The 144,179-nt window shown below is 44.9% G+C and overlaps 1 protein-coding gene across 1 annotated transcript; it reads left to right on the top strand.

The window, feature by feature from the left end:
* Positions 1 to 23,027: 23,027 nt before the first annotated feature.
* Positions 23,028 to 119,278, top strand: LOC143958192 (vomeronasal type-2 receptor 26-like). Its single transcript, XM_077467660.1, has 6 exons — positions 23,028 to 23,304; positions 50,028 to 50,319; positions 73,320 to 74,102; positions 79,126 to 79,359; positions 100,182 to 100,305; positions 116,875 to 119,278. The coding sequence occupies exons 1-6, from the start codon at positions 23,030 to 23,032 to the stop codon at positions 117,756 to 117,758; spliced, it is 2,592 nt and encodes an 863-aa protein (XP_077323786.1). The 5' UTR covers positions 23,028 to 23,029; the 3' UTR covers positions 117,759 to 119,278.
* The last annotated feature ends 24,901 nt before the right edge of the window (positions 119,279 to 144,179 follow it).

Genomic DNA, 144,179 nt, shown 5'->3' with positions numbered 1-144,179 from the left:
ATGGTCACCAGGAACTCGGCGTGTCACCCACACCGGAATTGTCACCATGGTATTGAGTCTGATGTCACTAATGGTTGCCATACAGCCACATCCCAACGTGTTTCGTCATCACAACTTACATGTAAAGCATTGCTTATAAGATAAGTCTGGTCTGTCACACATAGATTTTTCAGATAGATATTTGCATTCACTTCACAGGTATTGTATCCTCCCACCCTGGAAGTGTCTGCGTTGGTGGTTACCTTTCCCGCGGGCTGCCTCGGTGCCTGGTGGCTATGCACTGCGGCTCTTTTTGCGGACCCAGATGCTGTTTTACTGGCCCGCTGATGCAGATGTGAGTTTGACGCCCAGCCTTGAAATTAATTATAATAATTAAATTACTCCGCTAATTTTTTATCAATTAATTCAAATTTTCATTTTATTTTATATATAATTTTCAGAATTATTCCATGTTGCATGCTCCTGATGAGCGGTTGGAATACCGCGAAACGCGTAGAGCCGTTGGCCATTATCCTTTATCTCAACCATGGAATATCAAGACTTATTTGATCTTCTCCGTCTTATAATTCATTACTTAGGCATGGTTATTCAAAAAACTTTTTTTAATCTATTATTCACTTACCATGGTTATCCTGGCCATTTTGGGTTCAACTACAGTAGGATATGTTTATACATGTATTTATTGCTTTTTATGTTTTATAGGAATTTGTATTCGATTGTAAATTATTGTGTAATATCAGTCCATGAGTTATCGTGTGGAGGCTGTATGCCCTGAGCATTTTTGAGGTTGATACCCGAAATGTTTGTATAACATATCATGGACTTTATATAATAAATATTATAGTCACTTGACTTACTGTTTTACTGATGTGTGCTTCATTTAAAGTCCCAATCTTGTTCTCTCTCCTAAACTAAAAGAAACTACATTTTAAAGCGGAGGTCCACCCTAAAGTGGACCTTCCGCTCATTGGAATCCTCCCCCCTCCGGCGCCACAATTGGCACCTTTCAGGGGGGAGGGGGATGCAGGTACCTGTACAGTACAGGTATCTGCACCCACTTCCGGGATAGCTCTCTGCGGAAAGGGGCGTAGATTACGCCCCTTTCCGAAAGTCCCCCGCTGCCTGCTGGGAAACACACAGATCCCAGAGGCAGCGGGTCCATCCTTATTGGCTCCACTTCCTGATTCCCATACCCAAGATGGCGGCGGCAGCACCCGAGAGACGATCGAGAGATCGGCTTCGGTGCCGACATTGCGGGCGTGCTGGGCGGGTAAGTGTCACTATTTTAAAAGTCAGCAGCTGCAGTATTTGTAGCTGCTGGCTTTAAAAAAAAAAAAAAACGCGGACTCCCGGTGGACTCCCGCTTTAACTCAAAAAATATTCTATGAATATGTAAATAAGTCTGGAGAACTCCTGGCACGAGCCCTCCAATCTAAAATAGCGGTCACAACAGTACACTCTCTCACCGACTCTACAGGACGTAAAATAGTAGCCATTGAAGAAATAGCTGCTCTCGCAACCCCTGGCAACCAATCACAAGTGCTGCCTGATCTGCTGCACTAAACGGATTTTGAGTTTAGCTGCAATTTATTGTATGTCTCATAGCAGGTGGAGAGCAAAATGGCATGCAGGGGGCCCCAAAAAATGTTTGCCCAGGGTCACAATCCCTACAATGTGCCCAGAGGATCAAATGTTTTCTTCCCATGAAGATGTTCCATGGACAGTCTCACTCTCCTTCAAGGACTCTGCCAGATCTTAAAGAATCTCTTGGGGAAAAGGAATATATCATGGGGCTATGTGACCTTTAGAACTGCCCAGTGCCCAACCCCCCATTACCCCAGGAACTCCTAAACAAAGCCCATTTCCCAACCCCACATTACCCAGGGAACTCTTAAACAAAGGGGAATACTCATTTCCCAACCCCCCCCCCCCCCCCCTCCCATTACCCCGGGAACTCCTAACCAAGGGGAATACTTCCATTGAGCTTTCATTTGGTGGGAAATGTTAATCTATATCTTCTGATTTTATTTTAATATGAGAGAAAAACTGACCCAAAATAGTAAAAAAAAAAAAAAACAACCTTTATTTTAAATTTAAATGCCATTACCATGGCTCACTGCCAAAAAAAACCCCCAAAAATATATATATGTTTTTTTGATGATCATAAAAATACCACATATGTGTACATTATTTGTTGTTTATATATATACCATATGTTTTCATCGTTTTTGTTTTTATGTTTTCATACCATATCTTTTCATCGTGCTGAAAATTAAATAATTTAATAATTTTTGTCAGAAGAACATTTTCAAAAAGGAAGGAGAAAAAAATTAAATTTGTAAAAAAAAAAAAACATACATGGAGCGCATTAAACTGCTCATGCATGTATATTTGTGCTATAAACTAGCCGATATATAATAAACACTCATACATTTGTTTTTGTTTTTTTGTTTTTTTGTTTTGTTTTTTTAAATGAGAGCATCGTGTACAGTATTTTTTTTTTCTGACATATCATTTAACTTAGAACATGCACAATTTACTTTTTTGATGAATTGAGTTTAAGTAAAATGTTGATTTGCATTATCTACTGCACTCGATAGGGGAAAAAAAAAAAATGTTCAAAAGCAATAGTAATATCAAACTAGAGTCGCAATGTACACATTAAATGGCACTGTATGATTTAGCAATTGTTTGCATAGTGCTAGTTATTAAAATAATAATAATAATAATAATAATAATAATAATAATAATAATAATAATAATAATACTATTGTTCTTACTAATATTTTCATTTATTTAATGTATATGAATTTAATTACATTTTAATCAATATAGTTTAATAATAATTTAATTTATTTACTTTATTATTTATATATTATTATTATTATTATTATTATTATTATTATTATTATTATTATTATTATTTTACATTTTGTATTTGTATTTTATTACTATTTGCCTAAACTAAATGGGTGAATGAATAGTTAAAGTGAAGAGACATAGTAAGACTTGTATGATGACAGTCTGTATTGGAAAGCAGATGGTGATCGGTAAATTCAGCGTCTGTTTCCTGGGGGAATCCGGCAGAAACTTTCATCCAATAAAATCTCAGGTTTGTTGTTCTTTGGTGACTTTTGTTGTATTGTGAATGGAGCGGTCCCACCACTGTAATCATGTATCGGTCTTGTGATGTCTCTAGGGGGCGCTCAGCTCAGGTGTCAGTAGTCCTGGGAGAACGGCACACAGAAGGTTTACAATCGCTCTAATAATGAAGAATGATGTCACCGGCTTTACTATTCTCTACAATCTGCTGCCATGTGTGAGATATTGTCACACCATTCTAAATGTGACTCCAAACTTTCATCCAATAGAAACAAACTCCGGCTGTTCCCTGAAGAAGACGTCTAATAATACTTTACTAAAGAACTGCTTTCCAGCATCAGCAATGCCGAGGAATAAAAGTTATATAATTTCTTTTATATATTTATATTTAATATATATTTCGTTTAAAATTCACATGCAAATATGCAAAATAATGAAATTGTTTCCAACATGTCAAATGTTAAGAAAATGTATATTATAATTAGAGTCAAAATTTACTGTTAATTATTATTTTATTTTAATTTTTTTTAGTAGTAGTAGTAGCAGTGGTAGTACTATTTGATTTTTTATGCAGTCCACAGACAAAAAAAATTAAATAATAAGCAATAAAATAAATAAATAAATAAATAAATAAAATAAAAGAACACTTTTTTTTCTATTTTGATTAATGCTAGTTTTTTTTTTTTTTTTTTTTTTTTTTTAAGTGTCAATGTACATAAAGAATATGCATTTTATTCTCTAATTTAAAGTGACACAAATATTACTGATTCTAGTGCAAAACAGTTTAAGGTTATGTTGGGGGTGTCCTAATCCTGCCTGTGACAGGGGGTCCTAATCCTTCTTATGTTGGGGGGACCTAATCCTGCCTGTGACAGCAAGTGTCCTAATCCTGCCTGTGATTGGGGGGGGCCCTAATCCTGTCTGTGACAGGGTTGTCTAATCCTACCTTTGACAGGGTACCCTAATCCTGCCTGTGACAGGGGTCATAATCCTGCCTGTGATGGGGGTCCTAATCCTGGGGGTGTCCTATGACAGGGGGTATCCTAATCTTGGGGGGTGTCCTAAACCTGTCTATGCCGGGGGGAGCTAATCCTGCCTGTGACAGCAGGTGTCCTAATCCTGCCTGTGATGGGGGGTCCTAATCCTGCCTGTGATGGGGGCCTAATCCTGCCTGTGATGGGGGGGCCTAATCCTGAATGTGATGGGGGGGTGCTAATCCTGCCTGTGACAGGGAGTCCTAATCCTGACTGTGACAGGAGGTCCTAATCCTGCCTGTGATGGGGGTCCTAATCCTGCCTGTGATGGGGGGGTCCTAATCCTGCCTGTGATAGGGGGTGTCCTAATCCTGCCTATGACAGGGGATCCTAATCCTGACTGTGATGGGGGCCTAATCCTGCCTGTGATGGGGGTCCTAATCCCGACTGTGATTGGGGGGGTCCTAATCCTGCCTGTGACAGGGGACCATAATCCTGCCTGTGACAGGGGACCATAGTCCTGCCTGTAACAGGGGGTCCTAATCCTGCCTGTGACAGGGGGTCCTAACCCTGCCTGTGACAGGGGACCATAATCCTGCCTGTAACAGGGGGTCCTAACCCTGCCTGTGACAGGGGGTCCCTAATCCTGCCTGTGACAGGGGGTCCCTAATCCTGCCTGTTAAAAGGAGGTGCCCTAATGCTGCATGTGACAGCCACTGCCACTCAACAGAAGTCGATCTAACAATGGACTTCTGCTGAACAGACATGGTGGAAAAAAGCCATTCAATCAGCTGCAGACAGGCCAACTGTCCACAGAGAGGAGAAAAATGCCAGTGAAAAATACACTTGTTGCCATTCAGTGCCAGCTGATTGGTTAACTGCCAAGCTTATCTTCAAATCAGGCAGCAGGGTAGGTCTGGGTGCTCACCTTTGCAGTGACCTCATGGCACACATCAAGCATGGATTTTATTCACATGCCCCACTGCCTAATCTGAGGCCAACCACAGCAGTTCACTTTTCCACTGGCTCCACGACTCCACAGGTCAGAGTCTTTTCCTGCCAGCTGACTACTACACCAAGCACTAAGGTAAAAAGTTGTGTGTAAGGGGACACTGAGGAAAGGTGGCACTCCGAGGGGCTCTGTCACAAGGTGGCACTCCGGGGGGCTCTGCCACAAGGTGACACTCCGGGGGGGCTCTGCCACAAGGTGACACTCCGGGGGGGGCTCTGCCACAAGGTGACACTCCGGGGGGGCTCTGCCACAAGGTGAGCTCTGCCATAGGGTAGCACTCTGTGGGCTCTGCTGTAAGGTGGGCTCTGCTGTAGGGTGGCACTCTGTGGGCTCTGCCATACGGTGACACTCTGTGGGCTCTGCTGTAAGATGGGCTCTGCTGTAGGGTGGCACTCTGTGGGCTCTGCCATAGAGTGACACTCTGTTGGTTCTGCTGTAAGGTGGGCTCTGCCATAGGGTGGCGCTCTGTGGGCTCTGCTGTAGGGTGGCACTCTGTGGGCTCTGCCATAGGGTGACACTCTGTGGGCTCTGCTGTAAGGTGGGCTCTGCTGTAGGGTGGCACTCTGTGGGCTCTGCTGTAAAGTAGGACTCTGATGTAAGGGGGAACTCTGCAGATAGTGATGTATAGGGAGAATATTGGAACTTTGATGTAAAGGAGGACTCTAATGTGAGTGTGGCGCTCATCCTAACTGCTGTATTCTATTTACTTCCTGCCCGGCCTATAGCAGAATGATGGATGAGTGTGGGATCAGTGATCCTGACTGGGCATCATGATGTCAAGCAGGATAAGCCGCTTGTGCGCGCTCCCGGGGGGCGCACACCGTGGCGATTGTTAGTGCAGTGTCTCGCTCTGACACACCGCATCTCTGATCTCGGTAAGGAACCTGTGACACAGCCCCTTTACCATGTGATCAGCTGTGTCCAATCAAAGCTGATCACTTCCGTACGAGGTAGTGCTGGGTCTTCGGCTTTTCCTCTATTTGTGCTGACATGACACGAGTAGAGGAGAGCCATTAAGAAGCTCTCCTGATTGAGGGGGAGGGTTGGCGCTTATTATCAGTGCAGGCCCATCACTGATGCACACCAGTGCCTACCAGCAATGCCAAACTGTGCCCACCTATGATGCTAATCAGTGCCCACCAGCAATGCCTGCCAGTGTGTCCTCATCATCAGTGTTTCTTATCAGTGCCATCTATCAGTGCTGCCCCTCATTGCCCCCTATCAGTGCCCATCAGTGCCACCTCATCAGTGCTGGTCAGTGAAGGAGAAAACATACTTATTTGCAAAATGTTATAACAGAAACAAAGAAAAAATTTTTTTTCAACATTTGCAGTCTTTAGTTATTTGTAGTGCAAAAATAAAAAAAATCCCAGTGGTGTTCAAATACCACAGAAAGAAAGCTCTATCTGTGAGGCAAAAAAGATAAAAATGTCATATGGGTACAGCGTTGTATGAAGTGTGACAACGCTGACAGCTGAAAATTGGCCTGGGCAGGAAGGGGGTGTAAGTGCCCGGTATTGAAGTGGCTATCTGTTGCTTTGTTTGTTACTTTCTTCTGACCCGCATACTCTGTACATTATAATGTACATAAACTTGACCAAGGTGTTCATTGTCTTAACAGTTGCTGGTTACGGTTGTGGAAATTTTTATTCATGTATGTTGTCAGATGTCCCCCAGTGTCAGTTGTGATGTAATACACTCATGGGTGCGTATTCGCACATACAGACGTTGGTGGAAGACCATCGACTGTGGAAACCTTCCTGTGGATATGTTCATGCCTCACCAAGAGACTGGCCACCTCATGGTGACTGCATTAACACTCCTAGTAAGCAGATCTGCGTACATGGGAACCATAGCATAACCATACAAAAAAAAATCATGGCCCACTGAGCCATGATAGAGTACGGCTCGGGCCATTGGTAGCAGTGGGAGTGTGCACGCGAACGTGTTCAGGGTCATGTAAGTAGTGTCTCACAAAGAAGCTTGCCACGTGGCTCTGCACACGACCATCTGCACCAGTCACTGCTGAAATTCTATTTGAATATATATATACTGTATGTATGATTGGTACTTTTGAAAGAATACAAGTGTCTGATTGGCTGATTCTGAAACCACCACCTTATTTTGTTATTCATGTTTACAGTATAAATAAAAGCAGCAGGTCATGGTAGACAGGAGTTTGCTAAGCTCAACGTGATACCAGCATCTGTCTGTGTTACTTGGAGAGAAACAAGCGCCCTTTCCCAGAATTATATTAGAGAGCTGTGATTGTGTTTATTAGTGCTGTGCTAGAATTTTGGCTGTATGCTATACACAGCCATATTTCTTGTGCTAATAAGCACCCATTTCCGTCTTAATGATATAATGTACCTTACCTATCATTCCATGTCTCCCCTCTGGTTCCCCATTTGCCAGTAAACCAACATCACCAGCATTCTTACTTTCTCAACTCGGTCAGCATCTCTGACTCACACTGGCCAGCATGGCCTTTCAGCCAATCACTTCTTACATGGGAAGTGACATCACAGGAAATGACAAACAGTAAAGGGGAGGGCACTCACAGGAAGGGAAAGGGGAGGGGGAGTGCACACGCCCCCTCTTAGTCAGCATGCAGCCCAGCCAATAATGTTCAAAGTAAACAGTATCTAGTAAGGTCATTCCACTAGTTCTTACAGGCTTGAGACAATCTGCGTGGACATTGCTACTAGTGTTGTCAATATACGGTACGAGTACACTGACAAGGCAGATGCCAATGTCCTCTTATTAAAGCAGATATGTATCCAAAAGTGATAGCGTAGCCACACAGAGATAAAATAATATGTTTCTCTCGTGATGCGGACTTTGCAACACAGCCCCAAAAGTTGGAAACTGCACAACGTATACAGGGCTGGTGGCAGCATCTGATGGAAGAGGGTGGGCAAAGCTGAAACCGAGGTGTGGTGTACTAGCAGTTTGAGGAGACCTTTATCCTCTACTCTAATGCCCCATACACATGATCAGATTTTCCGACAACAAATGTTGGATGTGAGCTTGTTGCACTTGTTTACTGCTCCTTATGAGTGGGAGGCCCCACGAAACGCGTAGAGCCTTAGCCTTATGCTACATCTTCAACATCATGTGATCTTGAGACTCTGCAATTAGTGATATTAATTTTATTATCACTTTTTATTTTTTATCTTTTATTTACTTTATTTATCTATCTTTTTTACTGATTACATGATTGTTGTTTATGAATTAATATAATTACATTACCGTGTACCAATGTTTCTATTACCCGTAGACTGGTTTTATATTTTACCATTATCAACTTAATCATGTTGTTCATGAATTTTATATTATGATAACTACCATTCTGTATTATTATTTTATATTTTTTGCTATGAAATATGTCATTATCATGTATAATTAAATTACTCAGATTCTATTGAACCATACTATTATGTTATTTTTTGACGCAATGTTTATATTTTTGGAGCCCATGATCACGTGATTTTAATCTTTATTTTCTTAGCTGCGCTTCATATAAAGTCCCAACATTCTTTTTGCCAATGTTGCAAATTCCTTGCATATAACAGGGATGGAGGTAGATGAAGTTACCCATTCGTTACCTCATATAAAGTCCCACTAACCCCACCCCTTCTTTTCTTGTACATCACTACGTTCGTAATTGTTGGCCAACATTTGTGTGACTTCATTGTGTGTTTGCAAGACAAGTTGGAGCCAACAACCTTCAAACAAAAATCCATGGTTTTGTTGTCAGAAAATCATGCCCATCCCCAATGCCTGCCAGTGCCATCAGTGATGACTATCAATGCCATCTATCAGTGCCACATATCAGTGCCACGTATAAGTGCTCAGCAGTGCCCAGCAGTTCTGCCTATCAGTGCCCATCAGTGCCCAGCAGTGCTGCCTATCAGTGCCACTCATAAGTACCCATCAGTGCAGTCTTTCAGTGCCCAGTTTAGCCTTTCAGTGCCCACGACTGCCCACCAATGCCACTCATGAGTGCCCATCAGTGCTGCCTATCAATGCCTATCAGTGCCGCCTATCAGTGCCCAATGTCAGTGCCAATCAGGGCCACCTCATCAGTGCCTCCTTATCAGTGCCCATCAGTGAAGGAGAAATCTTACTTACAGGCATATCCCACTTTTAAGTACACAATGGGGTTTATTTACTAAAGCTGTTAAGTGCAAAATCAGGCTCACTTCTGCATAGAAAGCAATGAACTTCTAACCCCAGCTTGTTCAATTAACCGGTTCCCGACCAGCGCACGCCGATGTACGTCGACCGAATGGCACGGGCAGGCATATTGGCGTACAGGTACATCCAATCTTCAATGCCGCCCTGCCATCGGCAGCACGCCGCCGGCGGCGCGCTCCTGCGCTGGTCGGGACCCCCGTGAGACCGGTCGCGGGACCCCCGTGAGTCCGGTCGCGGGACCCGCGGACTCGATCGCCGCCGGCATAACCCGCGATCATCTCACGGGACGGCTGAATGGAGGAAATGCCGTGTAAACAGCATTTCTCCATTCTGCCTAGCAACTAGTGACGCTGATCTCTGCTCCATGTGATTGGAGCAGAGATCAGTGTTCACTAAATGAAAGCCCAACCCCCCCAGTTAGTAACACACCCCTAGGAACACTTAACCCCTACACTGCCACCCCCTGGTTAACCCCTTCACTGCCAGTGTCATTTACACAGGAATCACTGCATTTATATAGCAGTGATTACTGTATAAATGACAATGGTCCCAAAAATGTGTCAAAAATGTCAGATGTGTCCGCCGCAATGTCGCAGTCACAATAAAAATCGCTGATCGCCGCCATTACTAGTAAACAAAAAATAATAAAAAAATATTAATAAAAATGCTATAAAACTATCCCTATTTTGTAAACGCTATAACTTTTGCGCAAACCAATCAATAATCGCTTATTGCGATTTTTTTTTACCAAAAATATGTAGAAGAATACGTATCGGCCTAAACTGAGGGAAAAAAATGTTTTTTTATATATTTTTGGGGGATATTTATTATGACAAAAAGTAAAAAATAATGTGTTTTTTTCAAAATTGTCGCTCTATTTTTGTTTATAGCGCAAAAAATAAAAACCGCAGGGGTGATCAAATACCACCAAAAGAAAGCTCTATTTGTGGGAAAAAAAGGACATCAATTTTGTTTGGGAGCCACGTCGCACGACTACGCAATTGTCAGTTAAAGCGACTCAGTGCCGAATCACAAAAAGTGGTCTGGTCTTTGACCAGCAAAATGGTCCGGTCTGTAAGTGGTTAAGCTTTGGTAATACAAGCTGGAAGCTCATTGGTTTCTATGCAGAAGTGAGCCTGATTTTGCACTTTCCAGCTTTAGTAAATAAACCCCATTGTGTACTTAATAGTGGGGTATGCCTGTATTTACAAAATTTTGTTTAGCAACAAATAAACAACGCAAACGTGATCAAATACCGCCAAAAGAAAGCTCTACTTGTGGGAACAAAATTATAAAAAATCTGTTTGGTTACAGTGTAGCACGACTGCGCAATTGTCATTTAACCGCCACACACAGATGTACGTTACGTTACATTACGTAGAGGGTTCTTTACTGTAAGAGCGGTAAGTATGTGGAATTCCCTTCCACAGGCCGTGGTCTCAGCTGGGGGCGTTGATAGTTTCAAGAAACTATTATATAAGCACCTAAACGACCACAACATACAGGGATATACAATGGAATACTGACATATAAACACACACATAGGTTGGACTTGATGGACTTGTGTCTTTTTTCAATCTCACCTACTATGTAACTATGTAAGAATGGCACAGGCAGGCAAATGGGCGTAAGGTACGTCCCTTTAAATTTTCCACCTTTCGTGAATGCCCGCGGGTCCCGGGAACTCGATGTTCTGCGGCGGCCCCGCGGTTTAGAGAGGTAGAACGGGGAGACGTCTTTGTAAACAAGACATTTCCCCGTTCTGCCTTGTGTAATGACAGAGATCTACTGCTCCCTTTGATTGGAAGCCGGCGATCGCTGTCTTATCCTAGGTCACCCCCCCCAGAGTTATAATGACTACCTAGGACACACTTAACCCCTTGATCGCCCCCTAGATCCTTGCGTTCAGCTCATGATAAATAGGGGTGTAGCGGATGACATTTAGGATCAAATGTCACACGCTTTGTAAATTTAGTTTTTGACCTCAGGACAATAAAGGTTCTGAGGGTTAATTATTGTAGGTAGGCCTAATTCCAGTCTGGCCAGGCTGTGTTTAGAAGTTCTGCCTGGTCATGTGAATGGTGAGGTGCACATGACAGGCTAGAACCAAGTCTGGTTGGATATTTTGGTGTCGGCCCTCGCAGAGGCAATCAGCGGGAGTGCCGGGGCCCATTGAGGAGTCTGGGAGGGGGTACTTAAACAGGTGTGGGCCATGTGTTCAGGGTTCCGGAGTTGTTCGTGAGACCCGTGTGGTCTGTTCTGGTTCAGGGTGTTCGACATCCCGCCACATATTCCTGTCAGTGGCCCCTGATAGGCCTGTCTGGTCTGCTGTAGGGATCCGTCTGTTCCCAAGTCTGGGAACCGGCTGGTCTGAGGCGCTGTAACTGAGGGAGGATTCAGAGTGTCCGGGTGTGCTCTCAGCTTGGAGAGGCACCACAGCTCATGGAAGTGACCGGGGAGGACTCTTCGGAGGAGGGCCAGCAAGTGGCATCCTGAGAAGTGCCTGGTTACTGAGTTGGGAAGGACATTGACAAATTCACAATTTTCCAGTACCACAAAGGAAGCGGGAAACATTCCAGATACTGTCGGGAAAAGGTTCCTGTATACTCTCAGTTGATTGTTCAAGTTTTGAGTCAATGTGCTGACTGCCATGATCGCTGGCTAGAGGTCTGTTCAGCCTTGAAGTACCCAGCTGCGAGTGGCTACTCTCTGGGTGGAAATAGAGTGTTAAACCTGCAGTTCAAGGTACCTTAGTTCTTCACTCATGCCCTCTGTTCCCTAAAGAGACTGTGTTTGTGAAAGTTCTACTGCAAAATAAACCCTTTTGAAAGGACTATGGCCGCTACAGGGGCAAACACAAAAGTGTTGTGTTTATAATTTTGCTCAGTGTATATCTAATATGGAAGATTTAAGTAGCAGAGAAGAAGATCAGACAGAAAAATTCCAGGGGATTTGGGAAAAGTGGATGGACTTCAAAAGAACAAATAAATATATGGAGAACTTTGTGGGAGCGTAGATCTCTGAGAAGGGGGGGGGGGGATAATAGGATTAATATGATGAATATTATGTATGTTTTTAAGATTGTACACTGTAATATAATAAAGATTAAATAAAAAACTAAAAAAAAGAATGCAGCGGAGCAGCCATTCAGCACAGGATAATGGAAATCCCTGTAGTAGACACTGCTATTGTACAACAGTGATCTCCACTAGCATTCAGGTCCAATTTTTCAGCTTCTAGAGGGGTCCACAGGTACGGTATATGCATGGGTACATTGGTCCAAGCTGCCATACCTGGACTTCTTCTTTAACTACTTGCTGACCACCGCACACTGATATACGTCGGCACAATGGCAGCGGTGGGCAAATGGACGTACCTGTACGTCTCCTTTTTTTTTTTTCCTCAAAAATTTTTTTTATTATTCAAAGATAAAGTAATCACATACATGTCATAGCAAACTGGTACAGAAAGGTAACAACAATTACTGTGCGGTACAATGACAAATCATATTGAGGCAAGACATTTGAGTTACTGGACATGAAGAGATAGAGTACACAACGTACTATGTAAATATGATTAATAAACGGGTAGAACCAGTGTATTTACTACCAACAGTTACGAGCTCCCGGGAGGCTCCGAACTTGTGGTGGCTAGCATAATCAAGAGTAGACAATGACCACGGGGATGCCAAATACTCGGCCCTCCCGCGGCCTCAGAGGGAGCATAAGACTAGCAGATAGGTTTATGAGGTTCGACGCGCCTCCCGGTATCATTTTCTCACGGGGTGATGGGTATTTTCGTTGGGTAGTGTGCCAATGAAATGGAGTATATCTATAGGGAGTTGAAAGAGACGAGGGTAGAAGTGGGGAAGGGAAGGTAAGACATGGGGAAGAAGGGAGCAGGGGGGTCCCTGAGAGGGACCTTAGAAGGGCAGCTGTATAGGGTTAGGGGGAAGGGGTGGAGTATAGGGAGAAAAGGGAGGATGGGGGGGGGGCGCTCCTCTTCATGGCCCCATTACAACATCCAGGTCCAGCCAAAGTTCAACTCTGGTGGCTTACAGTACCTGTACGTCTCCTTTATGAGTCGGGGATAGTAGGCGTGTGTGCGCCAGCCGCGTACAACCGATGTCCGCCGGCAATCGTGTCATGGAGCCAGACAGACAGACAGATATGGAGCCGCAGAATGGGGAAGTGCCTGTGTAAACAAGGCATTTCCCTGATCTGCCTAGTGACATGACAGAGATCACTGTTCCCTGTCATCGGGAGCAGTGATCCCTACCATGTGATTTGAAGCCCCCCCCCCCACAGTTAGAATCACTCCCTAGGACACACTTAATCCCGTGATTGCTCCCTAGTGTTTAACCGCTTCCCTGCCAGTGTCATTTATACAGTAATCAATGCATTTTTATAGCACTTATCGCTGTATAAATGACAATGGTCCCAAAATGGTGTCAAAAGTGTCCGATGTGTCCACCATAATGTCGCAGTCCAGATTAAAATCTCAGATCATTGCCATTACTAATTTAAAAAAAATAAAATAAAAATGCCACAAAACTATCCCCTATTTTGTAGACGCTATAACTTTTGCGCAAACCAATCAATATACGCTTATTGCGATTTATTTTATTTTTTTACAGAAAATATGTAGAAGAATACAAATCTGCCTAAACTGATGAAAAAAAATATTGTTTTTTTTATAATATTTATTATAGCAAAAAGTAAAAAATATTGCTTTTTTTTCAAAATTGTCGCTCTTTTTTTTGTTTATTGCGCAAAAAATAAAAACCGCAGAGGTGATCAAATACCACCAAAAGACAGCTCTATTTGTGGGGAAAAAAGGATGCCAATTTTGTTTGGGTGCAATGTCTCTCGACCTCGCAATTGTCAGTTAAAGCAACACAGGGCCGAATCGCAAAAAATGGCCTGGTCATTCAGCAGACAAATCTTCCTGGGGCTGAAGTGGTTAAAGGGGTTGTATACTTTCATGTTTTTTCACCTTAATGCATCCTATGCATTAAGGTGAAAAAACACCTGGCTGTGACCGCCCCTCTCTCCCCCTCATTTTACTTACCTGTCTCTCTGCCCGGGGTTCTCGGCTCTTGATTGGATTGATCGATAGCAGCGCAGCCATTGGGGGGTGGGGGGAGTGGTCAAATACCACCAAAAGAAATCTCTATTTGTGGGGAAAAAAAGGACATAAATATTTGTTTGGGTGCAACGTCGCACGACCGCGCAATTGTCAGTTAAAGCGGCGCAGTGCCGAATCGCAAAAAGTGCTCTGGTCAGGAAGGGGGTAAAATCTTCCGGGGGCTCAAGCGGTTAAGGACACATATCAACCAATATCTGAGACTACTGATCAATAGTTTTCCTCCTCCCCAAGTGTCGGAGTGCTGAAGGTTAGGAGGAGAGGTGTTTGAGCGCTGGAAATAGCAGGAAATATAGTGGGAAGCTTCATGGGTGATGTTTCACCCCTTTTCTATTCAAGGGGAACATTTTGGTAAATCTAAATAGTGAAAAGGGCAGGGGCAGACTGACAACTAATGGGGCCCCCGGGCAATAGAAGCTCATGGGGCCCCCTTGGGCGCCACACCTTGCCAGGGAGACAAGGGGGGGAGCACACAGGGGGAAACTGGAGGAAGAACGCACACGCACTCACACAAACACAGGGAGACACACACACACACACACACAGGTGGACACTCACACACCACACACAGGGGGACACACTCTCACACAGGGAGACACACACACGGGGACACTCACACACACACCACACACGGGGGGGACACACACAGGGGGATACACTCACGCACACACACACAGGGGGACACACACACTCACACAGGGGGGGAGGACACACTCTCACACACACACACACACAGGGGGACACACTCTCACACACACACACACACACACACAGGGGGACACACTCTCACACACACACACACACACACACACACACACACACGGGGACACACTCTCACACACACACACACACACACACAGGGGGACACACTCTCTCTCACACACACACACAGGGGGATACACTCACACACACACACAGGGGGGGACACTCACACAAGGGGGGGACACTCACACAGGGGGGGACACTCACACAGGGGGGGGACACACTCACACACCACACACAGGAGGACACACTCTCTCAAACACACACACAGGGACACACTCACACACACACACACACACACACACACACACACAGGGGGATACACACACACACACGGGGATACACTCACACACTCTCACACACACACACATGGGGATACACTCTCACACACACACAGACAGGGGGATACACTCACACACACACACACACACACACACAGGGGGATACACTCTCACACACACACACACACACACACACACACACACACACACACACACACACAGGGGGATACACTCTCACACACACACACACACACACACACACGGGGATACACACCACACAGGGACACACACACACACAGGGACACTCACACACATACGGGAACACTCACACACACACACATACGGGGACACTCACACACACACACACACATACGGGGACACTCACACACACACACACACACACACATATGGGGACACTCACACACACACACACACACATATGGGGACACTCACACACATACACATACGGGGACACTCACACACATACACATACGGGGGCACTCACACACATACGGGGACACTCACACACATACGGGAACACTCACACACATACGGGAACACACACACACACGGGAGGGCACACACAGGGGAGGACACACACAGGGGAGGACACACACACAGGGGAGGACACACACACACAGGGGAGGACACACACACACACACACATAGGGGAGGACACACACACACACACACACACAGGGGAGGACACACACACACACGGGGAGGACACACACACGGGGAGGACACACACACAGGGGGGACGCTGGGTTGGGGATCTGGGGCCCCATTCATCTGTACCGCCACCGCCCCCATCACTTGTGGCAGGCCCAGGCTTCACTTACCGGCGGAAGCCGATAATACTTTTAACGGCGCAGCTCCCCGCCGGCCCCTGTACTCTTCTGCTGTGCCCGTATCTCATGCCGATTACAATACGGCTAACTCCGCGCTGCTCCCCGCCGGCCCCTCCTTCCCTACCGTCCGTCCCAGGTGCTTGTACTGTATGCGTTGTGACATCACCTCGGACGGGAGGGAAGGAGGGGCCGGCGGGGAGCAGCGCGCCGTATTGTAATCGGCATGATCGCGGCATGTTATACAGGCACAGCCGCTTCAAGTGGCCGAGACCGGGCCCCTAATGACCTCGGGCCCTCGGGCGGCGCCCGAGTGAACGACTGGTCAGTCCGCCCCTGGAAAAGGGCCTTCGCTCTACTATTTAACAGGTAAAACTAATAAGCAGGGTGAATATACCTCTTCATAAAAAATCAGTGTATATAGAAAATAATATATAAAAAAATGCATACAATGGGTCATAAACAAAAGCGCACGTGAAAATGTTATAATAAGGTGCTAGAAATGCAGCTGAACCTGATAGCATACACAAACTATCTAACAAAAATAAAAGTGAACAGTGAGTCCTGCGCAAATCTGTCAAAAGTCCTATATAAAGTGCTAAGTGCTAATAAAATATAAATGAATGTAAACTCAAAACTTAAAATAAATAGAAAGCCGGTAAAATACAGAAGTCCATATGGTGGATATCAACGTCTAATTCACTGGCACCAGTGGTGAAAACGCAGGTAAAAGCAGTATTATAAAATCCAGGGGCTAAAGGCTCTCAGAACTCTCACCTTCAAGTGTAGAAAAATAGGCACATCAAACCAGGCAGACCACCTCAACTTTCGTTCCCAGCCACCAGGGGGTCCTCAGCTACAGCCAACTGGGCCACAAGAGGGCCATATAATGCATGTAGACTGTACTGTTGTTACGAGGAAGGTATCCACAGGGGTGTGCAGCTCAAAAAATAATAAACATGGAAAGAGAGGGAAGGCTCTGATAGTGTAGTAATTTCTCAAAATAGTGAAGTTTAATTAAAAGAAGTAATAAAATCGGACTCTCACGTTTAAACAAAAAGAACAGCACATAGAGAAAAATGGTGTTTTGGCGTTTTCCGCCAGTCCTACTTCACTTCCGGTACGACGTACGGCCACGCCCTACGCGTTGCGTCAATCACGTGACTTCTTCAGGGGATTGTGATTGGCCGCTATCTAATTCCTTAAATACATCCTAACCGGAAGTGCCAATTCGGCCATCTTGGTGATGGTAATCAAGGAAATAACAGATAAGAACCGGAAGTATTGATTTCGCCATCTTAGTACTCCGGCGAGGAACCACCGGAAGTACAGGCTCCGCCATTATGGTGCTCTCAGCGGAGACATACACAATAATGGGAAGTAGTAGGGAAATAAAAATATCAATAATAATAACAATATTAACAAAAACGGGGGAAATAACATTCCCCATGTTATTTCCCCCATTTTTGCTAATATTGTTATTATTATTGATATTTTTATTTCCCTACTACTTCCCATTATTGTGTATGTCTCCACCGAGAGCACCATGATGGCGGAGCCTGTACTTCCGGTGGTTCCTCGCCGGAAATTCGTACGTTCGGGAGGATCCGAAATACGAATTGCCATGTGTCCGAATTTTGTAAGAATTTTGTACGAAATACGAACTTTTGTTTGCGAATCCCAGGAGGAAGTCGGCACAGCACAGGGATGGTGGGGAGCCCCTCATCTAACGAAAATTCGTATTTCGGATAGGAAATTCTTCAACGGAATTTTGTACTTAGGATAAAAACTAAACTTCCATCAGCATCGACTGTCATATTGAGGTATATGTTTGCCTTTAAATTCATCATAAAGAACGTTCGTACAAGTTAACGAACCTAACGACAATTCATATTTTGTACGAATTGAAATTGAATTTTGGACACGAAACATGAAGTACAAATTAATTTTAATACGAACCGTAACGGAACAGAACGAAACTAATTTATTGACGGAGCCCATGTCTACCCCTTAATGGCATGGTGCCTTTGGGCAGTGCCCGAGTGCCCGAATGGTCAGTCCTCTCCTGGTACTCCTTTGCCAGTTTCCACCCTCCCGCCAGTGGCACAGACATATTTTGTTTTTTGGGATATCATTTGTAACTTGACAATGGACTATATAAGCACTCAGCACAGGAGTGTGGGCGTACCCCTGATGATGTCAGTCCTGTGACGAAACGATCATCGGGTATCCACGTCCACACATCCTGCGCATGTGCGATCGCAATTTAAAACCACATACAGGTTTTTGTTTCTTAATCTGCTAGCAATTTTATTTTTCGTTTTCAACACTGTTTGTATTTTAAACGCTATCTGTACATTGGTGACTGATCACCTGAGCTGCGAAGTCTGCAGATAGGAGACCCGTTTTTTCACATCTGGTGGTCTGGAGCCGGAATTTGTGGCATTATACGCGCTGTCTGTCGGTAAGCCCCCATCTTATTAGTGGTGGTTAAAGGTGACGGGTCCCACGTGGTCAAGTATATTATTTTTATTCAATCAACTTATTGGGCTTACCAGTTACCTTCTCTTGGTTTGCTCTTACACGTCTAGGGGTTCCCAGGATTGATACCCAACGACTTGAATGCTGACACGGATAAAGTCCTTTTTAAAAGGTTTTATTTTGTAGTAATAACATCCCATAACACAGTCTCTTAGGGAACAGAGGGCACGGGTGAAGAACTCAGGCACCTTAAACTGCAAGTCTAGCAAAGTCTCTAATTCCAACCAGAGAGTAGCCACTCGCAGCTGGGTACTTCAAGGCTGAATCGATCTCTAGCCAGAGATCATGGCAATCAGCATGTCGACTCAAAACTTGAAACAATCCTATGAACGTGTACAAGTTGTAACTAAGGGTAAACAGGAACCTTTTTCCTCAGTACTTGGAACGTTCTCTGTCTCCTCAATGGTATTGGAAAAACATGAATTCGTCAATGTCCTTCCCAACTCAGTAACCAGGCACTTCCCAGGATGCCACTTGTCGGCCCTCTGACAAGCCGAGAGTACACCCGGACACCTTGAATCCTCCCTCAGTTACTGCGCCTCAGACAAGCAGGTTCCGAGACTGGGGAACAGACGGATCCCTACCCCAGACCAGGCGGATCTATTAGGGTCCTCTAACAGGAACATGTTGCGGGATGTCGAACACCCCGTGACCGGGACCCCTCATGGGGCTACCCCGGTCCTGGAACCAGAACAGACCACTCAGGCCTCACAAACTCATCTCCTCTAAAAACGTGACCAACACATCTTAACCACTTTCAGACCGGACCAATTTGCTGGTCAAAGACCAGACCACTTTTTGCGATTCGGCACTGCGTCGCTTTAACTGACAATTGCGCGGTCGTGCGACGTGGCTCCCAAACAAAATTGACGTCCTTTTTTTCCCACAAATAGAGCTTTCTTTTGGTGGTATTTGATCACCTCTGCGGTTTTTATTTTTTGTGCTATAAACAAAAATAGAGCGACAATTTTGAAAAAAAACGCATTATTTTTTACTTTTTGTTATAATAAATATCCCCCAAAAATATATAAAAAAAACATTTTTTTCCCTCAGTTTAGGCCGATACGTATTCTTCTATATATTTTTGGTAAAAAAAATCGCAATAAGCGATTATTGATTGGTTTGCGCAAAAGTTATAGCGTTTACAAAATAGGGATAGTTTTATAGCATTTTTATTAATAATTTTTTATTATTATTTTTTTTACTAGTAATGGCGGCGATCAGCGATTTTTATTGTGACTGCGACATTGTGGGGGACCCATCGGACATTTTTGACACATTTTTGGGACCATTGTCATTTATACAGTAATCACTGCTATATAAATGCAGTGATTCCTGTGTAAATGACACTGGCAGTGAAGGGGTTAACCAGTGGGTGGCAGTGTAGGGGTTAAGTGTTCCTAGGGGTGTGTTACTAACTGTGGGGGGGTTGGGCTTTCATTTAGTGAACACTGATCTCTGCTCCAATCACATGGAGCAGAGATCAGCGTCGCTAGTTGCTAGGCAGAATGGAGAAATGTTGTTTACAACGGCACTTCTCCATTCGGCCGCTCCGTGAGACGATCACGGGTATGCCCGCGGCGATCGAGTCCGCGGGTCCTGCGACCGGACTCACGGGGGTCCCGACCAGCGCGGGAGCGCACCGCTGGTGGTGTGCTCCCGATGGCAGGGTGTCAAATTTAAAGGGACGTACATGTACGCCCATTTGCCTGCCCGTGCCATTCTGTCGACGTACATCGTCGTGCGCTGGTCGGCAAGTGGTTAAGTACCCCTTCCCAGACTCCCCAGCGGGGCCCGGCACTCCCACTGATTGGTTTCCGAGAAGGTTGATACTCAAAACGTCCAACCAGGTCTGGTTCTGGCCTATCATGTGCACCTCACTGCTCACATGACCAGGCAGAACTTCTAACACAGCCCGGTGTCAAGGCCAACCTACATAATTAACCCTCAGAACCCCTACTGTTCTGAGGCAAAAACAAAATTTACATGCGTATGACATTTTGTCCAAAATGTCATCCGCTACACAAGTCACACTATCTGTTGGATTTTTTTGATATTTCTATGGACATTTATTTATTATTTATGGACTCACATATGAATTCATTTTTATAAATTTTTATTGCACATTTACATGTTAATATTGATTTCGTTTGAATGCCACTTTATTTTGGTTTTGGATTGTCACCATTTTTGCACGTTTCACTTGTGCGATTATTTAATCATTATTTATTGAACAAGCGCTGCACTTTATTTATTTTTTTTCTTTGCATTTCTGTGCCCAGTATCTGGGTTATGGTGTTCAGCTTCTGTTAGTTGTTTAAGTTTAACTGAGTGTGGATATTTATCTACTTACATATTTTGTTTACTGGCAACCTTTTCCTGTCACTGGCATTTACTGGCAGGAGAAAAGTTCCAGTTTTTTACTGGCTGCCAGTAAAATTACTGACGGTTGGCAACATAGAGCAGGTATTCACACCAGGGCCAGATTAACGTAGGGGCTATTGGAGCTGCAGCTCCAAGCCCCTACCTTTAATATAGGCCCAGCAGGGTTGGACTGACCATTTGGCCACTGCCATTGCCCTACTGGTGCTGTCCACTGCCAAAAGCCCGGGTCCAAATGCATTTTGAAAAAAATAAATAAATAAATAAATTGTAAAAAATAAATGATAAAAAAATGAAATAAAAAAAATAAAAAAAACTGCTGACACCGTCCACTGCACTACTTATGCCATCCACTGGAAAAAAATAATAATAAAAAAGTAAAATTGTAAAAAAACAAAAAAAAAATTAAAAAGAACAAAAATAAGAATGTAAACAATAAAATATTGCAACAACTAATTTAAAAAAATGTAAAAAAAAAAGTATATATAAAATTAGGGCTCATTCGCACTGGTTCTCTTGCACATATTGTGAATGAGCAGTTTGTTAAAAATACCTGATTAAAAATTTGTTTACGTTTTAATTTTATTTATCAACCATAAAAATGGCCCTCCAAAGTCCTCAGCACCAGACCAATGATGCTCTTAATCCGGCCTTGATTCACACACTTAGGCATTTTGGAAGGCAAGAGCCTATAAAACAGCCAGTTATTGTAACTGGAGGAATCATTACGATATTATCTCGTACTACATGTGCATTTGAAGTGTATGAATTATCTAGCATACAGAACAGTGTTGCCAACCGTCAGTATTTTTACTGGCAGCCAGTAAAAAAACTGCCACTTTTCTCCTGCCAGTAAATGCCAGTAAGAGGAAAAGGTTGCCAGGAAAAAATATGGCTGTGACGCTTGGCTCGGGACTGGACATGCGCAGCTCAGGTCCGGAGCTGGACGGGACCATCCACGTGCCTGCTACAGTGTGTTCAGGTGGTACCGGCGGGGTACGGGTCTGGCGGAGATGATGTATGAGAATGTTGTGTGATGTCATGGTACAAGGGAGCCAAGTGGTGCGGCCAGAGCTACGTGTGCGGGTCTGTGGGACAGGAGCAAGACAAGCCAGGAGCGGGACTGTCAGTGCTATTTGGATTGAAGGGGACTGAGAGGACCACCTGGCATGGAGAGAGACTGTGACTCAGGATGGGACGTGTCAGTGATCTGTGCTGCTGCACACTGCTGTCAGTGTCACTGTGAGAGTCCATTTCATGTGCGTGTGTCGCCCATTCTAATTCCCTGCCAATGAGTCCTGTCCCTGAGCCACTTACTATATTGAGAATAAAATGAGAAATATGCTTTTTGCCTTAATATCTACATTATATCACATTGCTAATTGCATATTATACTTATTTGTAGCCTAAATACCGAAATTTGCACTTACAACTGTAATTTTGTGACTTTTGGAAATGCCAGTAAAAACTTGGCTGTGCCAGTAAATTTTGGGTGTCGTATTAGTAAATTTCCCAATCTGGTAGGTTGGCAACACTGATACAGAATATTTAGCAATTGTCCTTGCTGGATAGAGTTTATTCTAAGGGCATTCTGTGCCTTGGTTTAGAGTTGAATAATAGAGGACTAAACTTAACCACTCACAAATAAACTACCTGCGCAAACATCTAAAAGCAGATAGAAGATGATGTCAGTGTACTGAGAACAATGAGAGATGTATGGTACTGAACTGTATAAAAAGAAGGGAAGAGGAGCCAGCTCCTTGTATTGTCATTGTGATATCCATGCTGCAGAGGTCGGCGTCACGATGGAGAATTAAGAAGAATCGAGTGATCGGAGCTATGGTCGTATCATCTGCCCACATCCTCCTGTTCTGTGCGATCCTGCAATGCATGGCACTCTTGAGATTAGAGGCGAAAACTCCGGCCTGCGCCCTTCAATTTACCGATGTGTTTGATGAATTCCAATATTTTCAGGATGGCGATTTCATCATTGGAGGAATTTTCACGGTGAGGTCAAAAAGAGACAACGCAGATCCACCTGACCAGATTAAATACAGGTAATGTAACTTACTTTCTCGGAAGAGAAACAGTATTCAGGATGAAAAAAAAATAGGACTTTACAAAATGTTTGGAAGAATTATTAGAAGAATGTATATATTGTATATAAAATGTAGAAAGTGACAGGGGGGTGGGTGACAGTGATGGGGGTTTTGTTAGAATATTATTCCCAATTCATAATTTGGCACTGTAATGCTTTGCGTCTATCTATTAAGTTCTGGTGGTAAAACCAAGGAAGTTTAGACTTCTGAAGTGTATCAATGCTTTACTAAACAGGGAAAAAATCTGCACATACAAACTGTAGGATGAACGATACAACACAACTTATAGCTTACAAAATATGCCTACAAATATAAGCATGTACAATATGTACACACTAAGTAAAGTAAACAGTTACTCAACTTAGGGGTCAAGATGTCCTCCATGGTCCTTTGCTCAGTCCAACTCACAGAGTTCCCCAGCTTCCGGCAGCCATTTCACCTCTCTTTGTCCTCCCAACCACCATCCGTTGTTCCGAACACAAGTTTCTTTCAAACCCTCTCTATGCCCCTCCCACCCATTTCCTGAATACACCAACTTCCTCTGCTCAGCTCCAAAACCTATCCATCTGGTTTATTTACATATCAATGGAGGGGGAAGGGGCCTCTGTAAACATATGCTCTAAGCCCTGGTACACATGGTCGGAGATTCCGACAACCAAATCCGTCGGAGTAATTCGGACGGATTAATTCCGGAAGAGGTCCGGAAGTGATGTTGCATACACACGGTCAGACTAAATTGTTGGAAAATCCGATTGTACATAACGTGATGACGTTATTACGTTATGATGGGACTACGTTCAGGCTAGTAGCCAATAGCTTTGGTCTAGGAATTTGATCTGAGCATGCTTGGCACTTTGTCCGTCGGAGTAGGCTACACATGATCGGAGTATGTCCGATCGGAGCATTTTGTCTGAAAATTTTACCGGCAAGTTGGAAAACTAGGTCCGTTGGATATTCCAACGGAAACAGTCCGATGCAGACCACACACAGTCGGAATATCCGACAAAACGGTCCGATAGGACACATTCCGTCGGAATCTCTGACCGTGTGTACAAGGGCTTACCAAACCTAACTCTATATTATTGCTTTCAAGACAATATACAAAATTGGCCATAGCAACACAGGCACTTGTACGTGTTAGATTATATTGATGGTAAGCTTGCAAAATATGTTTGGTTTTATGATTAATCATAATATAATACAGTATGTGTGAATGACATTCATCAAATGTTTGGTCAAATAGATCTTCAGCTGAAGCCGAGTCAGTGATATGCTAGATATTTCTGGTGTAGCTAGTTGGAGAATGATATACAGTGCCTTGCAAAAGTATTCACCCCCCCTTGCCATTTTTCGTGTTTTTTTTTATTGTGAAGCAAACAACAAATAACAGACAAAGTCAACATGCATAACTATTCACCCCCCCCCCCAAAGTCAATACTTTGTAGAGCCACCTTTTGTGGCTATCACAGCTCCAAGTCACTTTGTCTCTGAGTCTTGCCACATCTTACCACTGGGATTTTTGCCCATTCCTCCTTGTAAAACTGCTCCGGCTCCTTCAAGTTGGATGGTTTGTGCTTGTGAACAGCAATCTTTAAGTCTGACCACAGATTTTCTGTTGGATTGAGGTCTGGGCTTTGACTAAGCCATTCCAACACATTTACATGTTTCCCTTTAAACCACTCAAGTGTTGCTTTAGCAGTGTTTTTTTGTTATTGTCCTGCTGGAAGGTGATCCTCCGTCGTAGGCCTCAAATCACACACAGAGTGGTACAGATTTTGTTCAAGAATATCCCTGTATTTAGCACCATCCATCTTTCCCTCAACTCTGACCAGTTTTCTAGTCCTGACTGCTGAAAAACATCCCCACAGCATGATGCTGCCACCACCATGTGGTCACTGTGGGGATGGAGTTCTTTGGGTGATGTGATGTGTTGGGTTTGCGCCAGACATAGCGTTTTCTTTGATGGCCAAAAAGTTCAGTTTTATTCTCATACCAGAGCACCTTCCTCCATACATTTTGGGAGTCTCCCACATGCCTTTTCGCAAGCTCAAAATGTGTCATTTTGTTTTTTTGCTGAAAGTAATGACTTTCTTTTGGCCACTCTGCCATAAAGCCCAACTCTATGGAGCGTACCGCTTATTGTTGTCCTGTGTACAGATACTCCAGTCTCTGCTGTGGAACTCTGCAGCTACTGGATGGTTACTTTAGGTCTCTGTGCTGCCTCTCTGATTAATGCCCTCCTTGCCCGGTCTGTGCGTTTTGGTGTGAGCCCATCTCTTGGTAGGTTTGATGTTGTGCCATGCTCTTTCCATTTGGTTATGATAGATTTGATGGAGCTCCTAGGGATCATCAAAGATTTGGATTTTTTTTATACCCTAACCCTGACTTGTACTTCTCAACATCATTGTCCCTTACTTGTTTGGAGAGTTCCTTAGTCTTCATGGCAGTGTTTGGTCACTGGTGCCTCTTGCTTAGGTGTTGCAGCCTCTGGGGGCTTTCAAAAAGGTGTGTATATGTAATAACAGATGACGTGACACTTAGATTGCACCCAGGTGGACATTATTTCACTAATTATGTGACTTCTGAAGGTAATTGGTTGCACCCAAACTCTTTATGGGCTTCATAACAAAGGGGGTGAATACATACGCACATGCCAAGTATTCGTTTTTTTATTTCTGAAAAATAGTTTCATGTATATATTTTTCTAATTTTACTTCATCACCTTAGAGCATTGTGTTCTGAACTTCTGATCCATCACATATAATTCAGAAAAAAAAACAAAAACATTGAACTAAAGGCATGTAACAAAATAGATAAAAAGCCAAGGGGGTGAATACTTTTGCAAGGCACTGTATCTGGTATCTTGGTATAGAATGTCATGGGAAGTCTATAATAGTCAGAATCTATGTATTTAGATGAATAATACATATATTTGTATAAATTCTGTTGGAATTAGCATAGTCACAGTCATAATTAATAGTATTTGTATATATTTACGTAATGTTGTTTAACCATTTGCTTACTGGGCACTTAAACCACCTTCCTGCCCAGACCAATTTTCAGCTTTCAGCGTTGTCGCACTTTGAATGACAATTGCGCAGTCATACAACACTGTAGCCAAATTAAATTTTTAGCATTTTTTTCCCCACAAATAGAGATTTTTTTTTGGGGGGGGGGGGGGGGGGTATTTGATCACCTCTGTGGTTTTTTTTTTTTTTTTTTTAAGAACACTTAAAAAAAAAAAAAATATATATATATATATATATATATATATATATATATTTTGTTATACAATTTTGCAGACAGATAACTTTTCTCCTTTATTGATGTATGCCGATGGGTACCCATAAGGCGGCACTGGTGGACACTGAATGGCGGCACTGGTGGGAACTGAGAGGTGGCACTGATGGATGGCTCTGAAGGGCATTGATAGGTGGCACTGGTGGTCACAGAGAAGTGGAAATAATAGGTGGCACTGATAACTGGCACTACTATCTGGCAGTGATGGGCACTGATAGGTGGCAGTGAGGGGAACTGGTGGGTGGCAATAATGGGCACTGATCGACACTGGTAGGTTACACTGATAGGCAGCACTGCTAGGTGGCACTGATGAGGCACTGATTGGCACCACTGGTGGGCATTGATAGGTGGCACTTGTGGGCATTGATAGGTGGCACTCATGGGCATTGATAGGTGGCACTGGTGGGCATTGTGGGCACTGGCATGTGGCACTGGCAGGTGGCACTGGCAGGCAGTAATTGTGGGCACAGATGAGGCAGATGTGCCTCCTTCCTCTTCGGGACCAATGTCTCTTGCACATAAGCCGGTGATCAGCTTTTTTTTATCCTCACGCAAAAAAAAAGATTATCGAGCATTTGTTCACATCACGTGATCAGCTGTCATTGGCTGACAGCTGATCACGTGGTAAGGGGTCGGGATCGGCTCATTACTCAGATTTGTGATCACCCGAGTCTCAGTGACTCGGTGATCAAAGCGCGTGCTGTGCGCTCCCTGCAGGGGGCACGCAGGGAGCGTGCAAAGGGGAGGCCATCATATGATGGCCTCCCGGAAATTCAGGTCTGTGCTGTGGCCGTCATTTGGCTATAGCACGGACAAAGGGATCCTACGTGACTCCGAAACGTTGCACTCTCCTTGTGTTGTGATCATGCAATAATTATCCATTTGGATGCTATGTATGTCGTTCCATGGTGTGCTGGCAAATATCTTCATTGTGACTTGAACCAGTATTCAGCTGGTTGTTGCTGCAGCACCCAAATTTAAGAGTTCATCCAGGAATGTGTGCGATGGGAATATGAAGTTTGGCTACAGCACGGACACCAAGTGGTTAAGTTGGTAATATGTGTAGATATTTCGTAATGTGACATTACATGATCAGCACATTACAGGACAAGAATAGTGTTACGTGTGGGTTTGTCGATCAAAGTCCATAAGATTCTGAGTTAGTACTTCCTCTTGGATGGCATAATACGTGCCATACAAGGTTCTGAGTTTTTGGTGAGGTTATGATTAGGGATGGCCGAACGGTTCGCCCGGCGGTCATTTCGCTGTGAATTTCGGCTGTTTGCGGTCCGCCCGATCGGCGGACTATTGCCGCTGTTCGCCCGGCGGACTTCTGTGTTTACTGTGTAAAAGAACCCATAGGAAACCAACGCAGGCACAGGGAGAACATGCAAACTCCAGGCAGGTAGTGTCATGTTTGGGATTTGAACCAGCAACCCTTATTACTGCTAGGCGAGAGTGCTAACCACTACACCACTTTGCCACCCACTGTGTATTAGGTTGGGTAGTATGGAGCCAAGACAGTTCACGATTATCTTGGAAAACAGTTTGAGGTAAACATTTAGTAGGGAGATGGGTCTCTAATTACTGCAGTTCGTGTGTTCCTTCCCTGGTTTAGGGATGACAAATATTTGGTCCTGTAGTATATGAGTGGATAGGGGATGAGCGTCATCCACTTCTTCAAAGGCTCGTGCCATGATTGAAGCTAGCTGTTGGGCAAACGTCTTGTAGAAGCATGGTGTGAAGCCATCTGGCCTGGGACTTTTATGGTTTTTGAGGCTTTTGATCGCGAGTAAATTGTCAGATGTGGTGACTAGGGATGGCCGAACGGTTCGCCCGGCGGTCGTTTTGCGGCAAATTTCGGCTGTTCGCGGTCCGCCCAATCGGCGGACTATTGCCGCCGTTCGCCCGGCGGACTTCCGTGTTTACTGTGTAAAAAAACTTTGACCTATGATGACACATCCATCATGGGGTACAGGACAGCCAATTGAGACATTACAGCACATGGACACTTGGACATTCCCCCTAACTTATAAATAGACCTGATCTGGCGGCCATTTTACATTCTTTCTTCTGTCACTATAGGGCAGTGATGGCGAACCTTGGCACCCCAAGTGTTTTGGAACTACATTTCCCATGATGCTCATCCACACTGCAGAGTGCATGAGCATCATGGGAAATGTAGTTCCAAAACATCTGGGGTGCCAAGGTTCGCCATCACTGCTATAGGGAGAGGTTGCTGTGTGGAGCAGGGAGAGACTGCAGTGACCCAAATCGCTAGCTATTAGGTCCACAAAAGTTCTTTTAAGGACTGGTATCATGGTATAGGTGTTAGGTGTAGTTTAGGATATAGGTTTGAGGCACTGCTGTGCTAGTGATTGTTGCAGCAGCCTGTCTTTTGTCAGTGTAGAGAGAGGGACAGGATGCTGTGTGCTGCAGGGACAGTCAGTTTAATCATTAGCTGTTACTATTAGGTCCACAAAAGTCCTTTTCAGGACTGGTATGGTAAAGTAGTACAGGATATAGTTTTGAGTGCTATTTAAGTTATTGATCCAGCAGCCTGTGTTTTGTCAGTTTAAATAGGGACAGGCAGGAAGCTTTGTGTGGCAGTGAGGGACAGTCAGTTTAATCAGTAGAGGTTACTATTAGGTCCACAAAGGTTCTTTTCAGGACTGGTATGGTAATAGGCTTGTACACGTATAATATTCTTTCTTCCAAATATAGAAAGAATATTATACTTGACTGCTGCCCTTCTGCTGCAGTAGTCCTTTATCAGTATAGGGACTGAGGTACAGTCTGTTAATCATTCACAACCTACTAGTTCCACAAAGGTCCTTATAAGAACTGGTAAGGTATAGGGTACTACAGTACATAGGGTTGAGTGAGGTACAGTCTGCTATTCCTTAAGGACTGGTATAGGTCCACAATATATAGGGTTGAGGTGCACTACTGCTGACTGCTGCCCTATACTGCAGCAGTCCTTTATCAGTATAGGGACTGATGTACAGTCTGCTAATCATTCACAACCTACTAGTTCCACAAAGGTCCTTATAAGGACTGGTAAGGTATAGGGTACTACAGTACATAGGGTTGAGTGAGGTACAGTCTGCTATTCCTTAAGGACTGGTATAGGTCCACAATATATAGGGTTGAGGTGCACTACTGCTGACTGCTGCCCTATACTGCAGCAGTCCTTTATCAGTATAGGGACTGAGGTACAGTCTGCTAATCATTCACAACCTACTAGTTCCACAAAGGTCCTTATAAGGACTGGTAAGGTATAGGGTACTAGAGTACATAGGGTTGAGTGAGGTACAGTCTGCTATTCCTTAGGGACTGGTATAGGTCCACAATATATAGGGTTGAGGTGCACTACTGATGACTGCTGCCCTATACTGCAGCAGTCCTTTATCAGTATAGGGACTGAGGTACAGTCTGCTAATCATTCACAACCTACTAGTTCCACAAAGGTCCTTATAAGGACTGGTAAGGTATAGGGTACTACAGTACATAGGGTTGAGTGAGGTACAGTCTGCTATTCCTTAAGGACTGGTATAGGGCCACAATATATAGGGTTGAGGTGCACTACTGCTGACTGCTGCCCTATACTGCAGCAGTCCTTTATCAGTATAGGGACTGAGGTACAGTCTGCTAATCATTCACAACCTACTAGTTCCATAAAGGTCCTTATAAGGACTGGTAAGGTATAGGGTACTACAGTACATAGGGTTGAGTGAGGTACAGTCTGCTATTCCTTAAGGACTGGTATAGGTCCACAATATATAGGGTTGAGGTGCACTACTGATGACTGCTGCCCTATACTGCAGCAGTCCTTTATCAGTATAGGGACTGAGGTACAGTCTGCTAATCATTCACAACCTACTAGTTCCATAAAGGTCCTTATAAGGACTGGTAAGGTATAGAGTACTAGAGTACATAGAGTTGAGTGAGGTACAATCTGCTATTCCTTAAGGACTGGTATAGGTCCACAATATATAGGGTTGAGGTGCACTACTGCTGACTGCTGCCCTATACTGCAGCAGTCCTTTATCAGTATAGGGACTGAGGTACAGTCTGCTAATCATTCACAACCTACTAGTTCCACAAAGGTCCTTATAAGGACTGGTAAGGTCTAGGGTACTAGAGTACATAGGGTTGAGTGAGGTACAGTCTGCTATTCCTTAAGGACTGGTATAGGTCCACAATATATAGGGTTGAGGTGCACTACTGCTGACTGCTGCCCTATACTGCAGCAGTCCTTTATGAGTATAGGGACTGAGGTACAGTCTGCTAATCATTCACAACCTACTAGTTCCACAAAGGTCCTTATAAGGACTGGTAAGGTATAGGGTACTACAGTACATAGGGTTGAGTGAGGTACAGTCTGCTATTCCTTAAGGACTGGTATAGGTCCACAATATATAGGGTTGAGGTGCACTACTGATGACTGCTGCCCTATACTGCAGCAGTCCTTTATCATTATAGGGACTGAGGTACAGTCTGCTAATCATTCACAACCTACTAGTTCCATAAAGGTCCTTATAAGGACTGGTAAGGTATAGGGTACTACAGTACATAGGGTTGAGTGAGGTACAGTCTGCTATTCCTTAAGGACTGGTATAGGTCCACAATATATAGGGTTGAGGTGCACTACTGCTGACTGCTGCCCTATACTGCAGCAGTCCTTTATCAGTATAGGGGCTGAGGTACAGTCTGCTAATCATTCACAACCTACTAGTTCCATAAAGGTCCTTATAAGGACTGGTAAGGTATAGGGTACTAGAGTACATAGGGTTGAGTGAGGTACAATCTGCTATTCCTTAGGGACTGGTATAGGTCCACAATATATAGGGTTGAGGTGCACTACTGCTGACTGCTGCCCTATACTGCAGCAGTCCTTTATCAGTATAGGGACTGAGGTACAGTCTGCTAATCATTCACAACCTACTAGTTCCACAAAGGTCCTTATAAGGACTGGTAAGGTATAGGGTACTACAGTACATAGGGTTGAGTGAGGTACAGTCTGCTATTCCTTAAGGACTGGTATAGGTCCACAATATATAGGGTTGAGGTGCACTACTGCTGACTGCTGCCCTATACTGCAGCAGTCCTTTATCAGTATAGGGACTGAGAGTTTTGTCACAGGGTCATTTAAAAAATGACAGGCAGAGGAAGAGGCAGGCCCTTCCGCAGGGGTGGTAGGGGTAGGGCAGGAGCAACAGGCTTGAGCCAAAGTGGGAAGTTGCAGAAGGTGCGTTCAATTACTTTAAAGGACGCACCAGACTTGGTTGAGTGGCTCACTCAGCCTTACTCTTCTGCACCCTCATCATCTTCTCGATCTGCACCCTCTTCTTCTCTCTCTGCTATGTGCACCCCCAAAGACACTACCACCAACAACACCACCACCACCACATACCTTCTGCTTGAGTCACAGGAATTATTTTCCGATCCATATCAAGACATTTCTGATGCGCAGCCACTCTTGGCATTGGATCAGGAAGAGGAGGCAGCAACAACCGCTACTCAGCAGTCTGACGACAGTACCCAGATCAGCCCAAGGAGGAGGTTGGTCCCTGGTGTTGCTGCCTACTCCGAGATCTCTACTTATAGCGGTGGGGAAGGTGACGTTGATGATGACGTGTCTAGTGATCTCACGTGGGTTCCCACAAGAGAGGAAGAGGAGGGGAGTTCAGAGGGAGATATGGACCAGCAGATAGGGAGGAGAAGCAGAAATAACTTACATTGCACAGGAGGGACAAAGCAGTCTGCTAATGTATCAGGAGCGAGGCATCTACCATGTACGGTCACATCTGGCGCTCCCAGGATGCCGGCACATGGCTCCGCAGTGTGGGCTTTTTTTAACGTGTCCGCTGCTGACAATAGTGTTGCCATCTGCAATCTTTGCAGTCAACGCATTAGTCGCGGTAAGCACAACACTCACCTAGGGACGACCGCCTTAAGAAGGCACATGAGCTGCCATCACCGAGCCGAGTGGGAGCAACGGAACACACAAAGCCACACTCCAGGCTCTCACCGTCCAGCCTCGTCTTCTACTTCTCCTTCTCCTCTCTCCTCACAATTGTCCTCCACTCCACCTTCCATCACGCCAAGCTCACGTTTTTCTGCAAAAAGGCAGGCTTCCGTGGGCCTAATGTTCGAGCGTAAAAAAATTATGACACCGGATAACCCTCTTGCCCAACAGTTGACGGCTGGCTTGTCAGAACTGATAGCCCGCCAACTACTGCCATATAAACTGATGGACTCGGAGGCCTTTCGAAAATTTGTGGCCATTGGAACACCACAATGGAAGGTCCCTGGAAGGAAGTATTTCTCAGAGAAGGGCATCCCAGAGCTATATGGCCATGTTCAGCGGCAAGTGAATGTATCTCTGGCACACAGTGTCGGTGCCAAGATACATCTGACCACAGACACATGGTCTAGCAAACACGGGCAGGGAAGGTATATAACTTTTACTGCCCACTGGGTGAACCTTCTGACGGCCGTCAAGCATGTAACCCGTGGCACCCGTGTAGATTTGGTTTTACCGCCACGGATTGCATGCAGGCCTGGCTCTTCTTCTCCTCCTCCTCCTCCTCCTACTCCATCCTCCTCCCTCTCCTCCTCGGCTGACTCCTCCTTTTCCGCTGCTAGCGTCTCTTCTGTTGCGCCGCCCAAGCTCCCCAGAACCTATTCGACATGCCAGGTGAGACCTTGCCATGCCGTGCTGCATCTGTTGTGCCTGGAAGCCAAGAGCCACACTGGCCTGGCACTCCTTTCAGCTTTGCGTTCACAGGCAGATCAGTGGCTAACACCGCTCAATTTGACAGTTGGTAAAGTGGTGTGTGACAACGGTGCCAATCTGCTTAGCGCATTGAAACAGGGCAAAATTACGCACGTGCCATGCATGGCACACGTCTTAAACTTGGTCGTGCAGCGATTCGTTGTCAAATACCCTGGGGTCCAGGAGATCTGGCGGCAGGCAATGAAAATCTCGGCCCATTTCAGAAGATCTTACACGGCCATGGCTCGCCTTGCTGACATTCAGCGGCGACACAATCTGCCGGTCAGACGTCTTATTTGCGATTGCCCGACGCGATGGAACTCAACCTTCCATATGCTTGATAGGCTGCTCCAGCATAAACGTGCAGTTAATGTCTACCTGTATGAACTCTGCGGCAGAACAGGTTCTGGGGAGCTGTTTTTGTTTTTTAACCACGCCAGTGGCTGCTCATGCGCGACGCATGCAGACTTCTGCGGCCATTTGAGGAGATCACCAAACTGGTCAGTCGCAGCCATGGCGCCATCAGTGACATGGTACCTTATGCCTTCTTTATGGAGCGTGCATTGCGTCGTGTCATTGATCAAGCTGTGGAGGAGCAGGAGCGGGAAGATGAGGAAGTCGCAATGCTGGATGAATTCCCAGGGGGGCTACTCTATCTGAGACAAGTGAACAACAGGAGTCTGAAGAGGATTCAGAGGAGGATGGTGCCGGGGCGGATAAGGAGGAGCAAGAAGAGCATGCTTTAAACCTTTCTGGGATCCCTGTTGTGCGTGGATGGGGAGAGGAGAATGAAGAGGACGACATTATACTGGATGATGAGCAGGAGCCAGGCCACCACACCGCTTCCAGTTTAGTGCAAATGGGGGCCTTCATGCTCCAGTGTTTTAATAGGGACCCCCGTATAAAAAGCATAAGGGTCAAGGACCAGTACTGGGTGGCAACGTACTTAGACCCCCGGTACAAACACAAAATGGTGGAAATGTTACCGCCGTCACAGAGGGCTTTCAGAATGGAGCACTTCCAGGCCTTGCTTCGAGAAATGCTGCATTCTGCTTTTGCGTGCGCTGGCAGAGGAGCAATTCCCACTCCCAGAGAAGGAGTTGCAGGTACCAATCCAACAGCGCCTGCAAGAAGAGGCCGGTTTGAAGACGTGATCCAGCATCAGGGAACGCCTAGACCGTCAGGTGTCTGACTACTTCGGGTTAACGGCCGATGTGGACGCTCTGAGGAGTGATGAACCCCTGGACTACTGGGTGGGCAGGCTTGACCTCTGGCCAGAGCTTGCCCAATTTGCAATCGAACTGTTGGCTTGCCCCTTGCCCTGTGTCCTGTCCGAAAGGACGTTCAGCACAGCAGGGGGGATCATGACCGATAAGCGTACTCGTCTAGCTCACGACAGTGTTAACTACCTCACATTTCTAAAAATGAGGCATGGATCTCGGAGGAATTCAACACATGTGACCAGTAGACCATGTATATGTCTAGAAACGATTTTTTTAATCGTATAAAAAGGGAAAACACTGCGCTATAATTTATAAAAAAATGGCCACAACGGCCACAACAGCAGCCAACACCAAAAACAAACAAAGTTCAGCAGATAGAATAAAAAATAGTGTAGCGCTTCAATACTAAGTGTAATCAACACAAATTCTGTGACGATAATAATAGCAAAACAGAGATCACACAGAACCAAATGCCTAGAAATCAAAGTCCAACATAAAACAATCATTCAACTGTGTTGATGGCGTAGAAGTGACCAATCCGTCACCTGGAAGGACAATGATGTACTGGACGAATGAGTTCATGCGGGTAAACTTGATTGTAAGCATCAAAATGAAAAGTGAATAAATACTTCTTACCGGAACGGTTGGACTCACACAGTCATATGACGGTTGAGTCTAGAAGGCTTGGGGTCACACTCTGGGACCAAAGACTGTAAGGAGAGAGGTCAGTTGGGCTGGTGGAGAAACTCCTGACGGCTGTAGGCTCGAAGGTGGATCCTTTCAAATGAAAGCCTCAAGGTTCAGGTGGTCCGGCCCAGACGCAGCTCTTTGTACCAATACTCCTGCCTCCCCCGAATGGGGAGGGGGGTGTTTGTAAAATTTTACACCAAAGCAATGAAAAGGAGAAAAAAGAAAAAAAGGCTCCACATGGTGCGGGTCAAACAATATAAAAAGTTGATTTATTAAAGTCAAAAAGATAATAAATTGACTTAGTGATCACATAAAAAGCAAAATAAACTAAAAGCAATGTGGGGTGCCAACAGCTCGCCCGACGCGTTTCGACAAATGTGTCTTCAACTGGGGCATGCCCCAGTTGAAGACACATTTGTCGAAACGCGTCGGGCGAGCTGTTGGCACCCCACATTGCTTTTAGTTTATTTTGCTTTTTATGTGATCACTAAGTCAATTTATTATCTTTTTGACTTTAATAAATCAACTTTTTATATTGTTTGACCCGCACCATGTGGAGCCTTTTTTTCTTTTTTCTCCTTTTCATTGCTTTGGTGTAAAATTTTACAAACACCCCCCTCCCCATTCGGGGGAGGCAGGAGTATTGGTACAAAGAGCTGCGTCTGGGCCGGACCACCTGAACCTTGAGGCTTTCATTTGAAAGGATCCACCTTCGAGCCTACAGCCGTCAGGAGTTTCTCCACCAGCCCAACTGACCTCTCTCCTTACAGTCTTTGGTCCCAGAGTGTGACCCCAAGCCTTCTAGACTCAACCGTCATATGACTGTGTGAGTCCAACCGTTCCGGTAAGAAGTATTTATTCACTTTTCATTTTGATGCTTACAATCAAGTTTACCCGCATGAACTCATTCGTCCAGTACATCATTGTCCTTCCAGGTGACGGATTGGTCACTTCTACGCCATCAACACAGTTGAATGATTGTTTTATGTTGGACTTTGATTTCTAGGCATTTGGTTCTGTGTGATCTCTGTTTTGCTATTATTATCGTCACAGAATTTGTGTTGATTACACTTAGTATTGAAGCGCTACACTATTTTTTATTCTATCTGCTGATTTTTTTAATCGAGCACACAGACCTTCCTTCTTCATTTGGCTCACTTCCTTGTCCAAAAAAGCACACCGTACTATATGCCCGTACCCTCCTGTTTGAAGAGGTTGAGCGGAGTCATATTTCTACTGGGGCTGCTTATTATGAGGGGCTCCCACCATCCCTGTGCTGTGCTGACTTCCTCCTGGGTCTGTACCTCTGCTGTGCATATTATGAGGGGCTCCCACCATCCCTGTGCTATGCTCATTATGAGGGGCTCCCACCATCCCTGTGCTATGCTCATTATGAGGGGCTCCCACCATCCCTGTGCTATGCTCATTATGAGGGGCTCCCACCATCCCTGTGCTATGCTCATTATGAGGGGCTCCCACCATCCCTGTGCTGTGCTGACTTCCTCCTGGGGCTGCTTATTATGAGGGGCTCCCACCATCCCTGTGCTATGCTGACATCCTCCTGGGGCTGCTTATTATGAGGGGCTCCCACCATCCCTGTGCTGTGCTGACTTCCTCCTGGGGCTGTACCTCTGCTGTGCATATTGTGAGGGGCTCCCACCATCCATGTGCTATGCTCATTATGAGGGGCTCCCATCATCCCTGTGCTATGCTGACTTCCTCCTGGGGCTGCTTACGGTGCAGGTGTCAGTGCTCTCTATCACAGTGCTGGTGTCAGTGCTGTATATCACGGTGCTGGTGTCAGTGCTTTATGTCACGCTGCTGATGTCAGTGCTCTCTATCACGGTGCTGGTGTCAGATCACTCTATCACGGTGCAGGTGTCATTGCTGTATGTCACGCTGCTGATGTCAGTGCTGTATATCACGGTGCTGGTGTCAGTGCTGTATATCACGATGCTGGTGTCAGTGCTTTATGTCAGGCTGCTGATGTCAGTGCTCTCTATCATGGTGCTGGTGTCAGATCACTCTATCACGGTGCAGGTGTCATTGCTGTATATCACGCTGCTGATGTCAGTGCTGTATATCACGGTGCTGGTGTCAGTGCTGCATATCACGGTGCTGGTGTCAGTGTTTTATGTCACGCTGCTGATGTCAGTGCTCTCTATCATGGTGCTGGTGTCAGATCACTCTATCACGGTGCAGGTGTCATTGCTGTATGTCACGCTGCTGATGTCAGTGCTCTCTATCACGGTGCTGGTGTCAGTGCTGTATATCACGGTGCTGGTGTCAGTGATTTATGTCACGCTGCTGATGTCAGTGCTCTCTATCACGGTGCTGGTGTCAGATCACTCTATCACGGTGCAGGTGTCATTGCTGTGTGTCACGCTGCTGGTGATCATCTCCTACACCCTCTTCTTTACCTACCCTGACCTTCCCTCTCCTCCATTGCCTTCATGCGCTCCACAGTCCTGAATTGTCACAATTTCACATATAAAAAAAGAATGCTTGTAGTTGTCGATCCCAGATTCACCTCATACATGTGTTATGTCATTGGCGATGTGGTGGGACTATGTTTGCACAGCTAGTAATTATTTTATGGCTGCAAATTTGACCTGTAGGTTTGCAAAGTTCGCCTCCCATTGAAGTCAATGGGGCCCGCCGTGAACATTTTGGTTCGCGAACTATCGCCCGGGTTCGCGGTCCGCGTTCGCAAAACGTCCCGTCGGAAGTTCGTCCATCACTAGTTATGATGTTCCCGTGTAACATATAAAGCCAACACTTTGATGTTCAAGGGCGGACACTCACACACACACCCCCTCTAGGAGAGATGACACAGACGTATTCACACAAAGACCCTCTGACAAATTGGAACAGCTGAATTCTCACCAGGAGCCAAGGGCAACGTCATCTCCTGCTTCTTCTTGGTCACACAAGACGGCATTGAAGAAAAGCACATGGAAGACACAAATGCCTGAGGAGACATAATTTCAAGCTTGGTCCATTTTTCATAAGTATTTCTTCTATTTCATATATTTTTACCTATGCTGAACTGAACTGTTATACTTTTTACATTGTATTTATGATGCCAACTGTGTGACAATAAACTCACACTTTGTTTTTAAAAACCACTTCCATTCCGCACATAGTCAAATGACATCCTTGAATTTGTTCTGGGATTTCTGAAAGATGCCTGTAGCTACAGGCATCATTCAGATATCATTCTTTGCAGCCAGCGATCCTGTGCACAATAAGAACAATCATAGCTTGATAGTTCCACTGCTTGATCGTTCTTATAGGCGACGGGAGGGGACATCCCTCTTCCCGCCGCCATCCAGTGCTTCTCCAGGCTCTCCCCGTGCCATCAGGGGATCGGAGAAAGAATCGACCGCTGCCGGATGCCAACGATAGAGATTTGCGGTGACCAGATGATCACCAGTCATCTCTGTGATCGTCGGAGGGCAGGGGGCGACATTCCCGGATGTAAACAAAGCCGCGATCAGTATAAGATCAGTGTTTTTTTTTCCCGATCTCATTCTTTCCAGCCTGGAGGAGAGATGTGGTGTCTTATTGACCCAGCATCTTTCCATAAAGAGTACCTGTCACAATAGATTCCTATTACATGGAATGTTTACATTCCTTGTAATAGGAATAAAAGTGATCAAAAAAAAAAAAAAAATTAAAAACGCCCCTGTCCCTGGTAGCTTACGCTCAGAAGAGAACGCACACACAAGTCCCGCTCACATATGTAAACGCCGTTCAAACCACACATGTGAGGTAACGCCATGTGCGTTAGAGCGCATGCAACAATTCTAGCACTATACCTCCTCTGTAACTCTAAACTGGTAACCTGTAAAAAAAAAAATTCAAAGCAGTTCGCTTGTGGAGATTTTTAAGTACCGAAGTTTGGCGCCATTCCATGAGTGTGTGCAATTTTAAAGCGTGACATGTTTGGTATCTATTTACTCGGCGTAACATCATCTTTCACAGTATACAAAAAAATTTGGCTAAATTTACTGTTTTGTTATTTTTTAATTCACAAAAACTTTTTTTTTCTAAAAAAAAGGCGTTTGAAAAATTATTGCGCAAATACCATGCAAGATAAAAAGTTGCAATGACCGACATTTTATTCCATAAGGTGTCTGCTAAAAAAAAAAAAAATATATATATATATATATATATATATATTTATATATATATATATATATAATGTTTGGGGGTTCTGAGTAATTTTCTAGCAAATAGAATGATGATTTTTTACATATGGGTTGCACAGTGGTGTAGTGGTTAGCACTCTCGCCTAGCAGTAAGAAGGGTTGGTGGTTTGTAATCCCACCCACGACACTACCTGCCTGGAGTTTGCATGTGTCTGCGTGGGTTTCCTCTGGGCACTCTGGTTTCCTCCCACACTCCAAAGACTTACCAGTAGGAAACGCCCTTGAGATACGAGAATATTAGCTATCTTCAATATTCTTCAGGGTTAGGTGACAGTGATAATGGTTATATGGCCATCTTTATACAGGTACATAGAAGGGAGTGGACGGAAACACTCAGCTGCCCACCCCCGTTTACATCTTTGCATAGCGGGAACTCGCATTCCCACATGTGTCTTTATTTTAGCAAGGTTTTGGAGCATTTTTACTCATCACACACAGAGTGGCCCACAGATTTGAATGTGCCACCCTACACCCAGCAATCACCCCAGAGAAGCTTCAGTACTATTTCAGTACTACTTTTTCTTTTTTTTTTTAGAGCGGTGCTCGGTGCATTTTTTCCCTGCGATTTTTGGTGAAATACAAGGAAACGCACAGTTGTGAATGGAGCCTCGTTGTTCTTGTGTTATCACACCAATTTCACTTTAAGGCCCCATTCACATCTAGCATAGTGGGGAGCGAACGTTTTTGTAAAATACCTAGATTGACTAGTTGCATCTTCAGTGCCATTAATTGTTAACAACACACCAAACACGAAGCAAGCGCGCATTTTGCCATGTGAAAAAAAATGAGTGGCAAATGCTGCAAAAAGCACACTAAAAAACACACATCCCACAAAACGTCAAAATGTCCCATAAGCCACATGTAGTGCAGCCAATTCAAATTAACAAGCTGCCCTATGCGTGTCACAGGAAAAACAAGCCATAAAACGTCCGCTCCCCACTATGCTAGATGTGAATGGGGCCTGAAAGTGAAATTGGTGCGATAGCACAAGAACAACGTGGCTCCATTCACATCTGTGGGTTTCCTTCCATTTCAGAAATTCGCTGCACCAAAAATCGCAGTAAAAAATGAACCAAGCTCCGCTCCTAAAAATAAAGCCCTGAAACTTCTTTGGGGTGATTGCTGTGTGTAGGGCGGTACATTCTGGTGGATGGGCTGCCCTATGTGTGATGAGTGAAAATGCTCCAAAACGCCTCTCTGCCTTGCTAAAAAAAAGACACATGTAGGAATGCAGTTCCCGCTATGCCGAGATGTGAACGGGGCTTGACAGCTGAGAGATTCTTTCCGTTCATTTCTATGTACTTGTATAAAGATGGCCATACACTATGCAACCTGATTGTGTATTTAGTGAGAAGGGTGATCACTGATTGATTGCATTTCATTTAAAAAACATGCAGCTGGGAGTGAGAGGGCGGATGATGAAGGGCGTGTGCTAATGAGGTCAGCTGGTCAACTCCTTCCTGTGTCATGACCTCTAGTCTGTAAGGAAGTAAGACAGAAGTAATAGATATGTTTGGAATCATGGATGTAAGACTGTAAGGTATGTGTCTGAATATTTCATGGAAAACTTTGCAAAAAAAAGTACATAAATGCTATATTGGTGCATAGGTGGAGCTGGAATTTATAAAAAATTAAAAAAAGTGTGCAAAAAAAGTGCACAACTTATCCTTTAAATCTGTCCAATCATGGAGGAATCCTTCCCTCATTGAGACATTGCATTCTGGCAGCAGGGCTCTCTACTGTCAATATACACTGATTTTTGTTCTACAAGGTCTCTGCTTTAAGAAAATATAATATGATCTTGGGGCTTTAGGTAGGGTTGCCATCTTTTCTTCAAGTCAAACCCGAACACTTTAGCGGCACACGCCATTTTTTTTTTCTAGTATAAGCTATACATATATTTTGCTATTAGTTAATAACAAGAGTCCACAGAGTTCCCCTTTAACATCTGAACTTGCAGAGTTCCCTTTCACTGTAAGGGGGGACTCTGCAGACGCTGATGTAAGGGAGAACTCTGGGGCCTCTAGCATAAGGGATGCTCTGAGAACCCTGATTTAAGGGGGAACACTGAGAACTCTGATGTACGGGGAAGACTCTGATGTAAGGAGACTGTGTTACTCTGATGTAACACTGTGGCCTCTGGTGTAAAGTGGAACACTGATGTAAGGGGTGCTCTGAGAACCCTGATTTACCTTAGTGTACTCACTCAGAGGCAGGAGAGAGAAGGGGGAGACTTTAGTCATGGACAGGGATGAATGGTGAGCTCACTCACCCCTAGATAATCAGCACCTCTCATCCAGATGTATCTGAGGCTGTTGGATTCAAATTTCTGGCCCCAACTTTCCTTTTCTGAGGCACAGCTCCAGGGATTGGAGTGTGGGTAGACACAGAGGGGTATGGATGGGGGGAAGAGGTGCAGATAGAGCCCTATCCCATCTGTGTGTGACTTGACTTGAAGAAGACTTGACTCAAAATTGTCCGCCAGACTCGGCTTTCCGGCGGACAATCCGCTCGTCTGTGTGCTAGTCCGCCAGACTTTCCAAATGAATGGACTTGCCCACACATGGACTAAAGTCCGTTCATTTTGAACATGACTTCAGATACGACGGGACTAGAGAAGGAAGTCAATTTAGCCACCTTCATTGACGAGATTGACACCTTGCGAGCCCCGTCGATTGGTATGGGTTTTAAAGGTAACCCCCTACACCAAAAAACGGCGTGGGGGTCCCCCCAAAGTCTATACCAGACCCTTATCCGAGCATGCAGCCCGGATGGCCAGGAAAGGGGGTGGGGACAAGTGAGCGCCCCCCCCCCCCCGAACCGTACCAGGCCGCATGCCCTCAACATGGGGGTGGGTGTTTGAGGAAGGGCCCTGCGGCCCCCCCACCCCAAAGCACCTTGTCCCCATGTTGATGAGGACAAGGGCCTCTTCCCAACAATCCTTGGTTGTCGGGGGCTGCGTGCAGGGGGCTTATCGGAATTTGGGAGCCCCTTTAATAAAGGGGCCCCCAGATCCCAGCCCCCCACCCTATGTAAATGAGTATGGGGTACATCGTACCCCTACCCATTCACCTGGGGGGAAAAAGTGTCAATAAAAAAGCACACAGCACAGGTTTTTAAAGTAGTTTATTAGGCAGCTCTGGGGGTCTTCTTCCGACTTCGGGGTTCTTCTTGCCGGACTCCTCCGCTATCTTTTGCTCTTTTGCCGCTCTTTTGGTAGCGGAGGAGCCCCGCTTTCTCCTTCGTCGTCGTCGCTGTCTGGGGGTCTTTTTCCGACTTTGGGGGTCTTCTTCCAACTTCTACCGCTCTCCGGTTCTTCTGCCTGGCTCCTCCACTATCTTCTTCCAGCTCTTTTACTAGCATTGGCCCAGTCTTCTCGTCCGTCGTTGCCACCGCCACTGCCGTCTTCTTCTTCCTTCTCTTCTTCCGATGTTGACACAATTCTCTCTCCCGCTGTAATGCCATGAACACGTTGCGTGGCGACTTATATAGGCATAAGGGGTTGGGTCACAGGGGGATGTCACATGGTAACCCCACCCCTTATCAATGAGTACCTGTGCGACTACGGCACCAGGACACGGTCAGGGGAGCTTGTTTTTTTCCCCACGCCAGTGGGCCATGATCAGGGATGCATGCACTGTCCTGTCATTTGAGGAGGCCACGAGGATGGTGCGAAGTGACAGTGCATGCATCAGTGACACTGTCCCTCTTGTCCACCTGTTGGAGCGCGCGCTGCATGGAATAATGGACAGGGCACTTGAGGCAGAACAGAGGCAGGAAGAGGAGGACTTACTTGCCTCTCAAGGCGCCCTTTATCCAGACAGTGTTCCTGCTGGCCTGCTGATCACACAGGGAGAGGACGAGGAGGATTGTGTCAGCATGGAAGTGGAGCCTGGCACTCAGCATCAGCATCAGTGTTTTAGGGATGATTTACAGTCCCAAGAAACCCATGGACTTGTACATGGCTGGGAGGAGCTGGCTGCAGATCATGTCGTCCTTAGTGACTCAGAGGACTCTGTACCAAATGCCTCAGATAACCTACGCTGCATGGCCTCCCTCATCCTGAAAAGCCTGCAGAAGGATCCTCATATTCAGCGGCTCAAGGAGAGGGATCATTACTGGCTGGCAACTCTCCTTGATCCACGATACAAGGGTAAGGTTGCGGACCTTATCTTGTCATCGCAGAGGGAGCAGAGGATGAGACGTCTCCGGGAGGCCTTGCAGAAAGGTCTGTGCAACGCGTTCCCAGAGACTGGGAGGTTACAAACTCCTGGTCCTGCACAACATGTTGCTGAGGCTTCGGTCAGTCACAGAAGGAGCGGTGGAGAAGGTGGCTGCCTGACCGATGCGTTCAGACAATTTTTTAGTCCGCAGCCCCAAGGTATGATCGGTTCCAGCAACCATCGTCAGCGTCTAATTTACATGGTGCAGGAATACCTAGGGGCAAGGTCAGACTTGGACACCTTTCCCACCGAAAATCCTCTGGCTTACTGTGTCTTGAGGATGGATCACTGGCCAGAGCTTGCACAGTATGCAATTGAGCTACTGGCCTGTCCTGCATCCAGCGTTCTTTTGGAACGCACATTCAGTGCTGCTGGAGGCTTTGTAATCGATCACAGAGTGCACCTGTCCACCGACTCGGTTGATCAACTACCCTTCATAAAGATGAATCAGTCTTTGATCACCACCAGCTACCAAGCACCTGAAGCTTATGTAACCGAATATTTTTTTTTTTAAATGTCACATCCCTTCAAGACTGCCTATGCTGATGCTAAGTGACTATCATGTTATGCTGACTGACTATCCTCTAGACATGTGCATTTCATTTCATTCCGAATCGAAATTCGGACGAATTTTCATTATTCGGACATTCGGATGCATCCGAATTACCGAATTACAATGCTAACGAATTCAAACGAAATTCGAATCAAATTGGAAAAATTACATTTTGTGACCCGAATTTTGGGCCACATATCTCGGGGCCACTTAAAGCTAAACCCCAAATTTGGTATGCAAACACAGTAGAACTAGCACTACAACATCTCCAAATTTGGGGTTTCTAGCTCCAAGTGACCCCGAGATACGTGGCCCCAAAGTCGGGTCGCAAAATGCCATGCAGAAAAGTACTTGACATATTGTCCATATCTCAGGGTCACTTGGTGCTAGGAACCAACTTGTGGCAGGTGACGTGGCAAGTGGACAATCCACAACTTGGTCATGTGGCACTTGTGGCAGGTCACGTGGCACTCGTGGCCGGTCACGTGGCACTCGTAGCAGGTGTCATGGCAAGTGGACAATACACAACTTGTGGCAGGTGATGTGGCAAGTGGACAATACACAACTTGTGGCAAGTGGACAATGACATACAGCATATGCACTTGCCTTGCGATCGACATCCGTGACTTCTTCAATCAGGCATGCTGACAACTTCATTGATGTGATAAATATAAATGAAATAAGATGTGTGTGTTTTTTTGCACTGGTACACTGCAAGTATGAGAAGTTGACGTGACAGATGTATATAAGTAAGTAACTAACCATCTTCCAAAATTTCTAATTCAAATAGAAAAGATTAGAAAAAAATATAATTTAATAGAATAAAATAGAAAGAATATACAACCATCTTCTGGAATTCAAATGTCAAATAGAATAAATTATAATTTCGAATAGTATGAATTCAAATTTTTTAATTAATTAATTTTAAATTTGGATAGAAAAGTTTATAATAAAATAGAGAATAGACTAGAAAAACAATAGAACAGAACAGAATACAATATATTTTCTATTAAAATCGAAATCATTATATACTAAATTCGAATTTCAGAAGATGGTGGTTTTATAATATATATATATTTCTTTCCAACATTCGAATTTCATATAGAATGAATTTGAATTTGAATAGAAAAGATTAGAATGGAAATAGAGAATAGACTAGAAAAACAATAGAACAGAATAGAATATGGATACTATCTATTTCATTTTTAATTTATTTTGCAGATTACTATTTGTTTCCATAAGATCTCTTGCAGACTATTAGCATCTATTTCATTTTTTTTGCAGATCTCCTGCAGACTATTAGTATCTATTTTGTTTTCTCACCAGATCTCCTGCAGACTATTAGCATCTATTTCTTTTTTTAGCAGATCTCCTATAGACTATTAACAGCCATTTCACTTTTTTTTTTTTTTTTTTTTGCAGATCTCCTGCAGACTGTTAGAATCAATTTTATTTTTTGCAGGAGATCTGCAAAAAAATTAAATAGATGTTAATATACTGCAGGAGATCTGATGGAAATAAATAGTAATCTGCAAAAAAAGAAATATGAAATTGATTCTAACAGTCTGCTGGAGATCTGCAAAAAAAGAAGTGAAATGGCTATTAATAATCTACAGGAGATCTGCTAAAAATAAAAAGAAGTGGAATAGCTAATAGTCTGCAGGAGATCTGCAAAAAATAAATAAAATAGATGCTAATAGTCTGCAGGAGATCTGGTGAAAAAACAAAATAGATACTAATAGTCTGCAGGAGATCTGCAAAAAATGAAATAGATACTAATAGTCTGCAGGAGATCTTATTAAAACAAATGGTAATCTGCAAAAAAATGTAAAATGAAATAGATAGTATCTATGTTCTATTCTGTTCTATTGTTCTAGTCTATTCTCTATTTCTATTCTAATCTTTTCTATTCAAATTTGAATTCATTCTATACGAAATTCAAATGTCGGAAATATATATATATAACCATCTTCCGAAAATTCGAATTTAGTATATAATGATTTTGATTTTAATAGAAAAGATTTTAATAGAATATAAAAGAATAGATTAGAACAACAATAGAACAGAAAAGATTAAAATATAATATATTCTATTCTGTTCTGTTCTATCGTTTTTCTAGTCTATTTTCTATTTTATTATAATCTTTTCTATCCAAATTTAAAATTAATTAATTTAAAAATTTGAATTCATACTATTCGAAATTCAAATTTATTCTATTCAAATTCAAATTCGAATTGTTCTATTAAATTATATTTTCTTTTCTATTTTAATTCGAAATTTTGGAAGATGGTTAGTTACTTATACTTACCGTATATACTCGAGTATAGGCCGACCCGAATATAAGCCGAGGCCCCCAATTTACCCCCAAAAAAACTGGCAAACTTATTGACTCGTGTATAAGCCGAGGGTGAGACATGCCTGTCCATCCCTGTGTGTGTGTCCGTCCATCCCTGTGTGTCCGTCCATCCCTGTGTGTCCGTCCATCCCTGTGTGTCCGTCCATCCATCCCTGTGTGTGTGTGTGTCCATCCATCCATCCATCCCTGTGTGTGTGTGTCTCCATCCATCCATCCATCCATCCCTGTGTGTGTGTGTCTCCATCCATCCATCCCTGTGTGTGTGTGTCTCCATCCATCCATCCATCCCTGTGTGTGTGTGTATCCATCCATCCCTGTGTGTGTGTGTGTCTCCATCCGTGTGTGTGTGTGTGTGTGTGTGTGTGTGTGTGTGTGTGTGTCCAGCCTACCTGTGTCCCGAGCCTTTGTCCCGAGCCTCCGTCCCGTGCCTTGCCTCCTTGCCTCCGTCCCGTGCCTTGCCTCCTTGCCTCCGTCCCGTGCCGTGCCTTGCCTCCGTCCCGTGTCGTGCCTTGCCTTGCCTCCGTCCCGTCCCGTCCCGTGCCGTGCCTTGCCTCCGTCCCGTGCCCTCTTCGTCGGCGCCTCGGCGGCCATTGTAAAATTCAAAAGCCGCGCCTCCGCCTTCGCCTGTGATAGGCGGAACACTGAATTTCCCAGCAGCCTGTGTTCCGCCTATCACGGACATCGTATCATCCTCGTCCGTAGTACGAGGATGATACGATGTCCGTGATAGGCGGAACACAGGCTGCTGGGAAATTCAGTGTTCCGCCTATCACAGGCGAAGGCGGAGCCGGAGGCGCGGCTTTTGAATTATAGAATGGCCGCTGTCTGTCTGCTCGACACGCTGATCGAGCGGGCAGACAGCGATGACTCGAGTATAAGCCGAGGGGGGCACTTTCAGCCTCAAAAAAGAGGCTGAAAATCTCGGCTTATACTCGAGTATATACGGTACTTATATATATCTGTCACATCAACTTTTCATACTTGCAGTGTACCAGTGCAAAAAAAAAAACACACACATCTTATTTCATTTATATTTATGGTATCAATGAAGTTGTCAGCATACCTGATTGAAGAAGTCACGGATGTTGATCGCAAGGCAAGTGCATATGCTGTATGTCATTGTCCACTTGCCACAAGTTGTGTATTGTATTTGTCCATTTGCCACGACACATGCTACAAGTGCCACGTGACCTGCCACGAGTGCCACGTGACCGGCCACGAGTGCCACGTGACCTGACACGAGTGCCACATGACCTTACATGAGTTCCACGTGACCAAGTTGTGGATTGTCCACTTGCCACATCACCTGCCACCAAGTGACCCCAGATATGGGCAATATGCCAAGTACTTTTCTGCAACAAAGAATGACATTTTGCGACCCGAATTTGGGGCCACATATCTCGGGGTTTCTAGCACCAAGTGACCCCAAGATACATGGACCTAAATTTGGGTCGCAAAATATTTTCAAATCCGGTTGAAATAGTTTCGAATGCCTTTGAAATCATTTCGAATCATGTTGAAATAATTTCGAATTCGGTAGAAATATTTTTGAATTTGGTTAAAATATTTTTGAATGCGACCGATTTTTCGAATTCGGTAGAAAACGAAACAAAATCCGAAAACGAATTTAAGGAATTTAATGAATATAACTAAACGAAATTAATTAATTAATGAATTAAAACGAAACTAAACAATTTTTTTCCTTCTGCACATGTCTACTATCCTCTTCCACCTCAATGATTCTGCTGATAGCTTGGAAGAACATTTTTGGTTCTGGGTGCCGCCACCAGTGGCTAAGGTCCAATTTTTCAGCCCCAGTTTAACAAGGGCATGTAATTACAATTTTTGATGCAATACTTTGCAGCAGGGCTCATTCCTGCGCTCCAACTAGAGTATCTGTGAGGGGTTGCAGTGTCTTAGCACCAGTGGCTAAAGCCCAATTTTTAAGCCCCTGTTTAACAGGGGCGTGTAATTACAATTTTTGATGCAATACTTTGCAGCAGGGCTCATTCCTGCTCTCCAACTAGAGTTTCTGTGAGGTGTTGCAGTGTTGTGGCACCAGTGCCTAAGGCACAATTTTTAAGCCACTTTTCAACAGGGGCATATAATTACAATTCTTGATATAATATTTCACAGCAGGGCCCGTTCCTGTGCCCACCTAGAGTAACTGTGAGGACTTATAGTGTTGTGGTACCAGCACCACCAGCACCACCAGCACCACCAGCACCACCAAAGGCCCAATTTTTCTACCACTGTTCAACAATGGCATGTAATTACAATTCTTGATATAATAGTTCACAGCAGGGCGCTCCAGCACCCACCAAGAGTCACTTTGAGGGCTTACAGTGTTAACTTGTGGCAACACCAACACGTTAAGCACACATTTCTGTAGAGCATATAGGACAGGCCCCTACTTTCAAACATCCAACTTTTTTTTTTTAGGCAGGGACTGTTCTAAACACGGGAAACACGTGCCACTTCACAGGCATACTATAGACACCCCCCAGGCACCATATTTAAATGAACATTTCACTTTTTTTTTCACTTAAAGCGTCATTAAAATCAGTGCTTCCGAAAAAAACTGCAGTTTTAAAACTTATTTTTGCATTGATCCATGTCCCCTGGGGTACGACCCAGGTCCCCAAACCCTTTTTAGGACAATAATTTGCATATTAGCCTTTAAAATTAGCACTTTTGATTTCCAACGTTCAAGTCCCTTAGACTTTAATGGGGTTCTAAAGTTCATACGAATTTTCGGTCTGTTCGCAGGTTCTGGTGCGAACCGAACCGGGGGTTGTTCGGCTCATCCCTAATCAGTGCCACCTCATTAGTTCAGCCTATCAGTTTCTGTCAGTGCAGCCTCATCAAAACTTCAGTGCAGACAAAAAAATTACTTATTTATAAAATGTTATACCAGAAACTAAGAAAAAAAAACTATTTTTTTTTCAAAAATGTTGGTCTTTTTTATTTGTTTTCCAAAAAATAAAATAAAAATCTAGTGGTGATTAAATACCACCAAAAGAAAGCTCTGTCTGTCTAAAAAAAAATAACAGAAAGTTAGTTTGGGTACAGCGGTGCATGATCGCGCAATTGTCATTCAAGTGTGACGGCGCTAAAAGTTGAAAATTGGCCTGGGCAGGAAGGGGGTGAATGTGCCCGGTATTGAAGTGGGTTAAACAACCAGTGGTGAGACTTTCATTTACAGACCGACTGTGTAAAACTGAGCATTACCTGAACATTGCATAAAAGTCCTTCCCTCTGAATTTAATGTTAAGCTGATCACATGTATAAATATATATAGAAATTGTTAAATTACTCTTTTGGGGAAAATCTTTTGGCAGCTCATCCTCACAGTATTACCTGAACCTCCTAGCTTTCCTTTCTGCAATTGATAATATTAACCGGGATCCAGACATCTTACCCAATATCACTCTCGGCTTCCATCTATATGATTCATGGTTGGAACCCAGGAAGGCTGTACAGAGTGTTCTGAAGATCTTATCTGGACCAAATGGGACAACTCCTAATTTTTCCTTTAAAGGACATGGCAAGCTGGCCGGTGTTATTGGAGATCACTATTCATCCACTACAATCCCAATCGCCCAAATCCTCGGACTGTACAGATACACACAGGTCAGTAAAAACTACTTGTTATATATTTTAAATACCATTCTAAGTCAATAGAGACAGCAATATACATTTTACATAACATGCCAGTGTGTGACACACGATCACACCCGATTGGACTTTCCGACCAACAAAACCGTGGATTTTTTTCTGAAGGATGCTGGCTCAAACTTGTGTTGCACACACACGGTCACACAAATTCTGAACGTAAGAATGCGGTGACGTACACGACGTAAGACGAGCCGAGAAAAAGGAGGTTCAATAGCCAGTTCGGCTCCTTCTGCTTGATTCTGAGCATGCGTGAACTTTTGTGCAACGGACTTGTGTACACACGATCGGAATTTCTGACAACAAAGTGAAGTTTGGCGGAACATTTGAGAACCTGCTCTCAAACATTTGTGGCCGGAAATTCCGACAGCAAATGTTCGATGGAGCATACACACGGTCAGACTTTCCGACAAAAAACTTACCTTTACATACACATACACCGTCGGAAAATCAGATCGTGTGTACGTGGCATTACAGTGAAAGTGTCACTAAACCCAAATCATAAAAACAATCAATACATGGTGTATTGCATGCTGTTCTTACCATCCCTATCCAGAACCCATATGGTACTGGCGTGACTCCGAGACCTGCTACCAATGGGTCCCCTCTCTATGTGTCCCGTGAGGACAAGGGTCGAGAATCTGAAGCCTCCCCATTTTTCCTTTTTTGGGGAGAATTTTCAGCAGGTTTGGATTGTTTCCAGGTACAGGTTGTATGAGGGGTGGGGTGGGAGGGTTGAGGGAAGTGTGGGGGGGGGGTGTTGTAGGTGGTGAGGGTTGCTGGGTGTGTTTTTGGCGCTGTTTTTTTTTTCTCTCTTTCTCTCCCCCTGTTTTCCTCTCGAGAAGCGCTATATTATGGAAGGCAATAGTCATCAAAATAACCAAGGATCTGAAGGGTTTATTCTGTGTTTATTTGACAGAAGATACGGATGTCAAGTAAAACAATGTTGATGTCTCTGGAATGTGAGAGGTTTGGGGGACAGAAATAAACAACAAGCAGTAGAAGAATTTTATAAACAAGCAATAGCATGTTTCCGCGAGACCCATTTGGGGAGGGAAGATATTATACCGTTTGGAACATCTAGATATAAGTCACAGTATCATGCCACCTATTCTACATATTCAGCATTAGAGACCCCGATGGTCGTTATTTATTGCTCCTGTGCACTTTGGAGGAAAAACATTTTTTTACTGGTAGGAATTTACATTCCCCCTCCTTATAAAGATGATATATTAAAAATAGTGTTTAAAATAAAAAAAATGGCACAATGGTCGGATATCCCAATTCTATTATTGATAGGAGATGTTTTTTTTTATAATTTAATCTTTTATTTTTCCATTTTAATATGCATAATACAAATGATCAAACATTACATGACACTTCCATATTAAAATAGCAAATAATAAATACCCCCTTCCCTCCCACCCTTCCATCTTGGTCTATTGTCCTCATCATCTATCCTCTTTAAACAGATTCTATCATTCCCTGTGAATATTCATCTGACGTTTTATATCTATGTCAGCCTTTCTCAACCTTTTCAACACAGAGGAACCCTTGAAATAGTTCTCTGGCCCCCGGGGAAACCTTTCAAAAAATTTGAAATCTACAACTCATGATACATTATTGTGATGGTCAGTGGGAAGGATGGTCCTTCAGTGGGAAGGATGGTCCTTACACTTGTGGTCATTGGGAAGAATTACATCCTTACAGATAGCTAAAAAGATCAATTGTGCGAGTGGGAACTTATCTGAGAGGCAGTAATTGCTCAATGCTGAAGGAACCCCTAGCAACCTCTGGAGGAACCCTAGGGTTCCACGGTACCCTGGTTGAGAATTACTGATCTATACCATCTTGCCCAGGTTTCTCTATGTGTTTCGGCCCTTCCCTGTTCCGCGCAGCTTATATACTCCATATTACCAATGTGGTCTACTCGCTGTAGCCACTCTTTAATACTTGGCTTCTTAGTACACAGCCATTTTTTTGGAATAAGGGCTTTTGCTGCATTGAGCAGGAATGGGACCAATGTTCTTTTATATTGTTTCACTGATTTACTTGTTTCATGGAACAAACAGTTCCAAGGGTGTTGCGGAATCCTTTCTCCAGTTATCGACTCTGTGTACTCCAAAATATTTTGCCAATAGCCCTTTATCTCTGGACATTCCCACCATATATGGTATGTTGTACCTAGTTGTCTACAGTTCCTCCAACACAGTGGGGACTATGCTATGAGTAAGCGCTGGTCTTAGCGTGAAACGCGTCAGTAACTTGTTCTAAATTCTTTTTCCCTTTGCTGTGATGTTTCGTGTAATATGGAGTTTTTTCATTTGAAGAAATAAAGGCATTTTTACTTTTTACTCAATCCGGAGTGTGGCTATCCAGAGTTTTGTTCATTTTCTGTATACTTGGCTTGTGCAATCAGCCTGCACCTGGAACCCCCACCTATCTGGAGAGTCAGTAGCCTGTCGGTGGATCGACCTGGAGCGGTGAATTTTTGTTTTCTTTCACAGTGGGGAAAGTTGGCTGAATTTTGTTAATTCTATCTGGTGTCAGGTGGTAGCGTACCATACACTTGTAGTTTGCGTCTATCGAGGTAATGTCTGATGTATAGGAGATTTCCAGATCAGATAGGAGATTTTAATAACATATTAAATGATGAAGAAGATAGACAGAGTATTAATAAGATTAATAGGGGAAATGTAACTGCATTTGCTAATTAATTACAGGAGAGTAGATATGGGGCTGGTAGATATGTGGAGACTTAGACACCCATTAGGTAGAGAATATTCATGCTGTTCCAGCACCTACGGGTTGCTATCAAGTATTGACCTGGCCTTGGGGAATGAATCTTTTTCCCCATGGCTAGACTCAATCCAATATGGCTCAAGGGGTCTCTCAGATCATTCTCCTATGATTGTATCCCTGAGGATATTGGAGCAATTACATAGATTACCTTGGAAAGTCAATCCACAGTGGTTGTCTTTGATTTCGGAGGAGAATAGAATGGAGCTTTTGCTGTCAGCATTCTTTAGCGATAACAAGAATTCAACCTCCTTGTTAGTAGTGTGGGACACTATGAAAGCTTATTTGCGAGGATTGATAATTAAAGGAATTTATAAATCTAAGAGATCAACTAGGCAATGGGAGGAAGAAGTGATGCAAAAAGTGAATCAGGTAGAGCAGGAGTTTATACTGGATCCTACGGAAGATAGACGCTTAGCCTGGCAGGAAGCCCAAAAAATTTATAGAACTCTATCCTTAGTGAAAGCAGAGAATAGTAGATTTTTTTTTTCAAAAACAAAAACATTATGAAATGGGGGAGCAGGTAGATCATGTTTTAGCTGTGATAGCATGTAATCAAGATGGCCCGTCAGGTATAACCGCTAATAAAAATATAAACGGAATGATAGTATATGTAACGAGTATTCAGTACGAGTACATTTGTCGATTTCTATACTTTATTATATGAGTCTAGAACAGTAAATGTAATGAATCAAAGTAAACAATTTTTGGAAAAATTTGCAATTCCTAAACTTAAATTCAAATAATGAGAACATTTGGATAGTCCTACAACTCTAAAAGAGCTAGAGGAAGCAGGATTACAACACAGAATAATAAGGCTCCAGGATTAGACGGATTACCTTCTGAAATCTACAACAAATATGGCCATATTTTACTTGGACTTGTTAAATGCGGCATATAATACACAAGAACTCCCTAAATCAATGCAAAAAAACAATAATAGTAATTTTAAAATTGGGTAAAGATCCATTAAAACCAGATTTGTTTCATCCTATTTCTCTTCTTAATTCTGAGGTTAAGATTTTAGCCAGGGTACTTGCAAATAGACTATCTACTGTATCTACATTAATACTCTGATTCATAAGGACCAAAGGGGGTCTATCCCCACTAGAGCAGCTTGAATAAATATCCGCAGACTTTTCTTGAACATGCAACTACCTAGGGATAATGGAGATACTAGCACCGTATTGTGTGTTGGATGCCCAGAAGGCTTTTGATATGGTAGAATGGGAATATTTATGGACTGTACAGTCCGCCTTTGGAAGTGGCCCGCAATTCTTAACCTGGCTGGGATTGCTGTATATGGATCCTAAGGCAAAGTTGAGAATCAATAATATCGTGTCCCCATTTTTTTCCATTATTCAGAGGAACCAAACAGGGCTGCCCCTATGCTGTTTGCATTAGCAATAGAGCCTTTGGCTATTGCCATCAGACATTCAGAAGAGATAGTTGAGTCCTGTTGTTCAGACAGGGAGGACAAAATTGCCCTCTACACTGACGCTGTACTGGTGCCATAGTCGCACAGGTACTCATTGATGGCCCTCTGCTGCGTGTGCAACCACTGCAGCATGGCCAACGTTGAGTTCCACCTGGTGGGCATGTCACATATAAGGCGGTTCTTGGGCAGGTTCAACTCCTTTTGGAGCTCAGCCAGCCGTGGACTGGCATTAAATGATCGGCGGAAATGCACACAAACTTTCCTGGCCTGCCTCAGGACATCCTGTAAGCCCAGGTACCTACCCAAGAACCGCTGAACTACCAGGTTAAGGACGGGAGCCACACAGGGAACATGGGTCAGTTATCCCTGTCGGAGGGCGGAGAGGAGGTTGGTGCCATTGTTGCAAACCACCATTCCTGGCTAAAGCTGGCGTGATGTCAACCACCTCTCAGCCTGCCCCTGCAGAGCTGACAAAATATCTGCCCCAGTGTGGCTTTGTCCCCCAAACAAACCAGCGCAAGCACGGCATGGCATATTTTTGCTTGCGTACTTGCGTAGCCCCTTGAATGCCTACCGAGCACCGCTGTTTCCAAGGACAAAGCACTAGAAGAGGCCATGGAGGAAGAAGAAGAGGAGGGGATGGGGGAGAGAGGTGTGTTACAACCAGTAGTTGCATTTTGGAGGCATGGTGGCTGAACAACCTCCAACACTACTGCACCTTGTCCTGCATCCTTTCCAGCTGCCAGAAGAGTGATCCAATGGGCCGTGAAGTATAGGTAACGTCCCTTTTCATGCCTGCTGGACCATGAGTCAGCGGTAATATGCACCTTACCGCTGACCACCCTGTCCAGTGAGGCATGGACATTGCCTTCCACATGCCGGTAGAGAGCCGGAATCGCCTTCCGTGGCATTTGGGGACCTGCCACTGAGGAACCGCACATTGCACAAACTCCCGGAAGGGGGCTGAGTCTGAAAAGGCAGCAATTGAAGTGCTAGCAACTTAGCCAAGCTAGCATTCAACCACTGGGCATGTGGATGGCTGGGAGTGAACTTCTTTCGACAATCCAGCAGCTGGGGCAGGGAAATTTGCCTGCTATAATCGGACATCGGTGAACTGCCAGCAAAGTGCCCGCAAGTACTTGGCTGTGACACACCTAATTCTACACCTTCATTCCTCTCAGTGCAGGTTTCAGAGAGGATTGAAGGTCTAGTGGGGTTGGAGATCCCAGCTGATGAGGAGCAAGGAGAGGTCCGCTTTGTTCTTTGGTGTGGGTCTTTAAGGTATGCTTGCCAACGAGCTACATGGCGGGTCAACATATGTCTGGTCAAGCATGTGGTGCCCAAGCGGCTGATGTTTTGGCCACGCGAGATACGCTTGAGACATATGTTGCAAATAGCAGTGGTGCGATCTCATGTACTTGTCTCAAAAAAGGCCCACACCAAAGAACTTTTGGAATAACGCGCAGAGGCAGCGCCCTGCACAGGCGGAGCTCTGCGGTGTGATTCAGTCGGTGTGCTGCCCCAAAGCTGGCCCCCGGAGGGCATCCTGCCTCGTTGGAGGTGTGCCTCCTCCTCCTCTCTCCTATAAGGCACCCACATGGAGTCAGTGACCTCATCATCCCCTCCCTCTTCATCACTGGAGCAAACCTGGCAGTATGCTGCAGCTGGTGGGAGATGACTGCCAGATTGCTGTCCTTCTTGAGCATCCCCTCTCTCTGCGCTCACGCTACTGCCTTCCTCTAGCCGGGTATCATCATCAGAGCCTTCAAAACGCTGGGCATCCTCCTGGAGCATGTACCCAATACTGTGCTCAAACAGTTGGGGGAACTCCTCAGGAGGACGTGGTGGGTCTAGGGAAGGAGTGACTGATGACATTGAGACGAGGAATGAGGATGCATTGGCAGCTGCTTTGCTAGTACACTGAGCCTGGGTGAGAGAGGATGAGGAGGGCTTGGTCATCCACTCTACCAAGTCTTTGGCATGATGCGGCTCAACACGTCCAGCTGCCGAAAATAAGGACAAGCGTGTCCCATGGCCACGTGCTGATGACGATGCACTGCGTCCATGACCAGCACTGTTGTCTCTAGACACAGAGCTTGCTTGCCCTCTTTTATTGGCTCGTGACTGTCTGCCTCTCCTTGCTGGCCTTCCAGACATAGTAATGGCCTGCAGGGAGATGGGAAAACCAGCAATTGGGTAGTGTATATTGTTCTGGAGGCACACAACACCCACTGTAAATGCTGCAGATGCCTGTATTAGAGAACACCAGCAATAAAGGGTAGATACAGGTGTATACTGTGCTAGTGTCAGGAAAGGTTCCACCCGCTGGTGATGCTGTCTGACATTTGGCGTGCAGTACTGTGGTCCATCAGCAGGTGTCTCCTGGCAGTCTGGAACTGCCCGGGGAGCCTTCCCCTGTTAATAGTATTATATGCTCCTTGGGCCTCAGTACTGGCATCCACCAGTGGGTGGTTCCTGGCAGTGTGAGGCCGACATCATCTCCTGCAATTAGGCGTCACCTGAGTAATTGCAGGAGGTGTTATAAGTACCCGGCAGACACACTGATGCCTTGCCTTGGTATCTTTCTTGCGCCCTGAACCTGTGAACCTGTGAACCTGTTCCTGTCTGTTTCCTGAACCCTGGACCCTGAGCTTTGTACCTGATCCTTCCCTCCTGTGACCCATCCATCCTCTCCTTGTCCTGTTTGTCTTCCATCCCCAGCTGCTGACCCCCCGTTGTCGACCCTGGCCTGGCCCTGTTTATGATTCTGGTATTCCCCTTTACTTGTATATATTTGTCTGTTACTATCTGTGGGTTTCTGTTGGTGGTTGTTTGGTTGCACATTATAGTATATTGGAGGTGGTTGTATTTATCCACTTATCTTAATAAATTATATATTTTCACCTTATCTGTGTTTGTTCCTCTGTTGCTGTCCACACAGCTCTGGTCACACCAGATACGTGACAGCTGGAGGCACACAACACCCACTTTAACTCCTGCAGATGCCTGTATTAGAGAACACCAGCAATAAAGGGTAGATACAGGAGTATACTGTGCTGGAGCCACACAACACCCACTTTAACTCCTGCAGATGCCTGTATTAGAGAACACCAACAATAAAGGGTAGATACAGGTGTATACTGTGCTGGAGGCACATGACACCCACTTTAACTCCTGCAGATGCCTGTATTAGAGAACACCAGCAAAAAAGTGTAGATACAGGTGTATATTGTGCTGGAGGCACACAAAACCCACTTTAACTCCTGCAGATGCCTGTATTAGAGAACACCAGCAAAAAAGGGTAGATACAGGTGTATACTGTGCAGGAGGCACACAACACCCACTAACTCCTGCAGATGCCTGTATTAGAGAACACCAGCAATAAAGGGTAGATACATGTGTATACTGTGCTGAAGGCACACAACACCCACTTTAACTCCTGCAGATGCCTGTATTAGAGAAGACCAGCAATAAAGGGTAGATACAGGTGTATACTGTGCTGGAGGCACACAACACCCACTTTAACTCCTGCAAATGCCTGCATTAGAGAACACCAGCAATAAAGGGTAGATACAGGTGTATACTGTGCTGGAGGCACACAACACCCACTTTAACTCCTGCAAATGCCTGTATTAGAGAACACCAGCAATAAAGGGTAGATACAGGTGTATACTGTGCTGGAGGCACACAACACCCATTTTAACTCCTGCAGATGCCTGAGAAAAGAACACACTGTCCCCGCCTATCCTTCTCTCCCTGCACACCGGAACACATTACACAAGGCCATCGCGCTGGCGTCCTTACATAGTGTGGGGCATGTACTAAATCCCCTGAGCTATAATTGGCTACAAGCATCCATTTTCCGTCGGGAAAATTGAGAACATGCTATCAATTTTTGGCTGGTGGAAATTCCGGCAGCTAAATTCCGATGGAGCGTACACACGGTCGCATTTTCCAATGAAATGCTCTCATCTGTCTTTTTCTGGCCAGAATTCCGATCGTGTGTACGCGGCATAACTGATCAGAGAACTTACACAACAGGGAGCATATTGTAGCTATACAGGTAGACAACTGTTTCAATGCTTCTCTACAGCATGCTGACAGGGGTAGGCTTTTCGAATCAGGTTCTTGCTGCATTCTATATAGAAAACTGTAATGGGCCGTACACACGATCAGATTTTCTGACGGGAAATGTTCGATGTGAGCTTGTTGTTGGAAATTCCAACCGTGTGTATGCTCCATAGGACATTTGCTGTCGGAATTTCTGACAACAAATGTTTGAGAAGCAGGTTCTCAAATTTTCCGACAACAAGACTGGTTGTCGGAAATTCCGAGCGTGTGTACACAATTCCAATGCACAAAAGTGCCTTGCATGCTCGGAATTAAGCAGAAGTGCCACACTGGCTACTGAACTTCCTTTTTCTGGGCTCATCGTACTTGTTGTACGTCGCCGTGTTCTTGGCGATCAGAATTTACGACAACATTTGTGTGACTGTGTGTATGCAAGACAAGTTTGAGCCAATGTCCTTCGGAAAAAAATCCATGGTTTTGCTGTCAGAAAATCCTATCGTGTGTACATTACATGCCTAAGATTTCAAACAGTTTTTGATGTTGATGTACCTGGAATGTATTTAGTCTAATCTAAAAGATCCTTAGTTTTTTAAACAGGGGCGGACCCGTCCATTAAGGGTGCCTATCCATACATGTGGCCCCAGGACACCAGATGCATGGATTCCAATGGGAGGGTGATTTTTGAAGCACCCGATTAGAGCCAGAGGCTCTAATAGGCTTCGAAATAGGGTGTGTGTTTACAAAACACTTTATAAATTCAAGTTTAAGCAAAATTTAGATATTAAAACATTAAAGATACTGGTAGGGAACCACGTTTAAGTAATGGTAATAAAAATAAATTATTTTAGCCATAAAAGTACTTGGTAAGAACAGTATGTATCTTCAAAGTCTATAGTAGTTATAGCATCTATAGTTTGAAATCTGACAAGGGGAGGTCTAACAACATTTTTATATAACAAATTAAGAGAGAGTAGTCTCACTACAGAAAAGATGGAAAAAGAGAGAGCGAAATAGCAAGTGTGAGAAATCACGTATCATTGACCTCTATTATGAGTATTTCAACCCCCCATCAAGTCAACATATTCTGAATATCACCCAAACATTCCAGGTTCTGTTGAAACTATCAGTTGTATCATGGGCAATTCCTCTAAGTTCTTCCATGTGGTAAAGGTCAGTCACATATTGAAGCCATTCTTTGACTGAAGGAATATATGTGCTTTTCCAGTATCTGGAGATCGAGGCTTTCGCAGCGGTAAGTAGGTGTCTGGTGATTGAGCGTTTGTATTTTTTCATGAAGCACTTGGAAATATGTAATAGGCAGCAGGCTGCTGTCAAATTTATGGTGGTATCGGCAATTTGTTTAAGGTTGAATATATATTTTATTTTGTAAAGAAGAATAAAATACAATACAAAAATATGACAAAGTCATTTTCACATTGACATATTGGGATGAGCGTGGAGGAGGAGGTATTGGAGGGGAGGGAAGATGGTAGGATCAGGAAGGAACAAAGGGGAGAGAGGAGCGAAGCAGAGACTGTCCTCGCCCAACTGCAAAACATACCAAAGTGCAATAACAAACATCTTCGTAGACCAGGTACAGTTTGCAATATAAACATTAGTAACCTTGTGCAGTGTCATCACTCTTTGGACACCGCCCAAGGTTTCAACAGCTTACTAATAATCTGTCCCCAGTTGGGGGGTATCAGGTGGGTCAATATAGGTCAAAAAAAAAAAAAGGGGGGGGAGGGGAAGGGAGTCACTCAGCATACATAGAATAATGGCACTCAGCTAACTTGCCTAATTTTCACCGTTGTCTATCTAGCAATAATCTCTGACCCCATCCTCAGGCCTGTAGACTGTTGAGGAAGTGCTCAGAGGTGGAGTGGTGGCCACAGAGGGACCACAAGGCGACATATTTGTCGTACATGTCTTCTGCCTTTGCCTGCAGTTCCTCCATAAGCATTATATCATTGAGGATGTCCAGCCACCCTGATATGGGGGGGGGGGGGGTGGAGTCCTTCTTCCAGTAAAGAGTAATATTAAGACGGGCAGCTGAGAGGAGGAATCTTAAAATAAATTTTTTTTGCGACTGAATTGAACCAGGGATGATGGATAGGAGAGCAATTAAAGGTGAAGGGGACTGAGAAGCCTGATACATATTATTATATATACCAAAAACGTTATCCCAAAATGGACGAACCTTGACACAATCCCACCATATATGAATGTATGATCCTCTTCCTCCGTGAGATCTCCAGCAAGTGTCTGTAGCGGTCGGGAACATCCTGTGCACCGAGACTGGAACTCTATACCACTTTGAGATCAATTTATAATTCTTCTCCTGCGTGAATCCCGACCTGGATGATTGGTGGGTAAGTGTAAAAGAGGTATTCCTCTGTGCAGGAGTTATCTCAACACCTAGGTCACTGGACCATTTGAGTGTATAAGCTGGGAAAGTGGCACAGAGGTTGGATTGGATGTCTTTGTATATAAGTAACAAGGTGTGTCTGGGAGTCTGCGAGAGATTACACAGTTCTTCGAACGGGGTGAGGGGTCTATGGATTAAGCCTGAGAGGTGAAGTGATTTACAAAATTGGTTTAGGGAGATCATGGAGAGCCAATCCACAGCGGTGGAGGGCTGTGGGTCTACGGGCGACTGGAATAGTCCCGTGGATGGGTGAACAAATTGATTAGCCATAGGCCAATCTTCCCGCCTGTATGTACCGTATTGTTCTCTAGAGAGGGAGGTAGACAGGTTTGCGTTATCGAAGAAAGGGGAGATGGACTAGGGTCCGTGGAAAGGGCGAGTTTACTGGCTTTATTATACCAGATTGTGAGGATCGCCATCGTCAATGGGGAAATCCCTCGTAATGTGCGAAATTTGGCTTGGTATCCCCATAAAAGGGCTCACAGGTCAACCAGTACCATATATTGTTCAATAGAGACTGAGGGCTTAAGTAGGGGTCTCGGGAACCATTCAATTAGCCTGGAAAATAATGTTGCAGTGTTGTACGTTTGGAAGTCTGGAAGACCAGTGCCTCCCTTGCTCTTGGGGGCACACAGAGCTTTATGTTTAAGCCTGGGTGATGCTGCCAGATAAATTTGATTACCATAGTACAGAGGGAAAGGAAGAAAGCCCTGGGGAGAAAGATAGGCAATGTCTGGAATAAGTATAACGTTTTAGGTAATATATCCATTTTATAACGTTCATTCTTCCCCACCATGTAAGCTTCAGATTATGCCAGGTTTCAAGGGAACGCCAGACTTTGGCCAGGAGCGGGCTAAAGTTTAGAGGGTAAATGTCTTGTGTGTCTCTAGGAATTTCTGTCCGTAGGTATTTAACTGAACGCGATTGCCATCGAAAGGGGGAATCTCTTTTGAATAGCGGTTAGTTCCTGTGGGGCTAAAGAGATGTTTAGGGCTTCAGTTTTAGTAATGTTTAATTTAAAGTTACGGTGTGTCCCAAAACGGTCAAGCTCTTCTAGGATACTTGTTCGGGGTTGAGTGACATATAGTAGTAAGTCATCAGCGTATAGTGACAGCTTACGGGGAGCCGAGGGAGTAGGGTTCCCATGAATAGAGTTGTTGTTGCAGACGGCTTGCCCTAAATGTTCCACCGTAATTGTAAATAATAGCAGCGAAAGGGGGCAGCCTTGCCTCGTGCCATTATTAATAGTGAATGGCTCGGACGTTTCCCCATTAGCTGTGACCCTCGCAGTGGGTTGGGAATATAGGGACATCATTTTTGACAGTAGCTTTGGGCCCAGGCCTGTTTGTTGTAGTGACGCTCGTAGGAATGGCCAGCACACCCCATAGAATGCTTTCTCGGCGTCACATGCCAGAAGGCCTCGTGACCCGGAATGAAACCTACTTGGTCGCTGTGGACTATGGAGGGGAGAAGAGGGGCTAGGCACGTGGCCAGAATTTTAGAATAAAGCTTTAAATCAATGTTTAACAAAGATATGGGGCGATAGTTGACGCATTGTGAATGGTCTTTTCCGGGTTTAGAGATCACTACTATCTGGGCTTGCAGAAGTGAAAGAGACAGCAGATGATTCTCGTCTACCTCTTCAAATGCCTTAGCCTTTATTGGGGCTAGCTGCTGGGCGAATTTTTTATAAAATTGGGGAGTATAGCCATCCGGGCCTGGGCTTTTGCCATTTTTAAGTCCTTTGAATGCAGTCAAAAAGTTAGATGTGGTCAACGGTTGTTCTAAGTCCTCTACGTCATGTGGCGAGATCCTTGGCAATGCCGTGTCCTGTATATATTGTAATAGGTCGGCCTGGGTCGAAGGGTGTGAGCTGTTAGGCGAGGGCAGATTGTATAGTGACGAGTAGAAATCTCTGAACTCCGAGACTATCTCTGAGTTTTTGGATTGCTTCACTTGGGAAGAGTACATGATGTGTATAATGTTTTGTCTCCGTTGTCGAGGGTGTATAATTCGAGCGAGATGCTTTCCACATTTATTTGCTTGTGCGTAATTAATGTGTCGGCCTTTGTTACAGGCGGTTAGTGAAAATCCGCAAGAGGTCCCTACGTGCATTAGAGAGTTCTGCCAATGTTCTAAGATCCAGTGAGCGTTTGTGCGAGGCCTCGAGGGAGGCTATTTGAGAGAATAGACGACTTATGTCCGTCGTGTGGGCTTTTTTCAGCCTAGATCCGTGTTGTATGAAAATTCCCCGCAACATGCATTTCAGAGTTTCCCTTTTAATCAAACTGGATGTTTCTTCATGGGCGTGAGTCAGGTTGAAATACACAATCGCTTTAGCCACTGCTGCACTACATACAGTGTCATTTAACAGATTGTCATTCAATCTCCAAGTGTTACGTCTGGTGTGGTGTGGGGGTCTCCAAGGGGTCATGTGCATGGTCTGACCATAATTTCAGGCCAATCTCGCAGGCTCGCAGTCCAAGAGTGTTTGGGAAAGGAGGATATAATCTATTCCACTATAGGATTTATGTGCAGGGGAATAATAGGTGTAGTCTCTATCGGCTGGATGCAGTATGCGCCATGTGTCCACTAATGACATGTCTTTTAATGTGGTGCGTATGTTAGTTAATGAAGATGGTGATATATGCGACTTACCAGCGGATGAGTCTAGTCTCGGCACAAGAGGTACGTTCAGGTCGTCTCCCAGTATCAGGTTGGGAGTCCCAAAGCTGTTCAGGCGGGTCGTCACGGAGGATAGGAATCAATGCTGGTTCTGGTTTGGAAGGTAAACATTTGCAATTGTTAAAACAGTTTGTAGGTGTTGCAGTTTCAAGAATAAATATCTACCCTTAGGATCTATTTCACTGTCAAGCACGATAGTATTAAAGGAGCTATGAAAGGCCACAGAGACACCTTTTGTTCTGGCTACGGGGTTAGTGCTATGGAACCAGGTCGTAAAGCGTTTGTCTGGGAATGACGCAATCTTATCTGACCGGAAGTGTGTCTCTTGTAGCAATAAGATATGTGTTTTGGCCTTGTGAAAGTGATGTAAGATCTGTCTACGTTTTTCCGGGGTGTTGAAACCCCTGCAATTAAGAGAGGATATTTTGATTCCTAAAGGGGTAGTCATGTAGTCATGGCGAGGGTTGTGTGCGGGGCCCTGGTGTTCTCGACTGAGGCACAGGAGTGAATGGTTCCATGCAGTATAGCTGAGCTGCTTAAGGAGGGGGGGAGATAGGATAGGAGGGAGAAGGAGGTTAAGGGGGGAATTAGGGGTTGATTGCCCTAAACTAAGGGTGTGGGTCTACTGTCCGAGTGGGAGGCACGGGAAGACTAGTGCTAATGTAGAAGGTTTTGGTGGTCCCGTGTCAGTGTGTTAAATTGCTTACCACTAAGCTGAGTGTTGTAGAATGTAGGGAAGCTACTCCCTCTAGTGTCCAAAATTGGGGGGGGGGGTGAACACTACACAGTTTTCCTGCAAAGTAAATCAAAACCAGAGGCAGTAAAGACTCTGCACCCCCTAACGTGGGGAACATGTCTGGTCAGAACTCAGGGGCCCCGCCCCAACATACAAAATATACTAAATATGCTCGCCTGAGGCACACAGCACTACATTCGAGTAAGAACGAACGACTATAGGTTTAAAACAAATTACTCAGGTATCAAAAAGTCACTGCCTATATTCAGCAAGAATGATGTTATGCATGTGGACAGGCAGGCAACTGAGGTAGCTGAAATTGAAGAGCTTTACCCTTGAGAGATTCCAGAAATAATTTGTCAAAAAAAATATTTAAAAAAAAAATTAAGCGATAGCTTAAACCATAGAAAGGACCAAAAATAGTCAATGCAGGAGGAGTCTCCATGACTCAAAGTGATCAATGCAAGAAAAAAGAGACAGGCCAGTTACCCACCGGCCAGTGGGAGGAAGGTGGATCACCCTGGTGGGGATTTGGATGTGCGGGATCTGGACCTCTTTTTACTGGATTGCTTTTCTCATCCGGGAGCTTTGGGGAAGCCTGGTGTCGCTGTGCTTAATGGCCAATCCGGGATCCTGATCTGGGGCAATTCAAAAACTCCCAGCAAGTTGGACAGATCTCAAAGGGTGCGGAAGGTGGCCGATTTGCCATTGTGGGAGGCAAACAGGTGGAAGGGGAAGCCCCATCTATATTTAATCTGCTTGGAATGCAGTGCATCTGTTACCGGTTTCAGAGCTTTTCTCATAAGCAAAGTCTGCCTTGATAAATCCGTCAGGAGCATGATGGGGGTGCCATTAAACAAAATGGAGTCCTGGGCACGTGCTGCTTGCATTATCTCAGATTTAATATTGAAGAAATGTATGCGACAGATAATGTCTCTGGGGTATGCTGGGTTTGGATTGCAAGGGCACAGGGATCTATGGATCCTATCTATTTCCAACGGGTCTTCTTTAGGCTTATTCAGTAGATGATTAAACATGACGGTGGCTGTCTTCACCAAATCTCTATTTTCAACCGACTCTATGACCCCACAGATGCGGATGTTATTGCAGCGACTTCTGTTCTCCTGGTCGTCGAGACTATAAAACAGTTGTTGAATCTGATTAGTGTGCTCCTGTAGTATATTGTCATGTTCTATGATCCTAGTCACAGACTCCTCAACAGAGGATTAAATATCTTCAATGCGGAGGTCAGTGATCTCCCTTTTATACGATCGTTCAAGCCTACCGATATAGGCCTCAATGTCTCCTTTAGTAGGGAGAGCTTTAATATAGCTCTCCATGTCCCAATGCCCCTGCTGACTGTGCGGAGACGGTGAGGGGCTCCTGGACTGAGAGGGGCTCCGGGGGCTCAAGTTCTCTGGGCCAGGGGACCGAGGTGAGGGAGGAGAGGGTGCAGGCTGTGAGGCTATTACCTTAGAGGCAGTGTGTGCTGCCTGTGCTGCCACCGAGCGGGTCGTTGCCATCTTGGAGGCAGGTGTGGTCCTGTGGTGTGGTCCCTTTGGAGGGAAATAACTGCTGATCTCCCCTTTTTTTTGGGTCCCCGAGGTGCGGGGGGAATCGCCGGCCCCTCTCCTGCTCATATGGGAGGTCGATGAAGGATTTAGCGGCTGTGCTGTGTGCCGATCTGTCTCCTCCATGCGCCAAGTCACGCCCCCACGGTAATTTGTTTAATAGTGGCACATACCTTCTGCCAGAAAGGTTGCAGTAGGGCACATTCCCGCCATATGTGGAATAGGGATCCTTTCTCCCAGTTGCCGCGCAAACAGAGATCCGAGACTGATAGGAACCATTTGTGTAGCTTAGTCGGTGTGTTATACCGATGTGTTAAAAGTGTATGTGATGGGGGGGCGTGGCTAACCGCCGAGCTTGATGGACGCTTGAATCCACAGCTCCTGCACCGACCGGATTACACAGCGGATCCATCGCCGATCGAAGCACTTTCCGCGATCCCTAATCACACGGGGTGACTACCGCAAGCCCCAGCAATGTCTCAGGCTAACCGCAAGATACAGAAATCCAAGATGGCGCCCGCGGCCCTGCTCGAGATTCATCTGCCTACACTGATCTCCCTGATGCAGACGAACAAGCAATATCTGATCCGCAACACTCTCCTGAATCCTCCACACAATATACTCCCTCATCGGCCAGTAACAGCCCAGCAAAAGCGCGGATGCGACTGGATTCGGCGGGGCCTAATCCTGAGGTAAGCCCTGCATCCATTTTACTATCACCTCAGCCCTCAGCTATTGCGGCCTTCCCCACCTCTGACCAGCCTGTCCTGGACACTACCATGAAGGAGATGCTGATCTCCTTGCAATCCTCCATACACACAGAGATTGCATCCATGTTCACTAAATTTTCCTCTCATGTGCTGCATTTAGACCAAAAACTCCAACGTGTTGAACATCATATGGGTGACCTGACTCATACTGTTAATGACCTAGTAGATGCCCAAGATCATACGCATGATGAACAACAATGGTTGAAATCCAAAATGGCGGACCTCGAAGACCGCTCTCGACGTAACAACGTCAAAATCAGAGGCATCCCTGAATCGGTCATGCCCCATGACCTCAATTCGTACGCCAGAAAAATGATCTCCACTATCTTACCAGACCTGTCACCCATGGAGACCATCATAGATCGCATACACCGCATCCCCAAGCCACCGCACCTAGCAGCAACCGTTCCCAGAGACGTCTTGATGCGGGTCCATTTCTTTCACGCTAAAGATCAACTTTTATTCAAGACCAGACACCTGAACAAGCTGCCCGAACCGTTCACTGACTTACAGTTATTTGCAGATTTGTCTCAGCATACTAGACAAATGCGCAGACAGCTGATCACCATTACTAAACCGTTGTTCAATCATAAGATTCCCTACCAGTGGGGATTCCCGACTAAACTCATCGTCACCAGAAATGGAACGAAACATATCATCACGTCTGTTCCAGAAGGCCTAAAACTCCTACGACAATGGGAAATCTTCCCGGAAGGACCTACCCCCATGTCCAACACTCGCAGGGGTCCTTCCCTACCCCTCTATGCTAAGCAACCCCCCAATGCTCGATGAAGCCACTATCCAGGCGATGATCATTCCTTTATATTATACCTACTCCGGTCGGTGCCCTGCTCGTGCTGTGTTCACCACAAACTTTTACCCCACTTACTTGATACAGCCTAGTGTCTGAGGCTGTCCTAAGCTATCACTTCTACCACTTGTTCTACTGTTTTTGTTCACAGTTACCACTGTATTCTGTTATAACCTCTTCTCTCCACCCTTCCTTCCCCGGCTTCCTCCCGTCTTGAGAACTCTACCTGCAATACCTACAGGAACCCACAACCAGTATCCCTCTGCCACTATCCAGAGACTTCCACATACCGTGAGTACTACTTACTACACCCACACCTAACATCCAAACCTGCTATCCATTATGCCGAAATTTCTTTCACTTAATACGAAAGGACTTAATCATCCAGCGAAACGGTCTTCCATGTGGAGAACCGCTACTCAATCCAAGTGTGACATCATTTGTCTACAAGAGACACACTTCAAAAAAGAGTGTGAGTCTCGCTGCACTAATCGCCGATTTCCCCACATTTTTAAATCATCAGGTCCAGAAAAACGCAATGGGGTCATGATAGCGATTAAAGATACCATTTCCTTCACCTTACACAACAGCATGACAGACGAAGATGGGAGATTCATAGCACTGGACTGCAACATTGACAAAACCAGATACACTATTGTAAATGTCTACTCTCCTAATACTGGCCAAATCAAATTCCTATCTAAACTGATGAAAAAACTTGAAACATTTCGACAGGGTTGCTTAATTATATGTGGAGACTTTAATATGGTACCAGATAACTCGATGGATACTTCTTCACGATCCTCCAGACGTCATTCTCCAATGACCACCTTCATCAGAAATAATAACCTCTACGACATCTGGAGATGCCACCACACCACAGAGAGAGATTACTCCTTTTTTTCTCATAGGCACAACTGCTATACGAGAATTGACTATTTTCTTGTTGACAAATGGTCTTTGACCAGATCTACTGAATCGAGCATTGGTACGATAACATGGTCCGATCACGCTCCAATAACTCTTACTGTCACTGACTGTCCAAATTCTCCACGTCCCGCAGTTTGGAGAGCGGACGCAAGCATTATTCTTTCCCCAGAACATTCTTCTTACATACGCACTCAGCTTGATGAATTTTTTCAGATAAATGCTGGCACAGTTTCCAGCAACACTGTCCTCTGGAATGCCCATAAGGCATTCGTCAGGGGGATCATTATACAACTCTCTGCAAGAGAGAAGAGGAGATCACAGCGTCTAGACACTATTGTAGCCAAGATACATTCACTTGATGTTCTAAACCAAACCAATCCAGATCCCAAATTAAAAGACCAATTGGTTCTCCTTCGGCAGGAACTTAGAAATTTACTTCTAGAAACACACACTAAGACTTACACGAAACTGAAGGCACACTACTACACTACCGGCAATAAAGCAGGGAAAGCACTGGCACTCCAGATTAAGGGCCGATACATTAAATCCAAGATTCACCACCTCTTCCACCCCACATCTAAACAGAAACTCGTAGATCCGCAAGCTATTGCAGATGCGTTTAGTCATTATTACCAAACATTGTACAACTTGAAGGAGGACACTAATACACACCAACCCTCCCTTGCAGATATTAATACATTCCTGCAAACAATTGACGTCCCAACACTATCACAGCACCATTTGGATGACCTGAATTCACCCTTTACTCACTTAGAGGTACAAAACATAATCTCAGCTCTACCTGCCAATAAATCACCAGGGCCTGATGGCTTAACAAATGAATACTACAAAAAATTTAGTACTACCTTGGCTCCTTACCTTTCTCAGGTATGCAATGACGCTGCCTCCTCCTCTTCTCTTCCGGACGAAATGCTTAAAGCTTTAATAATCACGCTGCCGAAGCCAGGGAAAGAACCCGACACGCCACAAAACTTTCGCCCAATCTCACTCCTCAATATAGACACCAAAATATTTGCCAAACTTATAGCCAATCGACTGCTCACAATTATGCCTAATCTGATCCACCCAGATCAATCGGGTTTTACAAAAGGTAGACAAACGTATGATGCCTCGAGGAGGCTCATAAACATAATACACCATGCAGAGACCACCAGAACGCCTTCTCTGCTTCTATCTTTGGATGCAGAGAAGGCGTTCGACAGAGTCCATTGGGATTACCTAAAAGCTACACTCCATAAATTCGGATTCCATGGCCGTATATTTTCGGCCATCATGGCTTTATACTCATCTCCATCTGCACAAGTTTACACCGACGGCATTGTCTCTCGCTCATTTCCAATCACTAATGGCACCCGCCAGGGATGCCCCTTATCCCCTCTCATTTTTAATTTAATTATGGAACCCCTAGCAGTACACATTAGAAAATGTACCACCATAACTGGCTTCAAAATAGGTCACCTTGAACATAAAATAAATCTGTTCGTAGATGACGTCATAATGATGATTACCAATCCTGTAACTTCCCTGGCTTCGGTACAAAGTGTTCTAACCAACTTTAGTTCGGTTTCATACTATAAGGTCAATGAATCCAAATCTCATATTTTAGACCTAGGCCTTGACGCTATTACTAGTTCCATTTTACGTAACCAATATGCTTTTCCCTGGGCCGAAGATGGTATACCATACTTAGGTATTGTGCTTACCAAATCTATATCTAGGTTATTTCAATCTAACTATGTAACCACTAAACAAATGCTAATCAAAGAATTATCCAAATTGACTCGATTTGAACTCTCATGGTCAGGTAGACTAGCGGCCTTTAAAATGCTCTTACTACCCAAATTACTGTATGTATTTCGCACCCTTCCTATCCCTTTATCCAAATCCTACCTTGCATCTTTGCAATCTATTTTGGCCAACTACATTTGGCAAGGCAAAAAATCCAGAAGCAACCACTCTAAGCTTATCAAACATAAACATGCTGGGGGCATGGGTTATATTGACATTAGAGATTACTACTTAGCTACTATCCTTTCCCAATTGCAGCAATGGACTAATCCCCCCCACACCACACTATGGGGTGATATTGAAAACCACGCCACTCCGAGCCATGATCTCATAAGCTGGCTATATAGCTCATTAGCTTCTACACCGAATTTACACCTATACTCACCTACCATACAGGCATCGCTCTATGCATGGAAAAGCTTAATTAACAGTAAGTGGGTATCATTTCCCATGAAAGACTTACTGATACCCCTCCGCACCCTCCAGATCCTATCCCCTGATTTGCACCTTCCCACTTGGCTCACATCACGTACGTCAACCACGGCTGAACTTAGATCCCTCATTGAACATAAAACTTTCTCTGAAATCCAATCCCTCTACGGAGCACCAAACTCAGACTTCCTCACGTTTCATAGATTACGTTCATGTCTAAACACGTACACCTACATAGAAGGGACCTTACCTACCAAACTGTGGAACTTCTATTTCTCTCATAACTCCACGTCTAAAGGCATATCACTTATATACCCATTGCTCCAGGAGAAAAATGTCTTCTATAAATCTAAACCCTTCCTAGATTGGGAATCAGACTTACACACACAATTTTCTGACGATCAATGGCAACAGGCACTAAAGTCTGTCCATAAGGCTACCCGGTGCACGGGCCTATGGGAACTAACTACTAAAATCACACTTAGATGGTACTTAACCCCTCATAGGATAGCTAAATTCCACACCTCAGTCACCCCACTATGCTGGCGCAACTGCGACCATACAGGGACCTTGATCCATATCCTCTGGCACTGTCCTAAAATACAACCCCTATGGTCGGCGGTCGCACGACTTATCTACGAAATTAGTCATATAACTCTCCCCCTATCGCCGCAACTGGCCATACTCAATATCATACCAGAAACTATCCCCCACACATTGCGCACGGTTATCACCCACATTCTACTAGCTACAAGACTACTTCTAGCTAGAAACTGGAAATCACCTACTATACCCACTATCAACGATGTCACCACGGTGGTTCACTCACACTCTACCTACGAACTTCTTGGTTCAAGAGGCCTAGCCTCATATGTTAAAACTCGGGACAAATGGATCCCATGGCTCAGTTGGTATAAAGCTAAGATAGATTGAACATGCACTTGATGACTTATATCCTTTTATTGATATTGTTCCTGCAATCGAAAGAATACTAACCACGTAACCTTATTCTCAAGACCTTTATCCCTTCCTAGTTCCCCCACCCTTCCCTTCCCCCCCCTTCTATCCTACCTACTTCCCTACTACCATTACTTCTTTTAGTACTTGGTACACCACCAAACCTCCTATCTCATTTCCTGTTTTATGCAAATTAATTGTTTTATTGTACCAAGTCTACTGTTATTAATGGCTTTTCTATTGTTACTATGCTATGTTTGTAACTGATGGAAATGTATTTTTTGCGTTTCATGTTATCCTTTGTGAAACTTAATAAAAATCATTTGAAAGAAAGTGTATGTGATGGTCTTTTTGCAATCGAGTGCTAATAGAGCACTTGTGGGCAAACACGCAGGCGTGTGTCCATTGGCCTTCAGTAAACTTGTTTTTCAGATCTGTTTCCCATAATGTTTTATGTCTATATGGTTCTGGTCTGAGGACTGCAACCAGGAGTAGGTCAATGAGATGTTCTTTTGAGCCTGAATGGCTTGTATTCATAAAAATTCCATGGGGGTGAGAGGTCTTTTATAGTCTCTAATTCTCTTTGGATTTAAGATGTAACTTTGAATCTGAGTCCAGCTCGTTATGCCCGAGGAGCCCCACTCTGCTTGCATGTCCACAAATGATTTTAGTTTGCCTTTTTTCATACAATGTTAGGCTAGCATGATCTTATTGTCAGGGGAACGTAGTCGTGATGTTTTGCCCATGCCAGGGGTAAAGTCTGCCACTGATTTTAAATGTTTGTACAGAGCAACCTCTAATGCCAATGGCAGCTGGATATGAATGTTGCCAGGTCACCTTGAGGCGAGGTGACAGGTGCACACCGTAGGGATCAGGAGTGCTCCGCAAGGTTGTGGACCCTACAGCTGATTGCTGCAGACGGGGGACAGATCCCACTGGGGTTAGAGCGTAAGATTCCATGGGGCGCGGAGTCTAAGAGCCAGCAGGTGTTCCCCAGTGCCAGTTCACCAGTGGTGAGGATGGACTTGGCTGCAACTGGCTCCAGGTCGTGACCCCCAGGGTCCCCCAGCTCACACCCACAGTAGGCAACAGGAGGATAGGGATGGTGAGGGACAAAGCCAAGGTCGGGGCCACAAGCACACAAGAATAGTCGGGGACACGCCAAAAGGTCAGGATCACAGGCAAACAGGGATAGTCAAAGACACGCCAAAGTCGGTAACAGAAAACAGTAGAAGAGCACACGGCAGGTAACAGGAAGCTAACACACAAAGGAATACACAATGGTTGATCAGCACTGATGGCCTGCAGTGCACAGGTTAATATAGGGCTCCCTGATAGGGCCTGGGGTGGAGCCATGCTTAGAGGAGAGGTTATAAAAACCACCAGGTGGAAGTGGCTGGCCTCTAGTCTGAAGACATGAGGGGAGGTAAGCAAACACAGGAAGATCACTGTATAACCATGACAAATGTAATCTGAAAATATAGTAACATTATAATTAATAGTTACTCCTTCTCTTTTCAGATCAGCTATGGAGCCACCGATGACTCATTAAGCGACCGGCTCCTTTACCCGCATGTTTTCAGGACTGTTCACAAGGACTATGTCCATTATTTAGCAATTAGCAAACTAGTGAAACATTTTGGTTGGAATTGGATCGGGATACTTTTTTCAGACAATGATACCGGAGAGAATGAAGCCCAAATTCTCAAGAGACTTTTGACGTCCCAGAAGATTTGTGTGGCTTTTGAAAAAAGAATGAATGCAAATTATGCTGCATATAATCAGTGGATAGACACACTTCGTAGAGTACATTGTAACATTTTAATACTTTGTGGTTCCTTCTCAAGCACCGTTCAGGGATATCTTTATGACTTCTATCATATCAATGGAAATAATGTGCTTATCATTCCCCCAGGCTGGACTTCAGAAGAACTCAAGCTGATAACCTTTTTCATAAAATTTATAACATGTTTTTCTGTAGGGTTATTTGATCCACAAATTCTTAGAAATGAAAGTCTGTCTGATGAAAATCCATTGCCGGTGCATTCACAAGCTAGCCTGCTGATGGATGATCTGAAAATTACATTTTATAATATAACATCAACTCAAAATGGAAAAAATATTTATTTCCACAATGCTCTCAATTTTAGTGAGGGTTTCTTAAGACTCCGTCCTCTACAAATTGGGAGAAAGATCTTTGGGAGAGAATCTGTACGAGTGCATATTGCGGTAGAAGCGATGGCTGAAGCTATACATTTCTACAACAAGTTTAATCACAGTTTTGGTATAAACAGATTTAAGCAGGTAAAACAGTATAGAGTAAAAGTCTGTCAATTATTTTTTAGATTCATTTTTGAATATAAACATAAGAAGGTTTTTTAAGAGTACGTTGGGCTATATTATAATTATTATGCAGAATTTATATAGAAAAAAATGATAAAATAAAGAATAAGTCGCTATGCATGTTCATATAACAAAACTGTCAGAAAAGAAAAACACTGCATCAAACTCAAATGTGCACAATAATGAGAAATTAAGCAAGCATAAGTGAATAAATCCCAACACCAAAACGGAATGCTCTGAAATAAAACTTCTAGGATAAACTTCCACCACGAGTGCTCAGTATAAAGATGACCACTCACCAGAGCTGTTTAAACCCTTTTTAAAGGATGGTCTAGAAACACTTTGGGAACCCCAGATTGGTTCTACTAATGGCATGGATCCACTCCAATGGCCACTCAGGAAGGAGCCAGAATGTAAAAAATGACTCCACAGGAGACACGGATGAAAGTCTCATAGTGTAGTAATTTTTAATAAAGATTTTGGGGGGGCCCCTACGCTATTTTTTTTATTTGGCACAGGATTCCCCTTAATTTCCATACCAGACCTTAAGGGCCTGGTATGGATTTTCAGGGACCCCCACGCAATTTTTTTCTAGGTTTGGTTTGGGGCTCCCCTTAATATTCATACCAGACCCAAAGGGCCTGGTAATGGACTGGGGGGACCCATGCTGTTTTTTTTTCAATGAGTTTTATTAATGAGACCTGAAGGGTCTAATATGGATTTTGGGGGGACCCCTACGCTATTTTTTTTTTATTTGGCACAGGATTCCCCTTAATTTCCATACCAGACCTTAAGGACCTGGTATGGATTTTGAGGGACCCCCACGCAATTTTTTTACATGTTTGGTTTGGGGCTCCCCTTAATATTCATACCAGACCAGGGCCTGGTAATGGACAGGGGGGGGAACCCATGCTGTTTTTTTCAATGCTTTCCATCTATATTTCTGGGACCTGACAATTTGTTACAGCCACAATATGTTTTAAATGACTTTTTTTCCTTTAGAAATGTCATTTTGCTGTGGGAAAATGTGCCACTTTACAGGCATACTATAGACACCCCCCAGGCATGGTATTTAAAGGAATATTTAATTTTTATTGTTTCACTTTAAGCATTTTTTAAATCACTGCTCCCAAAAAATGGCCATTTTTAAAACTTTTTTTTGCAGTGATACATGTCCCCTGGGGCAGGACCCAGGTCCCCAAAAACTTTCTATGGCAATAAATTGCATATAAGCCTTTAGAATGAGCACCTTTGATTTTTCATGTTAATGTCCCATAGACTTTAACAGTGTTCAGCGACTTTCAAATTTGTCGCGAACACCGCAAAATGTTCGCTGTTTGGCGAACACACAATGTTCGAGTCAAACTTACGTTCAAATTGAACATCAGGTTCATCCATACTGAGGACTGGTGCCCAGAACTGGACTGCATAATCCAGGTGAGGCCAGACTAGAGTCGTGTATAGTGGGAGAATTATCACTTTATCTCTTGAATATAGCCATAGACTGAGTATAGCCTCAAATACGTAATACATATAACAGTACCATCATCCCAATTGATAATTGTCAAAAATTGGGAATTCTAAGGATATCGGGGGAAGTTGCTGAGGCTGCTCCCTTGATATCCACACCCAAAAATGTTTGTTGAGGGGACTATTGCGGTACTAAATAAAAAATTCACAGAAGACTTTATTATAAAAAAATTACAAATAATTTAATAAAGGCAAAAAAATTAAATCCATCAAAACTTCCATATTGCTAAAATCATATACACCACAATTTAATAAACTACCGACGATGGGTGACCCCGTAAGGTTTCTATTGAAGAGGGGTATAGAAAACGTTTCCTCTACCGGTTACACGGCGAACCGCTTCTTCAGGAGGACAGTCTACAGAATAGATAAAAATATTTGCAAATAATCAAATAGCAGTGAATCATATAATGACATAACAGAAGATGTACAATAATTTAAATAGTGAGGGCATCAGCTCACCCACAGAGGAGGAAGCAGTAGATCACAGGACCCATCGGTTTCTCCCACAACAGATGCGGGGGATTGTAAAGGACTCAAATTTAAACAGATATATATAATATGAGAGTTAAAGTAAGATGAGACATTAACCTATACACACCTAAAGAGCGATATATAGGTGGAAAGAGATGAAAAATAGACCGTGTGCATAAGGGCTATAAAAAGAGCCTATGAATAAGGGGTGCTTAATTGTGCATCCTAAGGTGTCCTAAACATACAAAAAATTATCAAAAAACCTAACCAAGTTAGGAAGAAAAGGAAAAAATAAATAAAAATAAAGAATCAGTGGAAAAAGGTAAACCACCACAAAGGATAGGGTAAAAAGTAGACATGGGCGCCGTCAATAAATTTGTTTCGTTCTGTTCCGTTAAGGTTCGTATTAAAATTAATTCGTACTTTGTATTTCGTGTCCGAAATTCCGTTTCGTTCCGTACTAAATACGAATTTGTCGTTAGGTTCGTTAACTTGTACGAACGTTCGTTACGATGAATTTAAAGGCAAAAATATACCTCAAAATGACAGTCGATGCTGATGGAAGTTTGGTTTTTATCCAAAATACGAAATTCCGTTGAAGAATTTCCTAACCGAAATACAAATTTTCATTAGATGAGAAAAAGAGAAACGGATTGTCTGCCATGCACCGCTGGTCCAGTTTTCGCCTGCCCCAGTTTCGATAGATCCCCCCACACTGTTTGGGGTCACCGGGGATGTGCGGAGAGCACATGCTTCGTAACACCAAACAATTTCCAGTGACCCCGCACATCCCCGGTGACCCCGTACAGTGCGGGGGATCAAATCTGGAGCAGCTGTGCATGGCAGCCATGTGCTCATTATGAGGGGCTCCCACCATCCCTGTGCTGTGCTGACTTCCTCCTGGGGCTGCTTATTATGAGGGGCTCCCACCATCCTTGTGCTGTGCTGACTTCCTCCTGGGGCTGTACCTCTGCTGTGCTCATTATGAGGGGCTCCCACCATCCCTGTGCTATGCTGACTTCCTCCTGGGGCTGCTTATTATGAGGGGCTCCCACCATCCCTGTGCTGTGCTGACTTCCTCCTGGGGCTGTACCCCTGCTGTGCTCAGTATGTCAGTACAGCACAGGAATGGTGGAAACCCCTCATAATGAGCACAGCAGAGGTACAGCCCCAGGAGGAGGTCAGCACAGCACAGGGATGGTGGGAGCCCCTCATAATAAGCATAATGACTGAGTCGTCGATGCGACGACAACTGATCCGAAATTCGTAAACAAAAGTTCGTATTGCGTACAAAATTCGGACGCATGGCAATTCGTATTTCGGATATTCGTATTTCGGAATTTGAGATTCGTACGAAACGAATCGCACATGTCTAGTAAAAAGGATATAAGTGAAATAAGAGTGAAAATGAAAGCCAAACATACCGTTTGGACTATATTATTCAGTGCACACCACCCACTATTTAAGCTCCCAACCCTTCCGGCATCAGCGCACGCCGCTAAATGGCGGCGTCTGACATCACGGGGGGTCCGCCCGCCCACACCGCACAGGCCATGCTCCATTGCGCGTGTGCATGGACGTGCGTACAGTGCATGTGCATGCCGGAGGAGCCCATGGACCAAAAGATCCAGGCGCATCCAGCGCAAGAAGGACCCTAATTAAGGGACCCACCAGGGCGAGCACACATCTGCCAAACAGGAGGACACAACAAGGGATCCAAGGAAAGACCCAAGCTTGAATTACCATATCAATTATCATGATTACCTGGTGTGCTAACCTGCAATACACCTGTGGTGTCCATCTACAACAGCAACCTGTGCATACATGCTTACCAGTTCCTCTCTTTGGTGAGTGTATTATATATATAGTAGGTGATACTTGCCCTGCACACTATTACATTTGTATTCTTTGGCTACTATGGTGTTGCCCTGTTCGATCTCCTTCTATGAACATGGGTGGTGTGCACTGGATAATATAGTCCAAACGGTATGTTTGGCTTTCATTTTCACTCTTGTTTCACTTATATCCTTTTTACCCTACCCTTTGTGGTGGTTTCCCTTTATCCACTGATTCTTTATTTTTATTTAATTTTTTTCCCTTTTTGGTAATTTTTTTGTATGTTTAGGACACCTTAGGATGCACAATTAAGCACCCCTTATTCATAGGCTCTTTTTATAGCCCTTATGCACACAGTCTATTTTTCATCTCTTTCCACCTATATATCGCTCTTTAGGTGTATAGGTTAATGTCTCATCTTACTTTAACTCTCATATTATATATATCTGTTTAAATTTCCCAATTCTTGACTTTATCTCTTGAGTTGATCCCCTTTTTAATGCTAATATTCTGTTTGCTTTGTTAGTTTTCTTAGCAGCAGCTTGGCATTGCATGCCATTGCTGAGCCTATCATCTACTAGGACCCCCAGGTCCTTTTCCATCCTAGATCCCCCCAGAGGTTCTCCCCCCAGTGTATAGATTGCATTCCTATTTTTGCCACCCAAATGCATTATTTTAAATTTTTCTACATTGAACCTCATTTGCCATGTAGTTGCCCACCCTATTCATTTGCTCTGACCTTTTTGCAAGGTTTCCACATCCTGCGGAGACGTTATTGCCCTGCTAATCACTGACGGATTTCAAAATACTTTTTTTTTTTTTTTTACTATATAAGCTGAGTTTACTGTTAAAAATAAGTGTGAAATGCAAGACTCCGTTGGGTGTAACAAGATGTCCACTTGCCACCTTCTCACTGTATCCTTACTGTGGACAGGTGGTAGCAAGATGGAGGCGACGGAACGTCACAAAATCTGACGGGTCGCCTAATCTAACAAAACACCTGCAATACATAGGGAGTCACAGAGACCCAGTGATGTCATCAATTAGTCTACAATAAAGTCTGTAATATACACAGAATTTATTTTAAAAAAGCAACATATAAACGTATTAAACTTCCATCTTAACTTGTTTTTCTGTCCTCCAGTTGCATAAATATGTGAAACAAATAAAAAATCCATTCAAGACGGCAGACAGAATGACCTTCTTCGATGAAAATGGTGAATTTCCTTTCCACTACAAAATCGTAAATTGGGTGAAGTCCGTCCGCCGCTTTAGCTCAAGCTTTACCGATGTCGGTTTGTACACGCCATGGGCTAAAGAAGAAGACCAACTTCATATTGACCCCAATGAAATAACATGGGATGAAGACAATAATACGGTGAGGAGGAGCACATGTGGCTCTCACTTCTCCTGACATCGGCCACCCATTGTACAGTTTTCATAGCAGATGTGTAACAATTATAGTCAGTCAATGCCATTTACACAAGTACAGAAGTGTTACCCATGAGCTTTATTGCTTCAAATATTATATTATACTTATCTTCCCTTCACATATCAGTATAAATAACAGAAACTACACAGGAAAGTAAAATCATTTTAGGGATTATTTCTTACTAATACTCATGGTTTATGGGGTTCTCCATGGGGAACGACTTCTGGACAACTTCAGGATAAAATGATTGAAAATGTATGTAAATCCTAAGGGCTAGTTTACACTTGCTTCAAAAAATGGCTTCGGACAGGCTTTGTTAAAGCTCTCTGAATGCCAGTCAAAGCTCCTGTCACTAAATAAAATGGTTAGCTTACAGTCCTGTTTACACCTTGCTTTGGCTTGGTGCTTCGATGAGGCTTCGGTGGAGCTTCAGTGAGGCTTCAGTGAGGCTTCGATGGGGCTTCGGTGAGGCTTCAATGAGGCTTTGATGGGGCTTCAATGGGGCTTCGATGGGGCTTCGGTGAGGCTTTCGGTGAGGCTTCAATGACGCTTCAATAGGGCTTCGATGTGGCTTCGGTGAGGCTTCAAGTAAGCATTGCCATAGACTTCTATGGAGGCTTTGAAGATGCTTTGAAGAACCACTGAAGCTACATGAGGTATCATTTTTTAAGCGAAGCTGAAGCAAAGCAAATGCAGGTGTAAACAGGACTGTAATCTAACCATTTTATTTAGCGACAGGGGCTTTGACCAGCATTGAGAGATCTTTAACAAAGCCTGCCTGAAGCCTTGTTGAAGCCAAAGGAAGTGTAAATGAGCCCAGAGAGGGAACTTCTCTTATTCCTCCTGTTTGCTCTGTTAAATATAATATTGAAAGCATTTTGTTATACCTGATCAAAATAAAAATACAAATTGGGCAAGTCTGACACCATTTAGTCCACAAAAATATTTTTTTATTACACTTTAACCGCTTGCCGACCAGCCGCCGTCATCACGATCCCACGAGCCGTCTTAGCTATACATCAGTCTCTTTAAGCAGGATAGCACACATGCCCGCTGCACTGCGGGGGTGGCGATGCTCATGATCGGTGGTCATGATGACCGCTGGCCATGAGCGATTGTGGGCATGAGAGGCAGAACAGGGACGTGTGTGTGTAAACACACAAATCCATGTTCTGTTCTGTGAGGAGAGACAGATCCTCAGTTCCTAACATCTAGGAACCACGATCCGTCATTTCCTCTAGTCAGCCCCCTCCCCCTACAGTTAGAAACACACACAGGGAAAACAATTAACCCCTTGATTGCCCCTAATGTTAAACCCTTCCCTGCCAGTGACATTTATACTGTAATCAGTGAATTTTTTTTTCAAATAAAATTTTATTTTATTATTAGCGTTTACAGTACATAAGTAGGTAGACTGAAAATGCACAGTATTATGCAATAATTTGACAAACATGTGTTCAGTGCTTCCTGCAATAAATTCTGAGGCTTCTGCAGTTACATATCTGAGGTTGTTGAATATGCATGCAGTGGAGGAGATAAAAAAAGAAAAAAAGGGGGATAGAGAAAAAAGAGAGAGAAGAAGGTCACCCTGGCAGCTCATTTACCTGATCATGGTGGGTCCTCCCGAAGGTGCCATAGGTCCCACACGTTGTTATGAGCCTCCAGCCTGTCCTGTATCCTGGCCGTCATCTTCTCCATCAGCTCCACATTCTAGCGTATAATGCCTCAGGGGTAGGAGAGGTCTTTTTTTTTCCAGTTTAGGGCAATAAGACAGCGCGCAGCTGTGAGGATATGGTGTACCAGTTTTTTGTGGGGGGACCTTTAGTGGCGTTTGGCCCAATAGGAAAAATTTGGGGTTCATGGGGACCGGTATGCCTAGAAGGTCGGTCAGCAACCGTTGGACCGCGTTCCAGAAGGGGGTGATTATCGGGCAGCTCCAGTAAATATGAAGGAGGGTGCCTTTATCTCTCTGGCATCTCCAACATCAATCCGAACTAGTGAGATAGATGGTGTGGAGTACATCTGGGGTCATGTACTAGAAGAATATAATTTTATATGCGTTTTCTTTGTATAGTGTGCAGAGTGAGCCCTTTGCAGCCTGTGACCATTGTTCTCTGGGGATTTCCTCTTTGAGGATTTTCTCCCATTTAATCATATAGGCGTGTTTACCTTTTGTATCCATTGGATATGCATTCGATATTTTGTAAATGTCGGATATTTAGCCCTTCTGGGCCGAGCCCGCTAGGACTAGATTTTCAAAGGGAGTTGGGAGGGAGAATTGCAGGTCGGGTGCTATGGTCAGGGCATAGTGGTGTATTTGTAGATAACTATAAAATACCTTGCGAGGTATGTCGTATTTGGTCTGAAGTTCGGAGAAGGGTAACAACTTGCGTGATCTAGAGTCTATCAATTTCCCATAGTTAAATACGTTTTGTGATGACCACGGGTATGACATTTGGTGTGTTAGGCTGTCTGCTGGGATTACAGATAAATGAGGTCAATGGCGATCTGTCCGAGGATAGGCCATGCAAAGGCAACAATTTACGCCAAAGCCGGCGGAGTTGAGACATAGGTCCCAATAGACGTTCGGGGGGCACCTCCGCACTCGCGCTCCAGAGTAAGTTGTTTGGGTGGGTCGGAGCTAGCCAGGTTTTATCGATTTCTGTTCACTTATTATATGACCTTTGGGTGAACCATGATGCTATTGCTTGAAGTTGGGCAGCTTGGTAGTATTTGACGAGGTTGGGGAATGCATCCCTCCATCTGAACGGGCCGCCATTAGGACTGATTGGGGTATTCTATGCCTTTTGTGGTTCCAAATAAATTTTAGTAAGTCAGATTGGAGTTTTCTCAGGTGTTTATAGGGAATCAGGATAGGTAGGGTTTGGAAAAGGTAAAGTAGCTTCGGGAGGATCGTCATCTTAATTGCTGCAATCTGGCCTAAGAGGGAGATATGGTGTTTTTTCCATGACAGGATCATGGCTCTGACCGAGCAGAAAAGAATCGGTGAATTTGTATAGCACTGATCGCTGTATAATTGTCAATTGTCCCAAAAAAGTGTCTGATGTGTCCGCCATAATGTCGCAATCATGATAAAAAAAATCGCAGATCGCCGCCATTACTAGTAAAAGTATAACAACAAAAATGCCATAAATCTATCCCCTGTTTTGTAGACACTATAACTTTTACACAAACCAATCAATATACGCTTATTGCAATTTTTATTACCAAAAATATGTAGAAGAATACATATCGGCCTAAACTGTAAAGAAAAAAAAAATTCCAGCCAAATATTTCGGGGCTGAAGTGGTTAAAGTTCATGAAAGCCCCAAATATATATATATATATTTTTCAGTATGTTGGGTGTCACGTCTTCTTTTTTTTTTTTTTTTTTATTTGGTTTTACAAATAAAAGGTTACAACAGATAACTGTACAGAATAAAAGTAGACAGATATAACCACGTATGTAGTGAATAAAAAGAACCAATGGTAATATAGCCCCAGGGTCGGGGCAAACAGACCCGAGTGGGTCTCAATAGCCTATATAATCCGAGTACACCAGAGATATGAATAAAATCGGTAGCCTCAGGGTCACAACCTCTAGAATAAAGAAAAGACGAGGAAACACACAGTTATGATGAGAAATGCACATTTTAGGGTCAGAATGTCAAGGTGGCCTATAGGCCGCAGGGTCTCCCCGTGGAGATAGTTTAAGTCTACCCAAAGAGCCAGCCAGATCCTTTTGGAGATACCAAGCCGTAAATCGGAATGGATGCATTGCTGTCTGAATGTCAGCGTGAGTTAAAGTGACCTCCATATAGTTACGCCATCTCGCAAAGAAACGGTGTGTAGGACGAGGAGTTCTGGTGATGGCGTCCAGACGTTCCATATAGAAAAGTGATTCAATAGCCTTTTGTACCGCTAGCAACGTGGGGGGATGTTTGGATATCCAAGATTGCAGAATCGTCCTACGAGCAACAAGAAGTGCCAGTTGTGCCCAGTGAGAAACAGACGTCTGAATCCCGTCTCCCGCTGGGGGAGTTTGAGGTGCCCATCCAAATACGCAAAGCATAACATCTTTCGGAATCCGCTGTTTAGAAACAGATTCAACGTAGGTAGTTACTGTGTCCCAGTAGCTTGCTATGGCAGGGCAGTCCCATAGACGATGGAGCAGAGTGGGGCGAGGTGAAGAGCACCATGGACATATTTTCAAGTTCATATTGCTGTTATCATTGTACATGGGGTAGTAGGCCCTGTGAATTATCTTAAATTGTGTTTCACGCCACGTTTCGGAGAGTGTGAGTTTACGTATTTGCCGGTAGCCATCCATAATTTTAGTAGGGAGATCGTCATCCCCTAGTATGGTCGCCCATTTCTGGAAAGGTGTAAGATGGTATTTATCCGAATGGTATTGAAGGAGGCAAGAGTAAAGGTTGGAAATGGAATATTCCCCCGAGTTCAACACAGTGTCAATGAAGGACTGTTGGAAAGGATTCGTCTGGGGTCCATATTGCGAGCTCAAGTAGTCAATTAGCTGGGTATAGTAGAAAACATGAGTCTGAGGTAGCGAGAATTCCTGAGACAGGGTCTCAAATGACTTAAACTCACGATGATCTGCTTGGTATAAAGCTTTCGTGGAGATGAGTCCCTTGAGCTTCCATTGTGAGTATGTGCCGTGCAAAGTGGAAGGGATGAACATAGGGTTTCCTTGAATGGGCAGAAAGCTCGAGATGGTTGTTGGAAGTCCTAATAATTTGCGTATTTCTCTCCATGCAATGTTGGTGTCTCTGATAAGCAAATTAGATTTAAGATGAGGCGGCAGAGTATGTAGGTTGGAGTGAAGGACTGCTGCCAATGTGTAAGGAGAAGCCATAGCCCCCTCCAAATGTACATCACAATACCTAGAGGTGCCCGAAAGCCAGTCTAGACCCTGCCTTAACAAACATGCAAGGTTATAAAAACGAACATTGGGCAAACCCGCACCCCCCTCAGCCTTCGGGAGGCATAATTTAGGTAAAGCTATGCGTGCTCTCTTACCCGACCATATAAAGGTAGACAGTGCCCTGTATAGTTTCTGGATATCTGCGTGTTTTAGCAGGAGGGGTATGGTCTGCAAGGGGTATAAGAGTCTGGCAAAAGATATCATTTTAAACAAATGGCATCTCCCGAAGAGTGAGATAGGCAGAGTCGCCCACAGTTCCAGTTCCCTAACAATCCTAGACAAAAGCGGGGGGTAGTTAAGCCCATATAATGAAGCTGGTTCACGACCTATGTGTATCCCTAGATACGTGATATGGCTTTTGGCCAATGTGAATGGGGACCGGTGTATCCATTTGGGAACCAATCTAGGATTCAAAGATAGGATCTCACTTTTGTCAAAGTTTATCCGAAAACCTGAGCACCCGTGAAAGGCGTTAAAAATTTCCTGCAACTTGGTAAAGTCGGACATGGGGTCAGTGGTAAACAACAATATGTCATCCGCAAATAACGCTGAACGTAAAGTCTGCGGTCCTATCGGTAAGCCACTGATCCCATCTCGCGAATTCAGCAGCCTTGAGAGGGGTTCGATCGCCAGGTTGAATAATAAGGGCGAGAGCGGACAGCCTTGCCTAGTCCCTTTAGATAAGGGTATCGAGTCTGAAATAAAATCAGGTGTAACCAAGCGAGCTGTGGGAGACAGGTACATCTGTTTGAGAAATTGTAAAAAGGGGCCTTGAAAGCCAAACTGTGCCAATACTCTAAACAGCCAAGATAAACTCACATTATCGAAGGCTTTTTCTGCATCTAAGGAAATTATTGCTACATCTTGGGTGGGGTGGGTTTTGGCATAGTGAAGGGCTAGGAGTACTTTACGTATATTAAGGGTAGCTGAGCGCCCAGTGACAAAGCCTGATTGTGCGGGGTGGAGTATGGCGGGGAGTATCGTGGCCAATCTAGAAGCAATTATTTTAGATAAAATTTTAGAGTCCACATTGATTAGGGAAATAGGGCGATAGGAACCCGGCATAGTGGGATCCTTACCTTTCTTTGAAATAAGTTTTATGAAGGCTTGTGAACCCGTAGGCATATAGGGTCCCCCCTTCCACATGTCTGCATAAACAAGGTGAAAAGTGTCTGGTATGTAGTCTAATGTGGATTTATAAAATTCCGCAGTATAACCATCCGGTCCCGGTGCTTTAGCGGTGGACAGCAATGTGATGGTACGTTTAACATCGTCTAGGGTAATGGGGGCATTAAGCATTGCAAGTTGTTCCTCCCGTAGCGTTGGTAGTTGCATCTTAGACAAGAAAGCATCTGCTTTAGTAATGTCAGTGGGGTCAGCGTCATATAGAGTCTTATAATAAGTGGTGAGAATGGTATTGATCTTGTCTTTGTCAGAGGTCACGGATCCATCCGAGTCTCTCATAGTATGAATGAGAGTGGGTCGTCTAGGCCCAGCGCATAGTTTAGCCAAAAGTTTGCCCGCTTTATTTCCGAACCTATGGAAATATAGCTTAGAATAGGCCAGTCGTGCCGTTTCTTGTTGCTCTGCCCAGAGGTCAAACGCCCTCTTAGCTTGAGTCCAGCTTCGGATGTTTTCGGTTGTACGACTCACAAGCAAACGCTCGTGTGCCATACGAAGCGCATGGCTGGCATTAGTATATTGGCTCCTATGGTGTTTTCTCAGTTGTGTAGTATAAGAAATAATCTTTCCTCGCAAAAAGGCTTTACCCGTTTCCCAAAACAAGGTAGGATTAGAGATATGGGCATTATTAGTGGTGGCATAGTCAGTCCAGGCAGTCCGTAGCATGTCTTGAAAGTCAGGGTTGTCAGCCAGGTAGGAAGGAAACCTCCATGTCTTTGGTGCAGATGGGGACATTGTCCGTGTTAGATGGATCACTATAGGGCTATGGTCCGAGATCCTAGCATCTAGGATTTCCGAGTCAGGTAGAGAGGGTATCAAGGAGGGGGAAGCAAAGAAGTAATCTATACGTGAAAATGATTGATGCGGCGGGGAGAAAAAGGTGTATTCCTGGCTAGTCGGGTGTTGTAACCTCCACACATCAGTAAAATGAATGGACGACATGGCTTGAGCCAGTGGGGTGGGTTTGGGGGTTGAGGTACTGCAGGGTGGCGCGCAGTGAGAACTAGTCTTAGAACGATCAGTTACGGTGGACATTACAGAGTTAAAGTCCCCCCCGACCAGGTGTCTAGATTCAGGGGCTGCAAGTATCCAACGGATCATATCTTGAAAGAAGGGGGTACCCGGCGAATTGGGGGCATAAACGTTAGTGATGGCCATGGGGTTAGAGTCTACTATTATCTGTATAGTCACCATGCGGCCCTTATTGTCCGCTTTTACCGCCGTAAATTCATGGTGTAAGGTTTTATGCAATAATATGGCAACTCCAGCCTTGCGTCCAACCGCTGGGGAGCCATATACCGCACCCACCCACAACTTACGCAATCTTTGCAGATCATCCGCCGTGAGGTGCGTCTCCTGCAACAGAGCTACGTCTGCTCGGAGGCGTTTCAGGTGTCTCAGAACAGCCATACGTTTACATGGCGATCTAAGCCCCTTGACATTCCAGGAGATAACGTTTAAGTGACGCCCACTACCTGCAGAAGCCATTTAAAAGTTAGAGAAATGTAAATTATTGTGGGTGTAATAGGGGTGACCCTGTTGTGATGCAAGGTTCGCATGCAACAGTGCTCCCTAATAGAGACTGCAATCCCCAAGGGTGCTACAACTACTATACTGAAGAACAGTATCTGGTATATGGTCATATAGGCTACAAATCTTAACACAACTAAAGTACATAACAGAAGAAACAATATGTCCACAATTAGGGACTTTCCTTTTTTCCACATGAGGCACAGACTTCAGTCTCGGCTATCAGCCCTGTCCCGCCCCCCCCCTATAGGCTGATGGTGGGCCAAAGGGTGAGGCAAAAAAAAGAAAAAAAAAAAAAAAGAGAGTATGTGAGGACGGGTAGAACCAAGTATCCCATCGAGGAGATAATGAAACCAATAGTGGGACGAGTAATAGCATCCCCGGTTCCAGTGAGGTCCCATGTATCAGTGTTAGACGTCCATCACGGTGAGAAAAAAAAAACAGGGTAGGAAAGCCGAGTTGAAGGCCATAGCCAAGGCAATATTAACCTCAAGTAACATATTATAAAGAACTAATATGAAAACCTTACGTAACAGTTAATAGCTACAAAGTGTACCAGAAGGGCAGGCCCAACGGATCATAACGGGACATATACATTCAAACTATCAGCTACCAGCAGTACCATGGTAGGTCATCCGATCCCAAGGAAGCTGGAGGGAAAAGGAGGGAAATGTAAAAGAAAATAAAAACTGCTGTCCCTCATTCCCTGACAAACTCAACCAAGGTAAGTACACCATGATGAATCAGCGGTGTCCTGAGCGATCGTCCTTGGGTGTAACTCTGATGCGTTTAGATGGTGGGTTAGTGGGGCTGCGTTGATGTTTAGGAGGTACAACAGCTCTATTTGCAGACTGAGGAGATGCGCTGTCAGCCGCGTGAGAGTGTTCCATGTCCGTGCCCAAGGAATCAACAAATTTTTCTGCTTCCTCTGGTGTAGTAAAAGTGAGCTGTTCCCCAGTCGGTGTTTGGAGGCGCAGTGTGGCCGGGTAGGACAAGGAGAATTTAATGTGAGTATTGTAGAGTGCTGTGCAGACTGGAGAGAAAGCTTTGCGTCGGTTCATTACCTCCACCGAGTAGTCAGCAAATAGCAGTAGCTTTGCCCCATCTACTGTCAGGGAACGAGAGCTGCGATATTTCTGCATAATGGCAGTTTTGTCAGCATAGTTCAAGTACTTAACTATGACATGTCGAGGTTTGGCACGTGTATCCGACGGTTGGCCAATACGATGGGCCCGTTCGATCGTGCAAGGCGTGCGGAGGCCCAACTGTTCGGGGATTAGCTTGGCACAGATAGTGGGGAGTTGAGCGGAGTTTACCGATTCTGGGAGACCAATGATACGAACGTTATTTCTTCTCGATCGGTTTTCCAAATCGTCGATCTTTTCCCACATCTCTTTATGCGTGTGGAGGATCCTGGCAATCATTGACGAAGATCCGGCCGTTTCATCCTCGAGCGCTGAGATACGTTCTTCCGTATGTTGCAGCCTTTGTCCCTGGGCCCGCACCTCCAGATGAAGCTGTTCCAGCCCTCTGTGTACCGCAGCGTCCACGGTAGCTGTGAGTGTGGGTCCCAACAAGAGAACCACAGCTTGTGCTATCCCCTCCGGGGATGTAGGGTCAGTTTGGGTGGGCGCTGGTGGAGTCAGGGATCCCTGAATCTGTGAGGCCTGCTCGTGTGAGGGCGGTCCGGCCGCCATGTTGGCCGCGTGTGTCTCCGCCGCTGAAGGGATGCCGGCCGAAGCCGCCTTGGCGTACGACCGCGCCACATAGCGATCCATGATGGCTCACCCGTCCTCCGAGGTTACGGTGAGCCTCCCCGGTGCCTGAGCCGGCGTTTTAGGCAGATTAGGCGAGGAGGGACACGGGAGCTAATGGCGATCACCTCCTCCTCATGTCGCGCCGGAACCGGAAGTGTCACGTCTTCTTACACAATACATTTTTTTGTGAATTCTCTGCAGTTTCTTATCAGGAGATCACGTCAGTTGCAGCCCTTCCTGTAGTAAGCTGACAACGCTAAACAATTGACTCATAATTATCAGCAGCATTGTAAGTCGGCCATGAGTACTCCTCCAGGGTGGGTCAGTGGCTTAGTGTTGTCAGCCTGAAATAAGAAATGGCAGGATCTCCGGACTGTACACGGTGAGGCATGTTGGCAGCTCTACTGAAACATGAATTTTGGGTTTGCATGCATTTTTTTTTCTTTTTTTACTTTATCTCTTTATTAAGATTTTAAAAGAGAAAACACCAAAATAACAAAATTGGATTAATACATTATCATCATTATACAAAGCACCGATATTGTCTATGGCAATCATCATATCCCTTTCATGCCTAATTCTTTTTCTGACATCTGTTGCTTACAAGTTAAAATCCGTATTTTTTTGCTAGAAAATTACTTAGAACCCCCAAACATTATATGTTCGAAGGCTGGCCATTGGCTAGCCTGAGTTTATAGGTGGAGTCTGGGGCTTATAATCCCTCCTCCTTCCCTACACAGTAGTTGGCTGGCATCTTCTGGTTGGAGGAAGCAGTCAACACGTCACTTCCGGTTTTGGGACAAGCTCAGTTTGGTTTCTCTTTCTGGCAGTGCAGACCCCCCAGCCAGCTTTCATCTGATTAGTTTTTCTTGGCTGTTAGGGGGGGTGTTCCATCGCATTTATCGCAGGGGAATCTTTGCTTAGTCCGGATCTGAGGGGAAGGATTCGGTGACGTCATTTCCGGGTATCGGACGGCAAGAGGGTTTGCTGTGTGGATGCCCCCCTCATTTCCAGCTCGTTTCCGATGGCTCATACAGCTTGGCGGCTCAGCTATCGGTACAGATACCTACCGTGGGTATTGCTCCTAAGCACGCAGTGGTCTGGTGAAGGTAGTCAGCATGTCAAGGGGGGTGCCATGCAGGTTCTATACCATGGGGCCCAGTGATTTATGGATCTGTCACTGCAAGTTGCTCTGAAGGAGAAGGGATCTCACCGCTCCAGGAGTACACATGCAGGCTGCAAACTGTCTCTTCGGATGGGAAGCCTCAGGTGCTGGCTATTACCACTAGCAACAGACGAAAAAAAAGCTCTGGACTGCCGCACTCTTCAGAAGACTACTTTCTTTTATTGGAAAATCACATCACAGCTCAAACACAGCAAACAAGGAAAAATTGCTGACATTTCGAACTGCAGCTAGTGCGAAACCTCAGCAATATTTCCTTGTTCGCTGTGTTTGAGCTGTGATGTGATTTTCCAATAAAAGAAAGTGGTCTTCTGAAGAGTGCGGCAGTCCAGAGCTTGTTTTTCGTCTACTGCAGGTTGCTCTGTCAGGATCTGCTGCACCATTGTCTTTGGGGGTTTCACTTAGTCACCTGACCCCCATGTGCATGGTGTATCACTGGGTCAGTCCATGGTGTTAGTTTGGCCAGCTATCAGCATTCCAGCACCAAGGGCCATAGTACTGGGCACCTCACTGGTGTCACTCATGCAACCGCTGGGTCTTGTAGTTCCACAACTTGGTGGCCTCATTTCAGCCACATTACTTGCAACATTATGTATGTTAGCACGATTTAGGTCAGGTGTGGCAGGGCTCGTGTAACCTGGTAATTCCAGGCCTTTAAACAATACACATGGAGATAGGGGGGTCTCAAGGTCCTTTTAGTTCTTTCTCTGACACAGGTTCACCTTTCTTCTCCCGTCACCAAGTACACAATACACTCTGTTCAGGTGGTTGTTCAAGGTTAGTTGTCAGCCACACCAGCTCCAGGGGCCTCAGTCCTGGGAACTTCACTGACATTACTCGGGCAGATTGCTGAGTCTTGTAGTTCCACAGCTTGATGGCCACTTTAGCCCCTCATTTGTGCTGCCACTGTCATGAACATTTAGCATCATGCCACATCTTACAGCGGGTCGGGCCACGCACAGCCTGGTTCCTCCAGCCCCTGTAAGATGTGGCATGATGCTAAATGTTCATGACAGTGGCAGCACAAATGAGGGGCTAAAGTGGCCATCAAGCTGTGGAACTACAAGACTTTACAATTACTTTAAATGTTATGGGAGCAGTGCCATGTCAAGCTGACCAAAATCTCCCAGGAGCCAATGCAAATCCGGAAATGACCTCTGGCGCCATGGCCCCTAAAGGAGGAAGTGAAATTAGATATAGGCATAAAGCAGGTAAGTGAGCAAAATAAATAAAATCAATTGGCAATTCCTTTTACAGATGCAAATTAGTGCTGCATGGTGAGGAGTGATAAAAGGTGGGTGGAACTCTGGTTTAAAACAAAGAAGACTGAGATATAAGCAACCCAGGAGGTTATATACAATGGAAATAAGTAGTAAAAAAGGGTATAGCTACACTACCATATTTCCTGAGAGACCTTTTTGTGTATAAGGCCGCGTACACACGCGGGGACTGTTCGCCCAACTTTGTCCGTCAAACAGTTTCGGCAAACAGTCCGCTCAAAATTAGCATGGACGGACATGGCCACACACGACGAACGAACAGTTTGCTGAAACCGTGCGATGACGTGAACGGCACGTACGACGGGACGAAAAATACGACGTCCTATACACTGCATTATAACTTTCGGCGTGTAAATCCTTTCTGAGCATGCGCGGAACTTAGTTTGACGAACAAGCCTACACACGGGCGGACTGTTCGCTCAAACAAGGTTTCAGCGGACAGTTTTACGGAATTTCCGAAAAACCTTGTTCGTCAAACTGTCCGCTGAAACTGTCCGCTGAAAGCCCACACACGAGCGGACTGTCCGCCCAAACACTGTTCAGCGGACAAAGTTGGGCGAACAGTCCGCGCGTGTGTACGCGGCCTTACCCATATATTAGGCCAAACCAAATAGAACTATATCCTGAATAGAAAAATCAGGTTAGATAGGCACCATTATTGACAGCCCATAATATAAATTCAAGTAAGAGTAATTCATATGGTCAAGCAGCCAAGGGATCTACTGAAATAGATATTTTGTAGCTAGGCAACTCCTATCCTCATATTGATTAGTGGTTCCAAATTAATAAATAACTACTGCAGTAGGAAACAGACACAAAAGATACGCTCAGCATCTTTCCAAATAACTGTTCTCCTTTATTATAACGCATGTGAAGGTTTTTATACACATGATTATGTAGGTATCACATTAATATTACAATTGTACGTTTATAGTAACAAGGGGCGTAACAAAGGCAGGCTAATTCTAATCAGGACTCGAAAGAATGCAAAACATGTACTGAAAACATTGTTAGTGCCCTGTGCACAGTGAGGGCATTGTGCAATACATATAAAATAGAATACAATTATATACAGAACCTACAAATTTCCATTGCAGTCTCCTCTCTTTTGATCAATATTTTGATCACTAACCATACCTGCTATCACCTTTAACCTGGAACCTCCACACGCTTAGATGGAGGTAGTCCTGGCCAAAGAAGCAAAAACTCCATTGTGGAGAAAATAATAGCTGAGAAGCTTTTTTCGTTACAAAATGACTTTTCATTGTGAAAAACAAATGATTGATAAGACATATTTACAGAGTACTGGCTGTACACTCCTATGGCCAGAATGGCCTTCTAGCTTAATTGTTGGTATGCTGACTTATCAGCACATGTAAACACAGACAATTCTACATAAAATGGAAGAGGTATAAAAGACAAAAATGACTTCAACATGGCTAAACTACTTTTCAAATATATATACCGTACAGTGGTGTGAAAAAGTGTTTGCCCCCTTCCTCATTTCCTGTTCCTTTGCATGTTTGTCACACTTAAGTGTTTCGGAACATCAAACCAATTTAAACAATAGTCAAGGACAACACAAGTAAACACAAAATGCAATTTGTAAATGAAGGTGTTTATTATTAAAGGTGAAAAAAAATCCAAACCATCATGGCCCTGTGTGAAAAAGTGATTGCCCCCTAAACCTAATAACTGGTTGGGCCACCCTTAGCAGCAACAACTGCAACCAAGCGTTTGCGATAACGTGCAATGAGGCTTTTACAGCGTCCTGGAGGAATTTTGGCCCACTCATCTTTGCAGAATTGTCCTAATTCAGTTACATTAGAGGGTTTTCGAGCATGAACGGCCTTTTTAAGGTCATACCACAACATCTCAATAGGATTCAGGTCAGGACTTTGGCTAGGCCACTCCAAAGTCTTCATTTTGTTTTTCTTCAGCTATTCGGTGGTGGACTTGCTGGTGTGTTTAGGATCATTGTCCTGCTGCAGAACCCAAGTTCATTTCAGCTTGAGTACACGAACAGATGGTCGGACATTCTCCTTCAGGATCTCTTGGTAGACAGCAGAATTCATAGTTCCTTTTATCACGGCAAGTCTTCCAGGTCCTGAAGCAGCAAAACAGCCCCAGACCATCACACTACCACCACCATATTTTACTGTTGGTATAATGTTCTTTTTATGAAATGCAGTGTTCCTTCTATGCCAGATATACTTGGACACACACCTTCCAAAGAGTTCCACTTTTGTCTCATCGGTCCACAGAATGTTGTCCCAAAAGTCTTGGGGATCATCAAGATGTGTTGTGGAGAAATTGAGACGAGCTTTGATGTTCTTTTTGCTCAGCAGTGGTTTTCTCCTTGGAACTCTGCCATGCAGGCCATTTTTGCCCAGTCTTTTCCTGATGGTGGAGGCATGAACGCTGACCTTAACTGAGGCAAGTGAGGCCTGCAGTTCCTTGGACGTTGTTGTGGGGTCTTTTGTGACCTCTTAGATGAGTCATCGCTGCGCTCTTGGGGTAATTTTGGGCGGCCGGCCACTCCTGGGAAGGTTCACCACTGTTCCATGTCTTCGCCATTTGTGGATAATGGCTCTCACTGTGGTTCGCTGGATTCCCAAAGCTTTGGAAATGGCTTTATAACCCTTTCCAGACTGATAGATCTCAATTACTTTCTTTCTCAATTGTTCCTGAATTTCTTTGGGTCTCGGCATGATGTGTAGCTTTTAAGGATCTTCTGGTGGACCTTACTGTGTCAAGCAGCTCCTATTTAAGTGATGCCTTGATTGTGAACAGGTGTGGCAATAATCAGGCCTGGGTGTGGCTAGAGAAATTGAACTCAGGTGTGGACAACCACAGTTATAGTATGTTTTAACAAGGGGGGCAATCACTTTTTCACACAGGGCTATCATGGTTTGGATTTTTTTTCACCTTTAATAATAAACACCTTCATTTACAAATTGCATTTTGTGTTTACTTGTGTTGTCCTTGACTATTGTTTAAATTGGTTTGATGTTCCGAAACACTTAAGTGTGACAAACATGCAAAGGAACAGGAAATGAGGAAGGGGGCAAACACTTTTTCACACCACTGTATATACTCGAGTATAGGCCGACCCGAATATAAGCCGAGGCCCCCAATTTACCCCCAAAAAACTGGAAAACTTATTGACTCGTGTATAAGCCGAGGGTGAGACATGGCTGTCCATCCCTGTGTGTCCGTCCATCCCTGTGTGTGTGTCCGTCCATCCATCCCTGTGTGTGTGTCCATCCATCCATCCATCCATCCATCCCTGTGTGTCCGTCCATCCATCCCTGTGTGTGTATCCATCCATCCCTGTGTGTGTGTGTGTGTGTGTGTGTGTGTGTGTGTGTGTGTGTGTGTGTATTCATCCATCCATCCATCCCTGTGTGTGTGTGTGTGTGTGTGTGTATCCATCCATCCATCCATCCATCCCTGTGTGTGTGTGTGTGTGTGTGTGTGTGTGTGTGTGTGTGTGTGTGTGTGTGTGTGTGTCCGTGCAGCCTTGTGTGTGTGTCCAGCCTACCTGTGTCCCAAGCCTCCGTCCCGAGCCGCCGTCGTCCCGAGCCTCCTCTGTCCCGAGCCTCCTCTGTCCCGTGCCTCCTCTGTCCCGTGCCTTCCGGTGTCCCGTGCCTCCTCTGTCCCGTGCCTCCTCCGTCCCGTGTCGTGCCGATGGATCGCCGCTCTTCTCGGCGGCCATTCTACGATTCAAAAGCTGCGCCTCCGTCCTCCGCCTGTGATAGGCGGAACACTCAATTTCCCAGCAGCCTGTGTTCCGCCTATCACGGACATCCTCTCATACTCGTCCGTAGTATGAGAATGAACGGATGTCCGTGATAGGCGGAACACTGACTGCTGGGAAATTCAGTGTTCCGCCTATCACAGGCGGAGGCGGAGAAGGAGGCGCGGCTTTTGAATTTTAATGTCCGCCGTCTGTCTGCTCGATACGCTGATCGAGCAGTCAGACAGCGGTGACTCGAGTATAAGCCGAGGGGGCACTTTCAGCCTCAAAAAAGAGGCTGAAAATCTCGGCTTATACTCGAGTATATACGGTATCCCTTACAATTAAAGTAATTGAATCATAAAGTACCCTAGACTGTGATCACAAGAGGGAAACAAATCAAACACAGAGATTTCTTTCATTTAGACATTTTTGCAGTGTCTGGTGTGGATCCAGGTGACTTTTCCTTCAAGTTTTGCACACCTGTACATGAAATAGATGCTGTATTGAGTCTCCAAACATTTCCATAAGGCTGCTTTCACACTGGGGCGGGAGCGGCGTCGGCGGTAAAGCGCCACTATTTTTAGCGGCGCTTTACCGTCGTTTTAGCGGCGGTCTGCGGGCGCTAGCGGGGTGGTTTTAACCCCCGCTAGCGGCCGGAAAAGGGTTAAACCCGCCCACAAAGCGCCGCTGCAGCGCCGCTTTGCCGGCGCTATTGCCGCGGTGTCCCATTGATTTCAATGGGTAGGAGCGGTATAGGAGCGGTGAATACACCGCTCCTTCACCGCTCCAAAGATGCGGCTAGCAGGACTTTTTTCACCGTCCTGCCAGCGCATCGCTCCAGTGTGAAAGCCCTCCGGCTTTCACACTGCAGGGAAAGGGGCCGTTTTTTTTCAGGCGCTACACAGGCGCTATTTTTAGCGCTGTAACGCCTGAATACTGCCCCAGTGTGAAAGCAGCCTTATATATAAATGTCTCTTAACAATCCACAAGTCACCTGGCTTTAGTATTAGATCCTTCCAAACTTTTAGGATCTGGAATTGGGGAGAAAACACATAAATGAGTTTGTCAAAAACCTTAAAAAATCAGCAACATTCTCTGTGAGATCCGAATGGAGGACTTCAGCTGCTGAGACAAAATAAAAGCAAATGAGTAACACACTCCCAAACCAAAGTCCATCATTCCCATAGTTGCCAACATTGTAAAAAAAAAAATTCGGGACACTTTTTTGGCAGTGGGTGGAGTCGTGGTATAATTAGGGGGCGGGTCATGCGTTTATAGGCGTGGCATAGGGAAATGTAAAAATGTGGCGCGCTCAGCGGGCTGCTGCGAAAATGGGCATGGTTTACGTAAAATAGTGGGTGTGGCTTACATGGGGCGTGGCTCAAAGGGGTGTGGTTAGAGTCTGAGATGAATGCGGGATGGAGAGGGAAAGGAGGGGGATGGAGAGAGGGAAGAGGGGGGGAGAGGGAAAGGAGGGACAGCAGCCCCCCGATCCTACACCACAGTAGCAATATGTGTTTTCCAGAGTTTGACAATCAGCAGATAAAGATATTTCAAATACCTGGTGTTGGCGCTTCAATCATCCCGGCGCCATGATTGTTATGGTGTCAGGATGATTGAAGCACATTATTTCTATTATTACATTGTAATATAAAATTAAATCATTCAACTCACTAGCCATGTTGCCTGCCACCAGATGCCATCAGGTGTCCCAAGTCTGTCCTTACATCAGGTGCCCCATCAGAGGTACCTTCCTCACATCTGTGTCCATCAGCGGAGCCCCTCCTTACATCTGGTGCCCCTCTGACATCCACAGACCGCCCCCACCCACATCCTGCACAGACCTGCCCCCACATACTCCACAGACCGGCCCCCACATCTCCAGACTGGCCCCCAACATACAACTGGCCCCCCACATCCACAGACTGGCCCCCCACATCCACAGACTGGCCCCCCACATTCACAGACTGGCCCCCACATTCACAGACTGGCCCCCACATTCACAGACTGGCCCCCGACATACCACTGGCCCCCACATTCACAGACTGGCCCCCACATTCACAGACTGGCCCCCGACATCCACATACCATGACTGTCACTGGCCCCCGACATACCACTGGCCCCCACATTCACAGACTGGCCCCCACATTCACAGACTGGCCCCCGACATCCACATACCATGACTGTCACTGGCCCCTGACATCCGACTGACCCCGCCCCGACATCCACATTGACAGACTGGCCCCCGACATGCCGCCGTTGCCGCGCGCAGACATTTAACTGTGGCGCCGCCCACCGCCCTTTACACTGACACAAACACACACTAGCAGCGGGGGTGGGCGGCGCCACAGGTGTAGACCAACTTCTGGTCTTCTTAAAAATGGCGGCCGGCGGAGACATTGTCTCCGCCGGCCGCCAACCTCTAGCGGCCGGCGGCAAAAAAAATGGAAATTTAATTTCCCGGGACAAACTGAATTTCGCGGGACATTTCCCGGGACAAAATTAATTTGGGACAAATGTCCTAATCGCGGAAATGTCCCGCGAAATTCGGGACAGTTGGCAACTATGCATTCCCTTATCTATAACACTCTGATGGACAGTAGACAGTGACAACATAACATATAACCAGCAATCAATACAGTTCGATTAAGGGGAGTAAAATCGAAACCCTTTGTCCCGAAAATGCCTTACCGATCAAGGAAGTCTGATAACTCAAATGTCAGCAAAAGGCTCACCTCAGCCGGCTGATTATCAGAAATTCCCACATCGTCTCAAGCTCCTCGTTTCGGATACTCAGGGTCACCTGTAAATCCCCTCCTCGGCAAAGCTCACCACCTGAAAATTGGGTAATCTCAAATGGGCCTTAGCAAAAAGGAACTCATGCACAGCATTATTGTTCTGTAGGAGGATTACTGTTGCTAAGGAAGGCGTTTTTGAGCCCTTCCACAATTACACTATAGCCAGCTTGTATGTAAATGTATGGGTGATAAATGTGGCGTTTTTGGAGCATAAACTACACATATAATTTCTTGACTACCTCTGATGCCTCATACACATGATCGGACTAACCCACCGGACTTTGCAGCGGAGGTCTGCCGGACTTTTCTGAGCGGACCTGCCCACACGCGGCCGGACTATGGCGGGAGTCCGCCGGACTTTTGAAATGAACGGCCCACACACAGAGAAAAGTCAGTTCAATTTGAACGCGGCTCCAGGTAGACGGAACTAGCGCAGGAAGTCAATGTCGCCCCCCTCCATCAGCGAGATTGACACCTCGCTGGCCCCATCACGTGGTATGGACTTAAAGGGGAAGTCCTACATTGAAAAAACGGTGTGGAGGTCCCCCCCCAAGGTCCATATCAGACCCTTATCTGAGCACTTAGCCCGGACGGTTAGGAAAGGGGGTGGGGACAAGCGAGCGGCCCCCCTCCTGAGCCATACCAGGCCACGTGCCCTCAACATGAGGGGATGCTTTGGGGAAGGGGGGCCCTGAGGCCCCCCACCACAAAGCACCTTGTCCCCATGGTAATGAGGACAAGGGCCTCTTCCAGACAAACCTGGCCGGTGGTTGTCGGGGTCTGCGGGCGGGGGTCTTATCAGAATCCGGGAGCCCCCTTTAATAAGGGGCCCCCATATACTGGCCCCCCATCCTATGTGAATGAGTATGGGGTACGATGTACCCCTACCCATTCACCTGGTGAAAAAAGTGTAAATAAAAAAAACAACACAAGTTTTTAAAATAATTTATTAGACAGCTCTGGTGGTCTTCCGTTTTGGGGGGTCTTCTCGCCAGACTCCTCCACTATCTTCTGCTCTTTTGCTAGCTCTTTTACTAGCGGAGGAGCCCGGCTTTCTTCTTCATTGCCGCTGCCATCCGGGGGTCTTCTTCCGACTTCGGGGTCTTGTCCTGCTCTTCGGGGGTCTTGTCCCCCTCTTCGGTTCTTCTGCTGGGCCTCCACTATCTTCTTATAGCTCTTTTAATAGCGTTGGCCCGGTCTTCTGTCGCTGTTGCCTTCTTTTCTTCTCTTCTTCTCTTCTCTTCTTCTCTTCTTCCTTGCGATGTTGACACAACGCTCTCTCTGCCTGCAATGGCAGGGGCGCGTTGTGCGGCGAGTTATATAGGGACATGGGGCGGGGTCACCGGCTGATGTCACATGGTGACCCCGTCCCTTATGATGTCACAGCCCCAGCATCCTCCGGGACTGTGAAGGCCCTGGAGTATTGGATGAGTATTGCAGAGGATGGATGGATGGCTGAGCATGGATGGAGGGATGAGTATGCTGAGTATGGGTGAGTATGCTCAGTATGGATGAGTATGGATGGGTGAGCATGGAGGGATGGATGAGTATGGATAGGTGAGCATGGATGGATGGAGGAGTATTCTCAGTATGGATGAGTATGGATGGGTGAGCATGGATGGATGGATGAGTATGGAAGGGTGAGCATGGATGGATGGGTATGCTGAGCATGGATGGGTGAGCATAGATGGATGGATGAGTATGGATGAGGCTGAAGCTATGAGCGCCGTGACCCGGTGGTCATGGATGTTCTTGGGTGAGTGCCCCTGGGGGGGGCACGCAAGAGTGGGATTCTGGGAGGACGTCATAGTACATGCTCCCAGAGTTATACGACCGCCCGGTAGTCGTCATTCGGCTATGGGCCAGTCGGTAAGTGGTTAAAAGAATATTTCACTTTTATTGTTTTACTTTAAGCATTATTAAAATCACTGCTCCCGAAAAAACCAGCCATTTTTAAAACTTTTTTGCATCGATACATGTCCCCTAGGACAGGACCCGGGTTCCCAAACACTTTTTAGGACAATACCATGCACATAAGCCTTTAAAATTAGCACTTTTGATTTTTCCCATAGACTTTTATAGGGCTTTCAAATTTGCCGCAAACACCCCAATTTTTTTTCGCTATTCGGCGAACCACCCGATGTTTGATTTGAACATTGGGCTCATCCCTACTCCCCGCTAAGTCAGAGCAGTGGACTCAGGCACCCATTCCCAGAAGCAGCCAAATCACGCCCCTTGCTTGCACTTGTGCAATGGAAGCAACGGATAAGGAGATATGGTAATGTTTTGCAACTTCTACTGAATCTCCAATCTTATTTCCCGCAAGAAAACTTAATTTTTTCACTTCCTTTTAGAAGCTGGAATCTCTGTGTGTAGACGCTTGTTTGCCCGGATACAGAAAAAAGCCAGGATCTTCAATACACTCTTGCTGCTATGACTGTGCTCCATGCCCAGAAGGGCAGATATCCACCAAGACAGGTATACCTTATTTTTAAGATACAGCTTAATCTATTAAGGGTTTTTAAATTGACACTGAAATTCACAGATTCACAGGAAATACCTTGTGGGAGGGTGTGATACTACTTGCAGCCTACGCGTTTTGGTACTAATAAGGGAAACCTTCATGTATACAGAGGCAGAGTAGGGATGAGCCGAACACCCCCCGGTTCGGTTCACACCAGAACTTGCGAACGACCCCCACGTTCGTCACGAACGTTAGAACCCCATTGAAGTCTATGGGACTCGAACGTTCGAAATGGAAAGTTCTAATTTTAACGGCTAATATGCAAGATACTGTCCTAAAAAGGGTTTGGCGACCTGCCTCCTGCCTCAGGGGACATGGGTCAATGCAAAAAAAAGTTTTAAAAATGGCCGTTTTGGCGGGAGCACTGATTTTAATGACGATTAAAGTGAAAAAAAAAAGTGAAATATTCCTTTAAATATGGTGCCTGGGGGGTGTCTGTAGTATGCCTGTGAAGTGCCACGTGTTTCCCGTGTTTAGAACAGTCCCTGCACAAAATGACATTAAACGGAAATAACACCATTTAAAACTGCTTGCGGTTTTAATGTTATATCTGGTTCCTGCAATATGGTTGAAAATCATTGAGAAAAATGGCATGGGTAGCCCTCCCTGCCCATTACCAGCCTATGTGGGTCTTGTACGCATATTAAGGGGAACCCCGTACCCATATTAAAAAAAGGAAATGCGTGTGGCCCCCAGGCCCTATATACTCAGAACAGCAGTATACAGGCGGTGCAAACAAGACAGGGACTGTGTAGGTTTGTTGTGTTAAGTTGAATCTGTTTGTAATTTTCAACCGGTACATTTTTAAAGTGTAGCTCCAGTCAAAAAAACTATTTTTAAGCTTTTTGGAAAACATAGCGAAGGGTTATCACCCCTGTATAATTTGTTTTGTCGTCCATCTTTTTTCATCTCACTTGCTGTTGTCTCCTTCCGTTTGCAAGTCGGAGATGTTTGTAAGTTGGATGTTTGAAAGTAGGGGCCTGCCCTATATTATAGCGGTATGTACTGGGTACAGAGCACGCAGACAGCATGCACTATCTCCTAACACTACTGACTGCAAGCTCTATTATTAACCACTTGACCACTGGGCACTTAAACACCCTTAATAACCAGACCAATTTTCAGCTTTTGGTGCTCTCACATTTTGAATGACAATTACTCAGTCATGCAACACTGGACCTATATGAAATGTTTGTCCTTTTTTTCACACAAATAGAGCTTTCTTTTGGTGGTATTTAATCACCTCTCAGTTTTTTTATTTTTTGTGCTATAAAAGAAAAAAGACCGGAAATTCTGCGAAAAAATGAATTTTCTTTGTTTCTGTTATAAAATTTTGCAGATTAGTAATTTTTTCTTCATAAATTTTTTTTTACTGGTTACATGTTTTGAGTTGCAGAGGAGGTCTAGGACTAGAATTATTGCTCTCGCTCTAACGTTCTCGGCAATACCTCACATGTGTGGTTTGAACACCGTTTTCATATGTGGGCGGGGCTTACGCATGCGTTCGCTTCTGCATGCGAGCACATGGGGACATGGGCGCTTTAATTTTTTTATTTTTTTTTATTGTTCATTTTACTTTATTTATTTTAGTTTGACATTTTTTTCCCCAAAAATATATTTTTGATCACTTTTATTCCTATTACAAGGAATGTAAACATCCCTTGTAATAGGAATATGGGGTGACAGGTCCTCTTTACAGTGAAATCTTGGGGTCAATATGACCCCACATCTCACCTCTAGGCTGGGAAGCCTGAAATAAAAAATAAAAAAAAGATTCTGGCTTTGATCGTACTGGCGAGTTGGTAGAAGCACCGGAGGGCGGTGAGGGGTGGGGGGCGTCTATGGCTGGGTATTTCAGGGTATCTCCGAGTATGGCTGGGTATCTCCGAGTATGGCTGGGTATGGCAATTTATGGCAGGGTATTGCAGAGTATTGGCGGGGTATTGGCGGGGTACTACAGAGTAATAGCAGGGTACTGCAGAGTATTGGGGAGTACTACAGAGTAATGGCAGGGTACTGCAGAGTAAAGGCAGGGTACTGCAGAGTAATGGGGGGTACTGCAGAGTAAGGGCAGGGTACTGCAGAGTATGCACTGGTATTGCAGAGTATTGGCGGGGTATTGGCGGGGTACTACAGAGTAATAGCAGGGTACTGCAGAGTATTGGGGAGTACTACAGAGTAATGGCAGGGTACTGCAGAGTAAAGGCAGGGTACTGCAGAGTAATGGCAGGGTACTGCACTGCAGAGTAATGGCGGGGTACTGCAGAGTAATGGCAGGGTACTGCAGAGTAATGGGGGTTACTGCAGAGTAATGGGGGGTACTGCAGAGTAAAGGCAGGGTACTGCAGAGTAATGGGGGGTACTGCAGAGTAATGGCAGGGTACTGCAGAGTATGCACTGGTATTGCAGAGTATTGGCAGGGAATTGAGGGGTAAAATTCGGTGAGCAGCGATGTGGGCACTGCAGATGCAGCCCACATCGTTGCTGACACCGATCTCTTTCCCCTCCGCTGTACCGATCGGTACAGAGAGGGGAGGGAGGAACCGGCGTCATAACATGACGCCGGTTTGTTTACAAGTGATCACTCCGTCATTTGACGGAGCGATCACGTGGTAAACGGCCGCGACGAGCGGCCGTTTACCGTGATCCGTGCTGCGCCAGGTCCACAGGACCCGGCGGTCACGGATGCTCTCGAGTGCGCGCCCCAGGGGGTGCGCGAGAGCAGAATTCTGGGAGGCCGTTAATTAACGGCCTCTCAGAGTTAAACAACCGCCCTGAAGCCGTTAATCGGCAATGGGCGGTTGTTAAGTGGTTAAAGATAGATCACTAGCTAGCTATATAGGTGAGGTGAATATAGTGGTGTATACTGCGGTCAGGGCACAGACAATAACCACTACACAAGAGCAAGATAGGAAATCAGCCAAAAACGATTGGTGTGTAACTGTGTTGAAGGTACACAGAACACTCACTGCTTCAGATTCCAACACACTACACGAGGCCGCCTCAAAGGCAGCCTTATATAGTGTGGGGCGTGCACTACACAGCCTGAGCTATGATTGGCCACAGGCAGGATGCCTGTGGCCAATCATGGCTCTCCTCGCTGCTGGCGCTGCGATTGGCCAAGCATGCGGGGTCACAGTGCATGCTTGGCCAATCATGAGCCAGCAATGCACTGCGCCATCGCAGTGCATTGTGGTCCGCGCGCGCCATACGAATTTTGACGCGAACGGACCAAGAGTTCGGATTTCGCTGAACGCCCGAACAGCCAATGTTCGAGTCGAACGTACGTTCGACTCGAACACGAAGCTCATCCCTAAGGCAGAGTTTATAAAAAACTTCAGACAGTTCACTGGTCTAGTATCACGTTAAGATCCTTGACCTGAGATTTAGAACTGTCAGTAAAGTCCATACACTACATGTAAGATATTTTTCAACGTTGAAATGTAGCTTCCCCAAAAAGAACCTCCGGCCCTCCCCAGATTTCCCTCAGAATTCCCCTCAGGATTTTCTAAATACTCTATACATTAATGTCTTGGTGCAGTCCTCAGACCAGTCTGGTAATTTCACCTCCTCTTCCTCTAAAGCAAAAGTTGTGGCCTGCACGACCGCTCTATCCGATGCGATTAGAGACTTCTCACACACCCACGCTACCGATGAGACCTCTGGAATGAACAAATGGGGAACATTGAAATGTATATTGCGGGGAATATTCATCCAACACGGCTCCCGACTAAAAAAGGCCTGCATAGCAGACGTCAGATGTCTATTTGCTCTCATTGCCTCCCCTGAGGCAACGCACAAACGCACACTAGATCCTAAAAACCACAGCAGAACTCTCTAATGCACGACATGACCTACTCCACCTCTTGATGGAGCGTTCTCTAGTCGTCAGCGATGAGGGAAGACACATACATTATGTGCAAGCTAACAAATGTGGCAAACACCTAGCGCAAACCCTTCACCCCAGACAACACAGACAAACCATCCCACACATTGTGGCACATCCTAACCACAAGCTCCAAAAGAACATGGAGATAGTCTCTGTATTCAGAAATTATTATTCATCACTATACTTCCTGCCCCCCCACCCCAACACTAAATACGACCCCCAAACCTGGTGACACTGACATGACTGCATACATCCTAGACCAGTGATTCTCAACCAGGGTTCCTCCAAAGGTTGCTAGGGGTTCCTTCAGCAATGGGCAATTTCTGCCTCTCAAATAAGTTCCCACCGACACCATTGATCTTTTTAGCTATCTGTAAGGAGGTAATTCTTCCCAATGACCACAAGTGTGAAGACCATTCTTCTCACTGACATCACACTATTGTATCATGAGTTGTAGATTTCTAATTCTTAGAAGGGGTTCCCCAAGACCGAAGAACTATTTCAAGGGTTCCTCTGTGTTGAAAAGGTTGAGAAAGGCTGTCCTAGACACAGCCCTGCCCATGATTCCTACCGACTCCATTGAGGACCTTGAAGCACCTGTCACCACATCTGACAATTTACTCACGATCAAAAGCCTCAAAAACCGTAAAAGTCCCAGGCCGGATGGCTTCACACCATGCTTCTACAAGACGTTTGCCCAACAGCTAGCTTCAATCATGGCACGAGCCTTTGAAGAAGTGGATGACGCTCATCCCCTATCCACTCATATACTACAGGACCAAATATTTGTCATCCCTAAACCAGGGAAGGAACACACGAACTGCAGTAATTAGAGACCCATCTCCCCACTAAATGTTTACCTCAAACTGTTTTCCAAGATAATCGTGAACTGTCTTGGCTCCATACTACCCAACCTAATACACAGTGGGTGGCACAGTGGTGTAGTGGTTAGCACTCTTGCCTAGCAGTAATAAGGGTTGCTGGTTCAAATCCCAGACACTACCTGCCTGGAGTTTGCATGTTCTCCCTGTGCCCGTGTGGGTTTCCTCCGGGTACTCTGGTTTCCTCCTGCACTCCGAAGACATGCAGGTAGGTTAATTGGCTTCTGTACAAAATTGACCCTAGTATAGGAATGGGGATCTTGGATTGTGGGCTCCTTGAGGGTAGGGACCAATGTGAGTGTGTAATATACAGGAATAGGGAAAATTGTAGACACTCAGGTTGAACTGGATGGACTGGTGTCTTTATTCAACCTTACTAACTATGTAACTACAGTGACCAGGTAGGATTTTTCTGAGGCCAGAGATAACACCACAAAAACCTTAATTACCTACGCTCAACGTAAACACATAACCGCCTGCCTGTTGGCACGCAACACAGAAAAAGCATTTGTGAGTCAGATGGCTGTTCCTTAAATCATCACTTCAGCAGATTGGACTAGGTCCCAGACTCTTAGCAAAAATGATGTTGCTCTATTCCAACCCTTCAGCAAAAGTCACAGCTAACAATGAACACTCAGAGACATTTTTGAGATCAACAATGGGACCAGACAAGGCTGCCCACTATCCCCCCTCCTTTTTGTTATCACCATTGAACATATAGCCCAAGCAATCCGTCACAACGATTTCATACATGGCATCCACACCTCCTCAGCCCATTGTAAGCTCTCCCTATATGCAGACGACCTACTGCTCTACGTGGCACAACCACACAGCAGCATTCCCTCCTTTCTCCATGAACTAGCTTGATTCAGCGCTCACAGCAACTTACCCAACCACACCCTCTCACTAGTCCAACAAAACTTTCCCTTTCATTGGCAAACAAAATCAATCAAATATCTAGGGACTGAGATTCCATGTAACTTCCACAAAAATCTACCCCCTGAACTTCAGCCCTCTATTGACTAAAATCTGATGATCACTTGACTCGTGGCACCACCTTAAGCTACCATGGCTATGACAACATCAATGTAATTAAGATGGATGTCCTCCCCAAACTACTCAACCTGTTCCAGGCCCTTCCAATTACCCTCCCAATGTCCTTCTACTGAACACTACGGTCCCTGGCAATTAAATTCGTATGGCAACACCACCTCTCACCGGCGGCATCGGCCTCCCCAATTTCGAAAATATATCACGCCTTGACCATATTCTACAGACTGCTGGAATGGTCCTCATGCCCGTTGACCAAACCATCAACACTGATAGAACAAGATATGGTGCTGGTAGACCTTCGGGCTCTGCTCTGGGGATACCACCTCAAATACTGCACGATTTCCCCACTGACCGAGGCAGCGCTGCTTCTGTGGTGCCATCGATATATAACTTATGCACTATCCACTGACCCCAGCCTCCTGACACCACTATTTGACAACCCAACACTTCCCGACTATGAAACCTCTGGACGAATAGGTGGCTACGAGAGGGCAGACTGGCCAACAGCACACTCCTTTGTCCAGACGACAACAGGCAGATTCATACCACAAGAGGGCGACCAACCCCCCTCAACAAAATGGTTATCCACAATGTCCCTGGCAAACTTCTGCTCTACTTAATACTTATCAGGTCCAATACACAGGACCCCAACGACCTTTGAGGAGATGTGTAGTCTCTTCCAGGTTCCTAGACACACGCTATCTCTAATATATGGGGAAATTCTTTACCACACCCATAACTCCCTTCCCACATTCACACAAAAGTGGTCCAGAGACCTGGGTAAGGATATCACCCCAGGTGAGTGGCAGACCTCTTTCACATTCACCCACAAATCTTCTATCTCCAGCTTCATGCAGGAGAGAAACTACAAACTACTCTCCAGATGGTACAGGGATCCAGTTTCGGTCCATGAGATGTTCCCCAATGCTTTGGATGCCTGCTGGCGCTGTCATGGAGGAAAGGGAACATACCTCCATATCTGGTGGGAATGCAATCAAATCCACCCCTTTTCGAAAAGTATATTTGAGATCTATAATGAAATGTATGATGACTCTCTCACCCTTTCCTCAAAGGTGGCCCCACTGTCTATCCAATCAAATCCCAGAAAACCAACCTCCTTAGATTTTGTAGCTCGGCAGTTGATCGCAAAATAGTGGAAATCTGAAGTAACCCCCCCCCCCCCCCTCCACAGGTGGATTGCCATCCTCAATGACGTCATGCGTATGGAGGAGATGCAGGCTAGGGAGGGAGATAACTGGGATAAACACCTTAAACTATGGTATGTCTGGGTCCATTATTCAACCTCAGATTATTGAACAGAATCACTAGAGGATGAGCTAGGGGATGCCTTTTGTGTCCACAGCATCACTGGAGTAGGTGGTCCAGATGAATAGAAGACCACACCCCAGTGAACGGTCCTCTAGGCATCCAATCACAGCCATACTGAGAATGAAAGGTAACAGTGACACTAACTGTATATCTATCCCCCCCCCCCCCTTACCCCACTCCCCCATCCCTCCCCAACCCTGGTTTATACACAATTTTATATATTCAACTAACTGGATACACTAAATGCTTAGGCTATTGACTGCAACTCTCATGTAATGTTATCTGTATTTATATTACCTAACTATGTGTAACATTTATGTGGTGGTATTTGTCTACCACTAATCCCCCCCCCCCCTTTATTTCTTTATTCTGGACCACCTACTGCTTTATTTGAAAAATGATTAATAAACATATATTTAACCATAAAAATGCAAAATTGCTTAAAGGCTAGAAACCTGGGGGGCTTAATCTGCCTGTAAAGTGGTGCCTCTGTAGCATGTATCCAAAATGCTGCTTCAAAGATGTACGGCCTTAGAGAAAACGTCCAAATTTACATTGCAGCTGCAAGATTTTAACCCAAAACAAAAAATAGCCTGTCCCCCCCCCCCCCCCCAATACATACAAGGCCATTTGGGTCTGTTAAGGCTTAAAGTGATAACCCCCACATGAAAAATATCACCCAAAACTATAAAAAGATTGTGCCCCTCCAAACACAAAAAAAAACCCTAGCCAAACACACAACAAGCCAGCCCATGAAAGGGGGGTGAATGCTTGGGGGCAGGAGGGGCTCGGGCACCCCAAAGTCAACCACCTTGTTCCCATATTCAGGGGGACAAGGGCCTCTTCCACACAACCCTAGGCTGGGGTTGTGGGGGGCTGCAGACAGGGGGCTTTACAGAATGTAGCAATCCACTTTAACCACTTCAGACCCAGGCCAATTCTGACATTTCTCTCCTACATGTAAAATTCCAAATTTTTTTGCTAGAAAATTACATAGAACCCCCAAACATTATATATGTTTTTTTAGCAAAGACCCTAGAGAATACAATGGCAGTCATTGCAACTTTTTATCTTGCACGGTATTTGCGCAGCAATTTTTCGAACGCGTTTTTTTCAGAAAAAAAACAGTTTCATGCTTAAAAAAAAAAAAAACACAGTAAAGTTAGCTCAATTTTTTTACATAATGTGAAAGAGGAGGATACGCCGAGTAAATAGATACCCAACATGTCATGCTTCAAAATTGCACGCGCTCGTGGAATGGCGCCAAACTTTGGTTTTTATTAATCCCCATAGGCGACGCTTTAAAATTTTTTACTGGTTACATGTTTTGGGTTACAGAGGAGGTCTAGGGCTAGAATTATTGCTCTCGCTCTAAGGTTCGCGGCGATACCTCACATGTGTGGTTTGAACACCGTTTTCATATGTGGGCGGGACTTACGTATGCGTTCGCTTCTGTGTGCGAGCTCATGGGGACAGGGGCGCTTAAAAAATTTTATTTATTTTTTTTATTGTTAATTTTATTTTTATTTTTTTAGTTTTACACTTAAAAAAAATAAATAAAATTGATGACTTTTATTCCTATTACAAGGAATGTAAACATCCCTTGTAATAGGAATATGGCATGATCGGACCTATTTACAGTCAAATATGGGGTCAATAAGACCCCATATCTCACCTCTAGGCTGGGAAGAATAAAAAAAAAACAAAAAAAAAAAACAAAAAACGATCATGGCTTCCTAGCCAGATCGGCGCCGTTAATTTGAATACCGAGGCCGGGCGTGACGTCATAACATCGCGCCCGGCTTCCGAACGATCATAGAGACTCCGGGGACAATCTAGTCCACCGGAAATCTCTATGATCACATGCTGGGGCCGGCGGATCCTGTGACCGACTCACCGATGGAAACGGTGAGTCGGTAGAAGCACCGAAGGGCGGCGGGAGGGGGGGGCGTCCCCTCCCACCGCCCGTAAGAACGATCAAGCGGCGGAACAGCCGCTATGATCGTTCTCATGGTGTAGGGAATCGCAGGCTGAAAACGGCAATATCTGAATGATGTCTGTGGACTCAGGCATCATTTAGATATAACCAGCGAAACCCCATGACGTCAATAGACATATTGCGGGTCTCAAGTGGTTAAACTAGTGGGTACAAGGTGGTTTGTGGTTGGTATTGGGCTGAGCCCAACATACCCCAAAGGCAGCCAGTTATGTGGAGTGCATGTGGCCTTGTATGGTTGAGGAGGGGGTTGGGCGATCTCTCTTCTCGCCCCTTTCCTAGCTGGCCCTGTTGTATGCTCTGAAAAAGGATGTGGTTTGGATTGGTGAAGGCAGCTCACAGCCTTTGGAGAATAGAGTGGAGTGTGGAGTTCCCCTTTTAAAATCAAATGTTAGCCCAAGGAAATCCAAAGGGTTAGAGGGGGTAGACAAGAGTTTTGGAGAATGGAGAGTGGATTTCCCCTTTAAAAGCAAAACTTAGCCCATATTAATCCAAGGAGTTAGAGGGAGGAGACAAAAGCATTGGAGACTAGAGTGTGGAGTCCCCCTTTAAAAGCAAAAGTTAGCTCATGGAAATTCAAGGGATTTAGAGGGGGGGGGGGGACAAGAGCATTGGAGAATGGAGTGTGGAGTTCCCCTTTAAAAGCAAAAGCTAGCCCAAGGAAATCATATTCATTAGAGGGGGAAGGTTAAATTCCCTTTTAGGAGGAGCGAGAGTCTTTTTACATAATTTTAACAAGGTGCATGTCTCATGTTGGCAACGTAACACGCTAACATGACCAGTGTGCAAATCTCCTTAACAAAATACATAAAGGTGTACCAAAAAAAAAATGACAAGTTTAGAGGCACCCGTTCAGCCTACGTAATTGTATGTACGTTGCTTAACATTTACTAAGATTTTGACGGTGCAGTGAACAAACGCATTTGAATGAGCGCATATGGGCATATTTGTTACTTGGCAGTTGTTACTAAACTTCCTCACATCCCCCCATAATATTGGCACCTCCATCTTCTGTTGATATAGAAGATGCTGTGCGCCATGTCCATAGTAGTGCACAGATTGTTTTCTCCCGTGCCCCGAGATCGCTATAGTAAATGGGGGATTCTTGCTCTGTTCCTGGAGCACTTTTCCGTAAATATGAAAATTATTATTATTATTATTATTATACAGGATTTATATATCAACAACAGTTTATGCAGTGCTTTACAATATAAAAGGGAGACAATACAGTTATAATATAATAAAATACAAGAGGATTAAGAGGGCCCTGCTCAGAAGAGCTTACAATCTAATAGGGCGGGGCAGGTAGTACAAAAGGTTGTAACTGTAGGGAATGAGATGATGGAAGTGGTAGAAGATTAGTTAGAGAGGTGATAGGCTTAACCTGAAGAGATGAGTTTTCAGGGATCGCCTGAAGGTAGCAAGAGTAGGGGATGGCCGCACAGGTGGGGGTAGTGAGTACCAGAGGATGGGAGAGGCTCTGAAAAAAATCCTGAAGATGTGCATGGGAGGAGGAGATGAGAGAGCTTGAGAGTAGGAGGTCTTGAGAAGAGCGGAGAGGACGATTTGGGTGATATTTGGAGACATGATTGGTGATGTAGCTCGGGGCAGAGTTGTGATTTGTCAGTGTCTTCCCCGCTGACAGCTGACTGAAAAAACCCCATTGCCGGGTCTGGTATGGATTTTAAGGGGAATCACATTCCAAAATAAAAAAATGGAATCCCCCCCCCCAAATCAATACCAGACCCTTAGGACTGGTATGGATTTTGAGGGGCATCTCCACACCATTTTTTTTTTTAAATGGTGTGAGTTCCCCCCAAAATCCATCCCTGACCCTTATCTGAGCATGCAGCCTGGCAGACCAAGAAAGGGAGGGATGAGAGAGCACCCCCTTCCTGAATCACACCAGGCCACATGCACTTAACATGGGGGGATGCTTTGAGGCGGGGGGCTCTGCCCCCCATCCCAAAGTACTTTGTCCCATGTTCATGGGGACAAGGGCCTCTTCCCCGCAACCCTGGGTGGTAGTTGTAGGGGTCTGTGGTCAGGGGGCTTAGCAGAATCTGGAAACCCCCTTTAACAAGGGGGACCTCAATTTCCTACCTCCTCATGTGAATGAGTAGGTTTACATTGTACCCCTACTCATTCACCAAAAAAAGTGTCACAATGAAACGAAAACACAATTCCTTTATTAAAAACAAAACAAAAACAAACAATGTCCCCAATGTAGATCCATCATCAATCACAATGCCCGCACCTCCAGAAAAAGGTCACCGCCAACTACCTGCTCCTCCATCTGAAAGTTCTTAAATAGGTAAGGGGTGGAGCCACCTGACAATGGTACCTCGTGGCACCATGTGACATCACTGACAGTGCATGCTAGGTCAGTGCCATCACAAGGGGCAGTGCCACCTGTTGCTGTCATCACTTTTTGGGTTCGGTCATGCGGCAACACTTTTTTTATTAAAAAAACAATGTCCCCCATGTAGATCCATCCAATCATGATGCCCACCATCACCGCCAGTCCTGAAAAAAGAAAAAAAGAGGTGCTGATCCCGCCATCTGCCAACTCTGCCATCTGACAGTTCTTAAATAGCTAAGGGGCAAGGCCATGTGGGGATATCAACTGGTGTAACTGCCCTTTGTCTTGTCATAGACCAAGTATTCAGTTAAATACCTTCACTATTTAAGAACTGGCAGACGTCAGAGCAGGCAGATGGTGAGAGCCTTCGGAGCAAACAAAGCTTTTCTTTTTTGTTTTTTGTTTTGGGTGACAATGGTGGCGGTGGGTGTTGTGATTGATGATGGCTCTAAACTAAGGACATTTACAAAAACTTGTGTTGTGTTATTACTTTGTTACCCCCATAATCATTTACATTGGGGTGGGTTCTGGAAGGCCCACTTGTTAAAGGGGGTTTTTCGATTCCAATAAGCCCCCTGCCCGCAGAACCCCACAACCATGGCCCAGAGTTGTGGAGAAGAGGGCCTTGTCCCCATCAACATGTGGACAAGGTGCTTTGGGGTGGGGGGAGAGCCCCCCCCAGCCCCAGAGCAACCCTCCAAGTTGAGAGCATATGGTCTGGTATGATTCAGGAGGTGGGTGCTCACTCGTCCCCCCATTTCTTGGCCTGCTAGGCTGCATGCTCAGAAAAGGGTCTGGTATAGATTTTGGGAGGACCCGCTCCATTTTTATTTGGGTGCTGGGGTTCCCTTTTTAGTTCCCCTTAAAATCTCTACGGGTTGGGGGGAACGCACCCCCCCCATGCCTTTTCTTTTTTTCAGATCAAATTCATGTTCAAAACTGATCACATGCGTGATTCAGATGCGTTCCCATAGAAGGTGATCCTTGAATTTTCATCTGAACAACAGCGCAGTGCTCAGGAAATGCAAAGGACTATTTTTAAATTTGCAGCAAATTTGTCCTCTGGCTGCACCGCATTAATGTGAACCAGCTCCATAGAAAGCCGGTTTGATTCACGTGTCACGCAAATCGGATCTGATTCAAAATGCATCCAATTTGCATATATGTGAATGGAGCCTAACTGCCTCTTACTACATGACCACAATCTAAAATGTAAAAATATAATTCAATAGGAAACCTGAGCCTGTGGTGATGCACTCAACAACCTTGACTAGTGAATTTTCACATCAAAAGCCCCTCTTCACGTCAGAGGTCCCTCATCATGTCATATCCCCCCTAAACTTATACGTAAAAGTCCTCCGCATGTGTCAAAGTCCCCATTATATGTCAGAGTCCCCCCATCATATCAGATTCTCCCCATCACTAAGTCTTCTGATCACATCAGAGCCCTCCCCATCAAAGAACCTCTCCAAATCACAGAGCTCCCCATTATAAATCCCCCCCCAATCACACAGTGCTATCTTCATATCAAAGCCCTTCAGTAGTGTGGTAAAAGTCAGGAAGTGCTGGGGTGCACTTGCATGCCTCCTGCCCTTACTTTAACTTCATGAGTTGCCATTTGTGTGGGCAGGCTGGCCGCCAACATGCCAACTGCCCTAGAAAGCATTATTGGTTGTTACTGTGCAATGAGAATAATTGGTTTCCCCACAAGCTCCCAGTATTAAAAAGAACTGGTAAAAGTATGTACAAATTGCATTCCCATTGCTCCTCTACAAATGGCAATTTAATCAATTATAAAAAGGGAAAACACTGCGCTATAATTTGTGAAAAATGGCCACAACGGCCACAACAGCAGCCAACACCAAAAACAAACAAAGTTCAACAGATAAAACAATAAAAATAGTGTAGCGCTTCAATGATAAGTGTAATCAACACAAATTATATAAAAATAATAATAGCGAAACAGAAATCGCACAGAACCAAATGCCTAGAAATCAAAGTCCAACATAAAACACTCATTCAACTGTGTTGATGGCGTAAAAGTGACCAAACCGTCACATAGAAGGACAATGGTGTACTGGACGAATGTGTTCATGCGGGTAAACTTGATTGTAAGCATCAAAATGAAAAGCGAATAAATACTTCTTACCGGAGCGGTTGGACTCACACAGTCATATGACGGTTGAGTCTAGAAGGCTTGGGGTCACACTCTGGGACCAAAGACCATAAGGAGAGAGGTCAGTTGAGCTGGTGGAGGAGCTCTGGGCGGTTGTAGGCTCAAAGGTGGATCCTTTCAGATGAAACATCAAAGGTCAAGATGATCAAGCTCAGACGCAGCCCGTTGTGCCAATAATCCTGCCTCCCCCGAATGGGGAGGGGAGTGTTTGTAAAGTTTTACACCAAAGCAATGGAGAGGAGAAAAAAGAAAAAAAGGCTCCACATGGTGCGGGTCAAACAATATAAAAAAGTTGATTTATTGAAGTCAAAAAGGTAATAAATGACTTAGTGATCACATAAAAAACAAAATGAACTAAAAGCAATCTGTTGGCACCCCACATTGCTTTTAGTTCATTTTGTTTTTTATGTGATCACTAAGTCATTTATTACCTTTTTGACTTCAATAAATCAACTTTTTTATATTGTTTGACCCGCACCATGTGGAGCCTTTTTTTCTTTTTTCTCCTCTCCATTGCTTTGGTGTAAAACTTTACAAACACTCCCCTCCCCATTCGGGGGAGGCAGGATTATTGGCACAACGGGCTGCGTCTGAGCTTGATCATCTTGACCTTTGATGTTTCATCTGAAAGGATCCACCTTTGAGCCTACAACCGCCCAGAGCTCCTCCACCAGCTCAACTGACCTCTCTCCTTATGGTCTTTGGTCCCAGAGTGTGACCCCAAGCCTTCTAGACTCAACCGTCATATGACTGTGTGAGTCCAACCGCTCCGGTAAGAAGTATTTATTCGCTTTTCATTTTGATGCTTACAATCAAGTTTACCCGCATGAACACATTCGTCCAGTACACCATTGTCCTTCTATGTGACGGTTTGGTCACTTTTACGCCATCAACACAGTTGAATGAGTGTTTTATGTTGGACTTTGATTTCTAGGCATTTGGTTCTGTGCGATTTCTGTTTCGCTATTATTATTTTTATATAATTTGTGTCAATTTAATCAATTAGAATTAAAAAAAAAATAAGAAAACAAAAAACTAAGACTAAGCTAACACTTAGTTTGGGACTTTATATGAGGCAATAGAAAATTATACCTCCATCCCCGATAAATTGGACAAAAAAGGAAGGACAATTTGTGGGACTTTACATGAAGCACATTAATAAGTCAGATGAACCAATCAATGTAACATGGTTATTTATTACAAAAGGTATACATAAACTTGTACAATAGTAACAAATAAATAAAATGGTATAATATAATAATAAGTCTCAATAGATGAAGTCTGAACAATTCATAATATAAAGCAATTGTCTCGAAATAATTACGTAGTAATAAACCTTGGGTATGTAGACTGAAATTGTAGCAGTAACATATAGGCATAATAACAATGAGGGATTGGTTCATTATAGTAGACTAAAATATGATGCAGATGTTAAACATGGAAACTGTGACGTGGCATCATGGAAAAGCTCTACGCGTTTCGTGGTTACATTACCACTCATCAGGAGCAGATGCATTGTTTGGGGGTATCTAAAATAAAAATTCCCAGGTTGATATAAAAGTAAAAAAAATAATGTAAAACACAGAAGAAAGAGGGGGAGCCCGAAAAGGTCCCAAACACTCTCACCTATCTCTAGTATCAGGGCCATCTTTAAGGCAGGGCAAAAGGGGCAGCTGCCCTGGGCCCTGTCATTGTTGTGGGGCCCAAAGCAGTTGCCTCATACTTGCCAACAATCCCAATATCTCATTGTGGAATGCTGCCCAGCTCTGCCCTATTGTTGTGTACAGATGACTCATCTGCAGACCCTGTGTTTACATGTAAATAACCAGCATTCATATGTAAATAGCTGCGGCCGGCTGTATTGATATTTAAATAAAGGCAGCGTTCATATGTAGATCATGCCCCCCTGCAGTAAGGAGATGATGTGCTGTAACCTCTAGCAACCAGCGAGCAGTAATACTGTAAAGTAATCTCTAGCAACCGATTAAGAAGCCGAAATCATTTGCTGTAACTTCTAGCAACTAATCAGTGAGCCGTAGTGTGCTGTTACCTCTAGCAACCAGCCTGTAAGCAGTATATGCTGTAACCACTGGCAATGAATCTCAATAGCTGCCTGATCTACATTAAACTGATTTATAGTCTAGCTGCTATATATTGTATGTCTCAGAGCAAGTGGAGAGTGAAATTGCACGGGGGGCCCCCCTCCAAGAAAATGTATGCCCAGGGTCCAATCAGTATTAAAGACGGCCCTGTCTACTATATGGGTATGACTGTTGGTAGTATCAAAGGTAGAGGGCACTGTAGAAGACGTTATCCCCGGGAGCTGAGACGGTAACACCAGAGGTACGGCAATGGCACCAGCAACAAAAGTAGGCATAGAAGAGAATATCCAGTTCAGCTGGGATATTAATGTTTGATGGTATGCATAGTTCATGATATAGCTAATTCCCAAGGGTATCTATCTGTAGTATATGGGTACGTCTGTTGGTAGTATCAAAGGTAGAGTGCACTGTAGAAGACGTTATCCCCGGGAGCTGATACGGTAACACCAGAGGTACAGCGAAGGCACCAGAAACCAAAGTAGGCATAGAAGAGAATATCCAGTTATCAGCTGGGATATTAATGTTTGATGGTATGCATAGTTCATGATATAGATAATTCCCAAGGGTATCTGCAAAGGTATGTAAGAGGAAGTGGTCCAAATGAGTGTGGTAGTGTCGTACAAGTGAATAAGGATAAAAAGACTGACTTAGTAATGTGCTTCATATAAAGTCCCACAAATTGTCCTTCATTTTTTGTAGAATAAAAAATAATCTTGTACTTATTGCTTTTGGCAGATAGTGAGAACTGTATGAGTTGCCCAGAGGAAGAATGGCCCAATGAGAAGAAGGATCGGTGTATTCCAAAGCTTCCTGACTTCCTTTCCTACACGGATGGCATTTCTAAAATATTCCTAACAGTTTCTTCATTCCTCTGCATTGTAACTGTTTTAATAAAGGGGATTTTTATTTACTATCTAAACACCCCGATCGTCAAAGCTAATAACAGGAATCTGAGTTTTGTTCTCCTTGTCTCTCTCTTGTTGAGCTTCCTCTGTGTTTTCCTGTTCCTTGGTCAGCCCGTGGATATAACCTGTATACTCCGTGTCATGACATTTGGAGTCATCTTCTCCATAGCCGTCTCCTCTCTTCTTGCTAAAACAATAATGGTTTACATCGCTTTTAAAGCCACCAAACCTGACAGCTTCTGGAGGAAATGGCTTGGAAGCAAACTGGCCAGTGCCATAGTATCAGTGTGTTCATCCGTTCAAGTAGTGATATGTATTATTTGGTTGTCCTCTTCTCACCCTTTTAAGGAAATGGACACTCACTCTTATAAAGACAAGATTGTCATTCAGTGTAATGAAGGGTCAGTTATCGGGTTCTACTCTATGTTGGGTTATATGGGGTTTCTGGCAGCTGTGAGTTTTGTTCTGGCTTTCATGGTGAGGACATTACCGGACAGTTTTAATGAGGCCAAGTACATCACCTTCAGCATGCTGGTGTTCTGCAGTGTCTGGATTGCCATGATCCCGGCCTATCTGAGCACTAAAGGAAAATACATGGTGGCTGTGGTAGTATTTGCCATATTGGCTTCAAGTGCTGGACTTCTAAGTTGTATATTTGTTCCAAAATGTGTCATTATCTTATTTAAACCTGAATTGAATACGAAAAAAATCTAGTCACTCATGGAAACCTAATCACCCCAGAATAAACACCCCATAGACTCCTTTCTCCTTACCATAGCAGGCTGTCCTCCAACTATGCCCGACTCGTTCCCATCAATCACAAGATCTCTACTGACCTGGAAAAAATTCTTGCCCAACCAGATCTCTAGATCTCCAACCTGCTTCTAAGTTGTATATTTGTTCCAAAATGTGTCATTATCTTATTTAAACCTGAATTGAATGCGAAAAAAAAAATTAGTCACTCATGGAAACCTAATCTCCCCAGACTAAGCACCCCATAGACTCCATTCTCCTTACCACAGCAGGCTGTCCTCCACCTATGCCCGACTCGTTCCCGTCAATCACAAGATCGCCACTGACATGGAAAAAATTCTCGTCCAACCAGACCTCTAGATCTCCAACCCACTCTATACCAATCCCTATAAGGACCTTAATAAAACATCTTCCAGACCTCAAAGCCTCTTCATGGAATATCGATGGTATCACAAATGTCCTCAATCTCATCAAAAGCCCTACGCTAAAACCTTTCAAGAATCTCCAACATGAATTTGGCCTCCCAAACTCAGAATTCTATACCTATGTGAGAATCTGCCATGTTCTTAACTCTTCAAAATTGCCCTCTACACACATGCTGCCCGAACCACTGTTTCAATTCTACACACACTTTCCATACCCCAAAAAAGGAATACCTTTATTCTACCCCTTACTGAATGATGATCGTCCCTACTCGAAAATTGCTACCCTGACTTAATGGACCAATGAGCTAACCATCCACATCACCCCTGATATGTGGCAACAAGCTTTTAGGGTTACCTATGCTGCCTTCCACTGCTCTAACCACTGGGAAACATAAGAAATCCCTACATAGGGGGTAGTGAATGCCTTACCAAATCTCAAAAATATATCTGGGAAGCCCACCTAGGAATTGTGGTAGCATAGGATCCATTGCTCATATCTTATGGTATTGTTAATCCCTCACCTCATATTGGAGACAAATATTTACACTGATTTCCTCAGTCTTTGGCATACTTACTACCCCTACCCTTTCCCTGGCACTGCTTCATGTAGATTTAAAAAAATACCCTTCAAACTCTAGATCTGTCATAATACACCTAATGCTATAAGCTAAATACTGTATTACTAGTTAATGGAAAACCTTAGAAACCCCCTCTATATCTAGCACAATTTCAAACCTTAACCTACAATATGAAATGGAGAAAATAGTAGCTAGAAAAAGTATGCAACTAGAAATTTAGTATGCACAATGCTCACAATGGTCTCATTCATTCAAAATGTAAAGTTCAAATGTGAATTATGTTGTTCTATACTGTTCTGAAACTTCTACACGTGTCACGCTGGTGATCCTTTCCCTATTCCCCCCCCCCAACCTTTTATCCCTTCTCTCCTCCTCTCCCCCCCCCCGTTCAGCTTCCCCTCCCACTAGAGCTGCACGCTTCTGGCCAAAATGAGAATGACAATTCTTTTGAATAAAAAGATCACGATTCCCTCACCATTCTCGCAACCTAAAATCTTTCACATTATACCCCAAAAAAAAGGCTAACTTTACTGGTTAGTTTTTATCTTTTGTTTTTTTTTTTTTCCCCAAAAAATTGCATTTGAAAGACCGCTGCCCAAATACAGTGTGACATAAAATATTGCAACAACCACCATTGTATTCTCTAGGGTCTCTACAAAAAAAAAAAAAAATTATATATATATATATATATATATATATATATATATATATATATATAGATATATTGATATATTGATATACAGTGGTGTGAAAAAGTGTTTGCCCCCTTCCTCATTTCCTGTTCCTTTGCATGTTTGTCACACTTAAGTGTGTGTGTGTGTTTGTCACACTTAAGTTAAAATCCAAACCATCATGGCCCTGTGTGAAAAAGTGATTGCCCCCTAAACCTAATAACTGGTTGGGCCACCCTTAGCAGCAACAACTGCAACCAAGCGTTTGCGATAACGTGCAATGAGGCTTTTACAGCGTCCTGGAGGAATTTTGGCCCACTCATCTTTGCAGAATTGTCCTAATTCAGTTACATTAGAGGGTTTTCGAGCATGAACGGCCTTTTTAAGGTCATACCACAACATCTCAATAGGATTCAGGTCAGGACTTTGGCTAGGCCACTCCAAAGTCTTCATTTTGTTTTTCTTCAGCCATTCGGTGGTGGACTTGCTGGTGTGTTTAGGATCATTGTCCTGCTGCAGAACCCAAGTTCGTTTCAGCTTGAGTACACGAACAGATGGTCGGACATTCTCCTTCAGGATCTCTTGGTAGACAGCAGAATTCATAGTTCCTTTTATCACGGCAAGTCTTCCAGGTCCTGAAGCAGCAAAACAGCCCCAGACCATCACACTACCACCACCATATTTTACTGTTGGTATAATGTTCTTTTTATGAAATGCAGTGTTCCTTCTACGCCAGATATACTTGGACACACACCTTCCAAAGAGTTCCACTTTTGTCTCATCGGTCCACAGAATGTTGTCCCAAAAGTCTTGGGGATCATCAAGATGTGTTGTGGAGAAATTGAGACGAGCTTTGATGTTCTTTTTGCTCAGCAGTGGTTTTCTCCTTGGAACTCTGCCATGCAGGCCATTTTTGCCCAGTCTTTTCCTGATGGTGGAGGCATGAACGCTGACCTTAACTGAGGCAAGTGAGGCTTGCAGTTCCTTGGACGTTGTTGTGGGGTCTTTTGTGACCTCTTGGATGAGTCGTCGCTGCGCTCTTGGGGTAATTTTGGGCGGCCGGCCACTCCTGGGAAGGTTCACCACTGTTCCATGTCTTCGCCATTTGTGGATAATGGCTCTCACTGTGGTTCGCTGGATTCCCAAAGCTTTGGAAATGGCTTTATTACCCTTTCCAGACTGATAGATCTCAATTACTTTCTTTCTCAATTGTTCCTGAATTTCTTTGGGTCTCGGCATGATGTGTAGCTTTTAAGGATCTTCTGGTGGACCTTACTGTGTCAAGCAGCTCCTATTTAAGTGATGCCTTGATTGTGAACAGGTGTGGCAATAATCAGGCCTGGGTGTGGCTAGAGAAATTGAACTCAGGTGTGGACAACCACAGTTATAGTATGTTTTAACAAGGGGGGCAATCACTTTTTCACACAGGGCCATGATGGTTTGGATTTTTTTTCACCTTTAATAATAAACACCTTCATTTACAAATTGCATTTTGTGTTTACTTGTGTTGTCCTTGACTATTGTTTAAATTGGTTTGATGTTCCGAAACACTTAAGTGTGACAAACATGCAAAGGAACAGGAAATGAGGAAGGGGGCAAACACTTTTTCACACCACTGTATTGTTTGGGGGTTCTAAGTAATTTTCGAGCAAAAAAAAAAAGATTTTAACTTGAAACCAACAAATCTTAGAAAAAGGTTTAGTGTTTAAGTGGTTAAGTTAATTTACACACAAAGTCTATTCCTTTGACAAATTGTTACAATGTTTATACGTATGCCACGTACACACGATCTGAATTTTGGTCGGAAAAAGCTCTGATGGCTTTCCCGACGGAATTCCGACAGCATTTCGTTCAAGCTGTCTTGCCTACACACGGTCACACCAAATTCCGACCGTCAAGAACGCGGTTACGTACAAAACACGTATGATGGGACTAGAAAAAGGAAGTTCAATAGCCAGTAGCCAATAGCTTCCGTCTCGTTGTTGAATCTGAGCATGCACGTCGGAATTGCACGCACACAAACTCATTTTCGGATAGGAACTTTTTCCGACTGAAAAATTGAGAACCTGCTCTCAATCTTTTGCTGGCAGAAATTCGGCCAGCAAAAGTCCGATGGAGAATACACACGATCGTATTTTCCGACCAAAAGCTCTCATCGGTCTTTTGCTGGCCGAATTTCCGATCGTGTGTACGCGATATTAGTTCCTGCTAAAGAATGTTGTGATTCTTGGCAGACTGTCCATTTTTTTTTTCTTCCTTTCTTTTGAAGGCTGTGGCTTCAGAAGACCAGAGAGAATTCTTTGCAAAGCAAGAATTGTGAAACACTTTTGTCAAGATCGCAACGGGGAGAAAAAAATCACGATAACGATTCTTGATGATTACTCGTGCAGCTCTACCTCCCATCTGTAGCTGTACGCTAATGACAGAGAATCTGAACGCATGTGTCTTTGCAAACATTACGTTTTATAACTCTTAAGCCCCATACACACTGTCAGTTTTTCTGCTGAGTTTTTCCTTCAGGTTTACCAAAACCATGTAGTGCAAGGGCCTGCCTGATTGCATACCTCCTAAAGTTTGACCTCATATTATATGGTTTTGGTAAATCTGAAGGAAAAACTCAGCAGAAAAACGGATAGTGTGTATGGGGCTTTAGATGTTTCTTAGGCCGCGTACACACGCGGGGACTGTTCGCTCAACTTTGTCCGTCAAACAGTTTCAGCAAACAGTCCGCTCAAAATTAGCATGGACGGACTTGCCCACACACGACGAACGAACAGTTTGCTGAAACCGTGCGCGATGACGTGAACGGCACGTACGACGGGACGGAAAATACAACGTCCTATACACTGCATTACAACTTTCGGCGTGTAAATCCTTTCTGAGCATGCGCGGAACTTAGTTTGACGAACAAGCCTACACACGAGGGGACTGTTCGCTGAAACCAAGTTTCAGCGGACAGTTTTTCGGAAATTCCGAAAAACCTTGTTCAGCAAACTGTTCGCTGAAACTGTCCGCTGAAAGCCCACACACGGGCGGACTGTCTGCCGAAACACTGTTCAGCGGACAAAGTTGGGCAAACAGTCCCCGCGTGTGTACGCGGCCTTAGTCAATATAAGCATGATTCAATTATATGCTAGAAGGATGTTATGTTGCTACTGGATTGTTTTACCCTTATTCTGTATTAAACCTCAATAAAGATCTATTGAACTAAACCTAATAGGAATACAGAGTCATTTTTACTTGATAACAAAAATGAACATGAGTAACTACTCTAATGCCGCGTACACACGAATGGATTTTCCATTGGAAAAATCTTGGATGATTTTTCCCGACGGAATTCCGCTCAAGCTTGGCTTGTATACACACGGTCACACAAAAGCTCCCTGAACTTACGACCGTCAAGAACGCGGTGCCGTACAACACTACGACGAGCCGACAAAATTAAGTTCAATGCTTCCGAGCATGCGTTGAATTGTTTCCGAGCATGTGTAGGAATTTTGCACGTCGGAATTCGTACAGATTATTGGAATTTCCGATTGAAACTTTTTCCGACCCGAAAAATAGAGAACCCGCTCTCACTCTTTTGCTGGCTGGAATTCCTCCAGCAAAAGTCTAAATTTCCGACTAGTGATGGACGAACTTCCGGCGAATGCGAACCGCGAACGAGGCCAAAAGTTCGCAAACTGCAAAGTTTGCGGCGGACCCTATTGACTTTAATGTCAGGCTAACCTTAAAAACCTCCAGGTCATATTTTTAGCCACAAAATACTTACTAGCTGTGCACACATAGTCCCACAACATGGACACTGACATAACAAAAGTATTAAGTGAATCTGGGATCGACAACGACAAGCATTCTTTTTTTATCTGTGAAATTTTGACAATTCAGGAGCGCATGAAGGCCATGGAGGAGAGGCAAGGTCAGGGCAGGCTATGAAGGGGGTGCAGGAGATGATCAGTGCCACAGTTAGGGCAGCGCAGTCCTGTGCCAGTGTCCCAGTGTGCGAACCTGTGCTTGAGCCCCTCCCTCTGCTCCGCCCTTTCCCCCACCTATGCAGGCCTCCACTGCGGTGCTCGGGAGGTGCCAGTTCAGTGATGATCCTCGGCCATGGTGCTGGCACTACCTCCTGATTGGCTTCTACGCTGCTATCTCCCCCACTGAAACCAGCACCGCGATAGAGACTGAGCACTGACACCAGCACCGAGATAGAGAGCACTGACACCAGCACCGAGATAGAGAGCACTGACACCACACCAGCACTGTGATAGAGAGCACTGAGACCAGCACATTGATAGAGAGCACTGACACCAGCAATATGATAGAGAGCACTGACACCAGCACCATGATAGAGAGCACTGGCACCATCATGGAGATAGAGAGCACTGATACCAGGATGGAGATAGAGAGCACTGACACCAGCACCGAAATAGAGAGCACTGACACCAGCACCACGATAGAGAGCATTAGCACCAGCACCGTGATAGAGAGCACTGACACCAGCACCGAGATAGAGAGCACTGACACCAGCACCGTGACAGAGAGCACTGACACCACACCAGCACTGAGATAGAGAGCACTGACACCACACCAGCACCGAGATAGAGAGAGAGAGCACTGACACCAGCACCGATATGGAGAGAGAGCACTGACACCAGCACCGTGATAGAGAGCATTGACACCAGCACCGAGATAGAGAGCACTGAGACCACACCAGCACCGAGATAGAGAGCACTGACACCACACCAGCACCATGATAGAGAGCACTGCCACCAGCACCGTGATAGAGATCACTGACATCACACCAGCACCGAGATAGAGAGCACTGACGCCAGCACCGTGATAGAGAGCACTGACACCAGCACCGTGATAGAGAGCACTGACACCAGCACCGAGATAGAGAGCACTGACACCAGCACCGTGATAGAGAGCACTGACACCAGAACCGTGATAGAGAGCACTTACACCAGCACCGAGATAGAGAGCACTGACACCAGCACCGTGATAGAGAGCACTGACACCAGCACCGTGATAGAGAGCACTGACACGAACACCGTGATAGAGAGTACTGGCACCAGCACTGTGATAGAGAGCACTGACACCAGCACCGAGATAGAGAGCATTGACACCACACCAGCACCGTGATAAAGAGCACTGACACCAGCACCATGATAGAGAGCACTGACACCAACACCGTGATAGAGAGCACTGGCACCAGCACCGTGATAGAGAGCACTGACACCAGCACCGAGATAGAGAGCACTGACACCACACCAGCACCGTGATAGAGAGCACTGACACCAGCACCGAGATAGAGAGCAATGACACCAGCACCAAGATAGAGAGCATTGACACCACACCAGCACCGTGATAAAGAGCACTGACACCAGCACTGAGATAGAGAGAGAGCACTGGCACCAGTACCGTGATAGAGAGCACTGACACCAGCACCGTGATGGAGAGCACTGAGACCACACCAACACTGAGATAGAGAGCACTGACACCACACCAGCACCGAGCTAGAGAGAGAGCACTGACACCAGCACCAAGATAGAGAGAGAGCACTGACACCAGCACCGTGATAGAGAGCACTGACACCAGCACCGAGATAGAGAGAGAGAGCACTGACACCAGCACATAGATAGAGAGCACTGACAGCAGCACTGATACCAGCAACTCGCTGCGGGACCCAAAAATATGACACCACTCAACCTCTTCAAACAGGGGTTTCGGGCATATAGTACAGTGTGCTTTTTTTGTACAAGGAAGTGAGCCAAAGGTAGAAAAAAGGTCAGTGTGCTCGATTAAATAAATTGTTTATAGAGTTATGTATATATATGGTCTACTAGTCACATGTGTTGAATTCCTCCGAGATCCATGCCTCTTTCATTTTTTTAAATGTGAGGTAGTCAATAGTGATGGCCGAACGGTTCGCCCGGCGGTCGTTTTGCGGCGAATTTCGGACGTTCGCGGTCCGCTTGTTCGCTCGCTTATTGCCGTCGTTCGCCCCGGCGGACTTACGTGTTTAATGTGTAAAAGAACTTTGACCTATGATGACACATCCATCATGGGGTACAGGACAGCCAATTGAGACATGACAGCACATGGACACTTGGACATTCCCCCTAACCTATAAATACACCCGATCCGGTGGCCATTTTACATTCTTTCTTCTGTCACTATAGGGAAAGGTTGCTGTTTGGAGCAGGGACAGATAAACCACTAGCTATTTGGTACACAAAAGTTCTTTTCAGGACTGGTATAGGTGTTAGGTGTATATAGGTTTGCTGTGCTACTGATTCTTGCAGCAGCCTGAGTGTCTTTTGTCAGTTTAGAGAAAGGGACAGGACGGTGTGTGCTACAGGGAGAGTCAGTTTAGTCGTCATCATCATCATCATCATTAGCTGTTATTATCAGGTCCACAAAAGAGCTATTCCAGTAACCACTAATTGTTCCAGTCTCCTCTTTTTTGCCACTTTGTATAGGGACAGGAAGGAAGCAGTGTGTCAGGCAGTGAGGGTCAGTTTAAAGACTTGCTGTTACTATTAGTTCCACAAAGGTTCTTTTCAGGACTGGTATCAGTGGTATGGTAATAGGCTTGTACACGTATAATATTCTTTCTTCCAAATATAGAAAGAATATCATACTTGACTGCTGCCCTTCTGCTGTAGTCTGCTAAACATTCACAACTCACTTGTTCCACAAAGCTCTTTATCAGGACTGGTAACTTGGTCTGTGTAGGGTGCTACAGTACATAGGGTTGAGTGAGGTACAGTCTGCTGTTCTGTAAGGACCGCTATCGGTCCACAATAGATAGGGTTTAGGTGCACCACTGCTGACCGCTGCCCTATACTGCAGCAGTCCTTCATTGGTATAGGGACTGACGTACAGTCTGCTAATCACTAACACACAACCTGCTTGGTCCACAAAAGTTCTTATAAGGACTGGTAACTTGGTCTAGGGTGCTACAGTACATAGGGTTGAGTGAGGTACAGTCTGCTATTCTATAAGGACTGTTATCGGTCCACAATACATAGGGTTGAGGTGCACCACTGCTGACCGCTGCCCTATACTGCAGCAGTCCTTCATTGGTATAGGGAATGACGTACAGTCTGCTAATCACTAACACACAACCTGCTTGGTCCACAAAAGTTCTTATAAGGACTGGTAACTTGGTCTAGGGTGCTACAGTACATAGGGTTGAGTGAGGTACAGTCTGCTATTCTATAAGGACTGTTATCGGTCCACAATACATAGGGTTGAGGTGCACCACTGCTGACTGCTGCCCTATACTGCAGGAGTCCTTCATTGGTATAGGGACTGAAGTACAGTCTGCTAATCACTAACACACAACCTGCTTGGTCCACAAAAGTTCTTATAAGGACTGGTAACTTGGTCTAGGGTGCTACAGTACATAAGGTTGAGTGCGGTACAGTCTGCTGTTCTGTAAGGACCGCTATCGGTCCACAATAGATAGGGTTGAGGTGCACCACTGCTGACCGCTGCCCTATACTGCAGCAGTCCTTCATTGGTATAGGGACTGACGTACAGTCTGCTAATCACTAACACACAACCTGCTTGGTCCACAAAAGTTCTTATAAGGACTGGTAACTTGGTCTAGGGTGCTACAGTACATAGGGTTGAGTGAGGTACAGTCTGCTATTCTATAAGGACTGTTATCGGTCCACAATACATAGGGTTGAGGTGCACCACTGCTGACCGCTGCCCTATACTGCAGCAGTCCTTCATTGGTATAGGGACTGAAGTACAGTCTGCTAATCACTAACACACAACCTGCTTGGTCCACAAAAGTTCCTATAAGGACTGGTAACTTGGTCTTCAGCGGTATAGGGACTAAGAGTTTTGTCACAGGGTGATTTAAAAAATGACAGGCAGAGGAAGAGGCAGGCCCTTCCGCAGGGGTGGTAGGGGAAGGGCAGGAGCAACAGCCTTGAGCCAAAGTGGGAAGTTGCAGAAGGTGCGTTCAATTACTTTAAAGGACGCACCAGACTTGGTTGAGTGGCTCACTCAGCCTTACTCTTCTGCACCCTCCTCATCCTCTCGATCTGCACCCTCTTCTTCACTCTCTGCTATGTGCACCCCCAAAGACACTACCACCATCAACAACACCACCACCACCTGATGCCAGTGCTGTATGTCACGCTTCTGATGTCAGTGCTCTCTATCACGGTGCTGCTGTCAGTGCTGTATATCACGGTGCTGATGTCAGTGCTGTATGTCACGCTGCTGATGTCAGTGCTCTCTATCACGGTGCTGCTGTCAGTGCTGTATATCACGGTGCTGATGTCAGTGCTTAATGTCACGCTTCTGATGTCAGTACTCTCTATCACGGTGCTGCTGTCAGTGCTGTATATCACGGTGCTGATGTCAGTGCTTTATGTCACGCTGCTGATGTCAGTGCCCTCTATCACGGTGCTGTTGTCAGATGCCTCTATCACGGTGCATGTGTCATTGCTGTATGTCACGCTGCTGGTGATCATCTCCTGCACCCTCTTCTTTGCCTACCCTGACCTTCCGTCTCCTCCATTGCCTTCATGCGCTCCACAGTCCTGAATTGTCAGAACAATTTCCCATATAAAAAAAGAATGCTTGTAGTTATCGATCCCAAATTCACCTCATACATGTGTTATGTCATTGGCCATGTGGTGGGACTATGTTTGCCCAGCTAATAATTATCTTGTGGCTGCAAATTTGACCTAAAGGTTGGCGAAGTCCGCCTCCCATTGAAGTCAATGGGGCCCGCGGCGAACGTTCGGTTTCGCGAACGGTCGGCCTCGTTCGCGGTCCGCGTTCGCGAAACGTCCCGTCGGAAGTTCGTCCATCACTAGTAGTCAACACTGTCGTGAGCTAGGCGAGTGCGCTTATCGGTCACGATCCCTCCTGCTGCGCTGAATGTCCTTTCGGACAGGACACTGGACGTGGGGCAAGCCACCAGTTCCATTGCAAATTGGTCAAGCTCTGGCCAGAGGTCAAGCCTGCCCACCCAGTAGTCCAAGGGTTCATCACTTCTCAGAGCGTCCACATCGGCCGTTAACCCGGTAGCCGGACACCTTTTGGTCTAGGCGTTCCCTGATGCTGGACCCGGATGAGACCTGTCGATGTGTCGGCTGAAAGAATGACCTCATATCAGAAGTCACCAACACATCTTCAAACTGCCCTCTTCTTGCAGATGCTGTCAGATTGGTACCCGCAACTGTCTTTGGGAGTGGGAATTCCTCCTCTGCCAGCGCACGCAAAAGCAGAATGCAGCATTTCTCGAAGCAAGGCCTGGAAGTGCTCCATTCTGACAGCCCTCTGTGATGGTGGTAACATTTCCGCCATTTTGTGTTTGTACTGGGGGTCTAAGTACGTTGCCACCCAGTACTGGTCCTTGACCCTTATGCTTTTTATACGGGGTCCCTGTTAAAACACTAGAGCATGAAGGCCCCCATTTGCACTAAACTGGAAGCGGTGTGGTGGCCTGGATCCTGCTCATCATCCAGGATAATGTCGTCCTCCTCGTTCTCCTCTCCCCATCCACGCACAACAACAGGGATCCCAGAAAGGTTTAAAGCATGCTCTTCTTGCTCCTCCTCATCCGCCCCGGCACCATCCTCCTCTGACTCCTCTTCAAATTCCTGCTGTTGACTTGTCTCAGATAGAGTAGCCCCCCCTGGGAATTCATCCAGTATTGCAACTTCCTCATGTTCCTGCTCCTGCTTCTCCACGGCTTGATCAATGACACGACGCAATGCACGCTCCATAAAGAAGGCATAAGGTACCATGTCACTGATGGCGCCATGGCTGCGACTGACCAGTTTGGTGATCTCATCAAATGGCCGCAGAAGTCTGCTTGTGTCACGCATGAGCAGCCACTGGCGCAGTGAAAAAAAACCAAGCTCCCTAGAACCTGTTCTGCCGCAGAGTTCGTGCAGGTAGTCGTTAACTGCACGTTTCTGCTGGAGCAGCCTATCAAGCATATAGAAGGTTGAGTTCCATCGCATTGGGCAATCACAAATAAGACATCTGACCGGCAGATTGTGTCGCCGCTGAATGTCAGCAAGGCGATCCATGGCCGTGTAAGATCTTCTGAAATGGGCCGAGATTTTCCTTGCCTGCCGCAAGATATCCTGGACCCCAGGGTATTTGACAATGAATCGCTGCACGACCAAGTTTAAGACGTGTGCCATGCATGGCACGTGTGTAATTTTTCCCTGTATTAATGCGCTAAGCAGATTGGCACCATTGTCACACACCATTTTACCAACTGTCAAATTGAGCGGTGTTAGCCACTGATCTGCCTGTGAACGCAAAGCTGAAAGGAGTGCAGGGCCAGCGTGGCTCTTGGCTTCCAGGCACAACAGACGCAGCACAACATGGCAACATCTCACCTGGCATGTCGAATAGGTTCTGGGGATCTTGGGCGGCGCAGCGGAAGAGACGCTAGCAACGGAAAAGGAGGAGTCAGCCGAGGAGGAGAGGGAGGAGGATGGAGTAGGAGGAGGAGAAGAAGAGCCAGGCCTGCATGCAATCCGTGGCGGTAAAATCAAATCTACACGGGTGCCACGGGTTACATGCTTGACGGCCGTCAGAAGGTTCACCCAGTGGGCAGTAAGAGTTATATACCTTCCCTGCCCGTGTTTGCTAGACCACGTGTCTGTGGTAAAATGTATCTTGGCACCGACACTGTGTGCCAGAGATACATTCACTTGCCACTGAACATGGCCATATAGCTCTGGGATGCCCTTCTGCGAGAAATACTTCCTTCCTGGGACCTTCCATTGTGGTGTTCCAATGGCCACAAATTTTCGAAAGGCCTCCGAGTCCACCAGTTTATATGGCAGTAGTTGGCGGGCTATCAGTTCTGACAAGCCAGCCGTCAACCGTTGGGCAAGAGGGTTATCCAGCGTCATCATTTTTTTACACTCGAACATTTGGACCACGGAAGCCTGCCTTTTTCCACAAAAACGTGAGGACGGCATGATGGAAGGTGGAGTGGGGGACAAATGGCCGTGATGAGAGAGGAGAAGGAGAAGTAGAAGAGGAGGCTGGACAGTGAGAGCCTGGAGTGTGGCTTTGTGGGTTCCGTTGCTCCCACTGGGCTCGGTGATGGCAGCTCATGTGCCTTCTTAAGGCGGTCATCCCTAGGTGAGAGTGTTGGGCTTACCGCGATTTATGCGTTGACTGCAAAGGCTGCACATGGCAACACTATTGTCAGCAGCGGACACGTTAAAAAAAGCCCACACTGCGGAGCCATGTGGCAGCGTCCTGGGAACGCCAGATGTGACTGTACATGGTTGATGCCTCGCTCCTGATACATTAGCAGTCTGGTTTGTCCCTCCTGTGCAATCTAAGTTCTGCCTGCTTCTCCTCCCTATCTGCTGGTCCATATATCCCCCTGCGGAAGGGCCTGCCTCTTCCTCTGCCTGTCATTTTTTAAATGACCCTGTGACAAAAGTCTCTAGAGAAGTGCAGTATGTATGTGTAAGAAGGTATATAACACCCGGCTTCAATCGGTCGTTTTGGGAGGCCACTGGTCTATCACACCAGTTATAATATTTTTTTTTTAATTGTGGTTGTCATTCTTTGTAGTATCGCTGCAGAACCGCTCAGTAGTCACAATGCTGCACAGTGGAAATGCACTATACTATGCTTTCTATATGTGCAAGTATTTTATATGTGTATTACACCCCTATATACTGCACACCAAATAGTACACCTATACCAGTCCTTAAAAGGACCTTTGTGGAACTAATAGTAGCTAGCTAGTAGCTAGTGAATTGCAGACTGTCCCGGCTCCAAAAACCAAACTGTCCTTCCCTACACTGAGAAACGACAGCTGCAGAATCGGTCAGCAGCACTGCATGCAGTGCACTATAATATGCTTTCTATATTTGAAAGAAAGTATATTATACGTGTACAACCCTATATACTGTACACCTATAAAAGAACCTTTGTGGACCTAGTAGCTAGAGATTTGCAGACTAAAGCCCCATACACACTATCAGTTTTTCTGCTGAGTTTTTGCTTCAGATTTACCAAAACCATATAATATGAGGTCAAACCTTAGGAGTTTCAATTTGTATGCAATCAGGCAGGCCCTTCTACTACATGGTTTTGGTAAACCTGAAGGAAAAAGCAGAAAAACTGAGTGTGTATGGGGCTTAAGAAACAACAAAGAATACTAGTGCTTAAAAGCCTCTGGTGTATGTTTTGTAGTTCAGTCTATAAAGTTCATTAAAAGTAATTAAAAAAGTTATTAAAAGAGTTTTTGTCAAAGAAGGATTATTTAGAGAACAGTACTTGGGCTTTGCAGGGGATCCAATAGGAGATGCTTGCTGTCTTTAGTGGATAGAGGATGTAAGTGCACAATCACCGGCGGCAGCTGGTAGAGGATACCAATATAAAATATAGAAGAGCGCCAAGTCAGTAAAAGATGTATTTATTTCATATAACAAATAAAAGTCTCACTTACATCAATAATCATTGTTGTGCATGTGAAAGTCAGTTCGCTGTTCCCTTGAGCTGGCACAGATCCAGGAAGCAGATGTTGTTAATCCTCCTCTGTAGTGCGCTGGGGGAAGAGCGGCTGTGTTCGGCGGTACACAGAAACACAGGCCGGCTAGTAGACAGCGTATGAAGTCAGCTGGGGAATACCTGAGGACACAACGCATTTCTGAGCATGCGTAAGCCTCGGATGGGCATGCGCGCTCCTTTGTCAAGTGTAAGTATGGGCAGAACAGCGGTGGACAGCATTTAAATAGGATGATTGGCAAGCAATGAGATTCATTATAGAGATTAACCCCATAATGTGTATAAGCAAGCTGAGTGATTTATAGTGATTCAAATGGCAAATAAGTTATTTATATGTTAGTATTGGTGAACTTAATGATGGATTAAATGAAAAATAAGCTACAAGGAAAAGAAGGAGAAAAAAAAACAAGAGGACAAGTCTAGGTCTAATGCAACTGTGTCTCCTAGTGTCTACTTTCACTCTTAAACAATTCCCCACCCTTCAGGAGAAAGCGCATACCCCAGGAAGAGAGATCTTCCATTATCTACAAATATATCACTTTTTCACCTCATACATCCATGACTGATCTGACCTCACAAACAAGTTCCTTTTCAACGGCATGCATTTTTCTGACCTGTATGCTCCTGGCCTTATCTCTAAATTACAGTATATGCTCATTTTACTATGGGGACCGATTTTTTACCCTCCGATGCTAGTAAATGGGCCTCGGCCCTGGAGCGAAAGGACTGGAATGGCATTTGGGCATTGACCACAGTCTTGCTGTAGAAACCAATTACGCAATTTTAATGCATTGGTATCTGTTGTGGCAAGAATCATGAAATTTCTACCCACTTACTCTGCTGAGTATTTCCGGGGTTGTGGAGTACGAGGCACACATACTCACATTGGTGACTGTTCCCAATTGTGCAGCAATTCTAGGCAGAGATTTTAAACATTTTATGTTTTAGTCAAAACCAATATTGCACCAGATCCTGCATTTGCCCCAGTCAACCATTGTGCTCTTGACCTTATGAGAGCTCAGATGAAACTGGCAATACAGATCTTCACAGCTTCCAAACAAACAATTGTGAAGGCCTGGAAGACTCTCACCCTTTGCATTCTAGAGACCAAAAACAGAATCATGCAGGCTATGATCCATAGTAAGATTGAGGCCACCCTGACAGGTAAAGTTCACAAACGCCTTAAGGTTTGGCAACCTTGGGTGGACAATTTCTTACCACCTGGCTTTGACTATACTCTACTTGAGCCCTGACCTGTTGTCACTATGTGATGTAGCAATCATAGCTTTGACCTCTCAGCATCAGGTGACCTCCCTCTATCACTTCATTCCCCTCCCCCCCTTTTCCTTCTTTTCTCATCTGTTCTTTCCCCCCTTTTTTTTTCTTTTTGCCTCTTACTTTAAGGAAGTTTTGCACTACAATTTAAATGTAAACCACACAATGGCTAGATTGACCCCTTAATATTGCTATTTATGTTTTTGATTATTGGTTTTTCAAACTTTACGGGGCTTAGTGCTCTAGTTCCTTGACCTCGTATATTATTACCTATTATTCTGTAAATTTGTATACTAGTTTACTCAGTAACATGCTGGTGTGTTTTTTTGCACTGATTTCCTTTTGAGAATTGTTTGACTCATACGGTGTCTGCAGCACCCTATATTTATACCTACTACCCCATAGTAGCGCGGGAGTACTATTTATATAAATGAGCGTGCTTATTGTGCCTTGAGTGGGTGCAAGTTCCACCTTTTATGCCGTGTACACACGACCGGTTTTCCTGTCAGAATAAACTCTGAAGGTTTTTCCGATGGAGTTCCGATGGAATTCCGCTCAAGCTGTCTTGCATGCACATGGTCACACCAAAGTCCAACCGTCAAGAACGGGTTGACGTACAACACGTACGACGGGACTAGAACATGGAAGTTCAATAGCCAGTAGCCAATAGCTTCCGTCTCGCACTTACTTCAGAGCATGCGTAGTTTGCGTCGGAACAGCACACAGAGGAGCGGATTCCCGATAGGAATTGGTTCCATCTGAAAAATATAGAGCGTGTTCTCTTTCCAGGTCTGTCAGAATTTTCTACATTAAAAGTCCAATGGGGGCATACACATGGTTTGAATATATGATAAAAAGCTCCTGTTTGACTGTTTGACTGTCGGAAAATTCTGCTTGTGTGTACGGGGCATTATTGTAAATTTCAAAGTGATGTTGCTAAGTACACATTCCTTTTTTGCTCAATAAAAAGATTGAACAAGAAGAAAACTTAGGAGAGAGATGTGTATCTTTTCTACCCCCCCCCCCCCCCCCCAAGGGCTCCAAATGATGTTATACATTTTTCAGGATGATATTGAGACTAGTTCCTTTTGTTTAATAAAGAAAATAAAGAAATGCCTATTTTTGTTGTATCACAGAATGCGTGATCACACGTAATGGGATAAGAAAAGTGGCCATTTGGTTATGCCCATGCTTTTTGAAAAAAATGTATTTAAAACAAACCAAACTTCAATGGTACCCCAACATATGCCAAGAATGGGAAAATATATAAAATATTTTAATTATTATTTTATAATTTAATCTATGAAAGGTCTCCCACTCACTATCGGCTAACCATTCTAATCTGCCAATTTGAAAAGCCATCAACATGTCATTATTTTATGATCTCAGAGTTTATTTAATGGATATTACATTCCAGACAAATATTTAAAAATTAACCACTAGCCAACTAGCCACTTTTACTACCTGCCTGCCCAGGCCAATTTTCATCTTTCAGCGCTGTCACACTTTGAATGACAATTGCACAGCCATGAAACACTGTACACAAATTAAATCTTTATTTTATTTTTTTCACACAAATAAAGCTTTCTTTTGGTGTTAGTTAAAGGGATTTAAAAATTAATAAAAAAAATAAAAAAAATAACAAACATGTTATACTTACCTCCACTGTGCAGCTCGTTTTGCACAGAGTGGCCCCGAACCTGCTCTTCTGGGGTCCATCGGCGGCTGTCTCTGCTTCTTCCCGCAGGTACTTCTCATGTTCATGCGAGCTCCCTCGCATGGTGAGAAGCATCTGCGGGCGCGCTCCCGTGATATAGCCGGCGGCTATAGCCGATCGCTGTATCACATGGCCCAGCCCCCCGGCGCTCCACGGCAGTGGATGTGATTGAGAGCAGCGCGAGCCAATGGCTGCGCTGCTTTTCATCCATCCACTCCAGCCAATCAGCGGCCAGGCTGAATGGTGGAAAGGACATCGGGGGACGAGCGGGTGAGGTAAGTAAAACGGGGGGGCTGGGGGCACCGGGACTGTCAGATGTTTTTTCACCTTAATGCATAGAATGCATTAAGGTGAAAAAACATTTACTTTTACAACCCCTTTAACCGCTTGCCGACCAACCACGGCAGTTGTACTGCAGCAACAGGGCTCGGCTGCTTGAATCACCATCATGCTTCTTTATGTGGCCCCCCGGAGCTGATGCGAGTGCGATCGCTCGTGACGTGGCGAGAACCAGGTTCTCTGAGGGGAGAAGAGACAGATCGTGTCTTCATACAAAGTATGAAAACCAATCTACCTCTTCTCCTAGCAAGTCCCATTCCCCCTTCCGTTAGAAAACGTAGCAGGGAACACAGTTAACCTCTTGATCGCCCCCTAGTGTTAACTCCTTCACTGCCAAATGTTTCAAAATTGTCCGATGTATCCGCCATAATGTCGCAGTCATGATAAAAACCGCAGATCACCGCCATTACTGGTGAAAAAAAAAATAGTATTAAAAATGCTATAAATCTATCCACTATTTTGTAGAAACTATAACTTTTGCGCAAACCAATCAATATAAGCTTATTGTGATTTTTTTTTTTACCAAAAATATGTAAAAAAAACACAAACCTTTTTATAGTTTGCTATAAAATTTTGCAAACAGGTAATTTTTCTCTTTCACTGATGGGTGGCACTGATGGGTCGCATTGATGGGCACTGATAGGCACATTAATAGGTGACAATGAGGAGGAGGCACTGATGGGCACTGATTGGTAGCACTGGCAGGCACTGGTCGGCACCACTGGTGGGCACAGATTTGCAGGACTGGTGGGCACTGGTCAGACTGCACTGATAATCAGGGTGCTGATTATGAATATTTCAGATACTGACTGGTTTTCAGACCCCCCTCCCCAATACAGTAAAACTGCACCTTTTTAGAGTGGCCTTTTATTGTGGCCAGCCTAATGCCCCATACACACGACGCATGCTCGGTAGCATTGAACTTAATTTTCTCAGCTCGTCATAGTATTGTACGTCACCGCGTTCTTGACAGTCGAAAATCCAGAGAACTTTTCTGTAACCGTGCGTATGCAAGCCAAGCTTGAGTGGAATTCCAAGGTTTTTCCTACGGAAATTCTGCTCTTGTGTACAGGGCATAAGGCAACCTGTGCAATAATCATGCTGTCTAATCAGCATCTTGAAATGCCACACCTATCTCAGCAAAGGAGAAGTGCTCACTAGCACAGATTTAGACACATTTGTGAACAATATTTGAGAGAAATAGGCCTTTTGTGTACGTAGAAAAAGTCATAGATCCTTGAGATCAGCTCATGATAAATAGGGGCAAATACAAAAGTGTTGCGTTTATAATTTTGCTCAGTGTATATCTAATATGGAAGATTTAAATAGTAATGAAGAAGATCAGACAGAAAAATTCCAAGGGATATGGGAGAAGTGGATAGACTTCAAAAGAACAAATAAATATATGGAGAACTTTGGGAGCATAGATCTCTGAGAAGGGGGGGGGGGAGGTCTGGGAGTATATGGCATGGGGTAGGAAGGGGGGCAGCGGAGATAATAGGATTAATGTGGTGAATAATATGTATGTTTTTGGGACTTGGCTTGGTGCCAGACTCTAATGGATGCCTAATCCCTGTGCTACAGTCTTAAGAGGTTCCTTAAACAGCCTAGCTGAGCCATACGACCCCGCAGACATGGGTAAACCGAAGGGGAACCCATCCCCAACCCGATCCAGATCACCCAGGGGATCTGATTCCCAAATGTCCCGCAGCATACCGGAGCTCTTCCGGGCGCAATCACGTGAGGCCCCGGCTTCATCTTGGGCCTACTCGACCTCTGCATGCTCATCCAGCCTTAGCCCCTCTGGAAGACACCAGGTGCCCCTACCACCACCGTGTACAGAGGCAGAACATCCCCTGAGCATCAGGGATCTGCGATCTGTGGCAGAAGATATCAAAGCCACACTAGCCACAGCGATCACAGACCTAAGATGGGACATCCAGGCCATGAAGGTACGCATGGACGACATGGAGGACACCACAGCCTGCAATGAAAATGCCATTCATCAGCTGCAGACCTCTTCCCAGGCACAAAGTACCCAGATCAGAGACATGCACAGATACATGGAGGACCTGGACAACCATGGCAGGCGACATAACTTGCAGGTAAGAGGCATGCCAGAAACGATCAATCACACCCAAATTGCCCAGGCTACCACAGCCATATTCAGCGATCTCCTAGGCAGGCCCCCAGAGACCCCCATTGAATACGAACCCCTACACAGAGCTCTCAGACCCAGGGGAAGAGAAACTGACCCCCCCAGGGATGTAGTGTGTTGTCTGGTCAACTTTAAGCTTAAAGAAGAAATCCTACGCAGAGCCAGAGATCACCGCAACCTTTTGTACCATGGCACAGACATAAAAATCGTTCAAAATGTATCACCCATTACTCTCCAAAGCAGAAGGGACCTGCGCCCACTCCTTGACCTATTGCGCACAAACGGTATCCAGTACCGCTGGAAATTTCTCTTCTGCCTCTCTGCCTCAGCACAAGGGAGAATGGCACTTTTGAGGGTACCAGAAGACATACCCACTTTCTGTGAAACACTGAACATACCCTGCATTGTACTACCTGACTGGTACAGATCTCTCAAACCTCCTCATCTCAGGAGATCCAACTCAATGGATGCCACCCCGGTACGTGCGGAATTTCATATCAGAAGACGCAGATCCAACTCGCCCAGAACCAACCCGACTACAGGACCCAGGAGCAATCCAAACAATAGCACCAGGGCCTCTCCTGCGCACAGACGACCTCGACATGGAGGCCCAGAATAGTGAGACTTTTCTCGTCTTTCATCTCGCACATGCAGCCCTTAACTCCGGTATCTGCCACACATCTCGTCAAGTTGCTACACACTCAGGATTATCATAAGGAAACTATCTACACACAGATCCCCAACATCAGAGAGGGAATACCTCACTTTACAAGGGACCAACCCAATACCTTATCTTCACACAGATATGGGCAATCACCATTCACATTGATGTCAAGGCATTCAGCTGACAAACCTTCCATCTCTCCACCGTTCAGAACCTACACAAACAACACATACCCATCATGATGATCGATCACCCCCAGGGGAGGCAACGAACAACTACCCCTACAACACGGAGGGACTATCATCATTCTGAACATTGTCACGCAAGTATAATATACACCTGCACAGAGCTCAACAATGTTTAAGTGTAACTCATAGCCCTCCAACCAACCTCACCTTTCCCTTCTCCTCTTCATCCCCTCAATCTACCAGCTCCTCACCCACCCCCTTTTATCTTCCAATTATCCCCCCTGAACGAAAGAGACTATCCATAAGGAATCACAAATGGGGGTAGTACAATAGGAGACCTCTACATGCTAGTCAAAAGTAAAATAAAGAAGGTGTGATGTGCCAATTTCAAAGAGTTAAATAGCCACAGTAAAACCAATAATGTGCAAAATATATTCGTGATTAGGAAATTATATTAAGTGCAACCATGCATAAATAGATCAAAAAGTGACTTTGTGCATAATATATAGCAATGAGCTTAAAAGCCAAAATTGTGCTGCAATAAATCATAAAGTGACTATGTGTGCAAAAAACATGAATTCAGCATAAGTATCAAAATTCATATACAAAAAATGTGTAAACATCATTAAATGTGTAAAAAGTTGAACCAAAATGTTGCTGTGAACAATAAAAACTAATTCTTGATCCAAATGACAACCGTGAATCGTACTAAAATGTCCCATACACAATCAGATCAAATCGTGCAATTCGGTAAACACACTGAATTAAACGTGCAACGTGCTGGGCGGCCAATCCATCCGTGATGATCCGTGCAAATAGTGCTAATGCTATGCAATTACCTCATCCCAGTTGAAGTCTTGACGACGTAACACGTAGGAACCCGGAAGTGACGTCCATATCCGGTCTATTTGCTGTCTGTCAATGTGCATACTCCTGCTTTGCTTGTGAGTAGTTTTAATTTTTTAATTTAATTTTTTAAACACACTGAATTAAACGTGCAACGTGCTGGGCGGCCAATCCATCCGTGATGATCCGTGCAAATAGTGCTAATGCTATGCAATTACCTCACCGCTGTAGGTAAACAGCGAAAATAGTAATGGACACCAAGGTAGCCAGGGATGATTGCAGGGATGGCTGTATAACAGGCTCTTTTGGAGACTTCTCTAACTTCCTCACTTGTGATGAATGGTGGATAAACTCAGGGGAATAGACCAAAGAGAACCGCCATAGTGTAGTATTTAAAATATGTAAAATTTATTGCAAAATTAAAACTACTCACAAGCAAAGCAGGAGTGTGCACATTGACAGACAGCAAATAGACCGGATATGGACGTCACTTCCGGGTTCCTACGCGTTACGTCGTCAAGACTTCAACTGGGATGAGGTAATTGCATAGCATTAGCACTATTTGCACGGATCATCACGGATGGATTGGCCGCCCAGCACGTTGCACGTTTAATTCAGTGTGTTTACCGAATTGCACGATTTGATCTGATTGTGTATGGGACATTCTAGTACGATTCACGGTTGTCACTTGGATCAAGAATTAGTTTTTATTGTTCACAGCAACATTTTGGTTCAACTTTTTACACATTTAATGATGTTTACACATTTTTTTGTATATGAATTTTGATACTTATGGTGAATTCATGTTTTTTGCACACATAGTCACTTTATGATTTATTGCAGCACAATTTTGGCTTTTAAGCTCATTGCTATATATTATGCACAAAGTCACTTTTTGATCTATTTATGCATGGTTGCACTTAATATAATTTCCTAATCACGAATATATTTTGCACATTATTGGTTTTACTGTGGCTATTTAACTCTTTGAAATTAGCGCATCACACCTTCTTTATTTTATTTTTACTAGTGAGAGACAACTCATTTAGTTATTGCTGCTTTGTTCACTTGCTACTCTCGCTCTCCTCTATTTTACCCATAGAGCGCAGAAGTCCTTAGATACACATGCTAGTCAAAAGCCCTCCGCTAAAAGACTAGTCGTCAGAGTTGTACAATCTACGAGTGAATCCATTGCCAGATGGGCGACTCCACAAGGAATCTGAAAGAGACCCTCATCTCTACCCTCTCTCACACTGCCCATACCCAGGACTCCTATTAATCTCACAGAGAGGCCATATTTGTATGTCCAGAGTCCCCTGCACCCTCTCCAGAAACCAGCAAACAAAGAAGGGGCTGCAAGGCAAGAACAACCATTAGAGTGCCAGTTATTGGCTACCTCGTAAAAAAAATGTATATTCTGTGTGAATTTGCCCATTCTCTAACCCTGAGAACACGCATAGTTAATAGAAAGTCTCCAATGGGGAGAAAACCCCCGGGTAAGCAGAGAAGCATGTATGGAGACACTACTTCATAATGTTCTTTGTTAATGTTTAATGATTTTTGTTGGAGATTACCACATCTCCCTTTCTTGTTTGACATGGGAAAAGACTAATGTATCCAGTCACATCTATATGCTCTCTTTGTCTCACATAAGGTCTCCTTTTATATTTTTGTTCCTTTATATTATGTTTTTATTTTTATTTTTTTTTGCTATCATTCATAGTTCCCTACTATTAAGGCTTGTTTTCTTAAGCAGATACTCAGATGAACCTCGTTGGACCTGGCGTGTGGGACCGGTCCCTCCCCCTCACCTACACCAGGTTTCCTACTGTTTCGCCCTATGGGTGAGCCTTTATTCAGATCGCCTGGAGTTTGGCCATACACGCCAAAAGTCCACTGTAGATGAGCCAAGAGACTACAGCGAGGTATGCATAGTGACTATCAAATCTCTGGCTAATAGAACAAAGTAATTCCTACAGTCGAGACACCTCCTGTTCAGCGTTAGACATACCCTTTGCAAGTGCAGTAAACTACCACCCACCCTCTCATAGCCAGTACAGATGCACCACAAAACATGCTAATATGTTCCAGCCCCCCAAACGACTTTATTTGATATTCGCTGCGGCAACTTTATACCAAGACAAAACTAAGCCCTCCTTCAGTTGAAAAATAGTCTTTACACTCCAAGCTATATTTCACTGGCTCCCTTACTTACCGTTAATACTCACATACCTCTGAAGACCAGAGGACTTTGCATACTATCCAACCCTTAGGGCCGGTTCACACTGCGACGCGAGGCGAGGCGACACGGCTCGCCTCGCCTCGCTCCCGCAAGTCGCCCCCATTCAGTACTATGGAACCGTTCTGAGAGGAGCGACTCGAGTCGCTCCGACTCAGAAAAAAGGTTCCTGTACTACTTCGGGGCGACTTCGGGGGCGACTTGCATTGACTTCTATGCAGAAGTCCTCTGCAAGTCGCCGCTGAGCTCCCCGCAAGTCGCGGCGAGGTAAGTCGGAGACGCCTCGCCGCGGCTCGCTGTGTGAACCGGCCCTTAGACTCCGCCACCTCCCACTTCCCTACACAACGGGAACCCAAGTTTTCCCCTTGACCCTCACCGGACCAAATAATACCGTATAAGGAAGGTCCATAGACTCTTCCTTTCCTTCGGGACACTCCCCCCTCTCCTTTCCTCTTTCTCCCCTCACTCTCCCTCCCCCCACACCCTCTCCACCCCCCTTACCACCTCCCCTTCACTCCTCACCCAAGCGTACTCTCCCCACTTTCTCTCCTGATTCCCACCCCCAACCTCTCCCCCTTACCTCCTCAGTCTCCGCTATACCTAAACACTCTCCCCCAGATTACTAATACCCTCACAAGACACCACTTGCCACACTTAGGTGTGCCCATAGACAAAACTCCAGACTCTCTCATTTAAGTGGAGCCTTATCCCCTAAACATTATGTCACACTCAAAAAACATCACTAATCACACCACGCTGAAAGTGACATCCCTAAATGCGAAAGGGCTTAATATCCCAGAGAAACGCAGTCAAGTCCACTCTCAGATGCAAAAACTAAAAACCAACATCGTCTTCCTGCAGGAAACTCACTTCCGTGCAGACAAAATACCCAAGCTTACTACTGGTTCCCAAACTCCTATCACTCCACAAACTCACTAGCCAAAACGAAGGGAGTATCAATCCTGATCTCCAAAAACCTGCAATGGGAACTCACAGACTCGCTTATTGACAAAGAAGGTAGATATATCTTTCTAAAAGGCAAGATCCAAGGCCGACCGGTAACCTTAGCTAATATCTACAGCCCTAACTCAACACAACTTAGCTTTTTTAGACAGATTTCCCAACTCCTGATGGGTTTCTCTACGGGAGTAACCATACTCGGAGGGGACTTTAATGTTGCCCTATATCCACTATTGGACACCTCATCAGGCACCACAGCACTACCTTATAAAACCCTACGCCAAATCAAACTGCAACTCCAAGAATTGTTCCTACACGACACATGGCACACTCTACACCCAAATGAAAAGGAGTACACGTTCTTTTCAGCCCCCCATAACAAATATTCTAGAATAGACTACATTTTCCTCTCCCAGACGGACCTCCCTCTCCTCTCCCATGCGACCATTGAACCAATGCTCCTATCTGACCATCACCCAATTACAATGACGTTAACCTTCCCAGACCACCATACCGTGTCGAAGACCTGATGCCTAGATTTAACTCTTTTGACCTCAGAAGAGGATAACAACAACACTAGACAAGCTATACACAACTTCTTTCTAGACAACGACAATGGGGGAAACAGCCCTGCTGATGCAATGGGAGGCCCACAAGGGCGTCCTAAGGGGGAAATTCATCGCCCTAAAGACCGCGCGGAAGAAGGCCCACAAAGCCAAAATCACAAATCTGATTCAGAAGATCAAAAATCTAGAGCTAGCTCACAAACAAACTCATGCCCAAAAGACATGCCAAGATCTCACACAAACCAGAGAACTCCTACTTTCAGAGTTAGCCCTCAAAACAAAACGTAAATTTGTTCTACAACAGAAATTATTTTATGAATTTGGGAACAAAAGTGGTAAATACCTAGCCAAAGCCATCCAAACTAACAAAACTCACACCAACATCCATACTATCAAAGACTCCCAAGGTAGGTCTAAAGTCTCAGCCCCAGACATAGCCTCACAATTTGAAGCACACTGTTCCAACCTGTACAATCTCAATACACAACCAGATGACCCTACTGCAAACAACACTAGACACTCCCTTATCAAGAAATTTTTAAAAAAACATTGCCCTAAGCCCATTGACAGAGAAGATGCACATCAATTAGAAAACCCCATATTGGCAGACGAACAAAAAAATGCGATCAAACATCTAAAAGCAGGAAAGAGCCCCGGCCCGGATGGATTTACAGCTACATACTTTAAAACATTTACGGAGGTAATTACTGATCCCTTCCTTAAGGCCTTCAATTCCCTATCTTCCTACACGCTCCCCTTTCATAGGCTCCTGGAAGCATACATTACAGTCATACCAAAAGAGGGGAAAGACACAACATCAGTTACTAACTATAGGCCGATTTCCTTACTAAATGTCGATATAAAACTTTTTGCCAAAATCCTTTCCAACCGCTTGCTTCCCCTTCTACCATCTCTAATAGGAAATGACCAAGTTGGCTTTATTCCAGGGCGTGAAGCAAGGGACAACACTATCAAAGCCATAAACCTCCACCACTGGATGACAACTAACAAGCACAAAGGTTTTTTCCTGTCATTGGACGCGGAGAAGGCGTTTGACAGACTGGCCTGGGACTACATGGGAGTAATACTGAGACACATAGGACTTCAAAACCACATGTTCAATTCAATCATAACCCTATACACGTCTCCAACTGCTAGAGTCTGAATAAATGGCCTTCTGTCAAACGCCTTCTCCATAACCAATGGGACAAGGCAGGGCTGCCCT

This window comes from Lithobates pipiens, unplaced genomic scaffold (genome assembly GCF_037356315.1).
Source record: "Lithobates pipiens isolate NorthernLeopardFrog02 unplaced genomic scaffold, aLitPip1_a1.2 Scaffold_6, whole genome shotgun sequence".
NCBI lineage: Eukaryota > Metazoa > Chordata > Amphibia > Anura > Ranidae > Lithobates > Lithobates pipiens.
Note: the sequence above shows the minus strand (reverse complement) of the source record. Positions and strands in the feature narration are given on the sequence as shown.

Coding starts and splice junctions, on each gene's coding strand:
- LOC143958192 (XM_077467660.1), top strand. CDS start 23,030: ATGCTGCAGAGGTCGGCGTCACGATGGAGAATTAAGAAGAATCGAGTG. Junction 74,103..79,125: donor GTATAAACAGATTTAAGCAG/GTAAAACAGTAT, acceptor TCTGTCCTCCAG/TTGCATAAATATGTGAAACA. Junction 100,306..116,874: donor GCAGATATCCACCAAGACAG/GTATACCTTATT, acceptor TGCTTTTGGCAG/ATAGTGAGAACTGTATGAGT.